The 111,915-nt window shown below is 55.1% G+C and overlaps 2 protein-coding genes across 4 annotated transcripts; one reads left to right on the top strand and one right to left on the bottom strand.

Moving 5' to 3' along the window:
- Window positions 1–563: 563 nt before the first annotated feature.
- On the top strand, window positions 564–65,634 carry ALPL (alkaline phosphatase, biomineralization associated). 3 transcript variants are annotated; one of them, XM_052663187.1, is made up of 12 exons: window positions 564–668; window positions 44,603–44,766; window positions 50,091–50,210; window positions 50,489–50,604; window positions 52,042–52,216; window positions 53,197–53,372; window positions 56,765–56,908; window positions 58,513–58,582; window positions 60,621–60,755; window positions 63,112–63,303; window positions 63,757–63,876; window positions 64,714–65,634. In XM_052663187.1, the coding sequence occupies exons 2-12, from the start codon at window positions 44,706–44,708 to the stop codon at window positions 64,977–64,979; spliced, it is 1,575 nt and encodes a 524-aa protein (XP_052519147.1). In that variant the 5' UTR covers window positions 564–668; window positions 44,603–44,705; the 3' UTR covers window positions 64,980–65,634. The 3 variants fall into 3 exon arrangements, with proteins under 3 accessions (XP_052519147.1, XP_052519130.1, XP_052519139.1); XM_052663170.1 differs by having other exon boundaries at window positions 63,088–63,303; XM_052663179.1 differs by lacking the exon at window positions 564–668 and adding an exon at window positions 10,586–10,616 and having other exon boundaries at window positions 63,088–63,303.
- A 14,985-nt stretch (window positions 65,635–80,619) lies between these two features.
- On the bottom strand, window positions 80,620–105,311 carry RAP1GAP (RAP1 GTPase activating protein). The gene is made up of 22 exons (XM_052635537.1): window positions 105,276–105,311; window positions 104,240–104,287; window positions 102,959–102,997; window positions 102,208–102,393; window positions 98,676–98,779; window positions 98,323–98,401; window positions 97,898–97,951; window positions 96,131–96,214; window positions 95,836–95,936; window positions 95,572–95,701; window positions 94,387–94,542; window positions 93,873–93,944; window positions 93,187–93,273; window positions 92,627–92,764; window positions 90,440–90,571; window positions 88,547–88,624; window positions 87,506–87,615; window positions 86,287–86,400; window positions 84,098–84,221; window positions 82,732–82,834; window positions 82,246–82,349; window positions 80,620–81,536 (listed from the first exon to the last, which is right to left on the bottom strand). The coding sequence occupies exons 1-22, from the start codon at window positions 105,291–105,293 to the stop codon at window positions 81,174–81,176; spliced, it is 2,424 nt and encodes an 807-aa protein (XP_052491497.1). The 5' UTR covers window positions 105,294–105,311; the 3' UTR covers window positions 80,620–81,173.
- Between the last annotated feature and the right edge of the window lie 6,604 nt (window positions 105,312–111,915).

Below are 111,915 nucleotides of genomic sequence, written 5' to 3'. Positions count from 1 at the left end.
GCCCAAGGCCAGCGGAGAAAGGGCCAGGCCAGTGGTCTGGTTGGAGTGGGAAGGCGAGAGCGGACAGGGAGGAGAGTCACACACACGGGTGGACAGAGGCCGAGAGACACGTGCACAGAGATGGGGAGAGACAGAGGTCCCAAACAGAGCCAGGTGGGTTGTCAGAGAGGCAGACCAGTCAGAGGGCGCAAGAGACACAGCCACAAAGAGACACAGCAGGAAGTTGGAGCCAAGGATAAAGACAACCCCAAAGAGACGGAATCAGAGCTGGAGCTCGCGGAGAGAAAGGACAGAGCGTGGTCTCGCTGGGAAGCGCCCGCCCCAACCCCGCGCAAGGGCGGGAGCCGAGCCGGGGCTCAGGAAGCCCGAGGGCGCCCCGCTGCCCGGCAGGCGGCGCGCTGGCCGCGCGGCGGGACCGGTCGGCTGGGCCCGGGCCGGGGGCGGGCCGGGGGCGGGGAGGGCCGGGGCCCGGGCCGGGGGTGGAGGCGGGGGCGGGGGCCGGGGAGGGCTGCCCCGGCCGCGCGCGAGCCCCGCGATCGCCTTTATAAGCCCGCGGGGGACTTGGCCGGGGCAGCGTCGCGCTCCCGCCCCTCCGCGTCCGCGCTCCCAGAGCACCGACCCCGCGTCCCTTGCGCCGGGACAGACCTTCGCCTACGAACTCTGAGCAGGTAAAGACTCGAAGCTGGTTCCTGGCTCTCCAGGACCCCCGGGATGTGGAGGGTCCCAGGCCCCCTTTCCTCATCCTCCCCTCGCCGGGAGAGGGCGGCGAGGCTGGACATCAGGGGCCAGGCCGGGACCTCCGCTCCCCCCCCACACCGCCCAAGGCAGCCCATTCGGAACCTCCAGCCACCTGTCCCGCTCCCGCGCTCGCGCGCATCCGCGGCTCCCGGCCGGCGCACTGGGCGGGCCCAGAAAGTGGACGCGGCCCCAGCGGAGCCGGCGAGGCGGGCTGACTGCGCTCGAGTCGGCCGCTGCAGCTCTGGGGTCTCCCCGCCGCTGCCTGAGACCCCCATCTTCGGTCTCGGCACCGCCTCCCGTTGCCCTGTGGCTGAGCGGCTTCTACGGCGCCCCCTTGGTCCGCTATCAAAAGACTCGGGTGGCCCACCCCAGAACTGCCAGCCATCTAGCCGTCTCGAGATCTTGGCACAGCCGCCAGGGGAGGGGGCTGGTCTTCCTGGGTGGGCTCCAAAAGTAGTTTGGGCCGGAGCTGGGAACAGTACAGAGAGGGAGGCACTTGGGTCTGGGAGCCGCAGCGGGGCGGGGAGGGGGGCGGGGGGGACGGACATCCGGCGTGTTGGAGTCTGTTTGGAAGTTGTAGGGGGTGCGCAGCGGCCTTGGGGCCGAGCTCTGGAGCCCCTCAAAGCTGGGGGAGTTTGCTGCGATCCATCTCTGGACGTAGGCAGGTGAGCGGCTGGCCCGGGGTGGGTTCCTGCAACTCGTCTTGATCAGAAAGGGTTAAAAGCCTGGTCACAATAGTGGGGCGGGTAGCTGAGCTGAGCTCCAGCCTTCCCCCGCATTGTCTCTTCAGACCCTTTTTCAATGCAAAATGGGACTGGGGGAGGGGTCTTTACAGCGGCCTGTGGGTGGAGGAGGAGATCTCAAGAAGGGGCAGTTCTCTGGCCAGAAAGGGCCTCTGGGCTCTGGGGGGGTGGGGGTGGGGGGGTCGGTGGTGGTGCGGGGGGAAGACTTCCAGGTGGGCCCGGCTTCCCTGATAGGCAGGGGGTGAGCAAAGTTGACAGCAACCGTTTGTTGAACACCTACTGCGTGCCAGGCTCCAACACTTGACATGCATCATCTCCTTTACAAACAGGGAAACTGAGGCCTGAAGAAGTTAAGCAAGTCTGAGGCCAGGATATGAAGGCAGACTAAACCTACAGCCTTATCCCCCTGCTACTTCTACGCAAAGATCTTGGTTCCTCCTTCCGGCTCTTCTGGTGCTCAGTCTTGCCTCCCCCCATGCCCTAGACCTGTCCTCTTCCAATCTTTAGACCTCCCCAGGGTGTCTTCCCCACCCTAGCCTCCACTCCCTGCCCACTCTTGTCTCCCCTCGTCACCCACTCTTGTCTGTCCACTCCCCTCCACTCTTGTCTCTCCGTCTCCTCTTCTCTTCCTGAACTTCATACATCTGAACTCCATAAGCAGAAAAGGTTGGACGAGGCTTGGACCAGGCTTCCCAACTTCCCAGCCCCTGGAGTGAGATGACCCCTGTCTGTATCCGTGACCCCACCTGTAAGATAAGTCATAAGACTGTTGTGAGCAATAAAACTGAACTGAGGGCAGAAACAAAACGCCGTCTCCATTCAACAAACATTTATTAATGCCCCAAACCCTGTTCTAGGTGCTGGGAATGCAGCGATAAATTACACAGACATCTGCACACTTGTATAACAAAACTTTTTTAGGCTCTGAAACTGACACTTTAGAAAAGGAATCAAGCAATTCACAAGGAAGGAGATTAACAGGCAGTAACATGGGTAAAGCGGATCAGCCAACCTTTGGTTTTTCACTAATAGAAAAAGGCAACCTAGCTGTATGACCTGGGACAAATTCTGTTGCCTGTCATGCCCCAGTCTCCTCCTTTTAGCTGAGATTTAGTAAATAGTATGATTAACGTATACAGAGTGTTGAGCTGGTGCCTGTGCTTAAGAAAATTTTGGCTCTCATCAGCTCTAATCTCAGTGGCAAACTTGAGATGGAGTGTAAGGTTTTGTCTCGGCTCCGAACCCTGGAAACCTGTCACCCACTGCCTAGGCCCTGCCCATTCCCCGATGGGCTGTGTTGTCGAGTGGCACGGTGTCTGCCTTGCTCACAGTCAAATGCCACCTCCTATTATCCTAGACTCAGCCTTGGCCAGGAGCCTGAAGCTCGGTGCTGGGAACAGGCATGGGACTTAACCGCCACAGTCCCTTCTGCCTGGATGTGTCCCAGCTTTGAAATGAGGTGAAAGCATACTCAAGCCCTACCTGTCCTTACATAGCCGACCGACTCTGCAAACTGGACGCAGTCCTGCAGATGAAGAAACCTGTCCTGGAGAAGGGAGGTGACTTGTTCAAGAACAAGAGATGCTACCTGGGGAGCTGGGGCTGGAGCCCTGGGGACCAGCTCCAGTGATCTTGGTATTGTATATGTCTTTGGGGATGAGGCCTCCTAATCCAGGGTGGGATCCAGCGGCACAGCTCAGAGTGCTCACTTTGAATAGGTCCAGCTGGAGTTATTAACACAAAACTCAGAGCTCGAAGAGGACAGTAAGGGGAGAGTGAGCAAGCTGGGCTGAGGACCAGCACTCAAAATCTCCGCGTGGCCACAGGAATGCAAACTCAGCTTTCCAGTGCTACATCGTGGTCCTCGTCCTCTGCAGGCTGGAGGTAGGCTGTGCAGTGTGTATTTTTGGTTTTTTTTTAGAGATGTCCTTACTTTTTTGAGGGCTTCCCAGGTGGCGCTAGTGGTAAAGAATCTGCCTGCCAATGCAGGAGACATCAGAGACTCCATCCCTGGGCCAGGAAGATCCCCTGGAGGAGGGCACGGCGACCCACTCCAGTATTCTGGAGAATCCCATGGACAGAGGAGCCTGGCGGGCTACAGTCCACAGGACTGCTTTTAGAGGGCAGCTGTGGGCAGTAAGTAGCTTGGAGGTTCATTCCCAGCAATGCCGTATGACCCTAGACAAGCTTCTTTACCTCTTTGAGCCTCAGGTGAGGAAATCATCCGTCATATGGGTTAATAATACACAGTTTTCAGAGTTGTGAAGGGTTGGCAAGATTACAATGGTTTTTCACCATTGAATGGCTCAGTTGGAAATGACCACTGTTGGGGGTTGTTGTTGAGAAGTTAATATTCTCTGAGACATTTTTCGGCTGCTACCAGGTGATCCATGAGGGCCAGAGGGAAGGCCCTATGTAGCTTCCAAAGGCCTCAGCAGGAGGCAAAGAATGGCTTTAAGATTGGCACCTTGGGTTCCAATCCTAGCTGTGTGACCTGAGGCAACTCGCTTGACCTCTCCAAGTGCTGGGTTCCTAGTAGGCATCTGGCAACTCTTCTCTGATGCTCAGTGTCCAAAGAACATTCAAGAACAGTTTTCCTATTTTTCCGCCATCCCTCAACATTTCCTAATTGCTCCCAGAGAAACATCATGCTTAAAGTTTTCCATGCTGGAATTCTCAGCCTCACTGTGGCATGAAATCAATTGTTTGCATTTAATTTGACTTCTCAAATTAAGGGGTAAAATTCGAGATGAGGGTAGGGGATGCAGGAGCCGGGGAGGAGTTGAGGAAAATGAAGTTAAACCAGATGTGTTTTTGTTTAACTGTCGGATGGTGGTTAAACTGCCTGGGTATTTACATCGTTCTTTCTGAATTCCAGTAACTAAGAGTCAAGTTTCACTAAAAATTGTAGTGTTCCTTCCTGGCTACCGTGGACTTGTCCTCCCCATTATTATTATTATTACTATTTTATGTTCATCTGAGGCCACAAAGTACTGGCTGCAGAAGAGACCTCATAGATGCCTAGAATTTCAGAGCTGGAAGGCATTTAAAGGCTGCTTCTGTCAACTGGCTACTTTGCAGACCAGGGAGACTGATGTCCAGAGAGAATAAGGACTTGCCCAGGGTCTCCCATGACCTTTCTGAAAAGTATCCACTGTCTTGATTTTGGTGTGTATCGTTTCCATGGCATATCTTCGATATATATCTATTTTTTAAAAGAAAGAACTGCTGGTAAAATGAGGGGCAGGGAGACAGTTTGGAGGAAAGCAACGAACATGATTGATGGGTAGATAGTAGGTGATACAGAAAAGATACTAAAAAATATTACCACTAAAAATGTCTCTGGTCAGAGGGACAAAAAAATAAGGAGATCTTAGAGTCTTCAAGCATATAAAATTTTTAAACGAATTTTGTTAATATAGTTTTACATTTTAATAATGGATTAAATATGTGGAATTTCAACATAAAGACTTCAAAAAATAATGACAGATATTTGGAATATAAAATTATTGAAATATTAAAAAAAAAGAATTGTTGAGGAAAGGATACAGATGGTGTGAGTTGGTGGGAAAAATCTGCAACTCAGGACAGAGGTTAAGCCATTGAACTGGTGCTACCCTGCCTGTGTGACCTTGGGCAAGTCACTTGCCCTCTCTGAGCCTCAGGGTCCGTGTCTGTATCCCAGGATGGCTGAAGGGCATGAGCTGGGGATTTGGGACATCCTTAAGACTTGGCATGGGTCTGATTCAATTTGAGTTGGTCCTCAAACATCTGTGGCTGAAGTTATGGTAGGTCAGTTGCAAACTGCCCTCCTGGGACAGCAGAGGGTGGGGGTAGGGGAATTGTTGACTCCTGCAGTGATTTAAAACTTGGATTTAGTTGTTGGTGTTGTGAAAACAAGTGATTTCGTTTTACATAAAAATAAGGGTTCTGGTTTCTCTGGGAAGATCAAAAGATATGGCCACGCTGGGCTGCATCCCGGCCTGGCCACCGTGGCTGGCCGGTCAGCAGCCGGTCCGTCCTCTTGACCGCAGTCCCCTCTGTGCCCTGATCTCACACCCAGCCCGTCCGTCGCTTTGCCGTTCCCGGCCTGCCTTCTGAGTCTGCAGTTTCTAAGCTAGGTGCATGTGGCTCGGGCTGGCCGTCACGAGGCTCGGGGGTGGAATGTGGGGCATAACGGACCCCAGCCCCTCTTCCGAGGCCTGGCAGCATCTCTGGAACATGTCAGCCAGGACGAGGGCACTCTCTTCCTGCTTTGCTGGTCCCGGGAAGGGGCTAAGGGCTCGAGAGTTCGGGGGCTGACCGAGCATCAGCCTGTTGGTCCTTAGGGAGCTGGGCCTGGGGTCCACCCCCTTAGAGACAGGCAGCCCTGGGTGCTTCAGACTAGAGATTCCGCAGCCCCTCAGGGAAGGGACTCCGTTGACATCCAGTGCTCCCAACAGCCCTGTGCACTGGAGATACTTCACAGACAGGAAGCACCATCCTGCACTCTGAAGCCACAGTGGTCTGTTTTTTCCCCTTTTCTGGGGGCCTAAAGTGAAGTGAAGTTGCTCAGTTGTGTCTGACTCCTTGTGATCCCAAGGACTGTAGCCTACCAGGCTCCTCTGTCCATGGGATTTTCTAGGCAAGAATACTGCAGTGGGTTGCCATTCCCTTCTCCAGGGGCCTAGGCCCACGGGTAACAGGCAGCATAACAGCTGCAGCACAGATCTCCAGATCGCCATGTCTGAGCTCGACAGTGAGGAAAGCCGCGAAGCCTCGTGGTTAAAGCTCCCGGTAAACCCTCTGGAGGGCTTCCCTGGTGGCTCAGTGATAAAGAACCCGCCTGCCAATGCAGGAGAGGTGGGTTCGATCTCTGGGTCAGGAAGATCCCCTGGAGAAGGAAACTGCAATCCTTGCCAGTATTCTTGCCTGGGAAAATCCCATGGACAGAGAAGCCAGGGGTTGCAAGGAGTTGGACACAACTTAGCGACTCTGGAGGCAGCTGAGATTCTAGAAGGTCTCCACAAGCAAACTGCTCTGGGGGTTACAAGGTGAATGGGGAGAGCCCTGATTCCTGATAGTAGCCACAGGGTCCCTGGTCCTTGCACCCGCAGAGGAGCTCAGGAAGACCTTGTGTGGGAAGTAGCATTTTTGTGAGCACCCGCTGGGTACCATGCAATTTCCACATCACCCTTGAACCTCCCCTGTCCCTCACACCCTGCTGTTTTGCAGTTGAGGCTCCAACAGGATATCTTGGGTCCAAATCCCTCCCCTTGGTGCCTCAGTCACCCTGCCCTGACCTGGGAAGGGAGAGAGGGGAGGGGCAACGAAGGCTGTTTCTTTAGCGACCCTCTGGTGAGGTGCTGACCCCAGGCTCGTCCGAGAGAAGCCTTCTCATCCTCCCAGATCTCAATCTGTGATTCAAGCGGATGAATTTCACCCAGCCAGTTCTACAAGCTGCCAGGCAAAGCCCAGGAAACATTTGATGTTCTTTAAAAAAAAAAGTGTTTAGGTGGCTTTTATCTGAAAAAAAGTAAGTCCCACCTTTAGAAGGATCTGCCATGTGACTTTCTGTTAAGTCAAGTTCTTACCTTCTCTGAGTGACCTTTCACTTTGTCCACAGAACAACAGCGTGGACACCGGCAGCTCTCAGGTTGAGGTGGTCAGGTCACTGTGCTGTGGTCCTCTAGGCTGACTGTCACTCAGCTGCGTCAGGCGTGGCTTCTCCGAGCATTGTTCATCTCTTTCTTCCTCCACCGGCCTGTTAACATACAGGAGTTAATAACTTTCTCACCTGCCACTGTTTTGGCTAGAAAGTGTGTCAGCTGACTCTGAGACCCCCCTCCCTTCACTCCTTCTTTGCACCTCGATAGCTGCCGTGTCTTTTCTGCCTAATTCGGCGAGGTCCCCTCTGCCACCCACACACACACCCGCTAACATTGCCGTGCCCGGTGGCGCTCAGCGCCTCTCCTGGAACCGCTCATTTATCTAAACAGCAGCCCTGTGTGGCAGGTGCAATTATTCCCACTTTACGGATAAGGAAGCTGAGGCACAGAATCACCCTGCTGGGAAGTGGGAAAAACACACATTCATCTCCTACCATTGCCAATCCACCCACTCAAGGCTGCTTCCTTCTTTGTGGTATGAATGACACAATCTATTTTCCTGGAAGAGTTTGGTTCCTTATTTTGAAATCATCAAATCTAGTAATTCATATTTCAGCTTTAGTTAGCCTATCAAGGTAATCAGAGATAAATAGATTCTTCTCAACAGCTTATCTGACCTCTCGCCTTCATCACTTGAGTTCACTTTTGTGAAAATGCTGTGTGTTTTAATTTTCCCCCTTGACCTCATCCTTCCAACTAACATTTAAGGCAGTGGTTCCCAACATTTTTGGCACCAGGGACTGGTTTCGTGGAAGACAATTTTTCCGTGGATGGCAGGGTGGGAGGGGTGGTGGTGATGGTTTCCAGATGATTCATGTGCATTACATGTATCGTGCCCTTCATTTCTATTATTGTTACATCAGCTGCCTCTCAGATCATCAGGCGTTAGATCCTGGAGGTTGAGGACCCCCGATTTAAGGTCTTAACATGACCTTTGCTCAGGTCAGGATCTGAGCAAATCACTTTTAATGACCTCATTTAACTTGTTATTCTCTCTGTTTTATAGAGGTGAAAACTTGAGCTCAGAGAAGCTGAGTAACTTTCTCAAGGTCATACAGCTAGAAAGTGGCGATGAGACTCAAATTTAGGTCTCATGCGTTCCATCAGATTAGCGTCTGGATTCAGATTTTTGTCTGGATACAAGCACTTGCTGTATATATCCGTTTTCAGTAGAACCATCTGTCTCTGGGGTTTGCAGAGTCATTTGGGGTGGGCCGTGTCAGAGGGAGGGGACCCAGCATAGGCACACTCCTGGTTGGGCAGTGGCTTCTGTTCTCCCAAACAATGGGCTTTGGCCTGGACATCCCCTTTTGTAGTCAAGAGGAAGGACGTAATGATCTTAGCAGGCAGCATCCTCAAAAAACCAGAGGGGCCTGGGTTCGAATCCCAGCCCTGCCATTTCAAGCTGTGTGACCTTGGGCAAGTCTCTTCCCCTGCTTGGCTTTTGGTTACCCTGCCTGACAACTGTGGCTTGTTCCAGGGAGTCAGTGTTAGGACTTTTCTAGCTCATGTGTGGCCAATAGTTGGCATGCATACCGCCCCCTCTCCTGTGTTATACATGTCAGACATCACTAATCAACCACTCTTCCCTTGCTTCTCTGGGCCTATACATGTCAGACGTTATTAATCAACCACTGTTCTCTTTCCTTCTAAACCTCAGGTCCCTTCTAAACGCAGTCCTCCAGGCAGCCATTATTCACTCAGTAGAGTTGGTACACACCAAATAGAAAGACATCCTGAACCAAATTTGACTTAGGCATTGTGTGAACAGCGACGAGAAGGGACATGCCCAGGGTGGTGCCCTGGTCGCTATGCTCTTTAATCTTTCCTGGTCTGGGAAAGCTGGAGGAGCCCTGAGCTAGACTGCCCCAGAACTCGCCTCGGGTATGGGGTGGAGACCTGCCAAGGAGCACCCAGCTGTGTCCCTGTCCACTCCTCAGAGAAGGCGGGGGGTGGGGGATGGTGGGCTTCTGGGGCTGGTCACAGCCCAGGCTTGTTAAGACTGAGAAGAAAGAGGCTGGTTTCAGATCCCTCTTGGAAAGAGTTTCACTCACCCCTTCCCCCACCCTCCATAATAATATCCGTAGTAGCAGAATAGTAATGAGGAGTTATTAGCATTTACTGAATATCTGTTAGGCACCAAGCCACTCAGCTAAATGCTTTCTATACGTTCATGCTTTTAATCCTTCTAACAGCCCACTTTGCAAGGGAGGGAAATGACTCGAAGGTGAAACAATGTGCCCGCGTTTCCTCGGCTGGTGAACCAGTGGAGCTGCTGAGATTGGGGTTTGCCCATCCAGGCAACCCTTAGCTGCCTCCCCTCCCTGCTCAGTCTCCGTACCGACTCCTCCTTGCTCACCATCACCGTCTGTCCTTCGTGACTGTGGCGTGCTTTCACCTGTGGAAAGCGCTCTTCTGCCTGCAGAGCCATCCGTGTACACACGGGAGGAGCACAAGTGGCATCTCCATGTTTGGGGTCAGGAAATCTGGTCTGGGGTCACATGGTGCAGATGGTAATCCCTGGGTCGGGAGGTGGGAACATGGGCGTGTTGCAGCTGAGGTGGGGCTGAGTTACCCACTCTGTATCCTGGATGAACCAAAATGAGTTCCTGTTTTAATCAGCCTTTGGACCATGGATGAGTCACTTTGATTCTCCCCCACCTCAGTATCCAGGCTCTTAGACGTTTTCCTCTTTTAAAGCTCTTTCTTATTCATGAGCCCAGGGAATCCTGGAAACAGCCCGATAAAGTATTATCTTCACCTGCAGAAGGGAAACAGGCTCAGGTCGAGCGGACGGCAGAACCAGTCCTCGGCCTCAGGCTGGGATCCCAGGCTTGTGCTCTTTCCCCAGGTGTGTCTCCGTCCTCTCACGTCTTTGCCTTTGCACCCGCTGTCCCCGCCTCTGCAGTGTCTTCCCTGCCTGTGTCACCAGCTGGCATCGTCACTGCTTTTCTAGATCTTGCTTGGAAATCTTTAGCCCTTTGTAATCTGATCATCCTCATAGTGTCTGGCCCTGCATGAGTTTCTGGAGGGCAGGAACCCCATCTGAGTCATTCGTGAATCCCAGTGTCTAACAATGCACCTGCCTCCAGCAAGTGTCCAGTGACGTTCATGTATTAAAAGGCTGCCCCACCTGGCAGGGGCTTCCACAGCCCAGGCGGGCTTGGTTCACATGCGGAAAGCTGGAAACGCTGTCCTGCTGGGTTTGACACCTGCTGCTTCAGGCTGAGCCTGGCTGCCCTTCCCATGTCTGCATCTTCTTGTTTTACCGCTGACATCAGCTCATAATCATCAGTGATTGGTCAGTGATTGGCAGCAGGACAAGCCAGTTTCCTTATTGGTGGCTCAGACCTTAGTCAGGTGTGAGTTTCCCCAGCGTCACACCTCTGACCAATCCTCTTGTCCAACTTGTTCACAGATGTACCCTCAGTGCCAAATAACCTCAAGCCAGGAACAGCCACCATTTGCTGAATCTATTATCTGTACCGTACGTACTACAATGTCTGTACCAAGCATCCTGCATGCACTTAATACGTATATGGTGAATGAATGAGTGAATGCTTGCAGAGAATAACATCCCTTAGGAACAAAGACCTTATAATGCCTCTGTGCCTCAGTTTCCCCACATGTCTATGAGAGGTACTTGGAGGAGTGATTGACACATATATCAATAGATGTTTGCTTTAAATAAGTCGTGAATCAGGCTCTGTTTTAAGTGTTCTACTTATATATATTCACTTATCCTCAGAGCTGAGCTCCAAAAAATGTAAGTAATGTCTCCTAGGTCACATAGTCAGTACCAAGTGCAAATATTTTCATACCTTCCAGGACACATGTATTCCAATCTATGGACACTGGTGACCACTTTCCCCAAAGTTCTTTCCATAGCACAGAATGCCCTGCCCTGAAGCTATAGTCATAAGTAGTAGGTGAGTCCAGGGGTCGTTCTGCCCCCTGCTTAAGAAACATCTCCATGAATATAAAATGCGTAACACAGGACTTCCCTGGTGGCATAGTGGAAAAGAATCCACCTGCCAATGCAGGGACACCGGTTCGACCCCTGGTCTGGGAAGATTCCACTTGTGGAGCAACAGGGAAGCCCATGCACCATAACTGCCGGGGCCCATGTTCCTAGAGGCCCGTGTTCCACGAGAGAAGCCTCGGCAAGGAGAGACCCATGTGCTGTAACAAACAGCGGCCCTCGCTCACCGCAGCTCGAGAAAGCCCATGCACAGCAATGAAGACCCAGGGCAAATGAGATAAAAACATTGAAAAAAAATGCTTAACAGGGTGCCGAGCACATGGTAGGTCTTATGATCACCATCCGTGTAACAGGCGCGGATCCTGCCCTGTGCTGAAGCCCGCAGGAGGAAACTGGGTCTGCTGGGAAAGCTGAGAAAGCCTTCGTGGAAGAAGGGAAAGCGGTCATGAATGACTGTAACAGCGTCAGCTCACGCCTCTTGCAGGGCAGACTCTGCTCTAAGTGCATCAGGTGTAGGAACTCCTTTAATCCTCCTAGCGGGTGAGAATCGTGATGACCCCCATCCCACGGAGGAGGAAGCAGAGAAATGAGCTTGTTTGTCTGGGTGATGGCAGCCTGGCATGTGCATCCTGGCCTTGCAGCTACGGCGTCTGGCCGCCTCCTTTTGTAAGGAAAGGCTCATCGAAGTTTCCTGCTGGTCAGTTCGCTTTCGCCTGTGTTCAGGGTTGACTGTTGGCTGGCGGGCCTGTGTCAGGGTCCGCACTGGTATTACACAGTCCCTGGAGTGGACTATTTCCTCGGGAGCCTTCCCCACATCATACCCGAAGCCTGGGTCCAGACGGAAGTTTCCAGAAAAGGAAGCCAGGCTATCACCTCACCCCTGCCTGGGGCAGTCCCAGCACGTGTCAGCTCCATAATTCCCTGGGCACTGCTCACAGTGGACAGCAGCAGGGCTTAGCATCCTTCCTGATGGGGAAGATTCGTGACAGTTCTGAGGGAGGTGCTGCTCTGGTTTATAGTACATAGAGGCAGAAACCAGGTTCATTGTGGTTAAGTAACTTGCCTAGGGTTGCAGAGCTGATGAGTGGTGGGGCTGGGGTTTCAAGCCAGAACCTGGGGTTTCAAGCCAGAGCCTGGGGCTTTTCCCCTCTGCCTCTCAGTCTGCTCTGAGCCGACTGGTTTTGGCTCTGGTGAGAGCAAAAGGGTCTGTCTTGAGGATGTCTGCTGCAGAGATTCAGGCCAGCCTCCGAACAATCTTAATTTGTTTAGTAATACTAAGAGCTGTCATTTGCCAAATCCCCCACGTATAGCCTGCTAAGTATTTTACATACCCTTTTTCATTTGGTCCTATTTAAAAAAAGAAATTATTTATTTCTTTGGTTGTGGCTCATGGGATCTTTGTTATGTGACATGTGAACTCTTAGTTGTGGCATGTGGGATCTAGTTCTCTGACCAGGGATGGAACATGGACCCCCTGCATTGGGAGCGTGGAGTCTTAGCCTCTGGACTGCCAGAGAACTCTCTCACTTGATCTTCTTAAACTTCCCACAGAGTAGGTACTCCGATCCCAGTTTTCACAGGTGAAACAAGCATGGAGAAGGGAAGGGATTTGCCCACAGTCATGCAACTCAGACATGGTTAAGCCAGAATTTGAACCTGGGCAGCTTGGTTCTGGAATGTGGGTGCCTAATCACTTCATAAATATTAGGTAAAACTCTGCAGGCCAGGCACATAATCTCTTCTTGAATCTGGTGGTTCTTCTGGAATCCAACTCAGGGAAGAGGCAAGGCAAGAAATGAGCAAAAAGCAGGAATAGACTGCGGGATATTCCCCGGCTGCCTGAGCTGAGGATTTGGAGTGTATCTACCCCTGTGTGATTCCTGGGTGAAGGCAGGAACAAACAGGTGTAGGGGCACACGGCGGGGGGGGGGGGGGGGGGGGGTCCTGCTGTCTCCAGAACCAGGGTCAGGAGGAGGGCAGGCAGTCAGCCTGGCTGAAGCTACTGCTCACTGCAAATCCTCAGCGGGGGACTGGCCTCAGCCTCTGTCCAGAGCTCAGGCCTGACCCTCCTGAGTTTCCATCTCAGGTTTCCGGAGTCTGCCTGGGGTGGGAAATCTCAGCGCACTGGTTTGTGCAAGAACTTTGCAATTTCCCCCTTTGGCACCCAAGTCCCTGGGCTGGTCTGCCTGCCCCAGTTTGTGCTTTTGGAGGAAGCAGATCATTTCCTCTTGAGTGGCTACATGATTTGAATAATCAAGTATTTCCCCACTGGCCCATGGCCAGACAGAGCTCAGTGTGCAAGGCCTCCCGTTCGGGCTCCGGAGCAGGCCTGCCAGCCTCCTGGTGCCACGGCTTGCTCTCCTTTGCGCGGCTGAGATGGACAGGAGACCCTCGTCTCGCTGGCTTTGCTGGGCAGGCCCCAGATGGTTCCTGTGACAGAGGCAGGGCTGGTCTCGCGCTTTGTCACCTCGCTGTCTGGAGTGGCTCCTTTTGGAGGAAGTGGGGACTGTCCTCCTTCAGGAAATTCACGCTGGAGTGGCCTTTCTTGTCAGCTGGGTGTGACCTCTTGGCGCCTGTCGGTCTAGAAAGGAGGAAGCAGAGTCGGGAAGCGGGAAGATGGGTGCAGAACATTCGTTCATTCATTCAGTGAACATTTCCTCAGCCCAGCTGCCTGTCGGCCCAAGACTGGGTGCTGGAATTCACAGATGAGCCTGGTCTAGTATTTCCTTCAAAGATCATCCAGTGTGTGGGGAGATGGTCATGTAAACAGAGTCCCAGTGGCACGGGATGAAGGAAAGTTTAAGAGCTGTGGGACCAGGGGAGTCCGCCTAACCGATCCCTGGGCGGGATGACCACCAATTCCGCAGGAGACGGCATCATTCTTTTTTGTTTTTTAGCATCTTCTGTAGGCATGCAGAGTTCTAGGCGGAGATACAGGAGTGGACCACACTCTCCTCCCTCCTGGAGCTCCTCTGTAATGCAAAAGACGGGCCATAAAGTGAAGCTAGGTTTTATATACAGCAGTGTGTATAGGTCAACCCCAGCCTCCCAATTTATCCCTCGCCCCCCTTACCCTCTGGTAATCATAAATTTGTTCTACTTCTGTGACTTCATTTCTGTTTCACGAAGAAGTTCATCTGTGCCCTTTTTTTAGACTTCACATATACATGAATGATATATGAGATTTATCTTTCTTTGACTTCACTCAGTATGACAATCTCTAGGTCCATCCATGTACACACTGCTGCTGCTAAGTCGCTTCAGTTGTGTCCAACTCTGTGTGACCCCGTAGATGGCAGCCCACCAGGCTCCCCCGTCCCACACACTACTATATATAAAGGAGATGACTAATAAAAACCTGCTATATAGTACAGGAAACTATTCAATATTCTGTAATGACCTATGTGGGAGAAGAATCTAAAAAAGATTAGATGTATGTGCCTGTATGACCGACATGTGTATGTGTAACTAATCAGAGTCGGACATGACTGACCTATTGAGCACACACACATCGGAGAAGGCGACGGCAGCCACCCCAGTGCTCTTGCCTGGAAAGTCCCATGGACGGAGGGGCCTGGTGGCTGCAGTCCACGGGGTCGCGAAGAGTCGGACACGACTGCGCGACTTCACTTTCACTTTTCACTTTCATGCATTGGAGAAGGAAATGGCAGCCCACTCCAGTGTTCTTACCTGGAGAATCCCAGGGATGGGAGAGCCTGGTGGGCTGCCGTCTATGGGGTCGCACAGAGTCGGACACGACTGAAGCGACTTAGCAGCAGCAGCAGCACACACACACACATAAGTGATTCACAATGTTGTGTTGCTGTACACCTGAAACTAACGCAACATTGTAAATCAACTATGGGTGTGTGGGCTCAGTCGCTAAGTCATGTCCGACTCTGTGACTGCACCGTGGACTGTAGCCCTCCAGGGTCCTCTGTCCAGGAGATCTTCTAGGTAAGAATACTGGAATGGATTGCCATTTCCTCCTCCAGGGGATCTTCCCGAGCCAGGGATTAAACCCACCTCTCCTGCATTGGCAGGCAGATTCTTTAGCACTTAGCCACCTGGGATTCTGTACTCTAATAAAAATTTAAATGAAATAAAAATTCAAAAATAAATAAGAAATAAAAATTAGGTTAATTTCAGCCAGTGACGAGCACTGTGAAGAGAAGAAACGGGATTGTGAAATAGGGACTGAGGTGTAGCGAGAGACTGGGTTCAGAGGTGGTGACCTTTGACCTGAAGAAGGAGGCATGAGCCAGGCAAAGACCTGGGTCGGGGGTGATGAGTGATCCAGACAGGGGGAACAGGAGGTGCAAAATCCCTGTGGGAAGACAGCAGAGCACAGAAGGTCAGAGTGGTCAGGGGAGGGGGCCAGGAGATGACCTCAGAAGCTGGGCTTAGACAGAGCTTGCAGACCTCTGACCCTTCTCTGGGAGAACCAGCAGCACCTGCCAGAGTGCGTAGGTGGTGGGTGACCTGTTTGTTGGATGGCCCCTTGAAAACTTTTAAAGCAGGAACCTTTGATGTTCACCGTACCAGTCCTCTCCAGACACAGAGGGGGCTGCTGAGGCCCAGAGGGAGAGGGAAGGGGACCCTTCCAGATCTCAGAGGGAGAGTATGGACTCTAATCTGGGTCCCCTAGCCTCCCACCGGTTTCTCTCCAACATGCCCATGCAACCCCTCTAAATTAAGGCAAACACTTATTAAACACTTCCTCTTTGCCAAGGAAGTTATCTATCTTGCCTCCTTTGACAGGAGGAAGGTGAGGCTCAGGGGGGTGACCAGGGTTCCATGTGATTGACCCTGGGCAAGTGACTGAACCTCAGTTTACTCATAAAATGGGAACAGTAATGATCTCCCACTCACAAAACTGTTGAGCAGTCAATGAGATGTGACAGGCGTTCAGCTCTTTCTGTTCAGTCGCTCAGTTGTGCCTGACTCTTTGCGACCCCATGAACCACAGCACGCCAGGCCTCCCTGTCCATCACCAACTCCCGGAGTCCACCCAAACCCATGTCCATCGAGTCAGTGATGCCATCCAACCATCTCATCCTCTGTCGTCCCCTTCTCCTCCTGCCTCTTTCCCAGCATCAGGGTCTTTTCAAATGAGTCAGTTCTTCGCATCAGGTGGCCCAAGTATTGGAGCTTCAGCTTTAACATCAGTCCTTCCAATGAACACTCAGGACTGATTTCCTGTAGGATGGACTGGTTGGATCTCCTCGAAGTCCAAGGGACTCTCAAGAGTCTTCTCCAACACCACAGTTCAAAAGCATCAATTCTTCAGCTTTCTTTATAGCCCAACTCTCACATCCATACATGACCACTGGAAAAGCCATAGCCTTGACTAGACGGACCTTTGTTGACAAAGTAATGTCTTTGCTTTTTAATATGCTATCTAGGTTGGTCATAACTTTCCTTCCAAGGAGTAAGCGTCTTTTAATTTCATGGCTGCAATCACCATCTGCCGTGATTTTGGAGCCCAGAAAAATAAAATCAGTGACTGTTTCCGTTGTTTCCCCATCTATTTCCCATGAAGTGATGGGACCGGATGTCATGATCTTTGTTTTCTGAGTGTTGAGTTTTAAGCCAACGTTTTCACTCTCCTCTTTCACTTTCATCAAGAGGCTCTTTAGTTCTTTCTGTAGTGCTTGTCAAAATGTGAATATTTACCTAGCATTTTTATTTTAAGTTATTTTACGGACTCTGGGATCTTTCAGTGAAGTCCTCATGACCCTTGTTCAAGCATGGGTCACTGGTTCATAATGGCTCTCTTGTCTGTTTTTTAAAATTAATTTATTTACTTTTGGCTGTGCTGGGTCTTTGTTGCTGCTCATGGTCTTTATTTGGTTGCAGCAATCGGGGGCTGCTCTTTGTTGAAGTACGTGGCCTTCTCATTTCGGCTTCTCTTGTTGCAAAGCGCGGGCTCTAGGGTGTGTGGGCTCAATAGTTGTGATTTGGGGGCTCATTTGGGCTCCCGAGGTGGTTCATTGGTAAAGATCTGCCTGCCAGTGAGTGCAGGAGACACAGGAGACTTGGGGATTGACCCCTGGGTGGGGAACATCCCTTGGAGAAGGAAATGGCCACCCACTCCAGTATTCTCGCCTGGAGAATCCCATGGACAGAGGAGCCTGGAGGGCTACAGTCCATGGGGTCACAGAGTCGGACATGAATAAGTGCGTGCATGGGACACACACACACACACACACACACACACACACACACACACACACGGGCTCCGTTGCCTAGTGGCATGTGGAATCTTCCCAGACCAGGAATCAAACCCGTGCCCCCTGCCTTGGCAGGCAGATTATCAACTACTGAACCACCAGGTATGTCCCCTCTTGTCTATTTTATTATTAAAAATAAATTTAAAATGGCTTTCAGCCATCATCCAGTACCTTACATCTTCCTCTGGGCTCCTCCATCCTTCTCCCACCCACCTTTCTTCAAGTGGGATAACCACTATCCTGAGTCTGGGCTTTCTCATTCTTTTGCTTTTTAAAAGTATTATTTTAAAATTTTGATTAATACTTCATTAGTAATTTTATTAGTATTGTCACATTTAGATCATGTATCATATATAAAGTTGCTCATTCTCTTTGACTTTTTTGAGTAGTATTTAAAATCATATATGTGTATGTTATATATATCATATAAAATATATATATATATTTTACTTTATGAAAGTGTATGGAGAAGGAAATGGCAACCCACTCCAGTGTTTTTGCCTGGAGAATCCCAGGGACGGGGGAGCCTGGTAGGCTGCAGTCCATGGGGTCGCACAGAGTCAGACACGACTGAAGCGACTTAGCAGCAGCAGCAGCAGCAGCAGCAGCAGCAGCATGCTTTACATAATCTCCTGAGACTTGCTTTCTCACACAATCTTATTGCCAAGGTTGATCCAGTGTTGCATATAGCTATATTTCTTTTTTTTTTTTTAACTATTATGTAACATTCTACTGGGTAACTATTCCACAATTTTTAAAAAGTTTTTATTTTATTGTTGGCTCCACCTCACTGCTTGCAGATTTAGTTCCTTGACTAGGGATTGAACCCAGGGCCTTGGCAGAAAAAGTGCCAAGTCCTAACCACTGGATTGCCTGGGAATTCCTGCCACAGTTTTTTTCAGTCAATCTTGTTGATCACATTTGGGTCGTTTTCAGGTTTTGCTAGTGTAGAAGCAGCACCTATGAGTATTCCTATACCTGCTTCCTTTTTATGTGTTTATTATAGGCGGGGTCTCCATTACTCCGCACCGTGGACCACGGGCTCTATGTGCAGGCGCTTCAGTCGCTGCAGCCCTTGGGCTCAGCATTTGCGGCTTGAGGGCTCCAGAGCCGGGGCTCTGTAGTTGCTCTGTGATGTGTGGGATCTTCCAGGGCCAGGGGCACTGCAAGGCGGATTCCCTTTTTTTATTTTGTAAATCAAACTAATGCATATTTACTTATTTTTCCAACACTTTATGCTATAAATTTTCAAACAAACACAGCAGTTTAGAGAACTCCATAAAGAAAGCCCTGGCCCCTGAGGGCCTTCACTCTGCTGAGCTGGGTTCTGTTCTCCACGGAGCTGTGTGTCTCTCATACTGATCCTTGTACAAAATGTCGGAAGTCATTGGGCAAACAGGAAAGGGCGTGTAAGAGCTTGTAGCTGCTGTAGTCACTCACATCTCTGCTTTGAAGCCTTAGCTTTTATCTTCCTGCTGTGTTATGTGGTGATATGTGTCACTCTGCAGCAAGGCATATGCTTAACCACTGGACCACCAGGGAAACCCTGCTGTTTCTATTTTTAAATGTAGTCTTCTTATTTCATCTTGAGTCAGTTTTGGTATGTTATAAATATATGAACTTCTTTGGTGGCTTAGACGGTAAAGAATCTGCCTACAATGTGGGAGACCTGGGTTTAATCCCTGGGTGGGGAAGATCCCCTGGAGGAGGGCATGGCAACCCACTCCAGTATTCTTGCCTGGAGGATCCCATGGACAGAGGAGCCTGGCAGGCTACAGTCCATGGGGTTGCATATATTTATATTTTTAGAAATGTATGCATTTAATCTACATTTTTATACTTATTGGCAAAGATTGCTTATAGCATTTTCTTATTATATTTCTCTTTTCCATAATAACTGTGTATTATCTCTTTCTCCCTCTCTTTATTTTTTAAAAGTAATCTTGCCTCGTTTATCATCTTTTTTTAAGGACCGATTTGTTGCTTTGATCTTCTCAACTTAATCTCTTTTTTTTCTGTTTTGTTGATTTTGCTGTTTATAATCTCTTTTCATTTTGTTTGAGTTTCTGTTCTTTCTAATTTCCTTAACTGGAAACTTAGTTTGTTAATTTTTAGCCTTTCTTTGCTGCATTGCACAATTTTTGATTTATCATGTTTTATCATCAGTTGGTGCTAAGTAGTGTTTAATTTCTAAACTCCAGCATTTCTCTGATGTATGAGTTATTTAGGAATTTTTAAAAAAATCTCCAAGTATATGGGGGAATTGTTTGTTCTTTTAAAAACTGACTTCTAAGTTAATGGTCAGAGAATGTGTGAAGACCTGCTATTTGAAATGTGAGACTTGTTTTGTGGCCTGGTATGTGATGAATTTTTTGTTTGCATGTTCCTGAAAAGAATGTGTGGGTACTTTGTTTCTCCTACCCTACTTTTTCATTACAACTTATCTTGTTTTTCTTTTAATAGTTTATTACTTTAAAAAATTATCAGCTGTAGCTTTGCCTTCAAAGACAAAATGAGCATTTTCTCCTATCCCTTGGTCTCTCTCTTCCCTTTCAGCCCTTAAGCTCTTCAACGACTGGCCTTTGAGCCCCCATGACAGCACGTTAAAGTTGTCTAGATTTTTCAGTTCTGAGGGGTGTGTGTGTGTGTGTGTGTGTGTGTGTGTGTGTGTGTGCACACGCTAAGTCACTTCAGTCATGTCTGACTCTGTGACGCTATGGACTGTAGCTATATATATATATATTTATCTTACTCTTTTCTTTGATCTGGGAATTTTTTTTAAAACACCAAACTTTACTAAGTTATTTGCTCAGCTTTCATATATCTTTAATATCATCTGAGGAATTTGTTTCTATTATTGAAGTATTAATAATTACTTCAAAGAATCTGGGGGGGTTGTATAAACATTTAACATTTGAATGGCAATTTAGCTGGATATAAAATTCTCCAAATTTAGCTGGATATAGAATTCAGATTCTTTTCCTTTGGTACTTTAGTCGATTCAATTTGACACTTACTTCTTTAAGTGATCTGTTTTTCTCTGGACTTTGAGAATTTTTTTTATTTTGATAGTCACTCTAATATTTCTCAGTGTGCATTTTTCATTATTCATCCTTTTTGGTGTATTTGGGGCCCTTTCAAATTGAGATCTATCATCTTTCTTCAGTTCCAAAGTTATCTTCATTATTTCTTCCAATATCTCCTCCTTTGATTTATTTTCCTCTCCTGGAATGCTTAATATCTAGATGTTGGCAATTTTATTTCATTTCTCTTTTTTTGTTGTTGATATATAATTTCATTCAATAAAATGTACAGATCTTAAGTGTTCAGTGTAGTGGGGTTTTTTAACTTTATATTTTGTAGTGCAGTATAGCATAGCATAATAACTATAAAACTCACAGAATCGGACATGACTAAGTGACTGAACTGAACTGATAGCCAAATAACAATGTTGTGATCATTTCAGGTGAGCAGTAAAGAGACTCAGCCAGGTGTATGCATGTATCCATTGTTGTGAGTTGCTCAGTTATGTCCAATTCTTTGCAACCCCATGGACAGCATCATGCCAACATTTCCTGTCCTTCACCATCTCCCAGAGTTTGCTCAAACTCATGTCCACTGAGTCAGTGATGCCATTCAACCATCTCATTCTCTGTCGTCCCCTTCTCCTCCTGCCTTCAGTCTTTCCCAGCATCAGGGTCTTTTCCAATGAGATAGCTCTTCACATCAGGTGGCCAAAGTATTGGAGCTTTAGCTTCAGCATCAGTCCTTCTAATTTTAGTACATGTGCTGCCGAAGTGAGCACGTGCATCAGTCCTTCTAATGACTGGTCTCCTTTAGGATGAACTGATTGGATCTTCTTGCAAACCAAGGGACTCTTGAGAGTCTTCTCCAGCACCACAGTTGGAAAGATCAACTCTTTGCCACTCAGCTTTCTTAATGGTCCAACTCTCACATCCATACATGACTACTGGAAAAACCATAGCTTTAACTATATGGACCTTTGTTGGCAAAGTAATGTCTCTGCATTTTAATATGCTGTCTATGTTTGTTATTGCTTTTCTTCCAAGGAGCAAGCATCTTTTAATTTCATGGCTGCAATTACCATCTGCAGTGATTTTGGAGCCCAAGAAAATAAAGTCTGTTACTGTTTCCATTGTTTCCCCATCTATTTGCCATGAAGTGATGGGACAGGATGTTGAGTTTTAAGCCAGCTTTTTCACTCTCTTTCACCTTCATCAAGAGGCTCTTTAGTTCCTCTCTGCTTTCTGCCATAAGGGTAGTGTCAGCTGCATATCTGAGGTTACTGGTAATTCTCCCCGAAATTTTGATTCCAGTTTGTGCTTTATCCAGCCTGGCATTTTGCATGGTGTACTCTGCATATAAGTTAAATAAGCAGGGTGACAAATATGTAGCCTTGACGAACTCCTTTCCCAGTTTAGAACCAGTCCGTTGTTCCGTGTCCGGTTCTAAACTGTTGCTTCTTGACCTGCATGGAGATTTCACAGAAGACAGGTAAGGTGGTCTGGTATTCCCATCTCTTGAAGAATTTTCCACAATTTGTTGTGGTCTACACAGTCAAAGGCTGTAGCATAGTCAGTGAAGCAGAAGTAGATGTTTTTCCAGAATTCTCTAGCTTTTTCTATGATCAATGGATGTTGGCGATTTGATCTCTGGTTCCTCTGCCTTTTTCTAAACCCAGCTTGTACACCTGGAAGTTCTTGGTTCAAATACTGTTGAAGCCCAGCTTGAAGGATTTTGAGCATTACTTTGCTAGCATGTGAAATAAGTGCAATAGTGTGGTAGTTTGAACATTCTTTGGCATTGCCCTTCTTTGGGATTGGAATGAAAACCGACCTTTCTCACTCCCCACCCCAGTCAATGTAGTATTTTGACCAATCATATCACCTTATAAACAGAACCCCAAAATAAGATTTTAAAAAATTTTCTCTCTATCGAGTTCCCTCATACCCCTTTCCAGTCTATTTTTCCTCCCAAATTGCAATCATTGTTCCCATTCCTTTTACCATAGATTAGATTGGCCCTCTTCTATAGTTTCACATAAATGAAATCATACAGCAGGTACTCTTCTATGTCTAGCTTCTTTCACTTAGCATAATGCTTTTGATATTTATCTGCGTTTGTTGCCTCGGTAGCTCTCTTTTTTTTCGCCAAGTGGTTTTCCACTGTATTAATATACCATACCACCATTGTTTATTCATTCTTCAGTTACTGAATATTTGAACTATTTCCAGTTTCAGGATATTATGAATAAAGTTCCTTTGAATACTTTGTAATCTTTGAGTGTAAATACTTCGAAGTGAAATTGCTGGATTGTGTCATAAGTACATGTTTGCTTGACAAACTTTTTCAAAAGATTACTACGCAAGCATGTTTCTCTACATTTTCATCATGCTGACTTGGTTTTAGTCATTCTGGTGGATGTTTTAATTTTTATTTGCCTGATAATGATGTGGAGTACCTAGAGCTCTTGGTCATTTGTGTGTCTTCTTTTTTTTGAAATGGTTAAGTCTCTTGCTCTTTGTGTGGGCTGGGGAGGAAGAGTTAACCATTTTCTTGTGAACTTCCTGTGCATGCGCTCATTCATGTCTGACTCTTGGCCACTCCATGGACTGTGTAGCCCACTAGGTTCCTCTGTCCATGGGATTCTCCAGGCAAGAATACTGGAGTGGGCTGCCATTTCCTCCTCCAGAGAATCTTCCCGATCCAGGGATCAAACCTGCATCTCCTGCATTGGGAAGTGGATTCTTTACCACTGAGCCACCTGGGAAGCATTGTCGGCTTCAGGAGTTCTTTATTTCCTGGATATGAGTCTTTTGTAAGCTATGTGTATTGTGCGTATTCTTTTCCAGAATATGTCTATCTATTCAGTTTCTTAATGCTGTCTGTTTATGTTAAAGGTTAATTTATTTATGTTTGGCCATGGTGGGCCTTTGCTGCTGCACCCTGGGGTGTTCTTTGTTATGGAGCACAGGCTCTAGGCATGGAGGCTTCACTAGCTATGGCTTGTGGGCTTAGTTGCTCTGTGGCGTGTGGGATCTTCCTGAACCGGGGATGAAACCGGTATCCCTTGCATTGCAAGGTGGATTGTTAATCACCAGACTACCAGGGAAACCCAATGCTATCTTTTGATGAGCAGAAATTTTAAATGTTGGATGAAGTCCAACTTATCAATTTTTTAAATGAAGTTAAGACTCCTTGTCTTACCCAGAGTCACAAGATATCTGCTTATGTTAGCTTCTAGAAGCTTTATGCTTCTGGCTTTTTATTTATTTTTAATTGAAGGATAATGCTTTATAGTTCTGACTTTTATAATTAGGCTTATGATCCATTTCAAATGGATAGAGTAAGATTGGGGTTGGTGTTTAACTTTTAACCAGTCTTTTACCATTTCTTTCATATTTTCTATTTCTTCATCCCTCCTGGCTTCTTCCTAGAGATATTCCTCCATCTGATATCCCAGTTCCCTATTTCATTGCTCAGATGCTGTATCTGTTCTATAATTCATTCTACCTATTATATCTGTTATTTCAACTGGTTTTTCATATAGAATACTTCCACCTGGGTCCTTTAACAATTTCTTATTCTCTTTTATTTCACTAATACCGTATTTCTTTCACGTGTTTCTAACGCTTGTTTTAGAATTCTTGTTTAAAATCCATCTGTTGGACCTGGCCAGTTCCAGTGCTATCTCTAATCAGTTTGTTTTTCTTTGGAAGCCGATGTGCTCCCCAGACTCCCTGTTCTTTAACCCGTGATCTCATTCCTCAGGGGAAGGGGACGTTCAGCTAGCCTGTGTGGTGCTGCATATTGGGGTAAAAATCCAAGCCTGACCCTGGTCTCTGTCAGCATCGGTGAGCCCAAGGAGAGGCCAGTCCCAGAGTGGAGACCCCCAGGTGTCAGCATTGCATAGCTCCTCCCCAGGTTTAGCATCACAACTCCCCCGACCCCCACCAAGTAATGAGCTCTACAGGACTGAGCCTCACTTTCTTTTCTTTAACTTTGTTTAATTTGGGCTGTGCTGAGTCTTCATTCGGAGAAGGCAATGGCAGCCCACTCCAGTACTCTTGCCTGTTGCTGTGCACAGGTGTTTTCTAGTTGTGGCAGCCGGGGACCAGCTGTGGCACGTGGGGGCTCAGTAGTTGTGGCACATGGGTTTAGTTGCCCCGTGGCATGTGGAATCTTCCCACACCAGGGACCGAACCCACATCCCTTGCATTGGCAGGCGGATTTTTACCCACTGGATTTCCAGGGAAGTCCTGAGCCTCACTTTCTGAGTGCTAGGAAGAAGCAGCCAGGGGAGGGGGCTGTCTGCCTAGGTCAGAATCCTCCAACCTCCAGGTCTGGAAGAGAAGGGCTGGTGGAGTGACTGTGAGTTCGCTCTTGATTTCTGCAGTTCCTCAGTGCCTGCTCCGTGGCCCTGATTTTATTCCCACAGACACTTGGGCCGTCTGCCTGGTCCCTGCCTGTTTCAGTGAGAATGCTGGCCTTCATTTCTGAAGGGCAAGTGGGCATGATTTGGGGGTGGGGGCCGGGAGAGGGGATGGAGGGGTTGTGTTGGGGAAGTCTTGATGCAAAAAGGCAAGAGCAGAGCTCAAACTCTGTTATCTGTTCTGTGGTGTTCTCCATGCCCGCTCCAGGCCCTATCCCTTCTCCTGGCTGCTGCGTCCCCACCCCCTCCCCCTGCACACACCGATTTAACCACCCGCTTCCATCTCCCCAGGAGATTCCGCTTCCCTCCTCAAGTTCCTAGGCTTAGTGACGTTTTGCTCTATTGTTACTCTGGTGTTGATTTGTGGGAAAGGGGCCCAGAGCCATTTGTCTTCCTTCACTGTTTCAAGGGAAAGTACGTGCAGCACTCCAACCACATCGCCAGCCAGAGCACAAACCTTCAAAAGAAAAGCAGCAAACCGACTCAGGATAGCACTGGAGTCAGCGACATTGGGACAGAAAGACCCAGAACTTTTAATTACCATTAGAAACATACAAAATAGATAAGGGAAGATATTGGCAATGTAAAACAGTGTAAGAAACTGTATTAGAAAAGCGTTACACAATAGAAGGACCATGTGCAAATATGAATTTTGGTTCGGTATGAAAACTCAGCTTTATTGTCTGTTCCTGCCCAAAACTTTGCATGCAGCTAGCAGCTCACTGTTCCCTAAAAGAAGGACTTTCGCCTCCAGGCCTTCACATGTGCTGCTGTTCACTCTCATTAGTCTGTCTTCCCTGCACTTCTGCTGGAAAAATTCTGGTACGTCCTCAAGATTCTTTCCCTGAAGACCTCTCGTGGGCAATGTGACACTCACTGATAGCATGGGGTTCTAGAGTTAGGAAACCAGGTGCCCGTCCTGTTCTTCAACCGACTGTGCGACTTTGGGAAAGTCTCACTATCTCTCTGGACCTTTAGGCCCCTGCTGGGAAAAAATGAGCGTATTGAGTTAGATTATTTTAGAGCCCCTTTTAGCTCTGACAAGCTGGTACAGTTGTTTCAGGAAGTGGGGGACCCCATTCAGGGTCTGGAAGTGGGCTCTTGTCTAACACTCGGAAATGAATTGTCTGAGGAGACAGACAAGGCAAGAGACTTTGCTGGGAACCCAGGAGGGCTGCTCCGCTGCGTGGCTTGCGGTCGTGGGTTTTAAGGGTTTGGAATTCGTTTCCAGGTTATCTCTGGCCAACCATTTTGACTCAGAGTCCTTCCTGATGGTCCTCGCATTGCTCAAGCCATGATGGATTCCAACAAGGAGGACTCTGGAGGGTCAGGAGGACACGTGACATCTCGTTTTGACCTTTCCCAAATTCTTCCAGTTGGTAGTGGCTTGTTAGTTCCATGTTCCTTACCAGGACCTCCTGTCATAAAGTAACTTATGCAAATGATTACTCTGGTGCCTGGCCAGGGTGGGCAGTTTTTGTGTTTCCCCTAACAACTCCCTGCTGAGAGACTTCAGTTCCTACTCAAGGTACTTCTTGGGAACTGGGGCAGCGATCTCTTTCTTCTGTAACTGCTTTCAGCTGAGATGGCTGTAGTCCTGCCTCGTAGCTAGAAGTCTCTCTCCACGTGATCTGCATATAGGCATTCTGTGCCCAAAGCGGACACTCACCCTCGTGGTAACAATTTAGCCTGAAACTATTTGACCCTGTCGGAGAGGAAACAGAGATCGAAACAGGAGGCCCAGCAGGATGGTCATCACCAGGCCCCAGAGAAGGAAGGCAAAATTGGGTTGGGGGCTTCAGGGTGTGATTTTCTTCTGATCCGTTGATGGTGAGGTAATAGGGCAGTGCTCTAGGTGTCTAACAGTCAGCCTGAAGTCACCATCCTCCACCTGGGTGGGGGCCCCAGTTCTCAAAGATATTGCTATGCATGTTTGTTGGGTGGGCACCAGGCTCTTGCCCAGGACTCCACCACCGCTTGGCTGCACTTCCCCTGTTTCTGTACTTCCTCCCTTCCCATAAGGGAAGCTGTTTGAATCTGAGTTCCAGAGAACTCAGGAAAGGTCAGGGAGGCCGAATGAAGCCTATACCCTGCAAGGATATAGAGAAATAGAGGACACAGGAGGGATTTGTATTCCAAAGGCCCACAGGGTCCTGCTCAGTTTTAATTCAGGGAACTGGGCCACTACGGCTCGGGCAACTTCCTGTCAAAATGTGGCACGATGCTGCCTCAATTTGAAGAATAGACTCTGAACTGTAAGGTTTTCTGAGTTGCAAGTCCTGGATCTGAGTCTTATATGATTAAAACCTCAATCCTTTGGTCTGCCATGTTGGTGTGACCAACCCAATTAAAGGTAGTTGGAGGAGTGACAACTGGAATTTTGATAGAGTGAATCTCATTTCTTTTCAGGGAGAGTACGCCTGAAACCCAGTCTGGACCAGGTATTTTGGGGAAACTCATCTAAGTAGGTTTTAACTTTAAATGTACTATTAACATATAGATGGAAGGTGCTATTGGTCATTATAGATGTCGCCTCTTTTTGTTAGTGTATGGTCTAAAGCAATTTCCTTGCCTAAAAATGTAACAGTTACAAGAGGAGACCTTTAAAAAGTAAGGTTGTAGTTACTAGCTGCCAGCAGACATTGTTCTGAGAACATCTCGTGGCCTCCAAGTCTGACACAGCTCCGAAAGCAATTTCTTAGCAATACAAGGACTAGCCTTAAATTACATAGTGTCATCTAGTTATTTCTTTGGATGTCTGAATCATAGTTACTCCATTTTTACTTTTAATTGTAATATTCTCCTTAATAGCCAAAGCAGATGTCACCATTAACGATGTTAGTATTTCTCTAGATATGAGAAGATGCTAGAATTGGAACTCATAAAATCTTCTCCTGGAAATATCTAACTATTTGAAGGCCTCTACCAGTTTTTCCCAGAGCACCAAGGACCTCATTCCTGATCTCTACCCTGAACTACTTTCAAGAAGGTGTTGAAGGTCAGCAGCTGCAGTAATTTAATCCTTGTAGAGGAAGATGACAAGTGCCAGTTTCCAGTCAGTGGATTCCCTTCTTGGTCATAAATTTGACCATAGTTTAGGGAGGGGGCATTTCATGACCATTTTGTCCCATGGTGCTGGGAATGCTTACTCCCAGGTCTGGCAAAGATTTTGTTGACAGGCCACTCCCATTAACAGTGCCCCAAACTCCAGACCACCTGTCTTTACTAGCCTCTTATGATACAGGAAAATATTCCCTCTTGTTTCTTCTCCCCATATCTAGATTAGACACTGTTATAGCTATTGATCTCATATGGATCTACATGTCATCATTTTATCAGAGGCTCAGTCAAACATTTGGTTATGTAGGAAATAGCAATTTTATAAAACAGATAAAATACAAATAACATAGCTAGCAGTGTTAGTAAAGTCATAAGAATTAAGCCAAAACTTTCATTAGGTGTAGCCCAATATATTCCAGGTCATCTAATTTAGTCTATTCTATACCAATCCTTATCTTTCAAGGAAATTATGTATTGGCATTGCCCATAAAGAAGATCCCCTGGAGGGAGGCATAGGAACCCACTCTAGTATTCTTGCCTGGAGAAGCCGCATGGACAGAGGAGCCTGGTGGGCTACAGCCCATAGGGACGCAAAGAATTGGACACACCTGAAACAACTGAGCGTGCATTGTCCACAAGGCACACAGTCCAATCCTAGTGGGACTAGACTGATTATCCTTAGTATGATTTAATTGTTCCCAACATGGAGGAAACTTTAAACTTAAATTACCATAGCCTGGTGTTTTCTACATAAATCCATCCCATAATTATGGGAGATTTTATTGCTTGGCTGAAACTTTGCTTGTTGGTCTGATTGAGCTTGATTCACAGAAGAAAACTCATATTTATGGCCAGAGTCAGAGTAAGCATTATGAACTGACCGGGTGAGGGGATTCTACCTAGTAATATCAATAGTGACCTGAACATGACTGGTGGGGCACGCGTTGGTCAGCCAAAATGGATTCCAACGAGAAGGATTCTGAGAGGTTGGTAGGACACGTGGCGTCTCCTTTGGACCTTTCCTGAATTCTTCTGGCTGGTGGTGACTTGTTAGTTCCGTGTTCCTTACCAGGATGTGTCGTAAAATAACTCACAATAGTGGTTACCGGCCGGGGTGAGCAGCTTCGGTCAGTGATTCCTCTAATACAGTGGTTAAGAATGAAGGTTCTGGACTTAATCTCTGTGTTTCAGTGAGTAGCTAGTTCAGCTTGTGAAAGCTCATTTACTAACCTAGGATAATGGTTAAGAGCTTACGCTTCCGGCTTGGACAACTGGGGTTCATAATCCCAACTCTGCCGCTTGTCTGCCACGTGACCATAGGCAAGCTGCTTAGTGTCTATGCTTTTTCCCCCAACTTCTGTCTGACAAAGTTGGTCCTAAGGGTGCCTACCTCAGGGTACAGGAGCCGAATGAACGCAGCTGTCGCTGTGCTGATGATGGTGGTTCGCACAGACCTTTCTTCATTCCAGTCCATAAAATCTTGATGTTTGCCTGCCAGGCTCTATCTAAATTTTTAAAAATTATACCCAATATTGCCTAACAGATACTCTCCATTGCATTGCATCTTTAAAACAGCCTTGCAAAATCAGGATGTTTTAAAACAACCTTGGGAAATAAGAATCTGTAACCCTGTCTTACAGATAAGGAAACTGCAGCCTCAGACATAAAATGACTTTCAAACCCGTACCGCCAGGACTTAACCTTGTATCCAGCTTCTCCAAGGCCAAGGCCTTTCCAGTCTGCCTCATATTCAGAAAGATTAGTCTGGGGTTTGGGAACTTATTGAACAAATCCAGATGGGAAAGCTTGGTGAGAATGCCCTCTCCCCCTTCCACACATACGCCAGCTGTCTGCCTGCCCTAGGCCTTCCACAAGATGTCTTTTGTAGGTTTCATGCAAATGCAGGTTTTGTGATGGGCCAGAAGTTAATTGAGGAGACAGAATGAGTGAGGGTTGGACAATTAGCGGCTCAAGTGACCTGAGATAGGGAGCCAGAGGGGCTCTGGGAAGGAGAGCAGTAGTCTTGGAGGACACGGAGTCTGCAAAGAAGAGAACTGAGATTCAACCAGCCCGGAGCTGATGCTGGAGAGCGAGGCCTGTGGAAACAGTTGTAGGTCTTCCTAAGAGGCGGTTCCAGACTGTGGCACTGGGGCTGACCCCAGCCCTGTCGTTTACTCTTGCAGGTTTGAACATGTGGCTTTACCTCTCAGAGGCTGCAAAAGGGCTGCTAGTAACCTTTGGTAAGGGAGAAGTACCAGTGCACCAGAATCTCAGCTCCATGGCTGGTTAGATTGGCGTTGCGTGGACTTTAGTCCTGAAGTCTCAGTTTCCTTGTTTGCAGTTCTCAGCTGTGTGGGATTATTGCAAGGCTCCGGTGAGATGATTTTCTGGTGAGACTTTTTCTGATCTCCCTATTTAAAACTGCAAAAAAAAAAAAACCCAACCCAAACAACAACAAAAACTCCCCTGCAAATACCACCTCTCCTCCCTGCCTTCTATTTCTCCATCTCATTTACCATTACCTACTGATTTCACTGATTTTCCTGCATTATCCTACTGATTTTACTTGTTTTCTTGTTGTCTGCTCACCCCACCAGCAGCGATTTGCCCCTGGTATATAGTAGGTGCTCAGTAAGCAGTGGTCAAGTGAAGATTGGTTGATAACGTATAGGGAAGGCCCTAGGGTATATAGGGGATGTTGAGGCCGTGTCAGTTGGATCTTAAAGATGCTGGGCAGAGGCAGCAGGACAGCTCACTTGGAGCCTGGATTTTAGGGTGGTGTCTGGACCCGCTCTGGCCACAGCCTGCAGGAAGTGAGCCCTGTAGAAGAGCCCTGTAAAGCCGGATGGGCCTGAGTACTGGGGCTTCTCATGGAGCCAAGACCCTCAGGGCAAACAGGAAGCCCACGATGCTAGGCTTCCCTGCTTTCTTTAGCTTTTTTAACCGCTCTGATTGCCCTGTGCAGGCATGCTCAGTTGCTCAGTCATGGCCTCCTCTTTGTGGCCCCATGGACTACAGCTTGCCGGTCACTCTGTCCATGGAATTTTCTAGGCAACAATACTGGAGTGGGTTGCCATTGCCTCCTCCAGGGGATCCTCAGCTCAGGGATCAAGCCTGCATCCCCTGCATCTTTACCACCGGGCCATCTGCGAAGCCCTCTGATTGCCCCTAAGTGGAGCAAACTACCTCCAAGAAAGGCCAGTCCCAGCACTGTCCTCACCATCCAAGGCACAGGGATTGGAGTCACACAGACCCAGGGGCATGGCCCTGCCCCTCTGTAGCGGTTGGGAGAGCCACTATACTCCTCTAAGTCCCCATTTCCTCCTCTGTGAAATGGGTGCAGCAGTTTCCCCCTTGTAGGCCAGCCTCCTAGGGCTTTGTGTAAATTATAGTGAAAATGTGTTTGGTGACCTAGCATCATTAGACCAAAGGGTCTAGAAGCCTGATTGGACCTGTGGCCCTCAGCACAGGACCAGGCACGTAGTAGACACTTGGAACCAGGTGGTCAAAGAGTTGTTAAACTCAACTGACAACAACCTGTTGGAAGCGGAGGGTCTGAGTCTTGCATGTAGAAGGGTTTTTAGGCAAATCCTCTCTGTGGACTTTCTACAGTTCTACCAGTTAACAGATTCCACGAAGACCTAACCTGTATTGGTTGGCCTCATTTTATCATCCACTTGAAACTTACTGATCCATCTTTAACTCGTTTGCAAGATTTTTTCCTTTGATAGAGACAACTAGCTGAGTGACATGATGTGGTTGTTTACAATGTAAGTAGCTGAGGAAAATGGACTACCCTGGAGTTCTGAGCTCAGGCTCTATGTTCCAAATAACAGAAAATCCAAAGTAAGCAATACGGGGAGGTAATTAGCTCATATAACTTGGATGTTCAGAGGCAGGCTTCAGGCATGGCTGTATCCAGGGGCTCAAGCAATGTCATCAAAGATTCAGATTCTCTGCATCTCTCTATTCCACCTTCTGAGAGCTTGCTTTATCATCAGTCTCCACACAGTGCACCTCCCCATTGCCCCACACCCTCATATCACACCATCCAGGTGGGGAGAGTCTTCCAACTTCAGCCATCAGGACCCACCTGCAGCTGCTGGAGGTAGGACTGACTCAGACCACTTGGCTGAAAAAGGGAGAGTTGCTTCCCAAGGGAACTCAGCAATATCGTTAGGAAGGGAGAATGGATTCTGTCTGGGTGGCCAAAAATGACAGCAAATGTCCACCACAGTCCTCAGAAGAGGAAGCAGCAGAAAGCAATAGAAATATCTGATAGCACTTGACAGTTTGCAAAGTTCCTTCCCTCTCAAGAAGCTGTTTCTGGAAGTGGAATGGTATTTATTGTCCCAGCTTTTCAGATGAGAGAACAGCCCTCGAGTGACCAGCCACAACTCTGACTGGTAACTCTGAGCTGTCACCACGCATCTCAGCCCCTTTGTGTAAACTTATAAACCCAAAGGGGCTGACCCGGGAGGGAGGGGGCCAGTGTGACTGAAACCCCTCCCTTAAGTGCCTGTTCCAGATAGGAGAGGTCCCGAGGAGGCTGCAGTCAGGTGGAGGCCCAGGAGGAGCCGGTCTGGGGGCAGAGGCAACAGCCTGACGTGAGGACCGGTCACGGGGCTGGACACACGCACAATGGGAGCCCTGCTTTGCTCACTGCCAGGACTCTGCTGCACGTGTGCGTGCGCACGCGCACACACACACACATCACATGGCACACTGACGCCGGGCTCCCTGTACTGGGGGTGGCTGAGGCATCTGCATCTGCTGTCCGTGACGGTGCCTCTGATGGAAGTTGTCCTGCATGTGACTGGGCTGGGGCTGCCAGTGCCCTGGATATGGAGCCAGACATGCCTGGCCTGCATCCCAGCTCTCCCACGTGGTTGCAGTGTGACCCTGCACCCCGCGCCCCCTCTCTGAGCCTCAAGTTCTCTCTTCTGACCCGAGCTGGTAATTCCCACCTGGCTGGGTTCTGGAAGGTTGAACAAAAAGCTCCCAGTGCGTAGTCGGTGCTCCAGTCATTGAGCTTCTCCCCTTCCCTCTTCACAGTGGTCCTCCTGTTGACAGCTGTGTGACTCTGGCTGAGTTACTTAACTTCTCTGTGCAGTGGGAGCAGTGATTGCCCGTACCGTGTGCTGTGAGGATTAGACGAGGGAAGGCCTGGAAAGCGCTTAGTGCCTGGCACCCTTGTTATCACTTCTCCTTCTAGCTAACAGTTACTTTGGGTGTTTAATATGGGCCAAGCCCTGGGTCTTTGTCTTGCTGTTTGTTGTGAAATTCGTTCTGATGATAGCCCAGTGATACAGGTGCGCACTGTGATGGTTGCCGTTGGACCCGTGAGAAAACTGAGGCCCAGAAATGGCAAGTGACGTGCCCGAGGTCACAAAACCAGCGAGCGATGGGGGCTCTGCTCAGCCGTGCACCCCTTGGTTGGGACCCTCACCTCTGCAGGCCCATATTTTCTGCCCGAGGTGCAGGGTGCATTCCCGCCCTCGCAGAGTCAGCAGGGATATCAAATGCAGGAGTGCAAGGAGCCTCCATCCGCTGGAAGGTTCCCTGGGAATGTGAGGAGCGCTGTTATTATGGGCCTGGGGCAGTGAGACCTGTCTCTGGGAATATCCATGCCCTTCCTGTTCCGACGGGAGCCAGGCATTCGAGAAATCAGACACACGCCACCGGGGATACTGCTTGTGTTGGCTGCCACCCAGAAGGTTACTCGTTCATGGCCCATTTCTCTGAAGTCCAGAGCCGCCTCAGCCCCCCCAGCTTGCAGGGCCTGTGTGGGCCGTCTGTGGAATGGAGGTTTCTTCTCCTCAGGGAAGGCTGCCAGGGCACGTGGCGCAGTGGGGGCAGGCGGGGAGGGCAGCCACGGTGGTCCAGGGTCCTGCAAGAGGGCCAGCCAAAGTGGGGGATGGTGGGGGAGGAGGGGTGTGTCCAGGGCTGGAGACGGGCCTCCAACCGAGGTCCGCCCCTCCCCCCAACCCCGCACACCCTGGGTGGTCCCCTCTGCCGGACAGGCCTCCTGTGATCAAAGACTCGGACTCAGCCACTCTCGGTGTGACCTGGGGCAAGTCATCTCACCTGTCTTTGATGAAGTCGGGGTAAGAAGCCCTCCCGCAGGGGCTGAGGTGCACATTCAGGAAGAGCGTATTGTGAGTGTGAGTCTTGTGAGTCAAATGATAGCTGTGTCTATTCCATTAATCCACACACACATCACGTACACATTGCAGGTAGGAAAGATGTGGTTTGTTTCTAACCTTACTGATTGCTCTAGGAGTTTACACTTGGCCCCGGGAGGCAGGAACATCCACAAGCGATGTTGAATTCTTGACTTGGTCGCTTTCTGGCTGTGTGATCTTGGATAAGGTGCTTAACCTCTCTGTGCTTATGTTTTGTTACCTGGAAGTGGGGTGTATGGCATCACCGACTCAATGCACATGAGTTTGAGCAAGCTCCGGGAGTTAGTGATGGACAGGGAGGCCTGGTGTGCTGCAGTCCACGGGGTCGCAAAGAGTCGGACACGAGTGAGTGACTGAACTGAACCGAAGCTGGGTGTAATCATAGTGCCTACCTAGTAAGCTGTTGTGGAGACTGAATGAATTAATATAGGTGAAGTGCTCAGAACAATGTCTGGCACACAGTAAGAGCTATGAAAAGATATGCTATTTTTATCACAGATGTAATGACCAAGTATGTAAAATAAGGATTTTTCTAGAATAGGCTCAATTTGAAATGTTCTTTTCAGTTGGCAGGAACCACTAACATTTGGAATTCCAAGACACTGGCATCCATGCTGTGCCTCACAGACTGCCCTGTGCTTCCCATAATAGTGCCGGAAGTCTTAGCTGGTGGCCTGTTCCTTCTGTTGACTGCTGTGTGGCCCTGGGGAGGTTACACACCCTCTCTGTGCCTTTTGTTTCTTGTCCGCTGTGAGAGTAAGCATGGGACAGCTGTCTCCTGGCACCAGAGGGGCTCCCGCTGCAAGAGTGCTGAATAAGATGCCCGAGGGCAAGAGACGGCAAACACCTCGGATGTAAAACACTTCCCCTTTCCCCACGCCACTCAGCTCCCAGGCTTGGCCCCAAACAAGGTGGCTTGGGAACATGTCCTTCCCGTGGGAGGGGGGAGCCTGTGTGGGAGCATCCCGGACCCTCCTCTGCCCAGGCGCCTGGGCACGGCGTCTCTGGGCTCTGCCCTCTCCCTCCCCCACCTCCCTGCTGCCAGCTCGCCTCTCTCCGGTTGAACCTTGACTGGCTTCAGTCCTTTGCCCGCGGAGCCAGTGTGTGGCACCTAGACTGGGCCAGGTGCCCCAGAGAGCCACAGAAAAACCTCCAGCTCCAGAACTCAGACCCTTGAGGCTTTTGGTTCCAGCTCTGCTGTGTGGCCTTGGGCGAGCGGTCAGACCGTCTGAGCTTCAGAGTCCTCATCTGTGAAAGGTCAACAAGAGGCATGTAAATCAGGTGGGGCCTGTCGAGCGCCTGCTCTTGACCCTGCTGACCTCAGGGAGCAAAGCCCTCTGTGTGGTCTGTCCTGGCTGACTTTGTCCTCTGTCACCAACGGACCTCTATATGCCACGTTGCTGCCTCCTTGCCTTTGCGTTTTTGGGTTCCCCTGCACGGAGCGCTCGCTCTCTCTATTCATTTTAACCCCACCATCCATCCAGCCTGGCTCTCCTCCTCCCCACTCCGTGGAAGCTTCCCCGCTGACCCAAGGTGGTCTGCTTCTTCCTTCTTCAGGAGGAAAAGGAAGTGGCAGGCCACCAGCTGGGTGGTTTGTCTGTGAGAGAGAGACAGACAGACGGATCTGGCCCTCAGGACACGAGGCACCCCTTGACTCTAGGAACCGGAACCTCCATATCTTAACTAACTCCTCCCCCGGCTGGAGGTGCCCAGTAGCCAGGCAGGCTTTTCAGTTTCTGGAGTCTTGGAGCAAGAAAGACCTCCTGGACCTCCCAGGCGGGCAGGTCTGTGGTGTGCCCAGGGGGAATGACCTCCGGCTGAGTGGGCAGGGAAGGGTCTGTCCGTTCTCGGTGCCAGCCTCTCGCCGGCCCACTCGCCTCCAGGCCCGTCCCTGAGCTGCCCAGTGGCCGCGGCTGCCGAGCGACTCTCACTGCCCGCTTGCCACATCCCGGGCTCTGTTTTAAGCCTTCCTGTGCACTAACTCATACAATCCTTACAATGACCCTATGGCTTCTGTTGTCTCCCACTTTGCCAACGAGACTCCTGAGGCTCCGGGGGTGGGCTCACTGGCCCTGAGTGGCCCCCACCCTGGCTTGAGAGGAGGGATCTGAACCTGGAGCCCTGGCTCCAGGGCTCGCTTCCTGCTGCCGAGCCGCCTCCTCCATCATTCAGCATTGACCTGCCACCCTCCCACCCACCTACCCACATTCCTGCCCGGCCGGCCAGCTGTGCGCTGGGCTCTGCCAGCCGCAGGGCGGCCGCCATCCACAGAACAAGATCCCTGCTCGCTAGGAGCTCACCCTGTGGTGAGGAGCGACCACCCGTGGGTCTCTAAGACTCTGATATACGTGCTCCAGGTCTTGAGCACCCGGCTTCTAGGGCAGGAGCTGTAACTGCCGTCAGGTCCTGGGCGGGGTGCTGGGCAGCCCAGCAGAGCTGAGGTCGAGGGGGGAAGGGTGATGGGAGGACTTCATTGGGTGGACAGCAGGGAACATTCGAGACCTATTTCAGACCAGGGAACGCAGTGTGCAGAGGGGCTGAGGCTGGAGGTGCCTGGGTTAGGGCGGGTGGAGGTGGTGGTGGAGAGACAGCTGGCATCTTATTACAGCTCTGAGGGTGCCACGGCTTGGCAGCAGGCAAGGCTGACACCAAGCCTCCCCAGGCACTCCCGTGTCTGTTTTCTGCCAAGATGGGGTGCTGTCAGCAGCGGCTAGAGGTCTCACTCTATCCCAGCACCTGGCCTGCCACCCTCCCAAGGAAGTCTGTCCTTGGGTCTGACCTGCAGCCCACTCTGACCACCACACATTCCTTCCAGAGCCCTTCACCCGGAGGCTGCTTTATGGCAACAACCGTAAATAACTTCCGTCCTGAATGAATAAACTGCCAGCCAGCAAGGCTTGCCAGAGACGCTGGGCTTGGCTGCAAGAGCAATTCCGTGTCCCCTCTCTCTGACCCTGCAGCTGAAATGTTCCTAGGCTTATCTTCGGTGGCTCCCTCTCTCCAGGCAGCTGCTGCAGCCCCGTCTGGTGGTGCCAGACCCCCTCTAGCTCCCATCCCATTCCCCACACCGCCCCTGCCCTGCCCCCGGAAGCACCGGGAACATTTAGGCCTTCTCTTTGGCCACAGTTCCTTGAAAAAGCCAAGAAGGCCCAGCTGACAGCCCAGAGGCACTGGCTGGTTCTGACTGATCTCGGTGCATGTCTATGGGGAGGAGGAGCTGGGAGACCCAGGGTAAGTCTTTTATCTTCTTTAGGCCTTAGTCTTCCCATCTGGGCAATGGGATCATCTCTAAGGCAATGTTTCTCAAACTAATCTGCTCGTGGGATGACTTGCCAGGCTCTGCCCTGGGAGATTCTGAGTAGGTTTGAGGTGGGGGTGGGGGCTAAGAATTAATTAGGTGGGGGGGGGAGGTTGTCATGTCTCTTTAATTTCTTAAAAAATTTGAATGCAGCCACCCCCAGGACGCCTTTTCTTTCCCAATGTTTCCTTAACTCAAATATCGACAGACCTTTCTCACCTAACAATTCAGGCAAGGTGGGGGTTATTGGCCCCTGGATGAATTTTTACGTGTTTATACACTTTACCCCCCAGAATACTGTAAAGAATACTTCCATCACCCCATAACGTTCCCTCATACACTTGCCAGGCTATGCACCTCCCTGGGTACCATTTGGAAACAGGACTTTTCCTGCAATCACCCAGAGTGATTTTTGTGGTCTGGGACACTTGGGAAGATCTGGTCAAAGAACCCTTCCCAGCCCAGACATTGTTGAACTGTGACCTCTAGACTAGGGGCTCCCAAGGAGAAGTAACTGCCAGCACCAAGCACTGCTAGGGAGCGCACAGTGACACTCCTGAGGCCTCATATTGATTTATTAGGTTGGTGAATATGGGAGCTATAAAGGGTATCTCGGGCTTTGGAGCTCAGTGGGGGTGGGGAGCGCTCCTGGGTAAGCTGCGGTGGGAGGAGTCTGGAACAGGGGTGACCCCTGGGTAGGGCCCATGTGGAGCCCTGTGAAGGCCTGGCTCTGCACCTCCCATCGGTGTAACCCTGGATCCTCTTCACCACGGTCCCCTGGGCCTTTTTTCCCTCACCTGGAAAGGGGGATGATTGTATCTAGCTCTCAGTTAATAAGGATTAAAGTAAGATCAAGTATGGGCTTCCCAGGTGGTGCAGGGGTAAAGAATCCTCCTGCCAGTGCAGGAGATGCGCGAGGGGCGGGTCCATCCCCTGGGTTGGGAAGATGCGGGAGGGGCGGGTCCTCCCCTGGGTTGGGAAGATGCGGGAGGGGCGGGTCCTCCCCTGGGCTGGGAAGATGCGGGAGGGGCGGGTCCTCCCCTGGGTTGGGAAGATGCGGGAGGGGCGGGTCCTCCCCTGGGTTGGGAAGATGCGGGAGGGGCGGGTCCATCCCCTGGGTTGGGAAGATGCGGGAGGGGCGGGTCCTCCCCTGGGTTGGGAAGATGCGGGAGGGGCGGGTCCATCCCCTGGGTTGGGAAGATGCGGGAGGGGCGGGTTCATTCCCTGGGTGGGAAGCTAACCTGGACTAGGAGGTGACAACCTACTCCAGTACTGCTGGCTTCCCTCCTGGCTCAGACAGTGAAGAATCTGCCTGCCATCTGAGAGACCCAGGTTCGATTCCTGGGCTGGAAAGATCCCCTGGAGAAGGGAATGGCAACCCACTCCAGTATTCTTGCCTGGAGAATCCCATGGACAGGGGAGCCTGGCGGGCCATAGTTCATGGGGTCACAGAGAGTCGGACACGACTGAGTGCACACAGGCGAGACGAGGTGCGTCACATTTCAGCGCCTGGCCTGCCTCTGGGGTCTCCTGAGTGGGAGAGAGACGCCAGAAGGCAGCAGCTCTCTGATGCGGGAGCTGACCAGCATCGGGCAGCTGGGGGGTGATGGAGCTGGGACTTGAACCGGGCTTGCTGGCTGCGTGACAGCTCAGAACGGCCTTCCTGATAAGCCTCATTTTCCCGCAGCTACCCTGCCTGTATCATTAGGGTGTGGTGAGGATCTGATGCAAAGTGAGAAAGAAAAAGATTTAAGGGAGTAATGCGATGGGTTTCCTGTTTTCATAGTAAGCCCAGTGGGCTTTCTGTCGCCAGGAGAAGGGTCCCTCCCTTGGCACCAAGAGGGTAAAAGCATCTCCCCCCACCAACCTTGGGTGCTTTGCTCCGTGGGATCTGAGGTGTCCCAGGAGGCTGGACGTATAATTGGAAAAGGCCTGGTCTCTCAGGCACCCAGGCCCCGTGGGTGTGCAGCGCCTTCACCTCTCTGGACCTCAGCTTCTGAATCTATAAGCCGGGAACTATAATCACCATCCTGACTTGAGAGGTTGTCGGAAGCCAAAGGAAAATGAAGGGCTTCCCTTGTAGCTTAGTTGGTAAAGAATCTGCCTACAATGCAGGAGACCCGGGTTTGATTCTTGGGTTGAGAAGATCCCCTGGAGAAGGAAATGGCAACCCACCCCTATTCTTGCTTGAAGAATCCCATGAACTGTAGCCTGCCAGCCTCCTCTGTCCATGGGATCGCAAGAGTCGGACACAACTTAGCAACCAAACCACCACCACCAAAGAAAAATGAAAAGGGAGTTGGGGACACTTGGGAAGCAGGAAAGGCCCCTCTAGGCAGGTGGCGGTTTCGCGCCCTCCAGCCTGTGTGTGCTGCCTCTCTGGTGATGGCTGGGTTTGCACCCCTGGCTGAGGCTTGACTGAAGCCTTCTTGCCGCCCTGCAGGGCTGGTACAATCCCAGACCTGAAGCAGTGCTGGGGTTGGGGTTACAGCTGTGTTGGCCAGTAGATCTGGGTTCAAATTCCAACTCCATCATTACACCTCTGAGCATCTGTTTTTCCTTCATCTGGAAGTGCTCAGTAAGAACAGTTGCTCTCATTCTGGACGTGGGCTCACCTCTCTGGCTGATTCAGAGCAGACACAGGTTCCTGGGCGTGGAAATGGGTTGGAGTGGCAGCTAGTGCTGGGAAAAACGATTGTGCAATTTGTCCCTCCCCCGTGGCCTTTTCCCCTTTGACCAGTGGGTTTGCCTTCTGGGTCTATGAGTCTGTTTCTGTCTTGTGGGCGGGTTCGTTGGTACTGTTGTTTTGAATTCCACTTGTAGGCAGTGTTGGATGGTGTTTGTCTGTATCTGACTTGCTTTGCTTGGTATGATGGTCCCTGGGTCCATCTGCGTTGCTGTGAATGGCACGGTTTCATTTTTTTATGGCTGAGTAATATTCCTCTCTGTGTGTGTGTGTGTGTGTGTGTGTGTGTGTGTGTGTGTGTGTGTGTGTGTTTACCACATTTTCTTTATCCATTCATCTGTTGATGGACATTTGGGTTGCTACCATGTCTTGGCTATACATTTCTTTTAAGTTTTTAGGAATTCTCTTTTGGCAAAGCAGAATCATCCAATACATTAGTGTTTAAAAAAAAAAGAAAAAAGATCATGACCCCAGGTAGGGGTTCCTTTCCTTCTGTGCTTTTATCCCACAAGGTGCCCAGCACAATGACGGACACATAGTATGTGCTTTTCCTATCCTAGCTGGTCAAGAATCTCCAGGAAAACAGAAGGTGTCTGTCCTGTTCCCCACTGAGTCCTTAGTACCTTGAATAGAGCTGGGTACCCAGCAGGTGCTCAGTAATGTTTGGGCATGAAGGAGGAAGGGCCAGGCCTCAAGTGGGGGTGGACTAACCTGGGGGAGGAGAGCCTCAGGGATTGTCCCTCCTCCCGTTTCACCCCTCCCGGGCTAATCCCCAAAGATTAACCCCAAGGAGCAAAGCCAGGTCAGGGCCACTGACCCAGGGCTTTGGAGCAGGTGTCCAGGGCTCGTGTGACTGAGTGTTCCGGGTTGTGTGTGGCTCAAGATGGCCCTGCTGTCCCCCACCCTGGACCTGGTCCTCACAGCGGTCCTCAGCCTCCTCCTCCTGGTGCTGACCTTGGCCTTGGTCTGCTTCTTCACCCGTCTGGCCCGGCCCCTCAGGTAGGGCTCGCCCCAGGCTGACTCCCGCCCTGCCAGAGATTCTGCCCTAGATTCGTGTGGCTTCTGTTTGCTCTTGTGGGGCGGAAGGGTGGGCACTGGTCGCTCTCCCTCTCTGTGGTGGGGAAACCGAGGCCCCAAGAGGTTGAGTCTGCTGGAGATTGAATTGCGCTTGGCCACGGACTAGCTGAGAGCCTTTGCTCAGGTTCCTGAACCATAAAACGGGATCTAACAGCACTTGTTAAGTGGGAACACAGATATACACTGTTGTTAGCACAGGGCTGGATCCGAGTGCCCAAGAAGCGCTAGTGATTTGTATCAGTCCTGTTACTCTGTCGTTTATCCTGGACCTTCTGAGGCCCGATCCAGGGCTGGCTTTCTGCCCAGCTTCAAGGGGCTCCAGGGCCCTCTGTCCCAGGATGCTGAGTCAGTCCTTAGGGCCAAAGCCCAGCCTCTGCTTCCTCCCCTAACCTACCAAGTAGCTGCTCCTCCTGCAGGGCCAAGCCCAGCCAGGGCTTCTGCATGCTTGCTGTGCATAATCAAGGCACGTAGCTGGGAGCCTGGCAGAGATGGTCTGGCTGGGAGGTGGGGGGTGGGGGTGGTGGGGGGGCTGGCACACATCCCGAGGCTCCATTCTGAACTGGTAGAGCGCTGGCAGAGGGTGGTGGGCAGCCGGGGTCCCTGCAGCCCCAGACGGAGCCCCACGGAGCCCATCGCCCAGGGCCACCCACCCGGAAGCGGACTTGGAGCCTCTGAGTCCGGGTGGGGGCCGAGAGGAGGAGCCAACGAGGGCGACTGGCCCTGGGGTTTCCTAGGAGACCCTGGTTTCCTAGATTCTTGCCTCCTCTCCTTCACAGGCTGAGGCAATGGGGAAAAGGCACCTGTTTGTCTTCAGAACAGACCTTTCTCAAAGCCACAGCCCTGGGGCCAAAATTCAGAGCATTCCACCCTGAATCATGGGACTTTGCATCTTAGCGTTTACAGAGCCAGTTCTGTGTGCACGGGGTTGGGAGTCAGCAACGGGGAAGAGGTGGGTCTTCACTCTCACAGAGCATCAGGCCAGCAGAGGAAAGAGACAAGAAGAGCCAGGCAGGGCCGGCTGAGCCTTGGAGAGCCCCTGGGGCCTCCTTCACTTTCTTTTTTCCTCATTGATGTGTGTGCTGTGGACCTGTGGTGCAGACTGTTGAGTAAGTCCTACTTCTCAATGTATGGGCTTCTATCATGAGCTCAGGTTTTGTTTTATTTGTTCATATTCCCTTCATCCCTGCTCCCCAGTACCAGTCCCAACCGTTCTCCAAATGTCTTCATGCCAATATGCTTTAAACTTCAGAGTTGGACATGGCTTATCGACTAAACACCAACAACCATCATTAAGAGTCACGATATATACTCCCGGGTCGGCTTCCGTCACTCAACCTCACCTTCACAGGAGGCATCCCTGTTGATGTATATTCTTCTCAATTATTCGTTCTCATTGTTGTGTAGATTTCCTTCTCGTGAACCCATACAATGCATCTATCCGTCTCACCAAAGATGGACAGAGTTTTGAGGCCATTATGAACAGGGCTGATGTGAATGTTCTTACATACGTCTTTTGGTGAACACATTGTGCATTTTTGTTGAGGCTCAATGGGCCAGAGGGCGTATGTATGGTGTCCCCTTGATGGATGCCATCGGTTTACCGCAGCGGTTGTACCAATTTATGCCTACTAGCGGTGAACAGATACTCTGGTAATCCCAATCCCTTGCCAACACTTGGACTTTTCCGCACACAAAGAGGGAGGATTTGGGGGTGATTCCTCCCTACCTCCAGCTCTTAGACCACTGAGTTTCAACTGATGTAAATGGATACTGTACCAAGCACTGGAGTACAAACAAGGCAAGGTCCCCGCTCTTAGAAGCGCTCCGTGTGGTGGGTGACAAGGACCAGGAAGGAATTACTTTCAAAATAGAAGGTACAAGTAACACAGCATTGTAAAGCAACTATACTCCTATAAAAATCAAAAGCAAAACAGAAAAAAGCAGAGAAGCACAGGCTATGATTGTCTTGATACTGTATATCAATTTAACTACTTGTTTTTTCTGATGTTAGAATAGACTCTAGTAATGCTTGGAAACTAAAGTAGACTTAAAGCATTAATAGTCATCTGAAATCCCACCACGCAGAGTTAAGTGCTGTTAGGTGGAGGACGTTTCCTTTCAGTCCCGGAGCTTCCCTTCCTGCGCTGCCTCCCCCTGCTCTGCCCCAGCACAGGCTATCCGGCTGGATGACATGTCTGAGGTACGCTGGGTGCTCTGTGGGACGGAGAGCTGGTGAGCCCTGTCTGTGGGCGCCGGAATGCCCCAGGCACCTTTTACTGATTCATTTAGTTTGGCCGCACTGAGGGGCATGTGGGATCGAGATCAAACCCATGTGCCCTGTAGCGGGAGCGCAGAGTCCTGACCACCGGACTGCCGGGGAATTGCCCCCATGCGCCTTTTTAGGCTTGAATCAAGAATCAAGATCCCTTTTCCAGGAGTAGGGTGGTTTCTTATGTCACATGCCACTGTTGTGGTAGAATGTTGTGCTGTTTCCCATAACAAATGAAATAATCATTTTTATCTTGGTTTTGGTGAAAATAGTAACATTATTTTCCAGTGCAACTCTTGCCGTTTAAAATTTCTCATCTTCCAGTAACATGTATACGCAACAGGGTTAGTACATTTCTCAACAGTTAGCACACTGCTCAGAAATAGTCATTTACAATCTTACTACCCGTAGAAAACCACAGTGAACATTCCGGTGTGTCTCCTTTCAGTCCTTTTTTAAAAATAACGTTTTAAAAAAATTATAAAGGTAACATCTCAACACAGAAGGAAAATTTGGAAAAACAACAATGAAAAAATAATCAGTCATCTAAAATGTCACTGTCCAAAATTATCACACTTGTAAGCCAATCTTGTCCTATATGTCGCTTGTATAGTTTTTATATCTCTTGCCATAAATGACAAGCTATAGAAGAGATCATTGCAAATATCGTTGTCCTATAAGAGCAAATGTAGGTGTCCCTATGAGAAAAGGTGGACTCTCTGTTTTATCTCTGATGTACTTGGGACATGGGTAATTCAAGGCTGAAGACGGATGTTCCAGAACAGAGCTTCTCACAGAAGGGTCCGTGAGTCAGCAGCCGCAGCAGCATGCGGGAGCTTGTTAGAAATGCAATCGGGGTCTCCGGGCCAGGGTTGGGGGTACCGGAATCTGTTTCAACAAGCCCTCTGGAAAATTCTGATGCATCCTGCAGCTTGAGAAGCACTATGCAGAAAAGCTAAACTCTGATGGCTTCTGGGCTTCAGATGGGTTGAAAGTGAGCCTTCACTTGAGGAATGAGAAGGGACCAGCTGGCAGCACAGAACTCATTTATGCCTCTAGAGCTCTTTGTGTGGTTAAGCTTCCTGAGGGAGGGACCACTCCGATTTGGCATCCTAATGCCTAGCCTCCTGTAATAAGTGGGAAATGAATGAGTCAACAAACAAATAAGTGAATGAACAAATGACCTCTGGAGCTGTGACTTTCATGCCTTTCTTTTTTTTTAATTTCTAGGATTGGAACATCAATTAACTGCTGACCACTGGCAGCCCACCTTTCCCACCCACATCGATCACACCTCTGGGCTCCAGAGAGAAAGCAGGTCTTGGAGTACGCCATGATTTCACCATTCTTAGTGCTGGCTATTGGTACCTGTCTTGCCAGCTCCTTAGTGCCAGGTAGGACTGGGGGCAAGGGTGGATGGAGGGGGAGGCCTGGTATTGCTGGGATAGGATGAGGGCAGTGTCTATGGTCAGGGTCATAGAGTCACCCACAGTATTTAAGAGCTGGAAACAAATGTTCAGAGCAGGAAATCCCAGCTACTACATGTGCTTGTGTTGGAAAAGTCAGTCTTCTTCCTTTTATATTATTCTTTAATTGCTGTTTCTAGTCTCTCTTATCTCTAGGAATCTGAAATAGAACTTTTACTCTATAAAGTCTTCTATAAACCCCTGATAGAACATTTCTTTATATTTTGTAATTCTTGCTTTAAAACTCACCTTCAAGGAGTTTTATTCATTTTTTTGTTTTTGCAGTTTATGTTTCCTATTGGAAACTCACATGAAAGTGTTTCTACAGTGTGGTATTCTGTTTGATTCTTCAGTCAATCCTGTAAGAGTGTTTATGTTAATTTCTCAGTTTGGGGCTCTTGCACTTTAAATTCAGGCTCAGATTTGGAGTATTTTGTAATTTGAATTATTTTTTACTATACTGGGTCTTCGTTGCTTTGCACGGGAATTCTCTAGTTGTAGAGTGTGGGCTCGGAGCCGTGGCGCACGGGCTGAGTTGCCTCACAGCATGTAGAGCGTTCCTGGACCAGGGTTTGAACCTGTGTCCCCTGCACTGGCGGACAGATTCTTATCCACTGTGGCACCAGGAAAGTCCTTCAGATTTGGAACTGAGTTCACGTTTCATGACTGGCTTTCTCTCTCCAACTCTTCCATATCTCCCAGGCAAAACATGTACCTGAAAACAGTCTCAAGTGTTTCGTGTCTGCTCGGGGACTCCAAGGGTCCCTCAATATCAGCTTAATTTCTGCCTCCTGGGAATTTCCCTTCTGCTCCCTTTTCCTGCCTTCTGCCTTTTCCTCCTTCTGCCTTCCTTTCTCAAGCTGTACACTGTGCTCAGTTGTTTTCCCTTCAGCATTTCAGTGTCTGTGGTAGAAGGGGAGTCTTCCTTGGCTCACTCCATCATGTGACTGGGAGTCCCCCAACTTGCCTTCCCTGAGCCTTGATTTCTCCATCTGCTCGGTGGAGATTCTGATCTCTCCTCCTTAGGGCTGCTGTGGGAATTATAGGGGACAGCCACAGTGTCAGGCAGGGAGCAGGGGCTCATGGGCAGAATATATTTCAACGGAAGAGGAGGTTGGGGTGCAGAGAAGGGACTGGCCCTCCCAGATCACACGGCACGTCCGCAGCAGGCCTGGGGACTGAACCTGAGCTGCCAGGCTCCCGGGCCGTTGCTCCTGCTGTGATCGCATGATGCCTTTCAGTGTGACTGCTGGGGGCCCAACATCACTCTAGGACTGAGTTCTTGCTTTCTCAACACTCACAGCCCTCTTGGGTGAAAGACGAGCAGGTGGATGCAACGTGAGAAGATGAAGAAGTGACAAAATGAAAAATCTTCAAATATTCAGCTCTTTAATTTTTCATGTCTGCTTCATTTTAGCCATTCTGATGGGTGTGTAATAGTGTTACATCATGGCCTTTTCCTTTTTAAAAAAAAATTAGGGGACTTCCCTGGCAGGCCAGTGGTTAAAACTTTACCTTCCAATGCAAGGGGTGTGAGTTTGACCCCTGGTCAGGGAGCAAGCTAAGCTTAGCTTAGCTAAGCTTGACCAGCTAAGATGGGCAAAAACTCTAAGGCTGTAAAACAAGTGATAAATTGTAACAAATTCAATAAGGACTTTAAAAATGGTCCACATCAAAAAACAAATCTTTAAAAAAGTAATTAGGTGTAACTTACAGCAAAGTGCATTGGAGAAGGAAAGGGCACCCCACTCCAGTGTTCTTGCCTGGAGAATCCCAGGGACGGGGGAGCCTGGTGGGCTGCCGTCTATGGGGTCTCACAGAGTCGGACACGACTGAAGCGACTTACCAGCAGCAGCAGCAGCACAAATCTTAAATATACAGCTTGATGAGTTTTGACATATTTTGGTACCCATGTAACCATCACCCAGGTCAACAAAGGACGTTTCCAGTCATGGGACACCAAGGGCTTTCCTGTGCCACCCCCCACCCCGCCCCAAGCAGGGAAGAGGAAATGACTAGGCTTCCTCTTGCTACCTTAGATGAGTTTCGCCTGTTTTGGGGCTTCGTGTAAATGGACTCCTAAGTACGTACTGATAAGTACTCTTCATGTAACATTCGTTACAGCGCAAGGATTTCCGAGTGTCCTTTAATGGTCTCCGAAAACAATAACCTCCTGATGCTCAGTTGCCCAACGCCACCGTTGCTTAAACCAGTCCTCAGACCATGAAGTCAGTCTGACGTCCACCAAACCCTTCTTGGACCCTGGCATAGCGCTGGTGAGAAAGACAAGGGCTGTGCCTTCTCCAGACTCCCAGTGCCCCAGGGAGCAAGCGGAGCAGGGAACTGGCAAACAGGTAGAGGGCTCACCTGGAGAAGAAGCAACGGCAACAGGGAGGCTGAGGGCAGCCTGGCTCCAGGGCATGTGCCAGGTGCCGGGGGGAGGGCAGGAGAGGCAGAAGTTCATCACCACCCAGATGGCACCCAAATGGCCAAAGAAGCTCCTTGACCAAAGCCTCGGCACTGTGGTCATATGTGGGAGGAAGGCAGGAGGGAGATTGAAACCCTCCCACAGCTAGTAGATGCCTGATCAAAACCAGTAGCCCGCGGAGTGGGGGTTGGTAGATGCAGACTCTTGCATATAAAATGGATAAACAGCAAGGTCCTACTGTGTGGCACAGGGAACTGTATTCAATATCCTGGAATAAACCGTGATGGAGAAGAATATGGAAAGGAAAAAGACATGTCAATAACTGAGGTTCGTTCCAGTAGTCATGTATGGATATGAGAGTTGGAGTACAAAGAAAGCTGAACACCGAAGAATTGATACTTTTGAACTGTGGTGTTGGAGAAGACTCTTGAGAGTCCTTTGGACTGCAAAGAGATCAAACCAGTCCATCCTAAAGGAGATCAGTCCTGGATATTCACTGGAAGGACTGATGCTGAAGCTGAAGCCCCAGTACTTTGGCCACCTGATAGGAAGAGCTGACTCATTTGAAAAGACCCTGATGCTGGGAAAGATGGAAGGCAGGAGGAGAAGGGGACGACAGAGGATGAGATGGTTGGATGGTATCACCGACTCCATGGGCATGAGTCTGAGTAAGCTCCAGGAGCTGGTGAAGGACACAGAGGCCTGGTGTGCTGCGGTCCGTGGCGTCACAAAGAGTCGGGCACGACTGAGCACCTGAACTGAATGAACTGAGTCATTTTGGTGTGCAGCAGAAATAAACACAATGTGGTAAATCAGCTATACTTCAATTGAGAAAAAACAACAACTTCTATTTGAAAATCCAAGTTAAAAAAAAAACAAAAACACTGGCCAAGGGCACTTGCCTAGGCTTTACGTCTTTCAGTCCTAGAACTGCCTGTGAGTAGCTCTGTCCTCTCGTTTCCCTGGAACAGAAATTCAAGTGACAGGAACTCGCATAAATGCACTCAGCTGGATGAAAGGACCATGGTCTCTGGGCTCCAGCAGGAGCCTCCAGCTGGGAGGTCTGAAAGAGAGGGTTGGTGCTGGAGGCTGCTGGCGTGAAGGTGGTGGGCTAAAGGATCGGGGTGAGGATGGGGCCGCTGGAGGGGAGTGGGGCACAGACGGCTCCCAGGCTTGAGGTGAGAACGGCTTCCTCCCGTCCCTGCGCCACGCAAGAGTACTGCCATGCAGCGTGGGTTCCCGGCTCCTCTGTGGCTCAGATCTCACCATGTTCAGTTTCCCCACTCCGTAATGTGGAGGAGGTAATGGTAGCCTCTCCGTCAGGCTGCTGGGGAGGGGGAGTCACTTGGCACGAGCCTGGGCGCCGTGCGTAAGAAGGAAGCGCTGTGGGGGCGTCCCTGGTGGTCCAGTGGTTGAGAACCCTGCCAGCGCGGGGGTCATGGGTTCAGTCCCGGGGGTCGTGGGTTCAGGACCAGGCAGGAGGATTCCACACGTGGGTTTCTTCCAACGAGAAGCACTCTGCAACTAGAGGAAGCCCACGTGCAGCAACAAAGACCCAGCACAACCATAAAAAAAGGAAAGCTGTGCTCTTCACCCGTGCTACGAGCCTGGGCCTGAGCTGGGCCACAGGCTGAGGCCTGTGTCTTCAGCCGTGAATGTGTAACATGACCTTGGACATGACCCTCCCACCTCTCATGGCCTCCGCCTTCCTTCCAGGCAATGGAGGCCGCTGAAAGAGAATCCCTGAGGAGCGCCCTTCTCGAGGCTTCTGTGCCTGGATGGGCAGATTTGGTGGGGCCCAAGCACAGAGGAGAAACCAACAGGAGGTGGGAGGGCCCTGACCCCCATGGACAGGGATCTGGGGCCTCTGCTTGGAAGGAGAGGGGAGTGCGGACCTGGCGTGGAGTTGTTGGGAGTGGGGTGTTGATCCTCTCCTGTAGGTCCGTGTGTTGCCTTATCTAATCCTGTCCTCATGAGACCCTGAGGGTGCAAACACCCGCATCTGACGGGGAGGAGACTGAGGACCAGGGAGCTCGGCTTCTCCGCACAGCAACTGTTCTGCGAAGGCTGTCAGGCACTGGGGTGTTCTTTCCACTGGAAAATTGATGACTCAACCCATGGACGTGGTGGGGGGGCTGGTGGGGAGAGACGGAGAGAGAAAAGAAGGCATTCCTGGTTTTCCCAGGAATGAGGGACCCAGAGCATCTTCTTGGCCAGTTTATGCTAGGAAGAGTGAGGCTGTACCTGGCTCCTTTTAGTTTGTTACGGTAAACAGAAAGGCAAGCCTTGCTTTCCAGCCCTGCTGAATAGCTGTTGCTGAGTCAGGCTCCTGCCGAGCCTACTTTAATGAATAAGCCAAGCAGAGTTTGTAATTGATAGCTGGGATACATCTGGGAGTTCCTGCCTTTGGAAGTAGCTTGTTCTCTTGAATAGGTTAAACATTACCCTCCTGATTGTGCGCTCACTGTTCATTTGCTGCCTGAGTACAATGTCTCTCCACTGGGTAGAAGGAAAGAGTGTGGGCTTTGGAGTGAAGTCCAGCTCTGCCAGTGTCTGCCAGAGCTGTGTGGCCTTGGGCGAGTCGCTTGGCATCTCTGAGCCTTGGTTCCTCCCCTCTCGGGTGTGGGGAGAAGACCCAGAGTCCTCAGGCTTGTTTGGCCTGGCAGAGGCTGGCAGACCTCAGGATGCCTGTCTGGGATGGGGCAGCAACTGCTTGCTGCACTGACTGCAGGCAGCCCCGCCATCACCATGAGAAGGTGGGTCTGTAATGGCTGGGGGAGCTGCCCTGCTCCTGCTGAGTAACTCTGCCTCTCTGTCTCTGCAGAGAAAGAGAAAGATCCCAAGTACTGGCGAGACCAAGCTCAGCAGACCCTGAAAAATGCCCTGAGGCTTCAGACTCTCAACACCAACGTGGCTAAGAATGTCATCATGTTCCTGGGAGATGGTGAGGTCTGGGGGCGGGGGCGGCCGGGGGGCCAGGCAGAGGTGAAGGGGGCTGTGTTGTAGAGGCTCGGGCTCTGGGGGCATGTTGCAGAGGATGGCGGGGGGCAGGCTGTGGGCCCTGAAGGTCTAAGGAGGGAAGGAGGAAGGTCAGGCTCTGGTGCCCCTGCCCGGCCTGCCTCGGCCCCAGGCTGGGGGGCTGTTGGGGGCCTGAGAGACCTGATTGAAGAGGCTGGGAGCCCGAAAACCTGAGCTCCCCCAACCCCCCAACCTCTACCACAGGCATGGGCGTCTCCACCGTGACAGCTGCCCGCATCCTCAAGGGTCAGCTCCACCACAACCCTGGAGAGGAGACCAAGCTGGAGATGGACAAGTTTCCCTACGTGGCCCTCTCCAAGGTGAGCTCCAGCCCCAAGCCTCCCACCTTCCAGGAGGAAGTGAAGGGAAGTTGCTCAGTCGTGTCCGACTCTTTGCAACCCCGTGGACTGTAGCCCACCAGGCTCCTCCATCCATGGGATTCTCCAGGCAAGAGTACTGGAGTGGGTTGCCGTTTCCGTCTCCAGGGGCATCTTCCCGATCCAGAAATCGAACCGAGGTCTCCTGCATTGCAGGCAGACGCTTTATCCTCTGAGCCACCAGGGAGTAAAGGGCAGGGGCATGGCTCCTGCTGGACCCCTCAAGCCCACTGACAAGGTGGTCAGCCCTCCCGGGAACTCCGTGGCCCTGCCGTGAAGAAAGGACAGCGGTAGCTGCTTCCTAAGGCTTTGAGGATTTCAGCTCCCTGGTTTTAAGATCTATTGACGCACAAGTGTAGAGAGAAGGGCACACGTGTGCAGGGTGACTTTTCCACCAACTTTCCTTGTGTCTGTGTGACTAGCATTGGGGTTGAGAAGCTGAACGTGGCGGTAGCCGGGGCTCCTGCCCACCAGTCCCCTCCAGTTCTTGCTTCCTGACTTTTGATGCCATAGATTAGCTGTCCCTGCTTTTGCGCTTGATGAGAATGGAATCACGCAGCGAGTACTCTTTGCACGGGGCTCTGTGACATTCATTTCTCCCAAGGCGGCTCAGATGGAAGCTGGTAGCTCTGTCACGGGGGTTGTCGTTGGCAGTGCTTGGGGTCCTCTAGACGCTGTGGGCAGATAGTTTCAGGGTCCCCACCAGTGGTCTGAATAAAAGGAAAGGAAAGTGACGTCGCTCCGTCGTGTCCAACTCTTTGCAGCCCCATGGACTGTAGCCTACCAGGCTCCTCCGTCCATGGGATTTTCCAGGCAAGAGTACTGGAGTGGGTTGCCATTTCCTTCTCCAGGAGATCTTCCTGACCCTGGGATTGAACCTGGGTCTCCCACATTGTAGGCAGACGCTTTACTGTCTGAGCCCCCAGGGAAGTCTGAATATCCCCATTTCCTCCTCCTAGATCCTGCCTCCCCCTCACTTTCCTTCCCCTTCCCCAGCCTCCCTCCCTCCTTCAAGAACCTTTTCCCTTCTCCACACTCACCTGCCTCCTCCACCCGTTGCTGGCTCCTGGAGCCCCAGACCCAGGGAGAGCTGACCCAGGTCTCACCCTCTGCCCAGCGAGCCTCCGTGTGCTAGAACGCTGCGTTCCTGCTGCTTCCTGTTACCCTGGCTGCCAGGGTGTTGGGGGGAGGCAGGAGGCAGGCCGCTAGGGGATCTGCTGGCTCTAGGGGTGGGGGGACCTCGGTGGGCAGCAGGGTTCAGCCAAGACCACAGGAGGCCTCTGTCTCCCTCGTGTCCAGGCCCTGCACTGTGGGTGGGGTCGGGGGCAGCAGGGTGGACCGAGGCCGGGCCGTCTCCTGACCCTCCTTTTCCACCTGCAGACGTACAACACCAACGCCCAGGTCCCCGATAGCGCAGGCACCGCCACCGCCTACTTGTGTGGGGTGAAGGCCAATGAGGGCACCGTGGGGGTGAGCGCAGCGACCCAGCGCTCCCAGTGCAACACCACTCAGGGCAACGAGGTCACCTCCATCCTGCGCTGGGCCAAGGACGCAGGTGAGTGGGGCGAGCCGTGTGCAACAGGGCCCAGCTCTGTGACCTGTCTGGGCCTCAGTCTTTCCAACTGTACAGTGGGGAGAGAGCAGAAAAAGAGGCTCGCCAGGGCCCTCCCGGCTCTGATGTTCCGGGACTCCGCAAACTCTTCAGGGACTCTCTTCCATGACAGCGAAATCTCGCAGCTTAGGGGGTTCCTCAGTGTGGGTTTGCTCCCAGCTCATTTCCCTGAGTCTATTTGTTTGACTCTAAAATGTGCTTGAAAACATAGCCCCTCGTAGGTTCAGCGTGAGGAAGGTGAGGGGTCTAGCCCAGCTCTGGTCTCATGAGAGTCCAGCAGCTGTCTACCCCCGTTCCTTTCCTCCTTGGAACTGGGAGGCACCAGGATGCCCCTGACACCGGAGTCGTGGTGTGAGCCCGGCTGATGCAGGTGGCAGAGTCACACTCCATCTGAGAGCCCTTCGGAGGGGCCCCTGAGTTCTTGCAGGGCACCCGGGGGGGCTTCCTGCAGGGGTGGGACTTGGGGGGGTCCTTGGTGGAGGGGAGGCTCCCGCCTAGGTGCTCATGCTTCAGGGGCCCTTGGGAGTGGGGAGGGTCACAGAGGCAGAGGGTCTGAGCTGTCTGGCTATTTGGAAGCCACCCACCCTGCCATCCCAGTTAGCTCAGCGCAGAACATGCAGGAGACTTGGGTTCGATTCCTGGGTCAGGAAGATCCCCTGGAGGAGGACGTGGCAACCCGCTCCAGCATTCTTCCCTGGGAAACCCCATGGACAGAGGGGCCTGGCAGGCTACAGTCCATGCGGTCAAAAAGAGTCGAGTGGCTGAGCACACGCATAAGCCTGCCTTTAGTACCGGTGAGGAGCCTGGGGCCCAGGCCGGCAGCGGAACTGGCCCGTCTTCAGCGAGTTGAGGGAAAGAGAAGACAGCTGGCTTGGACAGCACTATGTCCCAATGAACCCGACCCCTCCTCCGCCACTCCTCAGGGAAATCCGTGGGCATCGTGACCACCACGCGCGTGAACCACGCCACCCCCAGCGCCTCCTACGCCCACTCCGCTGACCGGGACTGGTACTCGGACAACGAGATGCCCCCAGAGGCCCTGAGCCAGGGCTGCAAGGACATCGCCTACCAGCTCATGCACAACGTTAAGGACATTGAGGCAAGTGCGGGGCGGGGGATAGCCGGGGCAGGGCCGGTGAGGCGGGGCCCTGGTGGGCCTGAGGCCTCAGGCCCAGACTGGCCCAGGAGAAATGGCTTGGCCTGGCTCTGCCCTCACCTGGGAGGGCTCCCAGCCCATTAGGGGATTTGCGGTTGGGGCAGGGAGGCACTGTGGGATTTCACCACGGTGGGACTGAGGGATGAACCCTGAGGTGGCCGCCACCACGCCCCAAGAGTCAGGCGCCCAGGGATTATTCTGTCCATTGGGAACTGGCACTGCCCTGGAGCGTGGGGGTGACACGGTACCATCTGAGGGGAGTACCCGCCCCGTACGTTCCCACATGCATGGACAGGAGTGAGTCCCGTGCACTCAGGCAGTGTGCCCAGAGAAAAGGTGATGTGCAAGCCGTGGTTGGAGCACGCTCTTACTTTAAAATTTGGGGTCACGTCCTTGGCCTGCTGTTTACTAGCTGTGTGACCTTGGGTCAATTACTTAACCTCTCTGAGCCTTCCCTTCTACAGCCCTTTTGTGAAATGTACCTACGTTATAAGCCCATTGCAAGATCTAGATAAAATAATCTCTGTAAGAGTTTAGTGCCAGGCCTGAAGCCTCATGAGTGTTCAGAAGGTGGTAGCATTTATGCAGGAGCGGCCGTGTGTCCCTGCCCTGAAACACGAGCTGATGTATGGACAGGCTTAGCGCATGCCCCAGTATCATCCACCTGACACTCAGATGGGCCCCCAGCCTCTGTTTCTTAAATGAGACCCTCTAGTTGGTTCCCTTTTCAAGGTTTTGTTACCTACCTTGTTGGGGGGCGTGCTAGTGAGGAGGGGAGGGGACCTCAGCCCCTGAGCTTAGAATGGGGATTCAGGGGGGCTCAGAGAGAGCCCCTAGGCCCCTCCCGCTCCATCTGCTTCTGCCCCCCCAGACTAATTCCCTGGCTCCCCCCCACGCCATCCCCCCGATTTCTAAGTGCCACCTGCCCCTCTTCCAACCTCTCGTTTCTCTTTTCCGAGCTGTGGATTGAGCTGCCCTTCTCAGGATGTGTAGTCCTGGTGAGCAGCTCCTAGCGAGTGAGCATCTCAGGCAAAGCGCCCTTCTGACTTTGCGGGTACCCGACGGGTCGCTTCCCTCCCCCGAGCCTCAGTGTTCCCACCTGTGTAGCAAGAGCAGAGCGCCACCCCCCCCTTCCCCTCCCCGCCTCCTGGGGCTGCTGGAGGCCGAGATGAGGTCATGGATGTGAGAACATTTGTTGTACAAGTGCAGGGTGTAATTACGGGACTGCTCTTGAAAGAGATTTGGCGGCAACCGCCTGAGAAGGGGACGGGAGCTTAAAGGAAGGCTTTGCTGGCAGAGGATGCAGGGGCGGGGGGTTGCACCCCAGCCTGAGTGAGGGGGTGTGGCCGCTGGGAGGCCCACCCTGCCCCCCATCTCCTCCCTCAGCCCCCCTGTCCTTCTCTGCTTCTCCATTGCCACCCCACCACAGAGCCCCCCACCCAGCACCCCCAGGCTGCACACGAAACAAAAATGCTGGTGTCCGCCCTGAAAATAAATATCTTTTACTAAAAAAAAAAAAGAAAGAAAGAAAAAGAAAAATGAAAGACACAAACCTAAACCCCAAAGCCAAACAGCAAGTCTGTTATTTGGGAGTTTAATGAGTGTGTGAAGTCCCTGCCGGGGCTGGAAATGACGAGGCTCCCGGCAAGAAGATTGGGGCCTTCATTTTCCATTCTGAAAATGCCAAGGGGTCAGGTTCTGTGGGAACAGTTTGGGGGGGCAGGGAGCCAGTGACCCGGGGTCCCCTTCTCCTTTCTCTCAGAAGCCTGCCCCGCCCCCACAGAGCACCCGGCCGGAGCTGGCCGTGAGAAGCTTGCCTTCACGGAGCCACCCCGAGCTCCACTACTGCTGGCCGTGAGAATGCCTTGCAGGGGAAGCCGGCCCCGGCGAGGGGCGGGGGGCGCGGCTGGGACTGGACTGCTCGCCACTGCGTTTCCTCCTGGGCCAGTCCTGTGCATGCACTGTCCATTCCATTTAATAGAGGGACACATGGAGCCAGAGAGCTTAAGCGCCCGGACCTTGGTCAAGATACAGCAGAGCCAGGATTCCAACTCCAGTCTGACTTCAGAGGCCTTTCTGGTTCCCCGGGACCTAGGATGGCCCTGTATCCACCACCTGCACCCCAGCCTGGACTCCTGGCTCCCTGTCCACCCGGTGGAGCCTGGGTTCTGAGGAGGGTGCCTGTGAAATGCCAGCCCTGGGGACGCCGGGTCTAAGGTCGGCCTTCACTGGACTCTGCACTCCCGAGGTGTCAGCCAGGGGCAGCGGCCTGGGCTGCCGCCTGCGGTAACAGGAGGACACCGGTGTGGTGGTCACCACGGGCGGCGGCTGTTATGCCCTTGGCCCCCGTTTTAAAAATAGTCAGGACTTCAAACATGGACTCCCAAGGAAAACAAACAGCCCCGCGTCCGTCTGCCCGCGTGGGTCAGCGCGGTGGGTAAAATTAGCCTGGCGGTGACTACACAGACGTGGGCGCTGGCCCGCTGTTTGCCAGGCTCCCAGCTGGGCTGCCCCAAGACCTCCCTGGCAGAGGCCTCTCGCCTCCCGGGTGGGGGCGAGGAGGCAGCTCTTGGTCGGAGTCCCCATCCTCCGCTCCATGGACACAGCAGGAGCTGGAGGGGCCTTGGGTTCACTTCCTGGCTCTGTCCTCTGCAGAGGAAGCTGTGTGGCCTTAGGGGAAAGAAATCATATTTCTGCACCCATTTATTTGGAAAGGAGGTGGCGTGGGTAGCCTTGCAACCTTGTGTGATGCTGAACAAGATCAGGTATCTCGAGTCCTTCAGGGCTTCCCAGGCGGCTCAGGGGTAAAGAACCCGCCTGCCGATGCAGCAGACTCGGGTTCGATCCCTGGGTCGGGAAGATCCCCTGGAGAAGGAAGCGGGCGGCCCTCTCCAGTATTCTTGCCTGGAGAATCCCGTGGACGGAGGAGCCTGGCGGGCCACAGTCCCTGGGGTCACACATGTGGGGCAGGACTTAGCGACTAAACACGGCAGCAGCCTCCAGTCCTCAGTGCCCGGCACGCGCTATAAGATGCTGTTGCTCTCACGCCAGCCTAAGTTGGTATTGGGCTTCTGGGAAGCCAGGTAAGGGAGGTTAGTGCCAGTATTGCACTCTGAAGCCCAAACCACAATCCCAGTAGACTCGTGATTTCATTCCCGGCCCAGCCAGAGGCGCAGAGGCTCGGGGAGAGGGGCGCACACGGAGCCAGGATTCACCACCCCAGAGAAGCGTCCACTCCGCCCGTCCCCTGGGGAGCCCAGTTCTCCAGGCGGGCCTCTGGGAACCTCCAGATGGCATGGCACCCCCCGGGGTACTGATGGCTGTGTCCCCTTTAGGTGATCATGGGGGGCGGCCGGAAGTACATGTTCCCCAAGAACAGAACCGATGTGGAGTATGAGCTGGATGAGAAGGCCAGAGGCACGAGGCTGGACGGCCTGAACCTCATCGACATCTGGAAGAGCTTCAAACCGAAACACAAGGTAGCCTGTCCAGGGGACCTGACGACTGGGTGGGGAGGTGCTGGGGGGCGTCCTTCTCTGCATCTGTTCATTTCTGTAGAATGGGTTTGTAATTCTTAGCTCAGGCCCAGAGGACCTTACAGGTGTCTGAATGGCACATAGTAGGTGCCCATTGATTCCTTCCTTCAGGCAGTGAGGAAGAGGGTGGGTCAAGGAATGACCTGCGTGGACATGCAGCCCACCTGCACCCCTACTGAGTGCGGGGCCCCTGGCTAGGCCTGAGGTGCAAAGGATGAATCAGATGGCCAAGGAAACGTGGAACACTGTGCTTGGATGGCAAGATGCCCAGGACCTACGGGAACCCAGAGGGGACAGACCACAAGCGAGGGGCTGAGAAACCCTGAAATGGGGGTGGGAGGAGGAGGCCACGGTGGGGGGAATCTCGCAGGCCGCGGTGGCAGGGAGGGGCCAGAGTCAGGGCACGTGCTGGCTAGGGAAGGGAGGCCAGAGCGTGGGAAGACCTGGGCACTCGCTCCTGGGAGCAGCTCCGGCCTGTGAAATCCATCTGCCGGCCACAGGGCCTGGGGCAGCTGGGGTCTGGAAATGACTGTGGTCGGAGCTGAAGACAGTGGGGAGCAGCCTGGCAGCCGCTTTGATGTCACTCTGGGGTTGGGTTTCGGAGGCTTCCAGGCCTGGCCCCTGGGGAGGCCTTGTGGGATGGGGCCGGGCCAAGACTGAGGTGGGGATAGGGACGGGGGAATGGTCCCCTGGGGTGGGTGGGGGGAACGACCCAGCCGCTTTGAACTCTTCCCGTGCCTTCTGAGTCAGCTCTGGCTAGACCAGAGTCCCTCCCCGGCCCAAGCCTGAGAGACACTGCCATCCCCAGCCGCTGTCTCTCTACCTGCCCCCCAGGCATGAAGTGAGGGACGGCAGGGGAGCCCCACTTCCTTAGCCTTCCTACCTTCCTTCCCAGAGCAGCCCCGGAGGTTTGAAAAACCTTGGATCCCGATGCCATCACCCAGAGAAGGCAAGGATCTTGCCTAAGGGCACACAGCTGATTCCTGGTAGTTCAGGACCCCACCCCCCCGCCCCCCGTCCAGGCCTGAATGGCACCCTCTCCAGGCAAGCTGGCCAGTCCCTTCCCATGGCCTCTGTGCCCTGGGAAGCTGTACTTCCTCCACTACCCCCTTAGCGGGGGTCCCCAGGCAGAGCTAGGGCCTTGCTCCCTTCCCGGCTCTGAGAACACGCACAGCCCATACCTCTCAGTGAGTGCTCAAGGCCCCTGGTGACCTGTGCCTTCCTCTTCTTTGCTCCACACTCCTTCCCCTCCTTGGAACACTGTTCCCTGACTCCAGGTTGTTCAGGTCTTACTTGTCCTCCAAGTCCCCATAAGGACCACCAGGGAGCCCTCCCTGATCTTGTCTCTAGGTTCACAGTGCCCCTGGTCTCAGAATTCTCATCACCTTGCATTAAAATTACCTGTTTATTTGCCATTTCTTGAAGGCAGGGATGGTAGGTCCTCAGAGAGGGACTAAATGACTAAAGGACACACATGCGTGCCCCAGACTCTGAGACCAGCTGACTCCCCCAGTCCCAGCATGCCTGACGCTGGCCCTTCCTTCTAGCACTCTCACTATGTCTGGAACCGCACTGATCTCCTGGCCCTTGACCCCCACACCGTGGACTACCTCTTGGGTAAGTGGAGGGGGTGGAGTGGACATCCAGCTGGGCGCCCTGGGGCCAGGGCTCTGTGAGCCAGCACTGCGGGACGAGGCCCCAGCCACCACCACCCCCCCAATCCTTAGGGACCTTTGTCCCAGGCTCTAGGACCTGGGAGGGTTGAGGGAGGGGTTCTGGTTCATAGAATTAGACCTGAAATTTGCTGGCTGTGCAGGGCGAACAGCTCCATTGAGCACAAAGGGAAACAGAGCTCAGAGAAAGGGCTTTCTCTGGCAGGCCGCACAGCCCAGGTGAATCTGAACCATAGCTGGCGCTGGGACTTAAATCCTTGGCTGTGGAGCCAGGGGACCCAGAGCCAGCCCTGCGGAACTGCCAGGGCAGAAGCCAGCTAGACTGTCTCCGCTGATCTTGACTGAGGGGGGCGGTTTGCCCCCACCTCCTCAGGGACTGGGTAACAGCTGTGGGACCCGGGGCGGCTCCAGGTGAGGTGGGACGAGACCCTGAGTACCACCATGCCGACGTCTGGGTCCCTATTCCCTCCTGGCTGTTGGGCCAAGCAGGTGGTGGCAAAGCCCCCTGCAAGCCTTTCTCAGGGAACACGGCCGCTGGGTCCTGGGCGTGTCCTTGGAGATTCTGGGCTTAGAGCAGGGCACCCAGAGGATCGCTTCAACACACCCAGCTCTCTGCTCGCCTGGGCCCCACAGCCCACATTGCCTGTAGAGGATTATGCCTCTACCCGCGGAGCATAAAAATTCCATGTATGGCTGAAGAGCCAGGTTGCTGGGTTCAAATCCAGCTCCTAGCACTCATGAGCTGTGTAACCCTGAGCAAGTGATTTCTCCCCTCTGTGCTTCGGTTTTCTATAAAATGAGGATAACGAATCCTCTGTACAGTGGGTACAGTGATCGGTCCTGCCTCAGCGTTGTCATGAGGATTAAATGAGCTAATGTATAAGTTATCTCTGTGGCTGCATAACAGAGTATCCCAAAGCTTTACAGTTTAAAACGAGAGCAAACATTTACTCCTTCACGGCTTCTTTGGGTCGGGAGTTTGGGAGTGGTTTAACTAGGTCTCTCAGGAGGTTGCGGTCCCCGGAGGCTTGACTGGGGCTGGGGCTTCCAGGGTGGTTCAATCACATGGCTAATAGTCAGAGTGGGCCGTTGGCAGGAGGCCTCAGTTTCTCACTGTGTGAATCTCTCCACTGAGCTGCTTGAGTGTCCTCACGACATGGTGACTGGCTTTCCCCAGAAGGTAGGAGTTTGCAAGGCAGAAGCCACAGTGTCTTACGCTCGGGCCTGGAAGTCACACGCCGTTGTCTGGACAGTATTCTGTTGGATACACAGGCCAGCCCGAGTCAGTGAGGGAGGGCACATGAGCGTGAATTCCAGGAGGAACGGTTATTGGGCGACATCTCGGAGGCTGGTGCCCAGGTGCTTCCAAAGCACACAGGATGACGTGTGGCCCAGAGTAAGCACTCTGTTCACTGGAGCGCCTGTTGGGCTGTGTGCACGCAGGGAAGGGCAAGGTGTTCTAGAAGCACATCCAGGCCTGGAAAACAGCAATCCAGTACACGTGGAATCCTGTGATATGAGTGAGGAATGGACCTCTCTCCTTGTTTCACGAGGGGAAAGACACCACACTCAGGGAACAGCGGAGACAGTGAACCCAAACCTTCTTCTGTTTCACTATATAAGCACTGAGCCCTTCAAACCTGGCATGGAAACACACACCCAGGCTGTCTCGTCGAAGTCGGGACACAGTCCTCTGCCATGCCCAGGGCCCTCCAAGGCTCGGATGGGCTGATGGAGTGGAATCCCAGGTCTCCCATTAGCAGCTGAATGTAGCGAGTTACGGAACACCTGAGCCTCAGTCTCCTCCTCTGTGAAATGGACACAGTGCCCCCCTCACCATGGCGAGGCTGAGAAGACGAACGGAGGCAGCCCTTCCAAAGCCACCCAGAGCTGCTTCCACCCCCCACCTCCCTTTACCCCCAAGTCATGTGTGAGAAGCCTCTGCTCCCCGAGACACCCACACCCTCCTGGCTCCTCCTCAGGTCTCTTTGAGCCCGGGGACATGCAGTATGAACTCAACAGGAACAACGTGACTGACCCTTCACTCTCCGAGATGGTAGAGATGGCCATCAGGATCCTGAACAAGAACCCCAAAGGCTTCTTCCTGCTGGTGGAAGGTAGGGGGCCCAGACCTGGCTGCGGGGCTGCTTCCCTGGGAGCATCCAGGCGGGTTCAGGGGTCGGGTGGTCAGCTCTCAGAGAGCACTGTCCCATTTGGGGATGAGCAGGGAGATTCCTTTGGGGAGGATAGGTCATGAACGAGAGAGGTGGAGCAAAGGGGCGGTGCTGAAGCTTCCAGCCCAACAAGCTCTTCTTCTTTGAGCGTGGAGATGGCACATCTGGTTTACCAGTCCAGGAAGGCTTCCTGAGAGAGGAGGCAGGTGTCTTCCTTTTGGAAATTCCTCCCCAGAGCCTGTCTCTGGATGGGTGTGCAGAGCCCCTGTAGTCAGAGGTGCCCTGGGCAGCTGCCTGGCTGGGCCCAAGGATACCGGCCGAGGGTCGACCAGCTGCCCATTGGTCTGTGGATGCCCTCACAGCTGGACAGTGGACCTCTGTTGTGACTAGGCCCATGTGGGGCCAAGGTCAGAGAGGGGAAGGCCAAGGGCAGCCCCCAGGTGTGTCCTGGGGGCCCCAGGGTTGGGAGAGCCAGGCCCTCGGGAGGCAGCAGTGCTGTCTGCCGACGCTGCTGGGGTTTCAGCGCTGCCTTGAGGCCCTGGACTCGCTGTCTGAGTGCTGCCACCCACTGGCTTTTGTGACTGGTACCTGGGCATTGCTGTAACTTCTCCAAGGACTATTCGCATCCATTGCGTCCAGAGACGTAATGTACTTGGAAGGGGGCCCAGCAGAGAAGAAGTCCTCAATGCTTCTATTATTATCATTATTATGATTGCCCAATAGCTAAGGCGATCACAACAGAAAGTAAGAGGAAATGATAAAGTCTCTGGAATCTTCCAAAATTCTAACAACTATTCATGTTCTGCCTGGACACACACACACACGGACATACTTGCACACATCCTCCCACCGTACATACACACACGCTCGGGCCCTTCCCACCTCCAGAAGCCAGTGGCCGCCAACCCAGCTTGGCCGCCTTCTTGCCAAACCCTGGGGTTCCCACTCAAGCACGGCGGTCTTGGCCTGGCCCTGAACGGGCCTCTGACGCTGAGGAAGCAGCCAGGAACCAGTGGTGGCGAGCACGAGCTCCCCCGGGAGCGGTCCTCTTTGTGAGTAGGGCCAGGACCGGGCCGGCCAGGCCAGCTGCTCCCAGAGCCACAACAAAGGAGGGACCCACCCTGCCAGCCGGCCAGGCCTGCGTGGTGAGGCCCAGGCCAGCAGGAAGGCAGGGCGGCCAGGCGCCCAGGCTCCGGACCCTCAGAGTTGGGAGTGTCCACCCAGGCATCATCTTCCTCTTAGAGATGGGAGGTGCTCCCTGCAGTCACAGTCTCAGCTGTGATCTTCCAGCCAGGCTTAACCGAGCCAGGCCTCCTCTGCTCACCTGGGAGAGGCGGCTCACCATGGGGTGCAGGCTTCTCCAGGCCTGTAAGGAAGCTTGCTGTGGGCACTTCCCAGGCACCGAGGGCTTTTCCCCTCTAAGAGTGTGTTTCACACTCAGTAATTTGGAGTGATTCCCTGAGAGCTCAGTTGGTAGAGAATATGCCTGTGATGCAGGAGACCCCAGTTTGATTCCTGGGTCGGGAAGATCCTCTGGAGAAGGGATAGGCTACTCACTCCAGTATTCTTGGGCTTCCCTTGTGGCCCAGCTGGTAAAGAAATTGCCTACAATGCGGGAGACCTGGGTTCAGAAGATCCCCTGGAGAAAGGAAAGGCTACCCACGCCAGTATTCTGCCTGGAGAATTCCATGGACTGTATAGTCCATGGGGTCGCAAAGAGTTGGATACGACTGAGTGACTTTCACTTTCACTTTACACTCAGAGGGGATGTATTCAAAGATGGAAAAATAGGGCTTCAGAGTGGGTCATCTGAATTCAGAGCCCAGTAGATCTCACCTTGGACACGTTACTTCCCCACTCTTGGCCTCAGCTGCTCCATCTGTAAACTGGGCTGATTGTACCCGTCTCTGCCCACAGTTGTCAGGAATGGGGAACAAGACGTCAGCTTGTTCTGTCTGGCACCTAGAAGGTATTCAGGCATGTTGGGCCCTTTCCCTAACTCTCTGAGATCTTCAGGGACTCTGAGCAGCTAAGGAAACAGCTCTGGGCGCAGCGTGGGGTGGTGGACCTGCTTTAAACCTGACTTTGCACTGTCCACACGTGGGCCTGCGGTCCAGCGACTCACCATCCGAGCTGCTGGGAAGGTTGAATGGCTGTATTAAATGCCCGGCATGGTGCCTGGCCCAGGGGAGCTCCCATCAAAGAGGCTAACCCAGCGGTTAACCCAGGGGGATGGGAATTGGGGATTACACCTCCTTCTCTGCCTCCTGACCAGAGGCTTTTGCCTTGGCGTCCCAAGGGGGCAGGATTGACCACGGGCACCACGAGGGCAAAGCCAAGCAGGCACTGCACGAGGCAGTGGAGATGGACCAGGCCATTGGGCAGGCGGGCGCTATGACCTCCGTAGAAGACACACTGACCGTTGTCACCGCTGACCACTCCCACGTCTTTACCTTTGGCGGGTACACCCCCCGTGGCAACTCTATCTTTGGTAGGTAGGCCTCCATTGGGGTGGGCACTGGGCACTCCCAGGGTCTGCCATCCGGGAGCGGGGGTAGGGGAGGAGAGCTGGCAAGCCCAGGGCCTGGCACATGTGGGACTCGGAACTGGGGAGGGAAGAGAAGTTACTGGCAGGTGGGGGAATAGAGGGTGAGGGGCGTGGGGGAAGTGATGCCTGGGTGCATGGGTGCCCACCGGGATGATTGAGAGGTAGAATGAGAGGCAGGATGGATTAATGGACAGGGGAGAGGAGAGGATGGAGGGATGGATGGATGGATGAGGGGTGGATGGACCGACAGATGGGAGGACATGGGCACAATCAAAACTGAGGGATGGTTGGTTAGAAATAAATTGGGCTTGGATGGTGGCTTCCTTGGGGGGGACCCAGGAATGCTGTACTGCTGGTGCTCCAACATGGCCCCTGCACCAATGCCTCCTTGTGCAGGTCTGGCCCCCATGGTGAGTGACACAGACAAGAAGCCTTTCACCGCTATCCTGTACGGCAACGGGCCTGGCTACAAGGTGGTGGGTGGTGAGCGAGAGAATGTCTCCATGGTGGACTATGGTGAGAACGCAAGGCCCAGGGCTGGGAGGGGACAGGGCACCCCCTCAGGGATGAGCTCAGAAACAGTATAGCTGTCTGGTCAAGGCTGGGAGCGAGGTGTCCCAGAATAGACAGGACTTGAGTCAGAACAATGTCGATTTGAATCCCCTCCTAAAATCTAGCAACTCTGTGACCTTGGGCACATAACTTCACCTTCCTCATTTTCAGTTTCCTTCCAAAGAATGGTCTGCCTCCCAAGGTTGTCTGAAGGGCTAGCTGGATCTGATGAGCTCAGTGTGGTGCCTAGCACATTCAGGTCCCAGGTCCTGGCTGTATAGTATTCCAGTGTGTGTGTGCCTTCCCAGTTTGCTTATCTGATTCCATATTGTTGAATATTTGCTCATGATGTCCCCAGCACCCCCCTGGGGGCCTAATGGCACAACCAAGGATCAGAAGCTTTTCCTGGGTTGGCTCTTCCCTTCTAACCCAGACAGCCCAGAGATCTGTGGGTTGAGAGAGCAGACGTCTGTGTCAACAGACCCAGGCTTGAGTCCTGTGGCCTGGTGTAGGAAACGACTTTTCCACACTGAGCCTCAGCTTCCTCTTCTATAAAATGGGAGCATTCGGGACTTCCCGAGTGGTCCAGTGGTTAAAGACTCCACGCTCCTGAGGCAGGTGGCACAGGTTCAATCCTTGCTTGGGGAACTGGGATCCCATTTGCTACACAGAGTGGCTCCCCCCTTGAAAAAAAAATGGGGGAAGAGGGCACTTGAGCCAGCCTGGAAGTGGGCACGGAAAGCTGCTACAGCGTGCCAGGCCCCCTGGCAGGCGCTCAGCAAGCGTTTCTCTGGCCCGCAGCTCACAATAACTACCAGGCGCAGTCCGCGGTGCCCCTGCGCCACGAGACCCACGGCGGCGAGGACGTGGCCGTCTTTGCCAAGGGCCCCATGGCGCACCTGCTGCACGGCGTCCACGAGCAGAACTACATCCCCCACGTGATGGCCTACGCAGCCTGCATCGGTGCCAACCGCGACCACTGTGCCTCAGCCAGCTCGTCCGGCAGCCCCTCCCCCGGGCCCCTGCTGCTCCTGCTGGCCCTGCTGCCCCTGGGTGGCCTGTTCTGAGGGCCCAGGGCCCGGGCACCCACCAGCCCATGACCGATGGCCGGTGCTGCCCACGGCCTGGCAGCCCACACCTCAAAGAGGCGGGAAGCAGAGACCCCCACCGCCTCTGCCACTGCCGGCAAGGGGACCCAGGAAACCAAAGTCTGCCTGCCGCCCGCCTGGCTCCCCTCTGGAATCCTCCACTGCAGCCAGATCAGTTGCTGGCCTCCAGCCTCCCCCGCCACCCGCTGCCCCCTTTCGGCCGACAGGGTAGGTTTCTCTTGGGCAGGCAGAGAGCATAGACTGCAGAACTTCTCAAAGCCTCTTATTTTTCTAGCAACTCTATTTCTGCAGACCCAGAGGCCCTGGAGCTTCCATGGAACATTCCGGATCTGACCCTCCCCCAGCCCCTTCCCCGTCCCTCTGGAACCCACCAGGCTCATGGCCAGTTCCCCAAGTCCATCCCTAAATGCAAGGGAGACCAGGTCCTCCTCAGGAGGGAGGTTTGCTCACTCACTCATTCCAAGGTCGCCCCGGGGCTCCCAGGAAGTCGGTTCCGAGGACTGGCCATCCAGCCCCGGGTGACCCAGGCTGGGAAGAGGATCCTGGCAAAGCGGACGCTTCCCGGCTCTAAACACACATGCCAGCTTCTCTCTGAAGGGACGCTCCTGTTTGAAACAGCCAAAAAATTTTCTCTTTTTGGTGTTGGTTAAAAGGGAACACAAAACATTTAAATAAAACTTTCCAAATATTTCTGAGGACAGGACTGAGTCTTTGTGGTCAGTGAGGAAGAGACTGAAATGATCTCATTTTTCTGGGGGAGCTGGACTCAGGGCCCGGGAGCACATGCAGGTGGGGTTGCACGGGGAGGAGAAGGGTCTCCCGCTGACCTGGGGGCTTCACCATGCATTACCCGGGTGACTGTGGACAGAGCCCTTTGCGTCTCTGCCTCTCCGTTTTCTTATCTGGAACATAGGAGGCAGCCCACTGCAGGACTGCCATGGGGATTAAAGAACAGTGCCTCTGGGCCCCGAAGCCCACAGCAGGAAGGCTTTCAAGTGCCCCGGGACACCCTTGCCGCGTGGTGCCCTCAAACAGCTGCCTGCCGTGGCCCATCGTACCCACTCCCTCATCCGTTCATTCAGCAAGTATTGAGCATGCGCCAGGCACCATACCAGGTCCCCAGAGTTTAGTGGTGGCCCTCACAGAGCCTCAGCCTAGACAGGGATGGAGATCTGTCCACTCCTGATTGTCAAGGCTGGTACAGACTCAGGGTTACACCTGATATTGGGGTAGAGGTCCCCAAGTTTGCTCCTCTTGCCTTACTGGAAGGAAAGACTCAATCATGATGATAATGATGATTATTTGCTATCTGCCACTCTCTGAGCTTGATGCTTATGTGGATTCATTTCATTTAATCCTAAGAAGCAGGCCCCCTTCATCCATTCACATTTATAGATGATGAAACCAAGGGTGCAGCTAGTGACATGAGTGCCCAAGGTCCCCCAAGCTGTGGAGCTGGGGTTTGATTCCAAAGTTCCCACACTTAATGACATCCTTTATTTATAATGCATTTCCAGCCTCCTGCCAACCAGGCTCTGAGGCAGCCGGTACTAATGACTCATAACACACACTAGTTAAAAATGAACTCGGCAAGAAATTGTATGTTAGAAGCAAGGCATCCTTCAAGAATGAAAATACAAAAAAAAAAAAAAAAACGCAGCTGAGAATATTTCTTTAAGTTTCCCAGCAGTCCTGGCAAAAAGGGCACAGCCAAGCTGATGCTGGGATAGTAAACTACGTGCCTACATTCTTGCCAGGACAGACACCTCACCTTTAACTGTACAGTGCAGCACTTTCATTTGTTGGTCTCATACCATCTTCATAATTTTTTGCCATGTCTCTATTGTCATTTCCTAAACACTTCTTTAAATTCACATTTGAGCAGTCTGTCTTTAAAAGTTCACGAGTACCACCCAAAGTCAATGTACAAACCACACTGGGGTGTGCAAACCACACTTTGTGTCTTAGGTTGGGTTCTTCAGAGGCACAGCCTGTGACAAGGATTTGAATACAGTTTGTAAAGGGGCTTCCCAAGTGGTTCAGTGGTAAAGGAACCGCCTGGCAACGCAGGGGATGCGGGTTCAATCCCTGGGTTAGGAAAAAGAACCCAGGAAGCACCAGGCAGAGTGGGGAAGTGAGCCGGGAAAGGAAAGGATGTGTGTTAAGCAGGTCACCATCATGGGCAACCCGGGCTCAGTCCCACTGTGGGTCTCCAGGAAGCAAGGGAGATGCAGCTCGGGGTTATCTCACTGTGGAGTGAGGGGGCTGGGGTGTTTATTCTTCACCTCTCCTTTCTCACCGGCTAAGAGCTGTTCCTGAAAAAATGAACACCCTGGCCCTTCCAACCAGGAGGGGCTGAGAGCAAGCCCCAAAGCCTGAGCCAGGACAGTAAATCCTCAAAGGATACAAGCAAAGCACCAACATCATTTATTAAACTTTGGGATGGGGTTCAAAAGCCTGGGCTGCCACCAGTCAGAGACGGAGGGGTTCCCATCACTTTCTCGTTTCCATGAACTCAGGAGAGTTCTTTAACTTCGCTGATGTTCCATTCCTAACATTTGAATGTACTATCCCAGCACTGAGCTGAACACACTGAGCTCTCAGGATCCCACGAGGAACTAGGAGCTCCTGCACGAGTCCAGGCTGTGGCTCACGCGTGTGTGCTTCAAGAAGAATCAAGGGTGCTCAGACTGCTCCAGGGCCCCCCGTACCCAGGCTGGGCCCCGCATGCACCGTCAGCTCACTCATCTCCCCTTTATTCTAACTGTTGGTGGCTCTGAGTCCTAATCCAGGCCAGGGGTCCAGGCAGAAGTCCCAGCTCCACCCATCCCCTATGGAACTAGAGGCTAAGGGTGACGGAAGACCCTTTCTCAGCGAGGAGGAACAAATCTAAGCTGACAAATCCTCTTCTAGTCATCCAGATAACCGTGTCTTCTGTTGACAAGAAATCTGGAGTTTAACACAATGAGTTCATTTCTATCTCAAACATCTGGGGGTGCCTCTGGTCAGGTGCCTGGGACCCAGGCTCTTTCCACCATGTGGCTCTGCCCTCCTCTAAATTCCAGAGGTTCTATCTTAACCAGAATATCTATCTAAATTCCATCTGGCCAGCACACTGATGAGGGAAGGGGTGGAGGGGAAGGGGGGCTCACAGCTCACGTTTTAACCACTTCTTCCTGGAAGCAACACTCTATCACTCCTACTCACAGTCCATTGGTGAGAACTAGTCACATGATTCTACCTGGATGCAAAGGAGGCTGGGAAATGTAGTCTTTGGTTGAGCAGACGCCTCCCATCAACAACTCTTCCGTTCAGTTCAGTCTCTCAATTGTGTCCGACTCTGCAACCCCATGGACTGCAGCACACCAGGCCTCTGTGTCCATCACAAACTCCCGGAGTTTACTCAAACTCACATCCAGCGAGTCAGTGATGGTGCCATCCAACCATTTCATCCTCTGTCGTCCCCTTCTCCTCCTGCCTTCAATCTTTCCCAGCATCAGGGTCTTTTTAAGAGTCAGTTCTTCCTATCAGGTGGCCTAAGTATTGGAGCTTCAGCTTCAGCATCAGTCCTTCCAATGAATATTCAGGACTGATCTCCTTTAGGATGGACTGATTTGATCTCCTTGCAGTCCAAGGGACTCTCAAGAGTCTTCTCCAACACCACAGTTCAAAAGCATCAATTCTTCAGTGCTCAGCTTTCCTTATAGTCCAACTCTCACATCCATGCATGACTACTGGAAAAACCAGAGCCTTGACTAGACGGACCTTTGTTGGCAAAGTAATATCTCTGCTTTTGAATCTGCTATCTAGGTTGGTCATAACTTATCTTCCAAGGAGCAAGTGTCTTTTAATTTCATGGCTGCGGTCACCATCTGCAGTGATTTTGGAGCCCCCCAAAATAGTCTGACACTGTTTCCACTGTTTCCCCATCTATTTGCCATGAAGTGATGGGGTGAGATGCCACGGTGTTAGTTTTCTGATTCTCAGCCTGGGCACTCTTGGCACTTGGGGCCGGATGTCTCTCTGTCGTAGGGGGGTTAGCAGCATCCCCAGCCCCTCCTCCTGAGATGTCTATCGCTGCCCCTCCCCCCACCGTTGAGCCCTTTCCTCCACAGTAGGGAAGGGGTGTGGGAAGTCTGGGTTGTCTTGTCTCAGCTTCATGTGTGCTCAGGGCACCTCCCACTCATATGCTCCCAGATGTCCCTGATTATCCTCATTGTGTTTTAAAACACTGGGAACTTGCGCAAAAGATCTGGAGTTCTGGTTTGTTGAAAAATTGGAAGGTCTGCTCGCTTTGCCCCACATTTATGCAGGGCAGTGGTCAGTCAGAGCTGAGAGCCGGCTGCCCATCATGGGTGTACCTCTCCTGCCTGCCACACTCCCCAGCATCCCTGTCTGTCCTCCTACAGGAAGCCCCTGTGGACTGATGTTCCCTGTTTGGCCATGGGGGAAACTGGGCGTGTGGCCTCTGCCTTATTCTGAGCCACACCTGGGAGACGACTGTGAACGGGCTTCCTGTCCTCAGGAAGCTCGTGTCTCATGGAAGAGAAGGCCAGAGGGAATCCCAGCGCGATGGGGATGCAAGGAAACGTGGGGGCAGAGCCGTTGTTATTGTTCAGTTGCTTAGTCATCTCCGAGTCTTTGCGACCCCACAGACTGCAGCACACCAGGCCTCCCTGTCCATCACCAACTCCCGGAAAATGTCCAGTGAGGCGGTGATGCCATCCAGCCATCCCACCCTCTGCAGCACTCTTCTTCTTTGCCTTCAGTCTTTCCCAGCATCAGGGGCTTTTCCAATGAGTCTTTAACACTGTCTTCTGTTAAAGAGAAATCCAGAGTTTAACACAGTGAGTTCATTTCTATCGCAAACGTCTGGTGGTGTTTGAGGTAGAAACAGCCCCAACAGCCCCAAAGCTGCTGTTTGCATCTGGTGGCCAAAATATTGGAGCTTCAGCATCAGTCCTTCCAGCGAGTATCCAGGGTTGATTTCCTTTAGGACTGACTGGTTGGATCTCCTTGCTGTCCAAGGGACTCTTGAGAGTCTTCTCCAGGACTTCTCCGTTGAGGGCATAGAGAGGGCACCTCACAAGCTGGGGCATGGGCGGGATGGGCACAGAGACAAGGCAATGAATGAGCTGGGGCTTGACTAGGAGAGGACTCAGGTGGGGCTTGAGGCCACACAGCAGAGTTAGAGGGGACCCTTCAGGGAGACATGAGTGGGGGAGTCTATGACACCATCTCAAGAAGCTGGGGGGCGACCTTGGAGACCCTGGGGAGCCACGGAAGGTTCTGGAACTGGACGTGCACATCGCTTTCAAAAGACCATCTTGGCTGCCAGCTTTAAGGACAGCTTGGAGAAGAGCTAGAGGCTGAGAGGCCAGCAAGAAGTCTGCTACAGGAGGCCAGGCAGGGGACGCTGGGGCCATGAAGACAGGCAGGAAGAAACAGGCCCCAAATCTGCGCCTGTGGGTCTCAGTCCTGCTTATGAAGGGGAAAACCAGACCAGCGTGTGATTGGGTGGGTGGTCAGCAGACTGACTGTGCTGAGAGGGAAGGCAGGAGGGAGCAGGAGGCCTACAATGCACCACACACCCTACTAAGCACCCGAGACGTGCGGTGAAGTTGCTGTCCTCGGAGTGGGGAGCGGTATATTGGACACATCCACACAGCCCACCACCATCCCGTGACACTGTCATCCCCATTTTACAGATGAGAAAGTTGAGGCTTGGCAGGGCACAGTGACCTGTTCTGTGTTTCTTAAGTGACAGCTGCATGTTGAACCCTTGACCCCCGAGTCCACCTCCCCCAACCCCCTCCGAGGCCCTCATCTCTCCAAGGATAACAACCCAGACCACATGGGCCGCAGAAGCCCTTCAGTGGGGTGGTGAGAGCCCCAAACCAGCGGCGTTTATAATTAGCCCTGGTGGCTCACCCCCAAGACCTCCCACCAAGATCTAGCCACAGCCGATCCGGGGGTGGGGTAGGGGGATTAAGTTCTCAGAAGAGGATTTGGGCTCCTGTGTGGCTTCCCACGGCCTCCTTGTGATGCCTTGATCACGGTGCCAGGCTCCTTTCCGACTCCTCAGTCATCTGCCCCCAACCTCAGGATGGGGGGCACACACATGACCCACCAGCCTGCCCGGGCCAACCGGCCAGTACCACATCTCCCTCCCTGCCCATGAGAACCAAGGCTTAGAGTCGCTGGGCCGGTGGATACACTGCTGCCAGCAGAGCCCAGACCTTTCCACGGGGCTCCCTGAGTGCCCGGGACCCTTCCGAGTGCCTCACAGGGTGCTTAACCCATTCACCCTCCCAACCCCTCTCAGAGGGCAGGGGCCGCTGCTGTCTCTGGCTTACGGGTGAGGAGATGGACGCAGAGAGAGAGAAATCTGATGACTTATGTGAAGTCGCACAACTAACAGGATATGGAGGAGGATATAAAGGCAAAATTGGGCGTCCCTGCCGGCTCAGACGGTAAAGCGTCTGTCTGCCTGCAGTGTAGGAGACCCGGGTTCGATCCCCGGGTTGAGAAGATCCCCTGGAGAAGGAAACGGCTACCCACTCCAGGACTCTTGCCTGGAAAACCCCATGGACGGAGGAGCCTGGTAGGCTATAGTCCACAGGGTCACAAAGAGTTAGACATGACTGAGCGACTTCACTACAAAGGCAAAACAGTGCGGCTGCAGGGTGTGAGATTTAACCAAGCACTGGGCAGGGGCAAAAAAGAGGATCAGGATTGTAACCCTGCAGAGATTCAAGGGAGTGAGCTGCCGGCATCAGTCAGGAGATCCCGACCCCCTGGGCCTGTGCCTTTGTCCTGGTGGGTAACGTCTAGTAGCCTTGGGCAGAACCCGGGCCTCCGCCTGCCTGTGCCAGGGCAGGTGGCCCCAGGCTCTCTGAGGTCAGCCTGGGCTTGACCACTGGCTGAAGGGCCTTGTCATCAGACCCCCTGCCACTCAGGTGACCTGGTTGGGGAACAGTGGCAGCTAAGAGGCCGTGTCCTGATGACACAGGACTGGGCTGGGATGAGAAAGAGGGCTCTGGGGCAGGGTGTGGACAGGTTTTTGGTTTCATTTTTTCCTGTTTATTTATTTGGCTGCCCCGGGCCTTAGCTGCGGCATGCAGAATCTTTAGCTATGGCACGTGGAATCTAGCTCCCCAACCAGGAATCAAACGCAGGCCCCTTGCATTTGGTAGCGTGGAGTCTTGGCCGCTGGACCACCAGGGAAGTCCCTGGACAGGTTGGAGGTGTGATCATTCCATCTTCTCCCAGAGTCCTTGTGGAGTCAAGGCCTGAGTAGCTGCTGCCTGTTCTCAAGGCATGAGGGTACTGTGCCCACCCTCGGGGCAAGAGTCATTGCTGGAGGGGTCTTTGGCCCTGAGCCCTCCACTCCTGAGGGACCATCCCCAGACAAACTCAGGGCTGGATTTGACTTCTGCACCAGAGAGGAAGGTAACCAAAAGAGGGTCAGGGACCAGGTTGATGTCACAGAGTGAAATGGGCAGAGGACCCCAGGCAAGGGGCAAACCCCCGGCAAAGGGTCCTCACCATCCCCTGACCCCTGGGCACTGCGGGTGCCAGGGAGAGCGGAGGACTCACAGGGGCCCAGTGCTTGCCTCCGCCTGGCGTTTCAGTACCCCCTCCTCCCTGACCATCTCTTCCTGCTCTCTTAGGTAGGGCACTGGCAGTGACTCTCCTTTCCAGTTCAGTTCAGTCGCTCAGTCTTGTCCGACTCTTTGTGACCCCATGGACGGCAGCACGCCAGGCCTCCCTGTCCATCACCAACTCCTGGAGCTCACTCAAACTCACGTCCATTGGGTCGGTGGTGCCATCCAACCATCTCATCCTCTGTCCTCTCCTTCTCCTCCTGCCTTCAATCTTTCCCAGCATCAGGGTCTTTCCAAATGAATCAGCTCTTAAACGAAGGTCCAGAGAGTGACTGGGGGCCCTGCTATGGCTGGTGGTCAGCGAAGACCAGAGGAGGCTGGGCTGTGACCGAGTCGGTAAGGTGATAGCTTTGCAAGAAGCTGGAGGAAAGATCATTCCAAGTGGGGTAAAGCAAGTGCAAAGATCCAGGGACAGGAATAAGCTTAATATGCTTGAACAACAGACATAAGCAAAGTGTCTGGAGCCCAGAGAAGGGGGAGACAGCAGGTGGGTTAAGGTAGGACGGAACTGTGTCCCACAGGGAAAAACAGGAAGTGCCTGCATCTTCTGTCTCAGGGGAAGGTCAGATGCAACGAGTGACCCGATCCAGCTTATGCTTTGGAAAGATCGCTCCGGCTGCCAGGCAGCGACCGGGAATGCCAGGAGCTGATGCTGGAGGGCAGTCCAGAGGCCTTTCCATTGCTGCGGGTGGAGGTGGTGGTGGCTTGGACCAGCTAAAGATGGTGGTGGCGGGAAGGAGCTGGATCCCAGACACGTTTGGGAATTGAAGCCAGCTGGGCTTGCTTATGGACCGAACCCTGGGGGGCAGAGGAAACAGCGGAATCAGGGACGCGCCTGGAGTTTAGCGTCTGAGCACCTAGGTGAAATGTCATCTGTGGATATGGTGAGGCAGATTTGGGGAGGAAATAGTTTGTTTGGATCACGTTAGCTTGGAGATGCCTGTTGGACTTTAGACATGCTGGTAGGAAGTTGGAAAAATTCTGGAGTTCAGGCAAGGAGCCCAGGAGCTGGAGACAGGACAAGGACCACTATGGCGCTTAAAGTGATGTGGCAGGGAGAGGGGGGAACGTGCCCATCGTCACGGGGAGCCAGTGGCCATGACTGGAGCTGGGATCTGTCAGACTCCACAGCCCACGGGAGATCTTTCCACTCCATCAGGCAATCACCACTGGGAACAGAGGCACAGGGGTATGGGGGGTTGGGCTACAAGATTCATGGGGGCAAGAAGAAGCCCCTGGAAATGAATTTGGGAACAACTGAGATCCTTCCAGCCTGGGCTGCCCACCCCACCACCACAGCCTGGTGGAGCTCTTGCTGAGCATGGAGTCCACACCTGTGCCCATTGTACAGATGGAGAAACTGAGGTCCAGAGGAAAACAGGACTGAGTGCTAGGTCTTCTACCTGTCACCCCTGGTGCCTCCACCCACCACTAAGAAGGGTTCCTGTCTGAATCAACTCAATCGTTGAGTTGGAACCACCCAAAAATGATAATCCTGAAGGGGGTGGATGTTTCTCTTGAGCCCTCAGGGGGACCCGGGGCCTAGGGCCTTCCGTCCTGGCCTCCCCCCAAGGCTGTGTCTCCACCCTGCCCTACCAGGCCTGCGTCTACGCAGTCCAGCCACCTCCGGCCTTCAGGATGCCTCCAGTCCCTGGCAGGGCAGCCTCAAGTCTTGTGGGGCATGGCTCCTGCCCCACGGCCAGGATCAAGGGACCCCCTGGCCCCAGCCCAGACCACCCAGCGCCAGGGCCTGGCGGAGCCCAGCAGGGCCGGTGGGCAGTCTTCCCAGGCAGGCCTGTCGCGGTCTGGCTCCGCCCGAGAGGGGCTGCGGCCTGGGAACCACTAGCTGTCTCCTTGGGGAAGCAGCTGGGATCTCCAGAACAAACAGGGAAACCACAGGCCCGCGCCCCGCCCGAGGAGGGGAGCTGCCTCTGGCCTCATCTGCAAACGCCAGTGGGAAAGAGCATGCGGACAGGGAAGGCCGGGGGGTGGGGCTCGAAGGCCCTGGGAGTAGGGTGGGTTGTGGGGGGTTGCTTGGCTGAGCTGGGGTGGGGCGTCTGCTGGGTCTCAGGCAGGGAACCAAGCCTTGGAATCAGACCGATCCAGGTTCCTATCTGGACTCAGCCGGTGAATTCGCTGCTCTGTGCCTCAGTTTCCCCTTCTGCAACAACGGCTACGGTCGCCTTGGCTTCCCGGAGCTGTGGTGACGTGACCTGGAGTTGGCTCCGTGCAAAGCGCCCAGGCTCAGCGCCTCAGGCATGGTAGGCCTGGAAGGACTTCAGTCCCTGAACCACCTGGTTCACCGGGAGCCAGAACAATCCTGGGGGATTCCTGGGCCTGGCAGGGCAGGCTGGGACAACCTCGCTGATTCAGAGCTGCAGGGAGCGGGGGGACCGGGGGGACAGGGGGAGCAGCTGACTCCACTGAAAGCCGCAATTAGAGCTCAATTTACTTAATTTACAGGGACACTGTTAGTTCTTCCCAGGCCTGAAGTGATTACAGGCTCAGAGCTAACCCATTACTGATGGGGTGACACGCACAGGGGCCCGTCTGGGCCAAGGCGGGGTGTCCAGCCCCTCCCCCTCGCTGTATGACTGGGGAAACCAAGGCCCGAGCAGGTGGGACCAGCTCAGGTCACACCGCATGCTGGGGACGGAGGGCCAGGCCTCCTGGTTGGCCAATGGCTGATCCAAGCTCCTTCCCCAACTCTCACTTCGCTCCGAAGGATGGATGTCTTGCCGATCTAGAAGCCAGAGGCACCTTGCAGGATGGGGGCCAAGAGGGCTGAAGCCCCAAGAGGAGGGGCCTGTTGTGATGGCTCAGTGAAGCTCGAGTCCTGGGCCCTGGACTTTGGGGCCACCCACTCCCGGCCCAGCCCACAGGGGCCTCAAAATGCTACTGATAATCACAACAGTAATCATGGCAGCTCCCCCTTCTAAAGCTCTCACCAAAGGCTGGCCTCATCTCACACCTTCACCAAGGCCTAGGAGGGAGCTGCTAGCCTTATCCCCATTGTAGAGATGGGGAAACTGAGGTTCCAGCTGGTCAGTGACTGGCCCAAACTCACACGGGGAGCCAGCGGCAGGGTCAGCACTGGGACAAGTATGTTCCGCCAGGCTGGGTGAGATGCCACAGTCCTTTCTCCCCGGGGAGTCCTAGTGAATGGTAACAGTGAGGGGGGAATTAGCAAGTGAGAAAATGAACGAATGAGCCAGAACGCCGCTGAAGGGACTCTGCCGTCGGGGAGGTGCAGGAGAGCCACAGGCCTCCTCTTATTTGCCCCCTCCAGGAAGACCCCTGAGCTTAGTGGGCTAAAGGCAAAGGCCCAAATCTTACCTCCCCAGAAACAAGTGTCCTCAAGTTTCTTGGTCCCAGGAATCCCCCGACTTGTTCAAATGCCCCTCTAAGGAGCACTGAGCAGCCAGCCACCTCTTTGGCCTGCCCTCTGCCTTAGTCCCAACTAGTCCCCGGAGCCAGAGGTCACCCTCCCCCAGTTCCCACGCCTGACCTGTACCCTTGCCCAGGCTGGACTCTGAGTTTGGGTTGGGGTCTGCGGTGAGAGCGGGGTAGGCGAAAAGCTGGCATCACCTCTCCATGCCTTCTCCCCACTTCCTCCTCCTCCTCTGCAGCTCACTTTGGGGGTCCCCTGGGGTGGGGGCAGTACACCCTCCAGAGGGATCCAAGCAGCTTGGGAGGTCAGTGTTGGAGCCTCTGCTGGCCAGCCACCCTCCCACTTCCGTGGGCATGGGCTGGGAGAATTCTTCACTCATTTGACAAATATTGATGAAACCCCTACTATGTGCCACGCCCTGGGTAAGGCTCAGGGGCTCAGGAGAGACCCTCCCTTCTGATGTCTGTGGCTCCCCTGAAGAGGTCCACCCACCAAGCTCCCGAGGACTGCCCCCGCCCCTTCGCCCGGAAGACTGAAAGCTGCCTGCGGCCAGGAGTTGTGCCTCCCGTATCAGACCGGGGTTTCCCCAGGGTATAGCTACCGCATCCTCGCCAGGCGGGGGCGCCCTCGGTCTCTAAAACCTGCCCTTGCTAAAAAAATTTCCCTCTCACTCTTAAAGCCTCCCAGGAGAGGGCTGCCAGACAAAATATAGAATGCCCAGTCAAACTCGAATTTCAGATAAACAAGAGAGGATTTTTAGTCTGTGTCCCAAACATTTCATGAAGTATACTTAAACTAAAAAATCCTCCCTTGTTTATCTGAAATGCAACCTTACCTGGGCTCCGTGGGTTTCTACTTGCTAAATCTGGCAACCTTACCCTCGGAGTTCATTCCTTCTGCTCGTGCCCGGCCGGGCCAGGCCGGATGGCCCAGGTCATGCCTGGACACAGCCCCTGCCTGCCCGGTGACAGCTCCTGTTGACTCCCGGGACAGCTGTCCTTCCCTTGGCGGGCCCCACCTGCAGCCCCAACTCCCAAGGGGACACCTGCCCCCTACCTGGCACGCACAGTCCAGCTGACAGGCTGTCAGGAAGGCGGCCGGGGCCTCTTGCATGAGGGACCCAGAGAGAGGGGAACAGTCATCGCTGCAGAGACTCCAGCATCAGAGACAGAGAGGCAGAGACCCAGAGAGGAAGGGGCAGGGCGAGGGAGCAGAAGGAGACCGTGAAGATGGCTCAGACAGAGACTGGCAGCGAGCTTCCAGTCCAGGGAGCCCAGTGCAGAGACGCGGAGGTCCGGAGAGCCCACCAGGGTCCCCTCAGAGTGGCTCAGGGCAGAGGCTGGGCCCCCGAGCCCCAGTTTAGGGCCAGGGCTCTGGGCCCTGGATGGGCCAGCTTGGGGATGCAGCCTGGGGTCTCTGGCGCCAGCTATCAGGGGTGGGGGTCCTCTGGGCCCCTCTGCCCTCTCTCCCCTCACCCTGCCTCCGGGGGCCAAACACAGGGACATTCACGGCTTCCCAGAAGGGCCTATTGGGCAGCCAGAGTGGCGTTTAAAATTAGCCTCGCTAACCAGATCTGGTTATTTCAGGAGGCTCCGTCCCTGGCTGTCCCCTCGGCAGGGCGGGATCTCCACATTCCAGGGTCCCTGGTTAAGTACCCCCTGTGGCCTGAACAGCAGAGAACGTCCAGGTCGCAGTCCCCTGGCGCTGGGCGGGCCTGGGCCTGCGGCTGGCTCTTTGGCAAAGCTGTCCCAGGGTGAGCCATGGGCGTCCAAGGACACCCTAGCGGCTGGGAGATGGGGGGAGGACCCCTCCTATTGGGCCCGGGGTCCAGGCCAGGTCCCTTAGAGGCTATGAGAGCCTCTTCACAGCAACAGGTAGGGCTCTGCCCCCATTTTACAGGTGGGGAGACTGACACCTGGGGAGACAGGTCCCCACTCTGAGGCAGGGGAGATGAGGCTGCCGGGTCAGCCAGGCACCCAAGTCCCTCTGCAGGGGCCTCTCGCCTCCTGGGTCTGGGGCAACCTCTGCCAGGCATTTGCAGCACCAGAGTCATCTCGAAGCCGAGTTCAGGGCTTCCCGGGGCCTGGCGCCCCCCACCCAGGCCCTAATTCCAGCCTCGGGTCTGTGTCCCGGCTCGCCCTGCCTACCTCCGAACCCAGGGCGAGCACAGAGCTGGTGCGGGCACAAGAGAAACAGCACTGGAAGCTTTGATCACAGAGGCTGGTTTGGTCCTTGGCCTCCCCCAGCCCCACCCTGGAGCCTGGAAGGGTGGGGTGGGGTGGGGGCCCTGGCTGAAACCCAGCCCAGAAGCCGGTCCTGTCCACCGACGGCCGTGGGCACAACCAGGCAGGCCGAGGGGGCCAAAGTGGGTGCTGCTCGCCCAGCTGGGCCCCAGCCTCTGCGCTAGGTCTGCAGTGGGCCAGAGCCGGGGATGGACACCCAGTAAAGGGGCCCAACGGGACACACCCAGTTCTTTTCTGAAAGGATCATCAAGCCCAGGGAAGCTCTGGAGGCTGGGGTTCAGGGACGCAATTGATCATCATACATTCCTGACACCGGGCCCCGGGCCAGCCACCTCATGGCCCATGCAGAGAGCTGGCCCCACGGCCTGTGATGTTGGTTATGGAGATGTCCTCATTCGTGGCTAAGTGCAACCCCCTACACAATGCACACACTATTTTTTTGAGCCCACCACATGCTAGGGCTGCACCAAGAACTTTGTGAGGCATCACTTCATTGAATCCTCCCACCTGGGTACCAAAGGCGGGGCTCTTAGCATTCCCAATGAACAGATGAAGACCCTGAGGTCCATGCGCCCAAACTTACTGAGCTTATAGGAGGTAAATAAACTCAGAGCTAAGCTCTTGATCTTGGGGCTGGACTGTGGCTACTGGCCCTTGGTGGGATGGGAGGAGACAGGTCCCAGGGGCCGGGGTGGGGCAGGCAGGTTAGAGAAGAGGGGTTAGGCAGAGGAGGGGAGTGAGGGTTAGCGGGGGACCTGTTGAGTCTAGGGTGGCCCAGGGCCAAACCCGGGTGGATGGAGCTGGGGAGTGAGTCACCACACCTGGGGACACCCCAGACATCCGAGGGTCACAGCAGGGCACCGTCAGGAAGTCCCTAGGGTGCCTCCAGCATCATCCCTGAGGGCATGGGGGCTGATGGTGGTGAGGGCGTGAGGCCAAGGCATCGTGAGCCCCCCAGGGACCCACCTCTAAGCCCCAAAACTCCCAACCTGCCCTTCTTCCTACACTCCTATCTCAGAGGAGAACCCCCCCACCTCATTTACCAACACTCGGCTGGACCCCTGAGCGCCTCCAGCTCCTCCCTCAGCCCCTTCCTCCAGACACTCATCTCCCAGCACCTTCCAGACCTCCCCACTGTCTCGGGCACGCTCTGTGTCCTCGGCACCTTGGCAAAGGGCTCCTGGACTGACGCTGCCCCGCTGGCCCCCGGCTGGCCCCCGCCAGCCAGCCCCTGCTCCCGGTGTCCCATCCTGCACGACTTCCGCACCGACCCTGGCATAAAGCCTTAGTCCCTCGGCCCGGCATCCAAGGCCATGCGGCCTCTGGTCTGCTCCCTGCCCCCTCCACCATCACCATCGCCTCCCCTTCTCAGCTGCAAGCAGCACTCTCTGGCCTCCCTTTGCACTTGTGGCTTCCTCCCCAAGGACACTATGCTAAACCCTTCCGGGGGTGCTCAGGCACCACGGTGTCTTCCCCATTCCCTCTTCAGCCAGGCTGGACCCCGGGGCTCCTCCCACGTCTCCCCCACCCCACCCTCTCCCAGGCCCTCCTCCCCCCTTATCAACCGGTGAGCTCCTTCCGGCAGCCCGCCCCCCTCAGTGCAGGTAAGCGATCCCGTGGCGCCCCCTGGTGGCCACACAGGAAACACACGTGAACTTCACCCACAGGGCGCCCGACGCTGTCCTGGGTGCCCCAGCTGCACCCGCTCAAGGATTCCTCAGGACGGACCTCTGGGAGAAGTGCTGCCGCTCCCGTGTTACAGGAGTGGAGACAGGCTCAGAGAAGCTTCCAAGTTTCTCAGCACCCCCAGCCAGCAGCAGGACTCCAGTGGTGGGCGTGAGTTTGAGCGGGCTCCGGGAGCTGGTGATGGACAGGGGGGCCTGGCCTGCTGCAGCCCATGGGGTTGCAGAGGCGGACACGACTGAGCGCCTGAACTGAACTGACTTCAGAGCCATGTTCCCCCTGCTGGGGAGAGGGGACAAGGTGGGAAAAGGGCAGAGCTATGGGAGGAAAGCCACAGCTGGCGGGCCAAGAGCTCATCACTTGGCCTTGGAGGTGTCTGCAGACCCAGGAGCTCTGATTTGGTGGGGATGGCAGGGTGGGGAGATTGAGGGGGGTGGGATGTGAACAGGCTCTTGGTCTTGACCACAGCACCACTAAGATCTGTCTGGGGTTGATCTGAGGCGGGGGGAGAGGGTCACATGAAGCCAGGTCCAACTCGGGGTACAATAGCGATAAATAGAATTTATTTATTACAACTGTTACCGACACACACACGCGGCCACGGGGGCTTCTGAGACAGGTGTTGGGGCCGGAAGGCTGCCCCTTGGTGTGGTGCCTAAAAAGTGTGGACAGACACACACGACGATGTGGACTCACAGCAGCTGTGCCTGCCTGCCCGCTCCGTGCCGGGTGGGGGTGGTGCAAAGGTGAGCCAGCTCAGGCCCCTCAGCCTGGAGCGCCAGGGGCCGGAGATGCCGGGGGTCGAGCCGGGGGCTGGCGGGAGAGCCAGGTAGGTCCCCCGACGCCCACAAGGGGGTCACTCATCTGTCATGTAGAGGCGGCGGGCAGGGCCTTGGCAGGTCTAGGAGGTGCCGTGGCCATAGCCAGCCCCCTGTCCCTCAGCCGACCTGGGGCCCCAGGAACCCCAAGAAGCAGGAGAGGGTGACAGGAAGCCCCCGGGATCCTCCACTCTGGGGCAGGTGCGCAGAATCCCACTCTTCAGCGACCTCTGAAATGACCTCATCCATTTAGAGCAGAGACACTCAGAGAGGGAGTGTGATGGGCCTAGAATCACAGAGTGGATCCCGAACCACAAGCTAGGACTCAGGACCCCAGCCCAGGGCTCCTCCTACCCACCCCTCCATGGCAGGCTCTGTGTGCACTGAGATGCCTCAGTTCTCCTTTCCAGCTCACTCCCTCGAATCCAGAGGGGCACCCAGGGGTGATGGATGAGCCAGGCCTGGAGTCCCGTTCCAACTGACCTCTCCCTGCCCCAGCCAGCCTCCCAGCCCAGGGGGTGGGGACGATGCCAGCAGCTTCCCCGCTCCCAGGGCTGGCCAGCTCCGCCCTGCAGAGACAGCCCGGATGTGGGCCAGGAGGAGGGCTGGGCAGGCGAGGGGCGGCCCCCAGGCTGGTGCTGGCCTCGGGGGGCAGAGGTCCCGTCCGCCCGGATCTGCCGGAGCACCCTTGCCTCGTGCTTCTGCACCCTCGTCTGCAGGGTAAAGGGAGACAGATGTGCCATGAAATGGGGAGCCAGATGTGGAGGGGTCCCACCCTCGGGACAGCAGGCTCTGGGTCTTTCTACCCAACGGGGAACCCCCAAGACCCCTCCCTCCCAACGATTCCCAAAGCCCTTTCAGGCTCTCATCGAATTCTCCCAGCAACTCACGGGCAGAGGTGAGGCAGAATTTATTGGCCCCACTGTACAGATAAGGCAACTGAGGCCCAGGGTCACCTAGCAAACTTAAGTGGCCGAGGATTCAATCCTAGATATGTAACTCTCATCCCGCAGAGGCAATGGAGAAAGAGAAGCCGGCCCAGCCCTGCCTTCCTCTGCCCTTTCCCTCCTCCCGACCAAACAGGAGCTGAGGGCTGGGACTGACCTGCTCGGGGTCACCTTCAGAGTGACAGTGTGGCTAACAGCCCTGCGGTCAGAACAGCGGCAATACAGGCACCAGGACAGGGGACGGTGGGAGACACAGGTGAGCAGAAGTCAGCAGTTGTGCCCAAGCTGGACAAGCCCAACCCCTCCAGGCTTGAGTGGGGGGGGCGCTTCTTGGTCCAGCGCCATCCCTGGGGACCCCTGGCCACTTGAGGCCTCTCCCCAACAGCTGATCCCCCTCCCGGGGGGTGCCCCCCACAGGGCCAGCATCCGGGCCATCCGTCCCAGCCCCACCCAGGCCCCTGGCAGCTGCATGTACCAGCTGGGGCGTGTGCTGTTCAGATGCTTCCAGCTGGATCTTGATCTCGGGACACGCAGGGTCCCCCAACTTGCCGGTGTCGGGCTGGGGTGACCGAGAGGGGCCTGGGGAGGGAGGCAGGAGGGAGCCACCTCACTGGCCGCGGGGAGGCACCAGGGAGACGGGGGCATGGATGGGCGGTCGGCACCAGCATCCCCCAACCCCAGCAAGCTCCTCCCTCAGGGACTCCCACCCTTAACTCCCATCTTTACCCCCTTTAAAGCCCCATCAACCTCCAAGGCCCTTCTAGAAGCCACCAGTCCTCCAAGCCACCAACTACCATAATAGGTAGGATAAGGACCAGCCCACGGAGCCCACGTCAGCGGCAGGCCCATCACACACCTACCACCTGGGGCCTGAAAACGGGTCTTGGCCCTCCGTGCCCAGCCCTGGCCCCCGGCCATCACAGGGGTGGCCGTGCCCGTAGGGGGCTGGCCCTGCTGGTACCTGGGGAGCTGCCTCCACTTGTGGTACTGATGCTGTCTTCCAGCCACGTGCTGTAGATGAAGGAGTCCCGCTTGTGGGGTGTCCCTGAGGAGGAGACACTCTCCTGGGGTCGGGGGAAGAAAGAAGGAGGGAGGCTAAGTCCTTGCCCACAGCATTGGCTGGCTCCCCCCTCCCCTCCTCACCCCCTCCTCTGCTACGATCCACAACCTCCCGCCCGACCCAGGCCCCTCTGCAAAGAGGGTGAGGGCCCAACCACGTCTGCCCCAGGGGACCCCAGGAGGGCAGAGCAGGAACAGAAGCGGACACAGACACACACACACACTTCCACTCATCCGTGCATTCAAACACCGAGGCTCTCGTAAGCCAAGCCCCCGAGAGAACTCGAGTAGGGTCTGGCCCTCCAAGAGCTCCAAGTTAAGAGGAGAGACAGGCTGGGAAGAGATTAGCACAGTTCTAGATCCCAGGCTCCACGGGGTGGGGGCGCGGTGGTCTGCACGCTCAGCAGCTGACACGGAGACTGGCAGGGAACTGAAGGGTTGTCGAACGAAGCGTGATGGAGCGTGCCAAGGACAGAGCCCAGGGTCGGTGAGAGTGTGCTGCTGCTGCTGCTGCTGAGTTGCTTCAGTCGTGTCCGACTCTGGGCAACCCCGTAGACGGCAGCCCACCAGGCTTCCCCGTCCCTGGGATTCTCCAGGCAAGAACACTGGAGTGGGTTGCCATTTCCTTCTCCAATGCATGAAAGTGAAAAGTGAAAGTGAAGTCGCTTAGTCATGTCCGACTCTTAGCGACCCCATGGACTGCAGCCTGCCAGGCTCCTCCGTCCATGGGGTTGGCCAGGCAAGAGCACTGGAGTGGGGCGCCGTTGCCTTCGCCAGTGAGACTGTACAAGAGGCTCCTAACCTACCCGGGGACTGCAAAGTCAGGCTTTCCGGAGGAGATGCTGTGAGGCTGAGCTGAGAAGGAAGAACAGAGCCAGTCGGACAAAGGAGGAAGGAGGGAGCAGGCAGTGTTCCGGAGAGTAGAGAGGGCATGTGCAAAGGCCCAGGGGTAGAGCAGCAAGCCTGACGAGTTCAGGGGACCGGCTGGAGGAGCAGGGCAGACTGGCCGAAGGGGTAAGAGACGGGGCTGGGGAGGGAGGGGCTGGACCTTCAGTGGCCTCACAGGTGGGGCTGCGTGGGGAACTGGGGAGCCACGGGAGGCTTCAGAGTAAGGGAAGGTCAGTCTGCACTACTCCTCTGGGCTGGGTCTCCTGATCACAACTCAGCCACAGCCGGGCTCACGCTTCACCCTGGAGCATCATCTCCAGGGATAAGACAACACCCCTTTCACGCTGCCATGGGACACTTCTCCTTCCTGGGCCTCTCACCAGGCCTGTGTCATCCGCATCCACGCCCTCTGCTTCCTCCACGACGCTGGCGAAGCTGCTGGCGCTGGACGAGGAGCGGGAGAAGTCCTTCAGCACTTCCGCTCTCTGGGCCACTGTCTCCGCTCTGCCACGGAACACGTCCCGTCAGCCAGCATCCGCGCTGGGCACCTCCTGAGCCGACACCCCCGGTCCCTGCCCTCCCCGCCCAGGCAGGCCCAGCCTGCAGCCAACCAAGCTCCTCCGTGGCACCTTATAACTCCCTGGGCCCCTGAGCCTCCCCGATGCCACCATCCTTCCTAACACAGAGATCCTGTTGGGCCCCAGTCCTGCTCCTCCCCACTGCCCCCGATGAAGCCCAGCTCTCTTGGCTGTATGTTCAATCGGAACTATTTATACACCATTGGTTAATGGTTACACCATCGGCACCATTGGCGAGTGCAGAATGACTCTGTGCCAGGCACTGATCTAAGTGTGTTGACCCCAGCTATTTCATTGCTATCATTGTCAGACCCATGTCACAAATGAGCAGGCACCCAGGCACAGAGAGGGTGGGCACCCAGCCCAAGGTCACCCAGCCCGAGGTGGGAGAGCAGGTGGGACCCAGGCCTTTCACCTCCACAGTCACCTCCCTTAACTCTCTCCCACTTTCATTCCACGTCCAAGGGGTTTTCTCCCCACGATCACCACTGTATCACATTGATTATTCCAATGTCACCAATGCAGCCAGAGGAGCTCCCGAAACACTGCACAGGAGTTCCTGCCTTCTAGCTTCTGCTCAGAGAGAAACATCTACCCACTTGTTCCTTCCTCCCCCCTTTCTGGAGGAAAATCCACTGCGGGCCAATCTGTGTCTGCTGCCTGGAGTCCCACGCCTTCCCTCACGTCCTAAAAAGTAAATTCACTTTTCAAACACCAGTCGGGGGGAGACACCTCCTCAAAGAGGCCCTCCCTGATTCCTCCTGGTGGGGGCGGGGGTGGGGGCCCCACTCCTGGGCCTATCCTCACGCGGTGACCACCGTCAGCTCGTGAAAGCATCACTCCTTTCAACAAAATCCTCCAAAGCCTCCTTGCTACACTTAGGATAAAAACCAAAGTTCTCAGGCTTCCCTGGGGGCTCCATGGGAAAAGATCCGCCTGCCAGTGCAGAGAAGATACAGGTTTGATCCCTGATCCAGGAAGATCCCACATGCTGTCGCCAAACTAAGCCCGAGCACCACGAGCTGCAACCACTGAGCCCGAGCGCCCCGGACACCCAGCCCGAGGGCCCTGAGCACCCAGCCCGCGCACCCCGGACACCCAGCCCGCGTGCCCCAGACACCCAGCCCGCGCGCCCCGGACACCCAGCCCGCGCGCCCCGGACACCCAGCCTGTGCGCCCCGGACACCGAGCCTGTGTGCCAGAAGTACTGAAGCCCCGACGGCCCAGGCTCCACGACGACGAGAAGCCTGCGCCCCACAGCTGGAGAGCAGCTCCACTCTCCACAACTACAGAAAAGCCTGCGTGGCAGTGAAGACCCAGCACAGCCAAAAATAAATAAAATTTTTAAAAAATTCAAAGTTCTCACATAGCCCTCAAAGCCACGACCCAGCCCCTGCCCAACTCTTCAGCTTCCTCCCATCCACTGTCAATGACCGCGCGGGCCCAGCCTCACTCAGCTCCAACACCACCACCCTTCTGCCAAGCCTTCAAGCATGCCTCAGGGCCTTTGCACTTGCTGTGCTTCTTATCTGGAACCCTCCTCCCTCTGCCCTGCCACCATCAGTCCGTCCTAACAGGGCCAACTCCTCTCTCAGCTCTCAATTCCAACTTCACCCCTCAGGAGACGTCTTCCCTGAGCCCCCAGCTAACCTCCTTCCCCCACCCAGCCATTCTTCATTGCAACCTCTGCTTTATTTCCCTTCTGTCATCGCTACCTGGAAGTAGCTTACTAGATTCTGTTACTCTGCACTGTCAGCTCTGCGAGGCAGGGGCCTGTATGTCCAGCTGACTGCGGTCTTGCAGAGTGCGGCATGCACAAAGCGCTCAGCGGGTGTGTGTCAGAGGAGGACCCAGGAGAGTGCCCAGGCCCCCCTGCTGCCCTGGGGTGGCCGTGTCCACGTTCCTGGGCAGCCCCGGGCCCAGACAGCGGGGGAGAAAGAATGGGCCCGCCACACCCAAGCCCCCCGGCTCAGCATGCCCCGAGCCCCAACCTGTTTTTGGTCGTGGGCATCTCTGGGGAGCTCTGAGTGGATGAGTTCTCCGACTTGGGCTCCTGGGAGACGTGCCCGCTGTCTGGGGTCTTCTGGCCGGCCGGGGGGCTCTCCCTACAGGGCACATGGGGGCAGAGGGGGGATTCAGCACCAGGCCTGGCCTCAAGGGTAGAAGGAGCCCCAGGTGGGGAGAGGAGGTCCCGGGCGCTCCTACCTCGTACCCATACCCCGCATCCTCAGGGGCCAGCCCCAGAGCGGTCCCCGTGGCCCCTGGGCTGACCAGGGGGGAGCAGGCACCGCCAGAGCGCCTACACAGAACATCCTTGGGAATTCCCTGGTGGTCCAGGGTTTAGGCCTTGGTACTTTCAGTGCCACGGACTCAGGTTCAATCCCTGATCTCAGAACTAAGATCCCACATGCCACACAGAGAGGCCCCCCACAAAAAAAAAGAAAGAAAGAGAGAGGACATCCCCCACGGACGGGGGTATAACTGTCCCCCGTTACGGATAAGTAGACCGGAGTTCAGAGATGGGAAGAGACCTGCCCAGGACACGCAGCCAGGACGTGGCAAAGCCAAGGCGTGAACCCTGGATTCATGGGATTCTGGGTTCTCCTGCCTGTGAAGGGAGGGCCAGCTCACTCCTGAGACCTCAGCCTTCTCCCCAAGCCTGCACCCGGCTTTGCACGCATGGCACGCACCCCCACAGCCAGCCCCATGCTGCTGGTTGTGTCCTTATCTCTGTTTTTTATTTTTTTTCAGATTAGGACAATGAGGCTCAGAGAGGTGACTTTCCCGAGATTACACAGCCGCAGCGTGGTGAAGACCGGATTCACAACCCTCTGCTTCCCTGAGGGCTCCCTGCTTCTCATGCGGTGGGTGCTGTCCACACCCCGCCCACACTGGTGTACTTACAGAGCTCTGCAGACCCCAGCTCTGCCCCTCACCAGCTGCGAGACCCGGGCCAGGCCCTCCCCTGACCATGGCTCCCGGGACCAGCAGAGCTGGGACTGGGTGGTGGCAGCTCGCTGAGATGACGAGCTGGTGCACAGTAGATCCTCGAGGGTGCGGGTGTCACCGGTGGGGACAGAAGGGGAGAAGCTGGGAGCTCCGTTGTCTGCTTCCCTTCACCGCTGAATGGGGGTCAGCGCAGGGGTGCGGGGTGGGGAGAAGGACCCAGAGGAGACGCAGGACACCATCCCGCCCCACTGCTCCACCCACCTCTTCTCCTGCACCTCCTGGATGTTCTCGATGCCGATAGCGCTGCTGCGGCGAGAGCCAAACGGACCTGATTTCTTCCTCGTGGGGCTCTTGCCAGGGACAATCAGTGACTGTGGGGAGAGGCCCCAGTTCAGTGCTCACCTGCTCCCAGAGCTCCAGGGACCCCCCCACCCCACCCCACAGGCCACCCTGGGGCCCTGCTGCCCAGGCCCCGAAGCAGAGGACTGTCCATTGCCCAAGAGAGCCAACCTAGTTTACAGACAAAGGAAAACAGGCCCAGAGGTGGCAAAGGGGCCCCCTGAGGTCACACAGCAGCTCTGGACCCAGGATCTTAGGAAAAGGCGGCAGAGGCCTGAGCGGGGGGTTGGACAGCTGCTCTGGGCTGGGGTGGGGAGGGAGGCCAGCTCCTCAGAGCAGCAGCCCCCCCGGGCATTACGGGACCTACAATGGAGGGCAGCGGGGAGAAAGCAGGCGCAGCCACCCAGGCACTGCCCCACTCCAGCCCTGCGGGGGAGGCTCTAGCTCAGCAGGTGAAAGACGCCCGCTTAAGTTTCCACACACACTACTGCGGGTCATCCCAGGGGCCAGAGGCAGGCCCCCATCCCCGCCGGCTTCTCTGGGGCAGGCAGGCAGGATGGGGGTCCCCAGGGAGGGACGGAGGGGCAGGAGCCCCCAGGCCAGTTCATAGTCGGGACCGGGAAGGGGGGCAGAGGAGGGCAAGGTGCTCCATGCAGGCCCGGCGATATTGGGGGACGTGCAGCTGGGTGTGGGGTCTTCAGGTGCCAGATCCCGGCGGGGTCTGGGCCTGAGTCCCAGGGGCGAGGGCAGGGCCAGAGCCCCTGGTGGGGGTGGGGGCCCTGGCTCTGGCAGAGGCACCAGGCCCCAAAGCCGGTTGCTGAGTGTCCCGCCTGGCCCTCGGGCCTGTCCCGGGGGTTGGGGGTCGGGGTTCGGGGGCAACGTCCCCAATATGGCCTCCGTCCTGAGAGCGGGCAGAGAACAGCGCGTGCAGCCTCCAGAGCCGGCGGCCCCGCGGACGACAACCTCTTCCACGGCTCCTAGGCCTATGGCACTGCCTCGGCGTCCGAATCTACTGGCACTTTTCCCGGGAATAAGCAATGACTGGCAAGCGGCAGAGGGCAGGGGCAGAGAGAGACAGAGAGTCAGAGAGACAGGGACGGCAGGACAGGGAGATAGTGAAGTGAGACAGGGAGAGCAGGGACAGACAGACAGACGAGGACAGAGAAGAAGAATTGGCCAGGGGGTTCAGAGAGACAGGCCGGGGAAGGAAGCAGAGAAGAGGTGACGGAGACACAGAGAAGAGAGGTGAGAGGTGGGCAGACCGTCACACGAGAAGGGGCGCAGGGCGAAACGCAGACAGAGACGGCCCCGGGGGTGAGACGGACAAGAAGGGACGGAGAGGGGAGGCACAAAGGGAAAGCAGGGGGAGACGGTGCGAAGCGGAGGAGAGGAGAGGGCGAAAGGAAGGTGCAAGAGGGGAGGTGCACAGTGCGGGCAAGTGGGGGTGGCGGGAGGCGGGGAGAGGGGAGGACGGGAAGGAAAAGGAGGCCACGTGAAGAGAGGGGAGAGTTGGGCAAAGACAAAAACAGAAATGGGTCTGGTTACTGCCGTGGCGGGCGCCACTGGCCTGGCCCTGCCCCCGGGGCCCCCTCTGCAGCCACCTGCGGGAGGCTGGGCCCACTGCGGGGAGGAAGAGAGTGGCCGGGGCATCGGGCTTGGAGGAGGGCGGGCTGCGGCTCCCGTGGCGGTGGGCTTGGTGACGGCTGGGAAACAGAAGACTCGCCTTGCTCCCCTGGCCAGGCCAGACCCCGGGGTGGGGGTGGGGGGGGTCCCTCCTGCCACAGGACACAGCCTCACAGCACTGAGCACAGGGCTTGCTTGGCATGCAGCTGACAGTCAATAAATGATGGATGGGAGGATGGATGGATGGATGGATGGATGGAAGGATGGGTGATAGAAGGAAAGACGGATGGGGAGGGGACAGCAAAGCAGCAGGTGCAGAGCTCGGGGTTGGCCGCTGGGCAGTGGAAAGCGGACAGGCCCATCGCTGAAGGCCTTTTTCATCCTGTGCCCAGCACACCCTCTGTGTGTCAGGGGCAGAGTCCCACAGAGCCTGGCAGACAGGAAGTAATCACTCAGGAGAGGTTCACACAGAAGCCCAGGTCCTGACACACAGTAGGCAGCCACAACCACAAAGGCTCTGTGAGCACACAGCGGGCGCTCACACAGCTCGCTTCCCCGATACGTAACGGGCATTCACCGATATCCAGGGCTTATCACAGCAGGCCGTTTCCCGATACACAGTAGGTTCTCATACAGCAGCTCAGGGGCTGGGCACACGGCAGACACTTGCAGAGGTCCACACAGGAGCCCAGGGTCTGACACACAACAGGGGCTCGCAGACACGCAGGGCCGGGCCCCCAGGAGATGCTCACACCGTGCAAGTCCACACAGCAACCGGGCCCCCATACACAGCGCGCACGGCAGCCCAGGACTGGACACACGATGGTGCCCAGCAGCATCTCAGAGCCAGACACACAGCAGATGCTCACGCAGAGACCCAGGTCCAACACACAGTGCGCGCCCACAGCCTGACACACAGTAGGTGTTCCCAGAAACTCAAGGCTTGGCCAGAGGTGTCCCACAGCAGCCCCACTCCCAGCGTACGACAAGACAGGAGGTGTTCCCTAAGGAGCGTGATAGAGGGCTGACATGCTGCAGAAAGCCCGGGCTGAATAAGGGGCCCGGAGGAGGGCGGGGGGTGCGCCAAGGGGCTGGAGAGGGGGCTGCAGGGTCTCAGGGTCACAGCCCAGGCGCCTGACCCCCTGGACAGCAGAGGTGAGACCTAGCCTAGAGTCTGGGATGGGCCCTGGGACAGGAGGGTTGGGGGCGGGGCAGGCAGGGGAGGGCACTCACTATTCCAGCTGTCTTGGCCAGGTCAGGATTGTTGGGCGTGAAGCTCCCGCTGTGGCTGGTGGACACGGTGTGGGGCTTCTTGTTGCTCAGCCCCATGGCGTCCATGGACTGGCTGCGGCTCCGGATGACCCGCTGCGAAGGTGGGGCAGGGGTTTCGTAAGGCCTCCCTCCCTTGGGGAAACCTGGGAGCCACCCACCGATGCCACCCTAGCTGACCCCGGTAAGTCCCTTCCCGTGAGTCCACACAGGAGTCAGCTCCACCCATGCAGAGGGCTATGTATGTCCCGGCTCTGCCACTAGCTTGCTGGGTGACCTCAGGCAAACCACTCCACCGCTGAGCCTTGGAGCCTCACGACCTGTCGTGCGGTTGTTGTAAGGACCACAGGAGACGCAGAGTTGTGACCCAAAGCGTGTGCAGAGAATGCCCCAGAAACGCCAGTTTCCCGCTTTTAAGAGTCTCTTGGAGCCTGCTTCCTGCTTTCCTCCCTCCCTCCCCTCCTTGCCGTTTTCAGACAACCTGCCCAGAAAGTTCGAGTCAGGCCGGGGTTCTCTACCTCTGCTCTCACTCAGTCCGCCCCAGGAGGCAGGCACTGCCACCAGGCCCATTCTCCACGTGATGAAACCAGAGGTGGGTCTGGGACCCAGATGCCAAACCCAAGGCCTAGGCTGTGGGCTCTGCTGTCTGAGAAAGGCTGTGGCTTAATCCAGTGCCCACCAGATGTGGGTCCCCTGGAGCCCTCCCTCAGAGAAGACAGCCCAGGCCCACGTCCACCCCAGCCACTCGCTGTCTGCTCCTCACAAAGGTAGGGTTCTCCTCAAGCCTCTTTCTCAAAGGCGGTCAGTTCGCCTCGGCCCAGGGCAGCACTTGGGCAGCTTGGGCTAATCCTCTTATGCAAACCCAGCTCCAGCTCTGTGGCCTGCCCTGGGGTAAAGGTGAGGCCCCGCCAGCCTGGCTGGGCACCTGGAGGATGAGCAGCCCTCCTCCTGTGGGTGGAGGCAAAGGGGTCGCTGCCTGGGGACCCGCAGCCTGGGTGGGAGGCGGGGTCCAGGCCATGCGGTGGGGTGGGGTGGGGTGGGGTGGGGAAGGGAACTTGCTCTCTCCTCTGCCTCTCACTCCGGTCGGTAGTCGCCGAGGTAAACGGGCACAGCTTTGCATTTTGTTTCTTAGCTTACATTACACTGATCAAATTGCTTTACAGATAATTCTCAACAGCTGTATGAGGTAAGAAGCCTAAACAACAGATTAAAACAAAACAAAACTGAGGCTCAGACAATGTTCAAGCAGATAAGTGGAAGGGCTGGAACCCGAACCAGGGTGTCTATGCTTTTACCACTAAGCTGAATATTCATTGGAAGGACGGATGTTGAAGCTGAAACTCCAATACTTTGACCATCTGATGCAAAGAACTGACTCACTGGAAAACACCCTGATGCTGGGAAAGATTGAAGGTAGAAGGAGAAGGGGATGACAGAGGATGAGATGGTTGGATGACATCACCAACTCGATGGACATGAGTTTGAGTAAACTCTGGGAGTTGGTGATGGACAGGGAGGCCTGGTGTGCTGCAGTCCATGGGGTCACAAAGAGCTGGACACGAACTGAACTGAACTGAACTGAACCAGAGAGCCAACGCGGGTCACACGGGCCTAACGCCATGCAGATCAGCTCCTTTTTCACGTTCCTTCCCGGACCTCTGGTTTCCTTCCCTGGGTCAGGACACGGGGGTCCTCTCTTCTCTGCCCTGACCTGGCAGTCACCACCATTGGCACCAGAGCGCTCCAACCTTCTACCCTCCAGGCAGACTCCGCCCCCAAGCTTGGGCCCCGCCTCCAACCTTCAGCTCCTCCTCCAGCCAGAGCGCACCTTACGGCTCCCAACCGTGGCTCTGCCCCGGGCAGAGCGCGCGCGCACGGCCACGAGTCTGCAGTCCCACGCTAAAACCCGGGTCCACTCTGAGGCTCACCGTCCTCCGGACTCTATCCCAGGTGTGCGCCCACCTGGCCCGAGCTCACGCCTGTTAGCTCCACCCCGAGCCACACCCCCACGCGACCCCACCTCCCGGGCGAGTCCGCCTCTAGCCACACCCCTACCTGGTCCTGCCCCGCATCGCTGCACCTCATCCCCACCGCGTCCCCGCCCCATCCCCGCCGCGTCCCTCCGCGCGCAGGTGGACCCCCGCCCTTCACCTTGAAGGACTCGAAGAAGCCGCCGCCCCCGCCGCCGTTCTCCATCTTGTCCTCGTCGCCGCCCAGGCCCATCATGGACTGGCTGTGGATGTGCAGCTCCTCGTAGAGCGTCTCCAGGAGGGCGGCCCGTGTCCGCTCCTGTGGGCCCGGCCGTCAGGAGAGACCCAGGGATCAGCCCTTCTTCCCGCACTCGGAATCCCGGCCGCCTTCTCTGAGTGGGAAGCGGGCCTGGGGCCCAGACGCCTCTACCGGTTTCCCTCGGGCCCCTGCGCAGCTCCAGCAGCGCCGGGGGGTCTCACCAAGGCTCCTCTGAGATCTTGCTTCCCCGCACCCCACCTCCACTGCGCCATGTGTCAGCCTACCTCGGAGCGCCTCCTGGGCATCCCGTGGGAACCCCTGCGTCCTCTCCCTGGATTCTGGCCCTGCTCACCTGTCGATCCGTCCTCCCCCCCAGGCAGCCTTCCCTAAGGCCAAGGTCTGAACATGGCTTTTCCCTTCCCAGGAGGCTCGGCTAAAATTCTAGGGGGTGGTGGCTCCCAGTTCCAAGAGCCAATGCTCACCTCCAGTTTGGCAAACTTCTCTGCCTTGTAGCAAGCATATTCGGCATTGATCAGCTTTGTCAGCAAAAATTCCTGGAACTCAGGCCCCTGGGGGCCCCCAGCATGGAGAAGAGAAAGGGGGGAGGCCAGGGGGACACAAGAAACCAGGGGCTGAGACCCAGCGAGTCAGGGGCTGGGGCTCTCTGCTGGGTTCTGTCCTCCCAACTCCCGGAAGGGCACCTCCCTGGGCTCAGTGCCCCAGCCCAGGCGCCTGTGAGAGCCCTCCATGCCCTTCAAGGCTGCCCACCCCTCAGGAGAGCTGGGCTGGGTGTCTCCCACTGCCTCGGTCTGGGGGATCTGTTGGGAGACTGGAGCCAAGGCTCCTTCTGAGAGGTGAGAGACGTGTGCCCCTCCCAAACATTGCAGAAGACTGCAATTGTCAAAAATACAGCAGAGTGGAGGGAAGGCCACAGAGCCCGCTATGCGGAATGTAAAGCAATGATACAGTCTGCTCTGCGACTTTGTGAAACAGTCACAGTTCTTATCAAGATGGGCAGAAAAGCTGGGCCCCAGCCAATCGGTTAGGGGAGTCTGCCTGTCCTGGCACCCAGGGGGCTCCACGACCTGGTACAGCGCACTGTGCACCCCAAGGCCCCCACCCATTTAGTCCTGCTCTGCCCACAGCGGGGCTGGGGACTGCCCCTCACCTTCCGAAACACAGCGGGGTCCGGGAGGGGTGGCCCAAAGAAGGGGACGTCATCTCTTGCAGTGACGGACACCTGGAAGGGAGGGTGGGTGTCGTGCGGGGTCCCCACACCAGCCAGAGACCCCTGATTCACCTCCCTAGCCCAATGCTTGACACAGGGCTGCCCCTTGGCGGGGGACATTCGGTGACTACAGATGGGGTGGGCAGACCCCACGTTTTCAGCGGCTCCATCCTTAGTCCTGAATTTGAGTGGTGAGGAGGGGTGGCTCATGAGGGCCAAGAGCAGGAGGAGACTAAAGGGCAGAGGAGCGTAAGCAGCCTCTTTTAGGGGAGGGACTCAGGCAGCAGAGAGAACGGGATGGGAATCCTCCGCCATCATCCGGCCAACAGTGGGGCTCAGAGCCCTCCGGACAGCACCCCTATTTAAACCTGGGAAAACCAAGGCTCGGAGAGGCCTTGCAGCGAGTGAGGACGGGGCTAGGAGGGTGCCCTCGGGAGGCTCCGAGACCACCCACCTTGTAGAGAGGGCCGTCAGGGCCCCCACCCTCGGCCTGCACCACCACGTAGGCGTGCAGGAAGTTGGACGCAATCATGTCCGGCACAAACGGCGTGTTCTCATCCTGGAAGACCACAGCCACGATGTCGTTGCCGATGTGTCGCTTCCGCTGCAACTGAACACAGGGCCACAGCCTTTCAGCGCCTGGCAGGGGGCGCGGGGAGGGTGCCCACTGGGGTGGAGGGGGGCTGGCGGTAGGCAGAGGGGCACATCTAGGGAGTTGCTTCCCCCCAGAAAAATGTGGTGAGAAACTGGTCTTGAAGTTGTTTTTGTTTTCTTGGAATTCTGTGGCAGAGGAGAACACCGAGGCTGAGAGAACAGGGGCCTGTAAGGTCTTCCAGTGACCTAGAGGACTTGGATCCAGGCCCCCGGTCCCCAGGCCCTACCTCTCTGCCCTCCTCCTGTCTAAACACCCCACACATGGCCCCCCCCGAACAAGTTAAGTTCCGCTTGGTATATATGAGTTGCTAAATTGAACAGGGAATCTTATTCAAAGAAAATGAAAAGACATTAAGGGTAAGGAAGAAACGTTTCCATTTTTCTCCCATGACGCCCTCATCCGCCTGGGGTGGAGGCGTGGGGGTCACAGGGAGAAGGCAGGCAGCCCCCAGGAAGCTTAGGACAGGGTGTCAGATCTCCGAGTTTAGCTCAGGGAGCGTGCCTTGTGCTAGCTCATCACCAGGCCTCTGCAGAAGGTGGGAGCCATTCTCCCCAGGAACACTCTGCCGCCCGCTCCCACCTCCTCTGCAGCCTAAAAGTCACTTGATCTTGAACGCTTTGCCTGACTCCCACCTCTGCCAAGTTTAAGTGCCCCTACATGACCTGACAAAACCCTTCACTCCTGGTAAAAATCTTCTCACTTACTGAGCTCCTGTTCCATCGCTACCAGGTCCTGTTCTAGCCACCCTGTGTGCATCCTCTCACTTGGGCTCACCTGTGAGGTAGGCGCCATTATTATCCCCATTTCACAGATGTGGAAACTGAGGCTTCCATGGCGTCACAGCCACTTTTCACCCTGCCCCAACAAGAGGAGGCCACAAGTCGGGGGACTGGGTCATCTCCCTCTCTCTCTCCCAGGGCCCACTGAGTCTGGTGTGGTGGACGCTGAAGGGGCAGGTAGATGGGGGGACAGGTGGGAGGCTACCTGCTGGGCGTCCCCTTCCGTGTAGGGCAGCTTGGTGGACACGTGGAACATGATCTCCTTGTTGCGGAAGTTGCAATACACAGACTCGGTCCCCGTCTGCCCGTGGGTCACGTCCAGGCCTCCTCGGAACCTGCCCCAGGACCCCCCAGGCCGCAGCTCAGTCTCCAGCCCCAGCCAGGCCTCGGCGGGGCCAGGATGGGGGCTCCGTCCCTGCCCAAAGGCCTGGGTCAGATTCTTGTCTGCCTATCCCAACCCGGGGCTCACCCCTTAAAGTCCTGCAGTTTGACCTTCTGGCCCAGAAACTCGAGGAACTCCACGAAGGCGGGGCTCTCCTCATTGGTGCTGAAGAGTTCTTCCTCAGAGGTCTGGTGGGGGGAGCAGGCACACAGAGGGCAGAGGTCATCGAGCTGGGGTGCCGTCCCCCACTCACACCCAGGAAGGCTGGAAGGGGGACCTCTGGCAGCCCCGGGATTCCTGAGCTTGAGTCCCCAGGTAAGGGCTCTCCGTGGCTAAGGTCTGAGGCCCCAGGTACATGGGCAGATGGGAGGAGGAGACACACCTGCCCGAGCTTCTGATAAATGACTCCGAACTTGAAGTTATTGCTGATAACATGCTCGTCGAAGGTCACAATGAGGCGGGAGGCCTGCAGGGAAAGGGTGATGGGTGAAGCACACTGCTTTTATTTTTCTTTCTTTTTTTACTTTGTATTTTATATGGGCATATAGCCGATTAACAATGCTGCGATGGTTTCAGGTAAACAGCAAAGCACCTCAGCCATACATGCATACCCATGTATCCTTGCTCCCCCAAACTCCCCTCCCATCCAGGCTGCCACATAACACTGAGCAGAGTTCCCTATGCCATACAGTAGGTCCTTGTCAGTTATCCAGGTTAGATATAGCAGTGTGTACATGTCCTTCCCAGACTCCCTAACTATCCCTTCCCTCCATCCTTCCCCAATGGGAACCATAAGTTCACTCTCTTAAAGTCTGACACACCGCTTTTTCAAGTTGCTGTTTATGGCTCTATGTGCCAAGCACTGTGCCAGGCACTCCACACACATCATCTCATCTTCTCCTTGGAAAGGGTCCGTGAGGGACTCCCGCTGCCCTCATTGCACAGATGAAGATGCCGAGGTTCTGAGAGCTGAAGGAACTGACTTGCTAAGGTCAACGACTGCCAAATGGCAGAGCTGGGCTTGAACTCAGGTCTGTTGGATTCCAAAGCCTAAGCTCACTGCTCCTGAGCTTTGCCCACGAGCTCCCACCCAAACTCTGCTCTATCACCGGCCTGATGTCCGGCTCTTCTGTGAAGTCATCTCATCATTCTAGAACAGACCGAGTCCCGCCACTGTGCTGTGAAGCCTTGAGCAAGTTCCCCTCCTCATCTTGTCCTCTTCTGTACCTTGGAGGTGGGACCTGATCACTGAGACCCCCTCCTTCAGGGGACCTTTCCTGGACCACTCACTTCTCAGGGACCTCACCTTGCTGGGGAATTCAGTCAGAGCCACAGGCTATACCTGTCTTTCAGGGTCCAGCTCTTTTGAGAAGCCCTCTGGCTTACTGTGGAGAAGGCAATGGCACCCCACTCCAGTCCTCTAGCCTGGAAAATCCCATGGATGGAGGAGCCTGGTAGGCTGCAGTCCATGGGGTCGCTAAGAGTTGGACACGACTGAGCGACTTGACTTTCACTTTTCACTTTCATGCACTGGAGAAGGAAATGGCAACCCACTCCAGTGTTCTTGCCTGGAGAATCCCAGGGACGGGGGACCCTGGTGGGCTGCCGTCTATGGGGTCGCACAGAGTTGGACACGACTGACTCGACTTAGCAGCAGCAGCAGCTGGCTGACTGAAGATTGAAGCCCCTCTCCTTCATCCCACACTATCATAGTGACTGCAGCACCCAGCAACAGAGCTGCAAGCGCAACTGCCATCTGCTGGGTGGTACCTAAGGAGGCACCTGTGTTACTCTCTCCCCATGTCCCCTCTGGAGTCAGAAAGCAAAGCCAGTGGAGCCTTGGCTCGGGAGCACAGATGACCCTTAGACGGGTCCCCAAATGGCACTGGAGAGTTTCCAGAGGTAAGAGAGACTTGCCTCCAAGGCAGACAGCACTGGGTTCAAATGTGGGCTTCCTTATCTGCTGGGCATCCCTAGGTAAGGCACCAAACCTTTCTGGGCCTCTAGCTCCTCTTCTACAAACTGCGGACTTTGCAGGATTATCGTGAGGATTAGATGAGGGAACTTAGGAAACGTACCCTGCACGGCGCAGGTGCCCAATAACGTGCTTGATCCCTGAGTGGCCCACCCTCCCCAGGTCCAGCCATACCTTGGGGTAGAGCACAGGATAGAATCGGTCCACGTTCACGTCTTCACACACCAGCTGCAGGAGGAGATAAGGGAAGGCCTGAGGGTGGGCCCTCTGGGCCTCCCGGGCCAAAGTCGGGTGGCAGGGACAGCGGGACACCAGCGTGCAGTCAAGGCTGGAGCAGGCCTGGGGGCTCGCTGTCACTCAGAATAAGGTAGGCAGAACTGGGGCCCCTGTCTCCAAAAGGTGCCTTAAAGAGTGCCCCAAACACACAGGTGTGCGGGCATCAGGGGAACGCGGAAGGGGCAGGACCGCAGAGACAGGCTGCAGCACCCAGGCCAGGATCTGGGGCTAAAGCCGAGGGTCTGCAGGGGCCAGGCCGCAGCCCAGCTCTGGGCCCACAGGGGCTGCCTGCAGGGCTCCGCCCGATGGGGCAGATGCCTCACCTTTGCCATCTGGACCACGTTGGGGAACTCAGTGAGGCAGGAGATGGGGATGACGTCGTGGTATGTCCGGCACTTGGTCCTGGGAGAAGAAAACCCATGCTGAGAGGTGAGGAAGGGGGAAAGGGAGATGGGAGCCCCGCCCCAGCCAGTAAGACCAGGAGGGGCAGACCTCGGGGAGGTCCAGAGGGGAGGAGGGGCCAGGCCTGGCTTAGGCGCTGACTTGCTGTGCAGCCTCAGGAAAATTGCCTGCCCTCTCTGGGCCTCCATTAGAAGAGCGGGTAAACTGAGACGGGCTCGCAGACCCCGAGTCCGCGGCCCTCCCTGCTGTCGCAGGCCCCCTCCCACGCCCTCACCTGAGCAGCAGCCGCAGGTGTTCCTGGTCCCCGATGACATCGTACTTGAGTGAGAAGACAAGGTGGCCCAGGGCGGCGTCCAGCGAGTAGTAGTTAAAGTGCTCCTGCGGGGAGGGGGGCCAAGGGAGCGAGCCAGGCTGAGCCTGAGGCTTCCAGAAACCTGCCCAGAAGGCCAGTTCACCCCTGGGCAGCGTCGCTCCCCAAGCAGCGGCTGTCCGGGCTGACAGCACACTCTGCCTCAGACAGCGCGTGTGTGTCAGTCGCTCAGTCGGGCCCGACTCTTTGCAAACCCCGAGGACTGGAGCCCACCAGGCTCCTCTGTCCATGGGATTCTCCAGGCAAGAATACTGGAGCGGGTTGTCATTCCCTTCTGCAGGGGATCTTCCCAACCCAGGGATCCAACCTGGGTCTCCTGCATTGCAGGCAGATGCTTTACTGTCTGAGCCACCAGGGAAGCTCTCAAAGAGACATGCATTTAAATCCCAGCTTTGCCGCTGGCCAGCTGGGCAACCTGAGAAGGCCACCTTACCTTCCTGTGCCTCCGTTTCCTAGTCTTTAAAGTGGGAGTGAGGCCAACTACCTTGTGGGAAGGCGGCAGGGACTGAGAGAGGCAGTGCCTGAAGCAGAGAAGGGGTTCCTGAATGTCTGTAGTAACCTCAGCTCTCTGAGTCCTCAGCAAGGTCAGGATATCTGTATATACATGGCATCTCCCAGCCCCTACCCTTCTCCAAGCTGGGCACACAGTATCTGCGTGTGCGTGTGTGTGTGTGTGCACATGCATGCATTCAGTCATGTCCGACTCTTTTGTGACCCCCTGGACTGTAGGCCACCAGTCTCCTCTGTCCATGAGATTTTCCAGGCAAGAATACTAGAGTGGGTTGCCATTTCTTAGCCCATGGGATCTTCCCAACCCAGTGATCGAACCTTTCGTCTCCTGGACTGGCAGGAGGGTTCTGCACCATCTGGGAAGCCCACACAGTCAACCCGCAGCTCTGTGGCCCCCGAAGCCAGGACCCATGAGAATCAGAAAATCAGGAAATGAAACATCATGAACACACTGGGCGGCTGACCTGGCTGGTTCCTAACCTCCCGCCGCCGTAACTGGGAAGCCGTGGGATTGGGAAGAAATACTCCCCAGGGCCCAGGGGAAATTGCGGCAGGGCTGGCACCCCTGGAGAGCAGGGCAGGGCTGGCACCTCCAGGTGGGGAGGCCTCAAAGCCAAGGACGGGAGCGCCAGATTTTACCCCACGTGACCCCGGGCTCTCCTGCCAGCTCGGCTCCCTAGCCACTCCCACGCCAGGAGTCATCATCGAGGAAGGAAGTCCTATTTAGCAAGAACACTGGAGTGGGTTGCCATTTCCTTCTCTAATGCATGAAAGTGAAAAGTGAAAGGGAATTCGCTCAGTCGTGCCCGATTCTTCGTGACCCCATGGACTGCAGCCCACCAGGCTCCTCCGCCCATGGGATTTAAATATAAACAGCTGCACTCAAAGGACAGGAGAAAAAAATGTAGGGGCCAGGGGACGGGCCTACACATCCACAGCTCAGGGGCGTCTGCGGGGACCTGGGGCAGAGGCCTCCCAGCCCTGCTTGGGCACAGGGTAATGGAAACCCCCAGTGCTTGGCACCATCTGCAGAAAAGGAGAGGCAGGCACTTGGTAAGGAGGGCTGCACCAAGGCCAAAGTCACCCTAACCTCTGCCAGGCCAGGGCCCACCGCTTCCCCAGTCACCCTGGCTGGAGAGGCGAACGGCCCTGCCCCTCTCCACAGGCCCCCGGTCCCTCCTCTCTCTGTTGCTACCTGGACCCTGGTCATTATACCTCCCCCAGGAACCCCCAACCTGTACCCCTTCCTATCCTCTGGTGCTCACGGCTCCGCCTTCGTCCCGTCACTCACTGCTGTCACTCATCACTCCGTCAGCAAACTCCTCTGAGCGCCAACTGTATGCTCAGTCCACACAGTCCCCCAGGTCCCACCAACTAAGAGCCTCCAGACAGTGGGCTCCTGGGATGCAGGCCCCCCTCCACTCATGGGTGCAACCCCCTGCCTGGCTCTGGGTCTGTCCCCAGGCAACAGCTCCTGAAGCCGAGCCTGCTGGTTTGGTTCCCGTCACCCTGTAGCACCCACACCCACCAGCGTCAGGCCAAAGCCCTGGGCCCAGACTCAGTACACGCAGCTCCTCAACCCCTCAAAGAGTTGTGCGTCCTTCCCACATGTGCACAAACACACACACCACACACAAATGCACACACATACACGCATGGGAGCGAGTGCCAGGAACGTGACCATGTGGTGCGTGCTAAGCCGCTTCAGTCGTGTCTGACTCTTTGCGATGCTACAGACTGTAGCCCGCCAGGCTCCTCTGTCCATGGGATTCTCCAGGCAAGAACACTGGAGTGGGGTGCCAAGGCCTCCTCAGGGGATCTTCCCAAACCAGGGACTGAACCCGCGTCTCTTATGTCTCCTGCATAGGCAGGCAGGTTCTTCACCACAGCACCGCCTAGGAAGCCAGACTCTTCCCACAGCAGGTCTCAATGGAAGGTCAGCCAGAGCTAGGTCCAGCTCCAAGCTCAGTGACCTGAACCGATCCACTTTGCCTCTGAGCCTCGTTTCCTCTTCTGGAAAAATCAGGACAGTCCTGCTGTCACAGAGTTAATTATGAAGGGGTAATTAGAGCTAACATTTTACTGAGCACCTACTAGGGGCCAAGCGTGGTTCTCAATGCTTCACATGTACTTCTATCATCCTCATTTTTATAGATGAGAAAACAGGCTCAGGAAGGTTAGACAACCTGCCCAAGGTCATGCCACGAAGCAACAGAGGAGTCAAGGAGTGCCCCCAGGTCACGAGACCCCAGAGCCGGCGCAACATCCCGCCACCTCACTTGTAACTGATGGCACCTGGAATGGGGTCCCAGCGTGTGACCTCCTACCCAGCTCCCGCTGCCTCGTCCAGCAGCTTCCGCCTAGGAGCTGGGTGATGCCAGCACGCACTGTACGGGGCAGGGTCCCGGATCTGGGGCGGGTGGTGGCGTAGGGGTTGCCGCCGTCCGGGTCACCCCATGGCACGACCATCGCCCCACCTCAAGCTGCCTGAGCGCACGGCCTGGGCCTGCTGTATCGCTGGCACCCAGAACCAGACTAGGCGCCCAGCTGGCGCCCATCACTCGCTCACCCTGACGGATCACTCACTTGGCACCAGAGGCCTTTCTACGCACCTCACAAATAGCATCGCGTTGAAGGCATGAGGTGGGAATCACCACCCTCTCCGTTTGTACAGGTGAAGAAACCAAGGCACAGCGAGTGGAAAGCCACTTGCCAGGGGTCCCACGTAGCTAGAGGCAGACTCTGCTAACCACCGCGCATCACACTGCCTTGGTGCCATCCGTGTTTGCTGACTGAACGAGCGAATCCACGACGCACGCCCCCTGGACTGCCGGGACGGCTGGCCAGCCCAGCCTCCACCCCCAGGGCTGGGCGGTGACCCCCTGCCCACCCAGCCCAGCACCCCCAGACCCGCGGGCCACCCCACCTTGCCGAGAAAGTGCTTCCGGTAGAGGCGGGCAGTGTGGTTGCACTCCAGCTTCACCTTGGTCGTGGGCGACTGCAGCGGCTCCGTCTCTGGGATGCTGGTGATTTCGTGATTGGTGCCTTCAATCCAGTAGCCCCCAAACTGGGGCAGCAGGATCAGGGGGAAGGGCCCTTCTCGGCCCAGGACCTGAAGGAGCACTCAGCTGAGGGTCACTCACCCTGCACCTCGGTGGGGGCCCTTGGGACACCCCCCCAACTCGGACCCAGAGCCACTTCTGCCATGGCTGAGGGTACCAGGGGACAGCCCGGAGCCTCTGAGGGCCCCAGGGCTCACACCCAGGGCCTCCTCCTACCTATTTGGTTGGCCAGAGAGTTTGTTCAGGTTTTTACAGACGATGGGATAGGAAAAAACCAAAGGAACTTTTTGGCCAAACCAATACTAGCTCGAACCCTTCTCCTCCCCCTGCAGGCCTAGACCCAGACGCACACAGCCTCGGAGGATGGGGGTGTGGGGGCAGGTAGAGCTGGGGGTGGGGCGTGACGCTGGCCGAGAGGCTGGCGTGTGGGCTCAGACGCCTAAGGGTTCGAGTGGGCTCGGAAGTCTTGGGCCTGTAAACGGAGGCTCCGGTACCCACAGCAAGGCCTGCAGTCAGGCTCGTGACAGGGGGAGGACCCAGGTGTCCGCACTCCCTGCGTGAGCGCCTCCCGGGCTCAGGGCGGAGACTGGCCCCATGGGGTCTCTGGCTGCTTACCTCGTGGACGCTCGGGTACGGAATGTAGTCCTCCTCCGTCTGCAAAACAGGGCAGGGCCGAGGTCACCCCTTTCCTCCAGCCTCCCCAGGACGCCCTTGGTTCCGCCAGCATCACACACCCCCACCCCCAGGCTGGAGGAGTGGGTGGGGCTGTATCCTCACCTCCCCATCCCACGGTAGGGGGCTGGGGGGTGACCCCATGAGGCTGGGGCTGGGGCAGGCTGAGCTCACTGAGTGCTGGCCGCCTCTTCCGGGCCTCCCTCTGCCTGGGGAAAAGAGGCGCATAGCCTCCCCGGGAGACACACCTCTGGACCAGTGGCCCTCGGTGCATGGGAATGGCTTGAGGGGCCGGTTACACGGACTGCTGTGCCCCACCCCCAGAGCTTCCCAGGCTGTGGGTCTGGGTGGAGCCCAAGAAGTTACATGCCAACCTGCCCTCCAGGTGATGCTGACGCGGCTGGTCTGAGGACCACACTTTGAGCAGCCTGGGTCTGGACGAAGCATGGGCCTTGTAGCCATGAAAGCCCTCATCCCTGCAGCCCCGGGCCCACTCCTACAGGACCAACCGGTCTTCTTGGAGGGCAGGGGTCCCCAGTCACCCACCACAGAGCTCGATACCTATCAGGAGGGGCCCTGCAGCCCCCATGCCAAGAAAATTCTGAGTCTAAAGAAACTCCATACGTGTCTTTCAGTCCTGAGTTTCCTGGCAGTCTCCTCTGGAGGCTGGGGGGCCACCGGGCCACCCCCTCCCCATCTCTTGCCCCCACCCCCCCTCAGCCTTCCAGGCAGGGGCTACAAGGCTTGGGAGGAGCACACGCCTCCTGGGTCTTGGGCCTCCTGGGTCCTGGGCATAGCTGGCTTCAAGGGAAACCTCTCACAGCAGACTGTGAGGGATGGGGCTTCAATACTGGGAAGGGGGAAGCCTGGAGAGGCATGGAGAGTTTACAGCAGAGTGGAGCAGGTGAGGAGGAGCAGAATCAGGGCCCCAGGCCTATAGCAAGCGAGGGGTTCTCCGCATCTCGGCCTCCCAGAGTGCAGGGACTAGGTGTGCCTGGCTTCCCCCTTGGCCTTAGCATCTGGCCGGCAGTGAGACCACTCCAGGAAAGGATGCTGGGTCCTCCTGGGCTGGCTGCTCCACTGGGCCATCACTTCTCCCACCCCTAGAAAGGGGGCCTGTCTCCCCCGTCCCCATCCCCTTCCATCCCCAAGCCCTTGGGAGTGCACTGCTCGGGAAGCCGACAGCCCCCAGAAGGGTGGAGTGGGACCAGCGTCCAGACCTACTTTGAGGGGTGGTGGGAAGGAGCATCGCTGTTCATCCATCCTGCTTCCCTGCAAAGAGAAGGCAGCGCAGCCCATCACGGCAGGGCCCAGCGCAGGGCCGCTCCCCACTGCGGGCAGCACCCCCTCCAGGTAGATGGTGATGTTTGGGGGCGGGGTGGGGGGCGGCCTCCCAGGGCAAGGTGCTGGGTACCCAGGCCTCCGGCCTCTCGGAAGGGCGGGCCCTCCTAGACGGCCCTGGGGCTGAGAGGGGCGGGCAGCAGCTGGGGGCGCTGGCCGCTGCTGGGAGTGGGGGCAGGGCTGATGCAGGAGCTGGGGAGGGAGGGAGGCATCTACACAGATGCGCCGCTGAGAGGGAGAAAAAGAGGAAGGAGGGGGAGAGGGAGGGAGAGAAGGAGGGGGAGAGGTGGGAACGGAAAGACAGAAAACTCAGAGAGGCAGAGAAACAGAAAGATGGCGGGGGACAGGGTCTGAAGGGTGAACCAAAGCTCAGGCAAGCTCCCGAGCTTTGTTCAAGTGCCTGCCTACACCTCCCAACACCTACCCGAGCCAAACAGCAGGCAAGGGGCCTGGAAGACCAGAGCGGAGGAGTGGAGGGTCAGGCAGAGGGGGTGGGGGCTGCCCTCCCCACTGCAGCCCAGCCTCTGGTTGCCCTGTGCCCTCTTCCCGCTCCACATGGGGGTCCTACAGAGCCTGTGATGCTCTTGGGAGATGGGGGATGGTCTGTGTAGGCAGGGGTGGGTTGAGGTGCTGAGCCCGGCCGCCTCCACAGGAATGGGAGCTGGGGAGACCCAAGCGGGCCCTAGGCCCTGGGGGTCAGCCAGGGAGCCGGGCGGTATCAGTGCCCGTTCTCTCTTCTGACCCTGACGGGGAGCTCTGGATGCCACACCATCACTGTCTCCTCCCGGCACGGTCTGCAAGAGCTCCCGGGCCAGTCCTCAGAGAGGTGTCGGGCTGAAGATACAGCAAGGGCCGCCCCCCCAGGCCCAGCCCAGCTCCCTCGGTGGCTCCCCAGAACAGGCTTCAGAGCCCGCCTCACCTGCATCTTTTCAATCATCTCAAATAGATCTGTGTTCTGCAACAGAGATGGGGAGAGCAGGTCAGTGCTGGGGTGGCCCCGCAGACACCGCAAGTCCCCAAGGCGTCTCCACCCACCCCAGCCCTCCTGGTCCTCCAGCTCAGACCAATCCCTGTGGACCTGTCCGAGCAGCAAGAGGGACCAAAAGGGACACTGTTTAGGCTGGGGTTCTGCGCCACGGACTGGCAGAGTCTGACCAGCTGCCCAGGGTTGTCCACCCAGAGTCCAGGACCCTTCCCAGGCAGCCCACCCCAACTGATACTCTGCCCCAAAGGAGGGCCTCAGATGAGAGGGCCATGACCTTCAGGGAGAGACACACCTCCTCCCTGTCACCGCAAGAGTGGAAGTGCCACAATCAGCCCACGAGCCTCTCAGAGGAGCCCCAGGTCACAGCTCCAGAGATGAACACAGCTGGGATCCTTGGGAGAGTCGGTGGTGCCACCCACCTCTGGAAGGAGGACCCCACCCTCCCAACCAAGCAGTGCGGACTTGGGGGCTGTCGGGGAGCCGAGAGAGGACGCTGAGATGTCCCACTGGCCTGATACCTGCGTGTGCGTGCACACACCGTCCCCTACCTGCGTGTGCGTGCACACACACCCTCCCCTACCTGCGTGTGCGTGCACACACACACCCTCCTCCCCCTCACATGGCCACCGGGCTCTCCCGAGGCCAGCCTGGGCACACACGGGGTTAATCCAGCCATCTGCCAGCTGTGCTTGGCAGCTTCGGCCTCTCCAGCGCCAACTCCCTACGAGCCTTCCTGGAAGGCGGCATCCTTGCTGGCTGGCGGGGCTGGGGGCTGGGCCTGGGAAGCCCCTGGAGTCTCTAGGAGGGCGCCCCTCCCCCAGCACCTTCAAAGCCTCAATTCAGTTGGCTCCCAGCTCCCGGCTCCCGCTGTCCAGTGGGGGCACCTCTGGAGCTCACACACATGTGCCATGGGGTTGTGCACCAGGAAGCACATACGCCCTCTCTCTTTCTCTCTCTCTCTGGATCAAACACACACAGGCCTGCACACCAATATTTAAACACGGTCTCACTGTACCAAAGAAAGCAAACACACAGAAAGAAACCCACACACACAAACCCACCAGGTCTGTGTACACCACTTCTTAGACTCAGAGCTACACACGAACATACACAAACACATATCAGTGTCCTACGTTACACAACAGCATGCTCCGTCACACACACACGGCTCCATGTCCCCCAGGAGCCACACACAGAGGCAAGCCCACCCCTGTGTTTCACTCTGCTTGCTTTTAATCGCTCAGTCCTGTCCAACTCTTTGCAGACCCCATGGACTATAGCCCTCCAGGCTCCTCTGTCCATGGGATTTCTCAGGCAAGAATACTGAAGCGGGTTGGGTTGCCATTTCCTTCTCCAGGGGATCTTCCCAACCCAGGGATCGAACTCGAGTGCCTCCTGCAGTGGCAGGTGGGTTCCTTACCACTGAGCCCCCTGGGAAGCCCCACCCATATGAAAATCTGTGCAAGTAATTGCACACAAAGCTACACAGACACCACACGACCGCTCTCAAGACTGTGTTGAGCGACACAATAACAGACACAGGCAGGTATGTTCATGGAAGCGGAGGCACAGAGCCTCACCCCCACCCACATGCTCACCCTCCCCATCAGAGTCACACACCCCGTGTAACAGACATGCCAGACTTGATCCCACAGCATTCAGAGAAAAAGAAAAAAGCATGCAATAACTAGGGGAGTGCTTAATTTCCAAGGATGAGGGGCTTGGGTCTGAACCCCCCCTGCAACCACACACAGACAGAGCTCTGTGAAAGATCACAAGACACAGACACCCCACGTGCACCCCACTGTGAGGCCTGCCCACAGAAATGCCCACCCTGGAAAATGCACGATAGGTGTCCCTAGGAGATGGGTGACCTGCGGCCCTCAAGGCCACCCCTGACACTGGGAGCTTGGAAGAGACAATTCCACAGACAGTGATGGCAGAGACCACAGACACACAGTCCAGGCAGGCAAACACGCCTGTCAACCAACACCTTGTACAACAAGCAGCATCTTTTGTACCTTGTACAACAACAGCGGTTGTGCGCCCAAATGAGCCACACAGCCTCGACCCAGCACAGGCCCAGCGCCGGCCATCCCGGGGCACCAGTGTCCTCCAGGACACCCCACTTGGGGTGACCTCACATGGCCAGGAGCAGGCGCCAGGAACCTCAGCCACCTAACACTGACACATGGCACACTGTCACCCAGAGCACGCACAGCAACAAGTGACACCGCAGACACAGCCTCACTCATGCACCAGACGCCCTGACACAGGGAAGGCTGGGAGCCAAGTGGCCCAGGGCTCCAAGTAGAGCTACATGGTGACATTCAGACCCCTCGTTAAGGGGAGAGGGGATGGACGAAGTGGTCTCAAGGCTAGCGCGTGCCCGCCCGCGCACACACCCACCCACCCACACACACACACACACGGAGTGCCCCTCTAGCCCAGAGCCACAGCACCAACACGGACACTCTGTTGCTTAGGCAACTGCAGAAAGAGCACAGGGCCTGGGACCCCAGGGCAGGGGTGTGCCCTGTGGCCGCGGTGGCCGGGTGTCAGCCCAGAAGCGAACACACCCTCCATGACGGAGCCTCGCACACCCGCCCTGCCCGGGACAGAGCCCGCCGGGCTCCGAAGAAGTTGGGCCGAACCGTCTCTGGCGGACACCCCTCGGCCTTCGCCCCAGTCCTCACCTGCCAGCCGGCCCCTGCAGGCAACGATCCTCTCCGGGGACGGCCGAGGGGCGCCAGGGGCCGCGGCTGCGCCATCCCGAGCCCGGCCCGGCCCCGGCCCCCCGACCCCGGCGTCGCTCCCACTGGCCCGGCCGGCTCCGGCCCGCGCGAGCCGCGCCTGGGTCCCTGCAACGCCGAGCTCCGCGCTCGCGGCTCGGGGATCCGGCGGCGCGCTGCCTGCGCTGGGCTCGCCGGGCGGCCGGGCCCTGAGGGGGCGGGGCGCCAGGTACGGGCGGCGCGGGGACGGGGCGGGGCTTCGGGTATCCGGGGCGGGGACACGGGAGGCCCCGCCCCGCAGGGCCCGGGACACTGCGCCTGCGCGCTCTTGCCGGCGTCCGAGCGGACACCAGAGCACCGGATCTGTCCTCTGCGTCCCTACCTGGCCTCCTATAACGTCCTTCTTCTAACTCCTCTTAACCCAGTCCATCCTAAAGGAAATCAGTCCTGAATATTCACTGGAAGGACTGATGCTGAAGCTGAAACTCCAATACTTTGGCCACCTGATGCAAAGAACTGACTCACTAGAAAAGACCCTGATGCTGGGAAAGATTGAAGGCGGGAGGAGTAAGGGACAACAGAGGATGAGATAATTGCATGGCATCACCGACTCCATGGACACGAGTTTGAGTAAACTCTGGGAGTTGGTGATGGACAGGGAGGCCTGGCGTGCTGCAGTCCATGGGGTCTCAAAGAGTCAGCCACGACTGAGTGACTGAACTGAACTGAACTGAGCCTCCTCTGGGGACTGTGCCTCAGGGCCTCAGAGATGGGCTTCTTGGGCTGGGCTTTGAAATCGGGAAGGAAGCGGTGGGGATGGGAGGCTTAGCTTGGAGACAGAGGGGTTTTCTTGAACGTCTGCTTAATGTTGAACCCTTTGCAAGTCTGATCCTCTCCCCACAACTCAAGAGGTAGGAGTGTCATCCCCATTTTACAGAAGACAAAACTGATTCCAAGAGATGACAAATGCTCAAGACCACACAGCTAGGAAAAGGCAGAACTAGGAATCCACCTCCATCCCCACCAATGCCTGACAGGCCACTGGTACCCTGGTTTCCCCAGGCCCCAGGCCCACACCTGTCCCTTACTGCCCCTGACCCTGGGAGAGGGCAGGAACAGGGGCTGCCAAGGCCCCATGCGTGGAGAGGACTTCAGGATATGTGGGTTCTGGCTCTGACCTTGCTACAACCTGCTGAGTAGACTTGAGTCAGCCCCTGCCGCCTCTGTGGGCCTCAGCTTCCCCATCTGCGAAATACAAGGCCTCCGCAGGCCGTTCCAGCTGACCCTGCACTGTGTCTGCCACTGTGAGTGGGGGCAGGGCTGCAGTACCCCTTCCCCAGACAGATGCTGGGAAAGCAGTAATTGCTTCCTGAGTTGTGGCCAAGTCAACACCAGCTGCTTCAGACCCTACAGGGCAGGGCTGCCCACCAGCTCAGTACCCAACCTCTCTTCAGCTTCCTGAAGGATTTGTTGGCAGCTACCCACCACCACTCTCCATCTCAGGGCCAAGGGCTCCTGGAAGGAAGGCACTGCACCTTCCTTTCCCCTAGACCTGGCCATGGGTCAGGCTGGAGCCCAGGAAGCCGGCGGGAACCCTGGAGATGTGTGTTCCAGACACGGCGTAGCTTTGTTTTTAATAATTAACAGCAGCAAATATTGATTTATGCAGGCACTTTCAGGCCTGAGCGCTTCCGGGCACCCATCAAAATGCAGCCAGAGAAACATTCATTCCCACACGGGGAGGAGGCAAGAGCTGCTTGCATCAGTGGAGACGTGTGTGTGCCAGGAGTGGGGAGTGTGCACATGTGTGCCTGCAACTGTGTGTGTGTGACTCTGAGAGCAGATGTGATTGTGTGTTTGTGGGCATCCTAGGTGTGTCTGTGCACATGTATCTGTATATCCATGCATGCGTACACGTGCAAGTCTGAATGCATCTGCAGACATGTGGATGTTCCCATGTATGTAGGTGTGGGTAGGCTGTATATGTAAACAGGTACAGGTTTCTAAATCCTCGAGTAGAAAAACCCCTACAAGGGAACAGGGTAGGAGTGCCTTGGGTACCAATGTGGCTTCCCAGTGAGAGAGAGACGTCCCTTCTGGGTGTTCTCTCCTGCCCTGGGAACATAATGAGGCCAATCATCCCTCAACTTCCTGATTGCAACTTTCCAAGATTACTTTCACAGTCATCACCCTTTGGCAAACGGGCCTGGTGGGTAGAGAAGAAACTGTCCCCTCTATTTTACAGACAAGAACCTGAGGCCCAGGGAGGGGCAGGGCTTTGCCCATTGACGCACGGAGGTCACCTGCTCCTCAGACTGGCTCCGCCATCAACATTATTAATGTGAGCAGAGCCGGGAGAGGGGGATGGAGAACGTGTCACAGACCTGGGACCCCTCACCCTTGCCTGGTTTGCTGGAGACCCAGAGGGATCACTCAGTCTCTCTGGGCCTCGGTTTCCTTTCCAGTCAAAGGAGAACAATCCATCGACTGTGTCTTGATCCTGGGGTGGGTGTCGGCTGTGGGATGGGGCAGTCTGGAGCCCACAGCCGTCTGAGACTGTGTTGGCACAAATGGAGGCTTCCAGCCGAACTGGGCAAGAGGCCAGGAAGCCTGGGGGAGACAGCCCAGAGCTAACCTGAGCAGGCAGGACTCGGGGAGATGGGCTCTGCTGCTGCTGCTGCTGCTGCTGCTGCTGCAGATGGGAACACTGAGGTGCAGGGAGGGGAAGTGAACCCAGGCCTCCTGCCAGATGCTTAGGGGGACAAGGACTGGGAACCTCACTTCTGAACCCAGCTGCCATGGAGTTGCTCCCTTCCAAGTCCCAGGATCCACATGGCCCAGTCTTGGGCTGTTGCCCAGGCACAGACAGCAGGAGAGGATCTCAAGGACCCCCTGATATAGTCCCTAGGACCCACACTTTGGACCCCGTTGGAGGTGGTGATCCCTGAAAAGTACACTATTCCTTGGCCATATACCTCTCCTGACCTAGGAGGGGTACATGGCTCTTGTTCCAGGTCAGAGTTCTGGGCGAGAAGCTTGGCATATCCTGTGACTGCTATTTATTGGCTGTGTGACCTTGGGAAAACCACTTTACCTCTCTGGGCACCTGGATCCTTATCTCGAGAATGCCTGCCACCCATGGTTTGCTGAAAGGACTGAGAAGCACGGTACCTGTGGACACGCTTTAGGGTCTGAAAAGTGTGCTACACAAGTGAGAGCCTATTACCCTCGGTATTAGAAATTCCACCAGACCATGAGTTCTGGTCCTGGACCCATCACATCCTACCTGTGTGTCTTTGAGCAAGCAACTTAACCTCTCTTAGCTTCGACTTTCTCATCTGCAAAATGGGACTAAGAAGAGTACTAATGTAAGTCCACAGTATGAGACCCTGCATGCAAAAGATTAAGAGCCCACCTAGCCCGTAGTAAACCTCAATAAATGCCTGTGGTTATCACTGGTATTGGAACCCCTGCAGAAGCTGTTTAGTTATCTATCTCCTAACCAGACCGTGGCTCCTTGAGAGCAGGGTCTGTGTCAGACCGATTTCTGGCACCTCAGCGCCCAGCAGAAAGTTGACACGGGTCATGTGCCGGGCAAACATTTGATTTCGACGATAACAAGAACAGCCTCGTTTACAGGGCTCTCACTCTGTGCCAGATATTATGCAGTGTTTTACCATTGCTTTTTCACACTTTACCCCACTTCACAGGGCTCCTCTGAGAAGCAGCCCTGTGAAGTGGGATATTCTCATTACACCTGATTTACAGCTGAGGAAATGGATGGTGATGTTGATGATGAAGATAAGGAAGAAGAGCTGTTTGGCCAGTTTCTTCCCAGCTGT

The sequence above is a fragment of the Budorcas taxicolor genome, chromosome 2 (genome assembly GCF_023091745.1).
Source record: "Budorcas taxicolor isolate Tak-1 chromosome 2, Takin1.1, whole genome shotgun sequence".
In the NCBI taxonomy this organism is placed as follows: domain Eukaryota; kingdom Metazoa; phylum Chordata; class Mammalia; order Artiodactyla; family Bovidae; genus Budorcas; species Budorcas taxicolor.
The sequence above is the reverse complement of the archived record's forward strand: the minus strand, read 5'-3'. Positions and strand labels throughout refer to the sequence as shown.

What these genes read in the sequence shown, in the direction of transcription:
- RAP1GAP (XM_052635537.1), bottom strand. An exon ending in AAACTGCAGGACTTTAAGGG is followed by an intron (nt 95,702 to 95,835) that starts GTGAGCCCCGGG and finishes GTCCTGGGGCAG; the next exon opens with GTTCCGAGGAGGCCTGGACG. An exon ending in AACAGCACACGCCCCAGCTG is followed by an intron (nt 81,537 to 82,245) that starts GTACATGCAGCT and finishes TTTACCCTGCAG; the next exon opens with ACGAGGGTGCAGAAGCACGA.
- ALPL (XM_052663170.1), top strand. Translation starts at nt 44,706, where the DNA reads ATGATTTCACCATTCTTAGTGCTGGCTATTGGTACCTGTCTTGCCAGC. An exon ending in TGCCAGCTCCTTAGTGCCAG is followed by an intron (nt 44,767 to 50,090) that starts GTAGGACTGGGG and finishes CTGTCTCTGCAG; the next exon opens with AGAAAGAGAAAGATCCCAAG. An exon ending in GCGCTGGGCCAAGGACGCAG is followed by an intron (nt 52,217 to 53,196) that starts GTGAGTGGGGCG and finishes GCCACTCCTCAG; the next exon opens with GGAAATCCGTGGGCATCGTG.